Here is a 144,179-nt window from a genome sequence, read left to right on the forward strand (position 1 = left end):
TCGTCATTGACAGTGCTGCTGAGTTGGGTTCTCACTGGAAAACTATCCTCACAGATTATCTTGAAAGGATCATCAGGTATCATCATCTTCAAATGAACTTTTTGCTTCTTTGAATTTTTTATGGTTTTGATGCTAATGGATATCTCATGCATGTGATGTTTTGTGACTTTGTTTTCATGAGATTCTTTCTTTTCTTTTCTTTTCTTTTTTCTTTTTTTTTTCCTTTCATGAGTTGATATTAAAACTAGCTCTTGAGCGCTACTTAAAATGTTTTGGATTTAAAATGTAGATTGGTGTTGGTTTTAAAATGTTTTTGTTTAGAATTGATGGAATAATGAGTTTCAATGATTTTTTATTTAATCGGCAAAATAAAATTTTTATTTACTTGAAATATAAAATTACATCGATATAACAAGGATTACAGAGAGACAAATAAAAAAACATAATTGCTAAATAGCACACACTCTTAGTGAATTGCTATATTTCAGTTTTGATATATATATATATATATATATATATATAAACTTATCCAGATTGACTTTATTAAAAAGTATTTTGGAGTACCTTGAATTTATTTAGATATGCAATATTGATTATTAAATGTTTTGCTTAATATATACATACGCATATATATATATATATATATATTGTTATATAAAACTGAATAGTAGAAATCTTTTTCGATTTTCTTGATGCTTTAGTGAGGTTTATAGATCCATATAGTGGTGGTAACACTACATCAATATAAAGAAATTTAGCAATTATAAATTAATTTTAGTTTTCAATTTTCTTGAGGATTTTGTCGAGGTCTATAGATTTGATTTAGTCGTCACTCGAGATAGCGTTGTGACGATATAAAGAAATTTAGCCGTTATAGATCAATTTTAGTAGATAATTCTCATGACGCCATTCTTACAATAGGTAGTGAGTAATTGCTTAATTACCCATTCAAACCAAGGAACATGAAATTAAAGGGTTATAAGAATGAAGAAATTTTTTTTAAATTTATTTATTTGTTTTTTGTTTTAATGAAAAAAAATGAAAAAAAATTAATGTCATTAAATCTGTTCATAGAGGTAAATTTGTTTATTCTTTTGAAATTAAAGGAAAATGATTAAAAAGGAGATTCACAATAATCTCATCACCATAGGAAGAGAGAACTTGATTGTTGACAATGCTCCAAAGAAAGAAAAGAACCTATTGTATTTGTGCTTTATGACATATGATGTTTTAACTTTAATTTTGTTTTTTGTTTTTTTTTTTTTTTTGGTCGTTTATATGTGCTTATTTGTTACGGGCTGTTTTTATGAATCAACCATTGAATTGTAGATTTATTAGAAAAAAAATTTCTAAATGTCCCTTGTAGCGAAAGTTTGAAATTAGCTTTTGGACAACAAAAGTTGTTCTAAGAAGGAAAAGGTTTCATGTAACCGTCATATGTTTTTTCTTTCAAAATTGTTGCGATTTCTTTCTTGTCTATAGGTACAAGATAATGATGCCAACATTTTGGGGTCTAACATAAAAGGAAAATGAGTATAAAACAAAATTCACAATTATCTCGTCACCATAAAAAGAGAATATCGACAACGCTCAAAAGGAAGAAAAGAAACATATTGTATTCGTGTTTTGTGACTGCTAACATATGATGTCGCTACTTCAATTTTGTTTTTCTGTCATTTATGTGGGTTCTTATTTGTCATTGCCACATTAAAGACCTATTTTATGAATTGACCGTTGAATTGTGGATTCATTCGAAAAAACCAATGGCAGATGTCTCATGTAGTAAAATTTGAAATTAGCGGTTGGACAACGAGAATTGTTCTAAGTAGGTAAAAGTTCCATGTTACCATTGTATGTTCTTTTATTCAAAATTGTTGTGATTATAAGTTCAACAATTTTATTTGTCCCCATATTGGAGCAGTAAGGTTAAAAATGTCACTATTTGACATGACCGCTATATGGAAGATTAATTTTTCTTTTCAATTTCCACAACATTTATCCTCTAGCACCATAAGTTTGCACATTTAGCCCTGAATGAGGTTCAGCTACAACAATACATTCAAATTGTGGATCAAAATCTATTTGAAGCAGTTATGAATTATTGAATCTTTATAAGTTATTGAACCAAAATTCTTAAGAAATAAATTGAAACCTAAAAATTGCCCTACATATGTCGGCAGTTTGGAACTGTCGGTAAAAATATGAAACTGCTGGGATAGGTTCCACCAATTGGTGACAATCAGCTAACCACCACGATAACCCATGAGAAAGGGTTGGTGAATAATGCTTTGGAGAACTAAAAATTATCTAAATTAAAGCTAATTTATATAAATTAGGGCTAATCATATCTATTCATAATATATATGATTCAATATTTCAGATTTACGTTAACAAACAAAAAAATCTATTTGGACATAAAATGTTTTTCACTTTTAAAAGGTGAAAAATATTTCCCACACTAAAATTTTACTAATATCATCATACTACAACCACTATCACCATCACTAATACAACCATTGGTATATTAGTTTCAAAGATGCAACCACATATAGAAAACTATTTTCTTTTATAAATATTTTCTAGAAAAACTTTTCCTACAAAAATATTTTATGTTAGAAAATGTTTTCTATCGAAACAAACAGAGCATAAATCTATATCAATTTTTTTTAAGGTGAAAACAAGACATGCAATCACTATGATCCTATATTACCTTGTTTTTTTAAAATAAACATGCATTAAAATAAGCCATAAACTAAAATGGCATTCATGTAGAAGTTTAATGTTAAGAGTTTTGTTTTGCTTTCTTGATCGGCAAAATGAAATTTATTGAAATTTAAATTGACAACACTGACACTGCATTAGACATGAAATGCTCGCTTGTTCTAAAAATTCAAATTTAAGAGAAATTAAACAAAACAATCACCTCCTCTATATAAGCATCATCATGTAGAACACATTACATGTTGCAATGTTCATATCAACTTTCAAATCTCATATTTGTTGCTGTAATTATTACAATACATTATATTTTTCTCATTTATTTATGTATTTCGCTGAGGGCATAAGTCTTAGTTTGATGGCAATTGTTGCTTAATATTTGCTTATTTTAACATAGTCAAGTAAGTATATCCTGTTATATGTGTAGGTACTTTGACTATGAAGCTTCAACATCACAGGTATGATTCTAGAAAGATTTTTTTTTTTTTTTTGATTAATTACACTTGACACCTCTTTACTTTTGTCAAAATCTCACTTTAATCCTTCATTTTTAGTTGTGATAATCAACTAGTAATGTCACCCTTCCGTTCATTTGACGCTAATAAGGATTGACGAACCTTGTTATGTGAATCATATCGAGACATGTTTCTCACCTCATCAGTACAATCCCTACACATTTACCAAAATCTCACTTTGATTTCTCCACTTTGAATTTTTGTTAGCCTAATTTACAATAAATGGACAAAATGGTGACTTTGTAACTTGAGTTAAAGCAGAAGAAGTTGACTGTATCAATTAAAAGTGGAGGGACTAAAGTGAGATTTTAAAAAAAGTACAAAAACACTACCTGTAATTAACCCAACATTAATTGTTTCCTAAAAGTGATGCAATGCGGCCTCAACTGCTTGGACATTTCCGTAATGCTAAGGACACAAACAAATATATCAATAAACATACCAACCAATACATAAGGCTTGTGTATGGATAGAACTGACCTAACATCATGTACATTGTTTGGTATGTTTATTAGTGTTCTTAGAATGCCACATTGAAGATTCTCTGTCTTCAAATTTCTCAGTTCCTCTATTCTAGAATCACAAAACATAATCTAACAATTGTAATACAAGGCCAATAATTCTCTGTCTCTTTGTTTCAAAATATTCACAATCATTAAATCATGTAAGAATCTCGAAACACAAAAATGTGGAGGTATAATCTTACTACTGTGAATATTTTAGAACAAGAAGACAGAGGCATTTAAGGACAAAGGATCCCGGGCTGTAATGTAGTGATTGATTAATATGATCTCCTAAAATGAACTGTAAGATCATTAAATTTTGTTTCCCTTCAATTTTCATTTTAGTATGTTACATGTTGCTACCTTTTTACGTGCAGCTGATTGTCTCATCTTCTCTGGATACAATGGTCCAAACAAACTCTTAATTTTGTTTTAAACTATTAATTTTATTTGTTTGTCTCCTTTTTGTTTTCAGGGTTCTTGTGGCACAAAATCTATGCTTGGTCTCAGTGTATATAGTTCTCAGGGACCTTATTATGGTTAGGCATTTGTTCCAACCATCCACAGCATTTTTAACAATATCCCTTTTGTTTCATCAATGATATTTATTTCAAGGGAAATGACAATTCAGCATAAGTTAAAAAATAAATAAATAAATTTAAATCAGTAGTAAACTTTATGAACTTTAATAATCAAAGTCTTACACTTTTTCATGAATATGTAATTATTTTGAAAAAAAACCACTGAATTGTAATTTCTTCTTTTATTTTAGCATAAAGTAGTTCTAATTCCACTTCAAGAACAATGTTCTATGCTGCAAAAAAAACTTCTTACATATGCACAAGAAATGCATATCTTATTCCCTTGTCATGGTAATTAAATTAAGGGTAGTCGACACTTTTTACCTTTGTACTTTAACACAAATTTTACATTTGGTTTTTGTAATTTCAATTTGAACAATGTTTTAAGTCCATAGAGAATATAAGACAAAATGGATTACTTTGCTTGCTTAATAAAAAATACGAGAACAAGATCGACTATTATTTGGGTTGACTATCAGACTAAGTCGCTTACTTTAAGACGTCTAACAATTCAAGTTTGATTTAAAAACTTTAATGAGTTTCAAATTTCTTCAAGCTTGGTTCGTTAAACTTTTGAGCTGATCTTAAACGAGTTTTTGTTGAGTCGAGCTCAAGTAATTTGGAATTTTATATAGTTTTAAACTTATCGAACTGAGTTAAATGAGTAATTAACTGTTCAAGTATGGTTTTAAAACTTTAATGAGTTTCAAAATATGTTCATACTTGGCTTGTTTACTTAACGAATTAAACTTAAACACAAGTCGAGCTTGAGCTGTAGTTTCATTTATCACCCTTAACATCCTTTCTAGTTAATGTTGTCTAATTAAAAAAATTACCCACCCAAAAAAAAGTATAATTAAAAAAAGAGTAAAATTTGAATTTATTAATTTTTAGTAAATTTGATTATCTCCATTGTAACCTTCTTGTAGAAGTCTTGGTACAGCCAAGTGGATGGACAAGTGATGTGGAATCCTTCATAAAGTGGCTATCAGGTTTATCATTTACCAGTGTTGGCTTTGATGAAGCTGCTCTTGCTAAAGGCCTCTCTAGTGCCTTGCAGGTAATTGATATTATCCACAAAATCTCTATATTTGATTATGCTTTTGTTTTTCATTTCTATTTTTTGTGTTTTTAAAAACAAAAAACTACTGTCTTAAAAAACCTTTTGAATTCATTTTTATGTGAAAACAGTTTCCAAATTTTCAAATCAAACCTTTTAGGTGTCATCTGATAACTTTGGTACTGTTTAATAAAACTAAAAATTAAAAACTTAAAATTAAGTACTAAAAATTGAATGTCGAATTTTTTAAATTGACAAGTTATTTCATAAAAAAATTAAGTGTTGAATTAAAATAAGTTGTTTAATATATATAATATTAAATTTAAAATTTATTATTTTTAAATTATATTTTTGTCAATTTTATATTATGACACTAATAACAATGGTGGCAGAGATAGAGAGATAATAGTCGTGGTGATGGTGGACGAGTAATGTAGGGAAGATAAAAAGATGGTGGTGGCATTAGTGTAATGATGGTGGTTGTTGTGGTAGTGAAATGATGGCGACTGTTCTAGCTACGGTGACAATGGTTGTGGAGATGAAAGGTTGTAATAGTAGTTGTTTTAATGGTGGTGGTAATAGCAGTGGCGACTGTGACGATGGTGGTAGTGAAATAATAGTGGTATTTATGATAATAATGACAATGGTGATGAAGGTAGTGGTCGTGGAAGGGTGGTGGATGGTTGTGGTGACGGTGACAGTGATGGTGGTGGCGGCGGTGGCAGTTGTGTGAAGTTATAACAGTGTATGTTAATGCTTATATATAAATATTTGTAAATTCAGTTAAAATTAATTAAGTTTCCTATTATATAAATTTTTTTTTCTAAAATTTAAGCTTATATTTTAAGAGCCACTTAAATTTTTAAGTGATATCGTTTGTAGCTATCAAACGGGCTTAATTAATTTTCACTTAATACACTTAATTTTAAGTGTTGAATTAAGCTATCAAACACCACCAAAGATTTGGTGTACAAAAATGCTTTGAAAATAAGTGGAATATATATATATATATATATATTTGGTGGGTTGTTGAAGGTGGTGGCCGGTGGATGGAGCTAGAGTTGGTGATTAGAACATTTGTCAGAGGTCATGGGGCGGTGACTGGAAGGTAATCAAAGATCATTGGAGCTTGCCGGAGGGTAGTTGTGTTGGAGGTTGTTGGTGGGTCAGTGACGCCAGCGGATGGCGGTCAGATGGTGGGAGAGGAAGAAGTGAGTAAAAATTTGTTTTGAAAATAAGTGAAAACACTTTCTTTCCTTTTTTTGTTTCTCAAAAATTTGAAAATTGAAATAAATTTATTTTTCTTTTTTTTAAATGAAAAAATATACCAAATAAATTTTCATTTCAAGTCTTCCAAAAAAATATATATATATAAATTGAAAATGAAACAAAAAACAAGAAATTAAAGTGTTTCCTAAAAAATGAGTTGTTTTTTGAAAAAGCAGTTCGTTAAAACAAATATATAGTTCCTCCCTCTTAAATAAACTCTTCTTTTCTTTTATTTTATTTTTAATAACACCGCGGGAGAGACATTTAATTTTTTTTTTTTTTTTTTTCTGTCATAAATATTAAACAGATGATAGCAGCAGCTCAAAGAGGAAGTGAAACTCAACTGTTTGGGCAAAGTCATTGCATACTTGTTGCTTCCAGCAACTCAAATCCCTTGTTTAGACCATTCGAACTCCCCAAAGATCCAATTTTGGACTATGGTAGAATTTCTGATGCCGAGTCTGTTGCAAAATTATTCGTTCAGGTAGTTAGCAATGCTTCAAATAATATACACATACACACACATATATAGGATAAAATACACATATAGTGCTTAAAGTATTTGTTTGTCACTTTTGTCTTCCAAGTTTTAATTTTGTCAATTATGTTCCAAAAGTATTCAATTTGAATCGAATTAGTCCAATTAGAAACGTCTGAATGTTGAGCAAAGTAATTATAATTCAGTTATGGTCTATAAAGTTTTTTTCTACATCACTTTGGTTCCTAAAGTTTTATTCAACATTGGAAGGCTATGCTTCTTCTTCCTCATTAGTGTTTGGGACCAAAGTGACAGAACTAAAATTTTACGGATAAAAATAACACGGAATGCATAGTTTAGGGACAATAAGAGTATTTTCTTATCATTCCGTTAATGATTTTGATAGTCTGTTTAAAATTGGACTAAATTGACTTAAATTGAAAACTACAAAGTTGAAACTAGGAGCACATAGCATACTTTTGAGGACTAAAATGTATTTTATCCTTCTATATATAAATGGTGATTGTATGATTTTCTCATCTTATTGCTTACTTTGTGAATGCAGTCATTTGTTTCCCTCTCAGTAATTTCTCCAAAACTGTCCCCAAGGCTTATAGAGATATATAACGCGGTAAGAAATCATTTAGTTTTTCATTGCGCTCACTTACTAACTGTAATATGATCTATTGAATGCTCTTCCATTACAATAAATATTTGAGGAGAAAAAAAAAAAAAAAACAGCAACCTAACAAGAAATTCACGATAAAACAAACTCAAAATAGAAGCAACAGCTGATTTACCAACTTTTAGTGGCAGAGCAAAAGCAAAACAAACCGATGTAGAATACCCTGGAGCAAAGCTACGCTACACAACTGAAGTAGAGCACCCTGAAAACAAAGCATACCAAAGGAAATTTCCAATCCATCAAACTTCCAAGAACTCAACAGCTATAGCTAGGATCAAAAGCTGGAATAGCTACTCCTACCTCAACAGAAAATTTATCTGTTAACCAACAGAGTGCTAACTCGAGATAACAAGTAGTTGGCAGATTATCACTGTGAACAAAACAAAAGAAAACGTGCAAAAAAAATGGATGGTTGGCGGTACCTTGAATGTTCCCCCTCTTACTGTCTTTACCTTTTGCATTGGATACTAACAATTTTAAAATGTCAAGCACATAGTTTTTGCATCAATTGTCAACACTTGGATCTATTCTTGGATATCTTCGTTTTTCTTTTCTGTTTTTTATTACTGACAACAAAAAATTAATGAAAAGAAGGGTTACAAGAAACCGGAGGACAAGGAGTCCTCCAAAGAAAAAGGAAAATATAACAAACAAAAAACAAAACGAAAGTAAAGTAAACCTTTCTTTGCTTATTGCTTGTTGGGCAACTTAACTGACTTATCAATGCATCACAATGCAGGGAAATGTAAACAAACGAGGCGTGGAATTTATGCTTAATGATGGCAAGAATCGTAACTACCTCATCTTACTCTCGGATAATTTTATGGAGGCTCATGCCGCTCTTATTCATGACGATTTAAAAAGTATACCGGCAATTGAAAATCATCAAGGGATAGATTTTGGAACATACTTGGTTCCTCCATTTCAAGACAATTGGTCAGGTTGTTCACACATTCATTTTTGTTTAAGTTTATCTAATTATATTCATTACCCTGTTTTTTTGCAAACCAAATCAAATTAAGCCTTGGGTCTCAATCAAATAAGATCGCCTACCATGAATCCTTTTTCATTATTTCGCTCTGTTGATGGTTATATGCTTAGTTTTTAAAAAAAAAAAATTGGCTACAATCTCATGTTAGTTTAGGTCTTCCCCTCTCCCTAATAATATTTCCATTTTGATGATCATACCACTCTTTCTTAGCATTGCATCTATAGGTATTCATCTAAGAAGTCCAAATACGGACATGTGACACAAAATAATAGCGAAAGACACGTGCAAAATTTATAATTTTATATATCTATACTATATATAAAGTGAACTCTTGGTGTCTTGAAGCTCCTTCTCTCCTTTTGCCATGTGGATTTTTTGTCTATCGAAAACACAAAATGAATAGCAAGGTGAACAAGACTCGAATATATGACGCTTTGTTTGTTAAACAACACCTTTACCACTTGAGCAACAAACACTAAATGTTTTTAATTCAAAATCAAAATTTATACTTTATAGATTCAATAGCATACCCATCAGGTGGGCACACACCCACTAGTTTATTATATGTCAGATATAAGGATAAATAATTGTTATATATCATATATATGAATATTAAAGTCAAAAATAATAATTTTTAAAATCTGAAGGAAAAAAATAGGTATAAAACTACATTATTTTCATTTTATCTTTGGATTCCAAGTTATTTTATTCAAACTTGTACTGTGTTTCATGGGTGTCTAAGTGTTGGGAAGTGTTTTAGAAGTGTCCGTGCTTCTAAGGTTTTCATTATAGAATGACCAAACCCAAACCATCATAGCCTGTTGAATTTGGATGAAATTACTCATTATCAAATTAAATTGTTAGTTTTTGTTGCTACACCATTCAAAACACCAACTCTCTTTAGTGTTGTTAAGTGTTTCTAACATACCATTATGGTCCATGGGTAATACTGCTCTCAGTTTGACACTAGGATCTTTATTAAAAGAATAGTGTACTAGAGATGTTTTTCTCATCCTTTTTTGTCTTGTTGACTAACAGAAACAATATTCATATTGTTGCTCATATATACTTAACTCCACTTTGTGTAACACTTGCTATTGTTGTTCTTTCTCAGATGAGGACTTCTTGATGATCCAAAACATAATCAGTGGACCCTTGCCTGCAAGTCAGCACAAAATTCCAACGGGAAATATTCTTACTGCTGCTGAACTTGAACTACTACTGATGGACGATAAATGTGATGCTAATTTACATTTATTCCTCTATTTTTTTCTTCTTCTTTTTCTTTCCTTTTTTTGCATGCTGACTATTGATTTTTGTTTTTCAGATGAAGAAATTATAGTAATGAGTGAATCGACGACCGGTCAGAAAGAATTGCTTGCTGAAAATATTCCTACCACAAGTGCACAGCAGATGACAAAGAATGAAAAAAGTAAAAGTGGTAAAAGTTTAATATAGCAACAAGAAGCAAAGAAGGCTAGCATTTAAAATTATTGGGCTTACAATATTAGTTAACAACCAAAATAATATTCTTGTATTTTTCATTAATTAACTAGTTTGTGAAACACTTACCATCAATTTTTCTTTGTCAGTTAATGACATGATGAAGATATTGAAAGAAGTAATAAATCAATCTGCTGTGACAGATCAGCGAGAACATGTTGCAGAAAATGATCCCTGGACTGCACCTGAGCAACAGAAACATGAGAGAGAACAATGTGAAGATGGTAAAAGTTTTATAACCCTGGCAATCAAAAGAAAATGATCAAATCATTTACTTATAAATGTGGTTGACCAGTGGAAACATCAATTTATGCATAATGTGGAGATGGTACAAGTGTTTTAAGACCAAGAGTAGAAGAAATGTTTGAATTCTGGCACTTTTGATTATGTTTTACACCAAGAAGCCCGAACATATGACACGAAATTGACACGACATCAACATGCTAACACATAACTTTTTTTTTAAAAAAAAGGTAATATACAACGCGTGGAAAACATGTACAAAATTTGTAGTTTTATATATTTATTATGTCAGATATAATGATAAATAATTGTTATATATCATATATATATGAATATTTAAGTCCAAAAATAATAAATTTAAAGTTTAAAGGAGAAGAATAGGTATGAAATTACATTATTTTTGTTTTATCTTTGGATGCCAAGTAATTTTATTCAAACTTGAAATGTGTTTCATGTGTGTTCCGAAGTATCCAACGAGTGTTGTGTTTCGTGTCTGTATTCGACATTGTGTCGGACATGACACATTAATTTTTTAGAAGTGTCCGTACTTATTATCATTTAGGTGGCATTTGGTAATGTTTATAATTTACCATGTTTATTTTTCTTTATCAGATGATGACTGCATGATAATCCAGGAAAAGTCGAGTAATTCATTAATGAGTTAGCTAGAAAAACTTGCACAAAGTGTTTCTACTTCGACTCTACCACAACAAATTGTGGGGGGAACATGTGGAGATGGTACAAGTTTTTTATGACCAAGATTAGAAGAAATGTTTGAATTATTGTGCTTTCCATATTGTTTCACATACCTAATTATTATCCAGTTGCTAAATATACTTAATTCTCTACTTTATACAAAACTTAGAATCAAATTTATTTATTTTTTCAGATGGCACCATCACGATATTTGGGGGAATAGAGAGTGAATCTACTATTAATTGGCAAGAAATCCCTAAAGAAGATATCACAACTTTTCTTGACTTACTGGTAAAACTTGTGTGACTCCCCTTCTATTTCTTGGATTCTTTCAAAGCCCACTGGTTCAGTGGTTAAGATTTGGTCCCTCAACCTTGAGGTTGTAGGTTCAAACCTGAGGGCAGCCACTTTGTACACTTAAGGCGTCATTTGGTTTGGACTAAAAAAGCTTCTTTTTAAAAAGACAAAAGTAAGTTTGTTTTCGGTTAAAAAGCAACTAAAAAAAAACTAAAAAAGCCAACTTTCCCATTAACAAAAAAGCAACTATTTTAGCAATTATCAAATGCATTAGCTTTTTCAGATTCTAAAAAAGAAAAAAATGCAAAAAAGCAACTAAAAAAGCAATTGTCAAACCCCACCTTAATCCCAAAGGTTAGTTCTGTACTCAATCAACATCTCCTAGACTCCCATCCAATGGGAACTAAATTGGGCCCAACTTTTTTTGTCCGAGACTGGTATATATATTTTAGCATTCATTCTATTGAACTTCATGAACCCTCTTGCAGTGGGAGAAGTTTTTTGTCTTTTTGGTAAACTACCATTGCAATGTGGTTAACTAATTACACTCTTGTTTAGGAACAAGATGATCTAATTTCCGAGAAACCAATGCAAGAATCTCCAAATTCAAGTACTTCTCAGATTGAGAAAGGGTTCGGCAATCACAGCAATCTGAAGATTACACCAACAGGTGCTGTTTTATCACAAAGGACAAGCCCTGGGATTATAGCAGCAGCAGAAAATTCAAGCTTTCTAAGCAATGTAAATCAACACAAAGGTTTGCAATCGACAACCATAGCAGCAGGTTATCCCTCAGAATCTCAAATGATTGGCAGTGAATATAAGAGCTTTCACCAGGCCATGTGGTCACTCACAGCTAACTCAGAAGCTTTAGCGAAGACTCATCAAAGTGCACAATATGCAACCACTTGTTCACTTCCTTCAGCCTTCAGTGCTCTACAGTCTCCAGGAAACCTTTGTCAGAGTGTGCCTTCATCTTTTAAACCAAAATCACTGGGGGCTCCAAGAGCTGCACGAAAGAATGCAACCGGCTTTTTTGGTTCTGCAACTTATAAAAAATCAAAGAAGTACCGGAGTTTAGAAAATTTTCAAGTATCTGCAAGTGCCAGTCAGTCACTGCCTAGCAAGACAGGACGACAGTTTCAATGGGCACAAATGGCACAAGATGAATATCACTTGAAACGGAGACTTATTAATGCCTTTGGTCAATCCAGTATAACAAATGGTGCATGCAATTCAAGTTCTATGGTGGGAAATTCTGAACAAGGGGCAAAGGAATCTCTTGCTATAACTAACACTTTCGGCATCAAAACTGCTCTGTCGTCATATGCAAGTGGAACTCTCCTAGAAAGACCACCTGATGGATATGTGAAGGCTTGGGAGGTAATTCTAGTTGAGACTAACTTGGACAAAAGTTTATGATTAAAGAAGTAATCTCATTTTATTCCTCTTTGTTTCCCTTTTTTTTTTTTTGATAAATAAATGAACTTTATTGAAAAAGCATCAAAATGATGCCAAGAATACAAAGCACTCAACAAAGAAGACACTACGAAGCCTAATCAATGACGCTATCTAAAAAGTCTAAAAAAAGGAACAAATCCGGATCTTCCCTTTTCTCCAACCAACTATACAAAGTAACTAGCAATCAATTCTCAAGCCACGACATCAAATGTGAAGTTTCTTGAAAAGTACAATGATTCCTCTTCAACCAAACCAACCACATCAAATAAAAAGGCACCAACAACCAAATCCGTCAACGATGATGGCCAACCTGAGCGCCCCGCCAGCTCCACAACATCTCCATCACCCCCTTTGGCTGCACCCAAACAATCCCAAACAAAGAACACATAAGCCCCCAGAGCGGCGATGTAGCATGACAATGAAGAAACAAATGATCTACAGACTCTGCATCAGCACAACACATGCAACCCCGATTCACTAACATATGATCGCGGCAAACCAGATTATCAATAGTAAGATTCCGTCCTAGGGTAGCCGTCCATAAAAAGAAAACCACCTTAGACAGAACACCCGGCACCCAGATGCTCCTCCAAGGAAAAACCCTTGTCACCCCTCTCCCAAAATCCAATAAAAAGACGAGACAGAAAGCAGTCCCTTAGTATTCGAAACATTCCAAACCACCACATCCCCCCCTCCCTCCCTCCCCCTCCCCCTCCCCCTCCCCCTCCCAACCATAACCCCCAACCCATACAAGAAGCTAAACATTTCCCTTAACTGCTCAACTTCCCAATCTTGGACTTGCCGTTGCAACTGAATATACCAAACCACCCCCATCCCCATTCTCCAAACAATCAGCCACAGAAGCCTCCCGATCCAAAGCAATACCAAAGATCAAAGGGAAACGCACCCCTCAATACAACCTCCCCACACCATCTATCCTTCCAAAATTGAACCCTCTCCCCATTCCCCACCCCAAAACCTTACCTTATCCCATACCTTATCCCAGAACTCTCCCCTCCCTAACCTAATCCCCTTCCACAAACCCCGACCATGAGAACCAATCACATCCCTCGTCCACCAATCCCCCCTATCCACTCCAAACTTGGAAGCAATCACCCTCCACCATAGACAGTCCCGTTCCCAAGCATATCACCACACCCACTTCCCTAACAAAGCCATATTAAAAGTCACCAAATTCCAATTTATTTCCTTTTGGTTTACAACTAACCTATGTGAAGTATGCTAATAAGCTAAAAATATAAATTTCAGATTTAAGATTTGATTTTGGTTTCTCAATTTTCTTGGTAAAATTAATTGACAATTATAACTTACAGGGTCTAATCTCTCAATATCTTTGCGTCTACAGGGAGATTTGACAACAAACGAAAAAGGACAAACTGTGGTTGTCAATAGACTGGTGGTATTTTTCTGAACAAATGGCTAGAAGTAGTTGTCTGTTAGATTGAATGAAAATGTTAAACAAGTTTCAAATCAAGTATTTTGTTCACAAAACCATTCTATATACCTTGGTATTTAAGGTTATGACTCTGTTTAGTGCCTCTTACAATCTCACACACTATTTTATTAACTCTTATTTTATTCTATGACATTATTTTATTAATGTTTTCCATTCACTGATTTGTAGATCCATGCTTTCATTACTTATTGATTTTTGTAGAAGTTTATTCATTGGTTTTATAGTTGTGGTTTAAGAAGCTCGGACACTTCTAAAAGGTAACATAATGTGCCCGACACTGACACGACACTTGTCGGACACTTCCCGACACTTAGATACATATGAAACGCATTACACATTTGAATCAAATAACTTGAAATTCAATGATAAAACAAAAATAATGTAAATTTATACCTATTCTCCTCCTTTAGCGTTAAAAATTATTATTGGTAATTTAAATATTCACATATATAACATATAATACTTATTTATCCTTATATATGACATATAATAAATATATAGAATTATATATTTTGCACGTATCCCCCACTTGTCGTGTCCTACATATTTTGAAAACTTGCATGTCGGCGTGTCTATGTCATGTCAGTATTGTGTGTTGGGGCTTCTTAGATTGTGGTGAGTAAAACCCCAATGCGCATGAGTGTTTGAATACAAATTTTTTTTAAACACTCTGCACACATTAGTCCTTCAGCTCCTTTATTCATTCAAACGATTTATGAACCAATAGCCTAGTTTTGGCTAATTATTTACATTGATCGCTAATTTTTTTTTCTTTTTTCATGACAGGCCTATAGGAAGAAAACAACTTCAGAGATGTAAGTTCGGAAAGTGTGTTGTTCATTTTCTGAATTTTCTTATAAAATCAATTTATCTTTCTTACCAGTTATTACTGTTTCTTTTAAAACCATTTATAGTCCTTCCGTTGCTAATTTTTCTTCAGCTTCTATCAGCAGAACATTTAGATTTTTGGTAGTTTATAAAAATTATATACACTATCTCTGTTTAGACGATCTTAACTTTTTTGTCTTCAGGCTTGTCGCCAACTGGCCAAAGACACTACACATGGAACGGCTTATAGCTAAGCCTCCCGTTGATGACACGTATGGCACAAACAAAACCTCAATAGTCCATTTGTTTATAGAATTTCCTTGGCAACTTTATGTTTAAAATTGGTTAAGAATTATCAACTAATGTTGGCTTTCTACTTATCAGCCGACATGAGGGCGAAGTGGAGTATCTCATCGTTGATGCAATGAATCATCAATCAAAACTCGAACAACTAGAAGAAAATAGGATGGTGAGTACTCTGCCAGAAAATTTTCCTCCGTCATTTGTAAATCCGCATTTTTTTCTATACAATTTCCTTACTTTTCTAGAAAAATATTCAAATTTCTCATTATGATAGTTTAAATTTTTGCTATTAATGTTTGGCACATTTCTCTAAATTATAGTTTACATTAATGATGAAATGCTAACTACTTTGTCTTCCGAAATAACCGCAAAATTACTTCATAACATTCGTTCTTGTATAAGAAAATTAAAAAGAGTCTAGGATATTAATCTTTCAAGGATTTTTCTCCTAACCACACATCAGTCCAAAATCTAGTTGATTCCCTTAACCAACTTTGATTAGCAAACCTCCCTTCAAGATATTCTACAGCACAAAATCCTTCGTACCTTTTTTTGATAACTCGGGCCCATTTGACCAACTAATTCGGGGACCAATCCCACCATCTACTTGTAGGGGTCACAATTAACGCTAGGGCAACTGGCCCAAGAAATTGTTTGCACCTAAGAGGTTTCGAGCCAAAGACATTGGAGGGAGCACACCCCCAGGACCCAAGTCTTGAACACCAGACCAACCCCTTGAAATTAAAAAAAAAATCCTTAGTACCTAAGATACAATGTCCTTCAATATCTTAAAACCCTTTTCAAGATTTCCAAGGTAAGCAACCAGACATGTGGAGAATACCTATATTTCTCAAGCACCACCCCACACCAAAGAGAGCTTTTGTTGCAACTTCAAACCTCCACCATGATGCTAAATTATTAATCATCCACACCCCCATTTTTCTTATTCAAAGTGACAATATTCCAAATGATTGGATGCTTTTCTTTCTAGGGACAATTACTTGTCTGGCAATTTGTGAAAATTATTACATATGCATGGAGAATTTTATAATTTTAATTATTAATATTGATAAAGTTTATCATTAATTTATAATTATTTTTCAAATTCTACATTGATTTGAAATTCTCCCTTCTTTTTATCATCACTATCACCCCACAAAAAGCATCTTTGAAGATTTTCCGACTCCTTAGCTAGACTCACCGGTAACCTAATAAATCAGCAAGTTTGACAAAAAAGACTTAATAAGTGTAATCCTCCCATCAATAGATAATACTATTGATACAATTACCACTAAAATATAAAGCAACTCTGAGGTAGTTCAAATTGTATTTTCAAATAAAAAGTTTGAGTTAATGATGCTACTGAAGTCCTATAATTTCCTAGCGCATGCAATATAACACACTAGCATATGTCTATATACTTCTTGATTTTGATCAAAGGGTTTGGTAGATTTCATCATTGCACCAAGGTGCCCACATGGTTATTTGTAATACCATGGCACCATATTAGAAGTGCACAAACATCCAATGCTGCTTCTGTATTTTTTTCTTTTTGGACTGCATTGATCTTCTAATTCTAACAAAATGTACCAACAATGCTGAAGATATATATTAATTTCTATTGGTTTCAGAGTGCCTATATAAAGCTGCCACAGCAAACTTTAATACTTTCTGTTTCCATCGAGAAGTTGCGCTTCATTGGTATGCTTTATAATGGGGTAAGATTTTGCATTACTTAACACCATATTATGTACTTGGATCAATTTTGTCAATTTGAATTAAGTTGCTTGTTTATTTTGAACACAGGATTTTGCTGTATTTAAGCATCAAATGTTCGATGTGCTGATGCAGCAATAAAAAGGAACGGAGAACAAACAGCGAAATCAACCTCAACAAAATCCTTCAGCAAGTAAATGAATAAAAATCACTGAGATTTTGTGTTTACTTAGGATTTCATTTTCCAGTGAAAAAAAAAAAAAAAAACTGGACTTCCTATGGGTCCTTGTAATTATAAAAAAGAGACTTTTGTTATCCATTAACCATATGGAAAATGCCATATGTGGTGCATCTCTTTCTTGTTGGGTTGAAAGTTTAGTATATTTTCTAGGTTTAAAGGATTTTAAATAAATCATGTCATTGTAAACTGTAGCAGAACTCTACAACCATCACATTCTTTGACAGTTCTTTCACAAATTGATCTTATTGACAAGACTGCATGCATTGCTAAGAAGCACACACACGACACAAACACATGGACACATAAATTTTCAAAAAATGCATGACACAACACGTGTAGGACACGTGCAAAACATATAATTATATATATATTTTTTATTTCATATATTCTAAAATATTATAAATTTATTCTATGTCAAATATTTATTCTGATCAAACCTTGGGTATGAAACTTTTGTGAAAAAAAAGTGGGACACTGCGTGTCCCCAACATGTCTGTTGCGTGTCACTTCCTCCAGCATGTCCGACACGTGTCCGGAGCATGACTAGCACTTGTTCGTGTCCGATACATGTCGGACATCTGTACATGACCTCAGGAGAGGTGTCCGTGCTTCATAGTTGCATTGTGTTTGTGACAAAGAATAATAAATATAGAGTGGATTGTTTTCTTATGTTTACTGTTATCTATGCTGGAGTTAACCTTTGGTGTGCACTATTATTATTTAGCAAGGCTTTGTGTTCTTGTAGAGTTCATATCATCCTGTAGTCAAATAAGTTATTTAAATAGAGTTTATTTCTCACTCCGGACCAAGATTTTCCTATAGCACCAATTACACAATTCGTAAGATCATATACATAGCAAATTCCGGAACGGAAAATGCATGTTCAGGATTAATCAAACATAATTTGCGGTGAGTTCTTTTAGAAATAATTTATTTCAACACTAATCAAGCACTTCCACTTATATGATGATATGATCAATAAAATCAGTTAAATTTTCAGTGATGCTATGTTTGGGTCCTGGATTTATGAAGGGAAAGGAAAATAAAGAAACTTTGAATACAATGCATTTGATGGGGAAAAAAAATTTGTAGGAAATATTTAATTCAATCTATGACAAAATCATCAAACCATACTCTGTGCCCTATTGAGGCATACTCATCAAACAATTCAGTGGCTAAGGCATTCATAGTACATCCCTGTTTGACTAAACACTCAAGTAAGAGACATATTGATCAATTCATACCTGATGAGGCTTTTTTGCAGTATTCTCCTCCATCAAATTAGCAGTTTTACCAGTGTGAACCTTTCTTCTTCTTCAACCTTACCACCTTTTCTCTGAATTACTGGGGATCTCCACTAGTCTTGACCAGGACATTGCATAGACTAAAAGCTCTTCGCAATGAGAGAGAGACTGAGAAATCCAAACAGGCATTACTCAAACTCACTGTATGATAGTATACCTCCACACCTGAATCCCACAAGTAGTCCAATGGCTCAGGAGAACCATACACTTCCATGTTGGAAGCAGCACTGCCCTGTTTGTCTGCTTATATATATTTTTGGATAAATTACACTTCACCATAAAAATATGATTCATTTCTTACTTTGGTCTTGAAAGAAATATATTCTCCCATTTTGGTTCCTAAATTATTTGTTGTTTCCCACGTTGCTACGATTGTCAACTTTTGTCATAGCTAAGAGTCAATTTAGAAATTTCAAATTTTAAGTTTCTTATTTTAGTCCCAAAAAATTAATTTCACTTTGATCCCTTAAAAAAATATTTTTTTCACTTCAGTCCATAAATCCCAACCTAACCTAATCTCAAAATCATTTCCATTTCCAAGACAATCTAATCTCAAAAACCAATTTTATATAGGATAGCTGAAAATAATAAAAAAATTCAACATGTGTCATTTGAGGAGTAAAGAGGCTGTGAATAGAAGTGTAGAAGCTGGATGAGGAGATTAGATGGTGGGTTGGAAACATCTTTTTCTTTAAGGACCAAAGTGGGGGGAAAACTCGTACTTTAGAGGGTAAAAGTATAATTTATTCTATTTCCATCACATAAGTATAACAGTCATAAGGATTTGGAGTAAAGTGGAAAGAATTTAATAGTTTAAAGATCAAAGTGAAATTTTTTTCTTTAAGGACCGAAGTGAGGAAATGGTCATACTCTAGGGGATAACAGTGTAATTTACCTTCTTTTTATTTTCTTTTCTCATTTTTTTTTTTTAAAAAAAAAAAAAAAGAGATTTGTTTGAAAGTGTTTAGTGTGACTTCAACTTATAGCATATGAGGCAAAAATGATTTAAAAACTTGAGTATCAAGAAATTAGAGAAAGGATGCTTTAGTTTTTGTTTTCAGATTAGCAACTTTCAATTTTGCAAGAAGTTATACAAAACTATTATGAATTTCATAACACATAACCAAGATTAGTGAGATACATAAAAGCAAAAATAAAAATAAAATAGTAATTGTAAAATCACGTGCACACACAAGAATACAAGATTTACAAGTGCTTTACTTCAAAATTAGGAATGCGTTCACATTCGCTGCGGTTTCAATATGATTTGAAAGAGTTATAAACAAAATATAGACATAACTACACCCCCAACTACATATACATGAAATTAGAGTTACACTCCACAATTGCATAAAAACCAAAATACCTGCAATTAAGTGGTTACTATCCAGTACATATCAAGATTTACACTACCCAACAAAAACGGACCCTCATAAATTTTCGTGCCCGGTTCAGTTGTGGCAAGTGAAGTGAAGAGCCACAGGAAAAGAAACTCCTGGCATGTCTTTCACATTATAGTGTGGTAATCCTGGCTCAGACACCATTATATGTTTGTGTAGTGACTAAACAACCCAAATTCAGCTGACCTTGTGTATTCATATTACATAAGATCATTGATAATTACAACCCAAACTATGGCTGATCATTGATTATACACTAAGAGTAGAATTCTACCGACTACATGTTATATTGCCACTACAAATTAATTCTAGTGCAAAATGTAAGAATTGTCTCAAAATTGGCTTACACTTGGGAAACTAAAACGAATAAAAGGTAAAACAAAAATTGGTGTCCTTCAAGCCAAAAGCACATCAAACCATATTTCTAGTATTCTCACCAAGATTGAGTTAATACATTAGTTTTATAGAAAACCATGTACCAATTAAACTAATGAATCTTCTTCTTCAGATGATAAGTTGGCGGCTGAGATAATGGCTGAAGCTGTGTTGTTTACACTGTCTTCTCTGATGGGCGTGAAGGCAAACTCAGAAACCAAGGCCAAGTGGTCACTGCCCAATTTCTGCCCAATTAAGAAAAAGTTAATGCTATTGTTGGAAACTGGTTGGTGCAGAATTTTAAGAACAGCTGTTGTGCTATGAACATAGAATATTTTCACAGAATGAAACACTCATGTGAGACAAGGTGCAATTAGATTTTCTCTTTCAAGAAAGTAGATTTCAAGCATACACGTAAATTGGACTACTCTGAGTGTGACCATTCTGGCATGTGGAACAAAAGGAGGAACATAGAATGCTACATACTCCAAATAATGGTACAATAGGAATAGACTTAAACAGGTTACATTATTGGAATTTAAGGTACTTCTAGAACATTTTTTTAACAATAAGAGTGTCAGATTTATTAAGTTATTTTATTTTATATTGAGGGTATTATTGTCATGGTAACATTAATGTTTCTAATATAAATGTGTTGGGTGAGGGTTTTTCATTATGACACAATTATCTATTCTCTATATTATCTGTTCTTCTCTTCTCTCTCTCTTTTCACTCCAACCCTAACCCTAGTTTCTTGAACTTTATACTTCTAACTTGGTATCAGAGCACTTCGATCCTATAATAATTTGTCTGGTTAAAGTCTAAAATTTCCACACGGTGACCTAGACGTGCTGACATCATCTTCCATACGATGATGTCAGCATGACATCAGCATCTATACGAACGTCAGGACCAGGCAAATACATGGTTTGATACGTCTCATCCTCCTAGTATTTTTGGTGATTTTTGTGGACTTTTTTGGGGCCATTTGATGTTTGTTTTGATTTTTTAAAGTATTTTCGAAATTTATTGGTGGTATTTTGCAATATGCTTCTGGAAACTTTTCCTGTGATTTTTCTTCATTGTAATCTATCCTATGGGAGCCGATTGGGCCATTAAAGGCCTTCTTTGAGATTGGTTTGGTGATTTAAGGCTCCTGGGTGTGTTTTTTCAACCTGATGCTATGTCATTGTTGTTATGGGTGGTTCACCCATTTGATTTCTTGCTTCTCTCAGCCCTCTGTGGGTGCCAACTGAACCTTAGAAGGTCTGTATTGAAGTTGCTTTGAGGTTTTGTGGTCCTTTGAGTCTTTGTTTGAAGCTCTCCATTTGTGGTTGTTACTGTTTTTGCTTCAGTTCCTCTTGTTTGTTCTTATGGCTGAAGAAAAACCCCCTACAGCCCTTAAGGATGATGATTTACCTAAATCAATCACTACAAAGAAACTGAATGCTCTCAATTATTTGGCTTGGGTACATGCTATGAAAGTGTTTCTCCATTGTAAAAGGAAACAGAAATATCTCTTCGATCTTCCTCCTATGCTAAAAACAAGGCTTATGATGATTGGTTAAGCGAGGATTCAATTGTGATAGGATGTCTCTGGCATAGTTTGGAACCTCATATTGCCACTACTGTTGAGTTTTGTGAGACCTCTAAGCAGATTTGGGACTTTCTTGCCAAGTCTTTTTCTCATCCAAGTAACGTTTCCCATGTATGTGAGTTGTATGAGAGGATATTTGCCACTAAGCAGTCTGGTCGTCTGTTGTCCGAATATTACAGCACCCTTAAGAATATGTGGGATCAACTCTTGCAACATCGTCCCTTTACTACTGATGTCACACAATAGAAGCGTTATTGGGAAGAGTTTATGATTGCCTCATTACTTTCTAGCTTGGAATCTGATTTGTGGGGTTTTAAGGATCAAATCCTTGCTAGTGAGACCTTGCCTACCGTTGTTAATGCCTACTTCTGCTTATTACGTTCATCCCTTGGCTAGGGCACTCCTACCCCACAACTTCTGCTTCTACTTTGGTTTCTAGTAGTGGTGGTCGAGGTCCTTCTCGTGGTCTTTTTCGTGGTGGATCTGGTAACCGTGGCTCTCATAGTTCTCATGGCACTCTGTCTCGTGGTGGAGGTTCTTACATTGCTCCTCGAGGGGATGGTTCCCATGGTGGTGGTAACCCCTCTCGTGGTGATAGGAAATGTGATCATTGTGGTTCCACTAGTCATACTGAACCTCGGTGTTGGAAGAAGTATGGTAAACCCGATTATGTACATCTGGTTGTGGATGAAGTTCCTTCTTCTGAACAAATACCTTCTTCTCAGCAGGCTTCTTCGTCTAATTCACGTGATGCACTTACTACTCATATTAGCGAGTTGATTGAGCTTATTCATTCCCTTCGTGATGCTCTCCCTGCATCATCTACTGCTACCTTGGCTAGTTCAAGTAATATTACGTGTCTGGCCACCTCTCCTCAACCTTGGCTCCTAGATTCTAGCGCTAGTTCTCATACGTTCAGTAATCTCTCTTTTCACTGGTTTACACTCTGTTACACATAATATTGTTCTTGTTGAGGGGTCTTCCAGACCTCTTAGTGGGGAAGGTAGTCTTCATCCTACTGAGTCTTTCTGTACCCTCTAGTCTTTATGTTCCTAATTTTCTGTAAGAAATCAATGTAAATAGAAAATTGTATATATGATTGTATTATTGATTGATTATTGATATTTTGTTATATTTATTACAATGATTCATGATTCCTATATATAGAAGAGGGTGAGTGTGTAGTAGGTAAGGAGTAGGTGAAGTGGAGGTGGTAGTGGTGTAGTGGGTTAGGTTTAGTGGAGTAGGTTTAAGTGGGTGAAGTAGGTGATAGGTTTTAACAGCCCCCGCAAACTCAAGGGGGATAGGAACTAGCCAACGTGAGTTTGGAGAGAGTAACAAAACAAGAAAATAGACGAATACATAAAAGAAAAGAGGATAGGAGACACTGTATGGTCGTGTCAGACCGATGGTGAAGACACTGTATGGTGGTGTCATAACGTTGTAGAGGACACTAGATGGTTGTGTCAGACCGATGTAGAAGACAGTTTATGGGGTCATGTCGGACCGTTGTAGCAGACAATGTTGTGATAGTTGTTGTGACAGTTTACGGAGTCTTGCTGGACTCTTGTAGAAACTAACCGAAATCAATGTCGGGACAGTTTACAGAGTCTTGTCGGACCCATGAAGGAGCTAACCAGAATCAATGTCGGGACAGTTTACAGAGTCTTGTCGGACCCCTGAAGGAGCTAACCGGAATCAATGTCGGGACAGTTTACAGAGTCTTGTCGGACCCTTAAAAAGTCGCACCCTCAAAAGGTGTGCCCAATCTTTCAAAAAGGCGTGCCATCAAAAGGCGTGCCCAATCCATAAAAAGGCGTGCCAGATATGATGGCGAGGCACGTGAGTGCCTTGGCTGGCGCGCCCGTTTGTCGTCTGGCGTCAAGTGGCGCGCGATACGCGTGGCTGCCTCGGCTATTTAACCAAGACGGAGGCTGAGGCTGAGGCAGAAGCTGAGACAGAAAAACTGAGAGAAACCTCTGAAAAATTCTTCGTGTTCTGAGAGAGATACTCTGGAAATACTCTGGATCCAACCCTTCTCTGAAAACCCATAACATGGCCTCGTCTTCCCGTTCAGCTACCCAGAATATGGCCTCTTCGTCCCGTGGTCTGCTCACTCTCTTTCCCGACCTCAACGAGTCAACAAGAGAGATAACTGGTGCGGTGGCACTGGAACCTCAACCAAGCGCCCCAGAGTGTGCTCCGTTGAACTTTCCTATGCGGTCTGTGGAGCAAAGAATGGCAGTGCAGTCGGATGTGGAGGCCAATCAGTATACATTGAAGTCATGTGTGGAAACCATGACTGCGGTTACAAATTTGTCGAACCGGCTGCAGAGTAGGACAAATGAGGTGCAGCAGTTAAACGCCCAACTGGCTCTGCTCCAACGCATGTATAAGGATGCGCGAGCAGAGATAAGTGTGCTAAAGGTGGAAAATAAGGAGCTGAAGTGGAAGGCCACCGTGATGTTCCGATTTGGAGGTCCGCCATATGTTGCAGTGGAGGAGTATGGGGGAGTGAACGTGCTCGGTGGCGTGGAAAACACGGAGGCAACAACGGCAAGGGCCACCCAGGACGGAGGCAAGAAGAAAAGACCGGCTGCAGAGTAGAGAAGAAAAATCCCACTGTGGGGGTGGTTGTTTTGTTGTTTTTGTTTTGGGTTTTTTTTTTTTTTTTTTTTTTTTTTGTTGTAATGGAAAGATGTTGGTTGGGCAGGAGCCCATGGTTTTCAAAATACAATGGTGGTTTGTGTTGTTGTTTGGTTTAAGAATAAAAATAAAATAAAATAAAACAATGGATAAAGAAAAAAAAAAAATTTGTGGATGGGCATATAAAAAACATCGGTGTGATTTTTTTTTTTTTTTTTTTTTTTGGTGGAATATAAAAAATAATAATAAGATAATGGAAAAAGGGTGATGCTCACTAACGAGTTGTATAATAATAAAATAGGGATGGAAAAAGAAAGATAGAAAAAAATAAAATAAAATAAAAGTAGTGCTGGAAATTTGTGTTAATGCATATAATAAGATAGTGGCATATGATAGTGGTGTTGGTGGTAGATAGTGGCATGTATAGAATATGATAGTGGTGTTGGTGGTAGATAGTGGCATGTATAGAATATGATAGTGGTGTTGGTGGTAGATAGTGGCATGTATATAATATGATAGTGGTAGATAATGGTAATATATAATATGTAAGCGGCATATAATGGGTTATAATGATGTTTGTAATATCTCCTATATAAGGAGTGTCATTTGGTCTTGTAAAATAAGAAGTTTTGAATATAACAGAAATATATTCCTTCTTCCTCATATTTTCGGAGTTCTTCTTCCTCATATTTTCTAAGTTGGTATCAGAGCTACAAAAAACACAGCAGCCCTAAAACCGTCATAGCCATGTCGGAAGTCACATCCGAAACCACTTCAACCCCTGCCGCTGCCATTCCGGTGAAAACGTCCAACTCTCACTCCGTCCAAATCACCACCATCCGCCTAAATGGTGATAATTTTCTCCGCTGGTCACAATCTGTCCGGATGTATATCCGTGGGCAAGGAAAGATCGGTTATATCACTGGTGACAAGAAGGCTCCTGCTGTTAATGATCCGCTGTTCGACAGTTGGGACGCTGAAAACTCCATGGTTATGACATGGTTGGTCAATTCCATGGAGGAGGATATAAGCTCTAATTACATGTGCTATCCTACTGCACAAGAATTGTGGGATAATGTTAGTCAGATGTATTCTGACCTAGGAAATCAATCTCAAGTTTTCGAATTAACTTTGAAGTTGGGAGAGATTCGTCAAGGAGATGATTCCGTCACCAAATATTTCAATTCGTTGAAAAGGTTGTGGCAGGATCTTGACATCTTCAACACATACGAATGGAAATCCGTTGACGACTGCAACCACCACAAGAAAACTGTGGAAGACAGCCGTATTTACAAGTTTCTTGCCGGCCTCAACATTGAGTTCGATGAAGTGCGAGGAAGAATTATTGGCAGACCTCCTCTCCCATCCATTGGCGAAGTATTTGCCGAAGTCAGAAGGGAAGAGAGCCGAAGGAGCGTCATGCTTAAGAAAAAAGGTACTGGTGAATCAATTGAAATTTCTGCTTTAATTAGCGATGCTGCGGCCAACAAGGCTGCAAATTACCAACGCAGGTTTGATGATAAGCCACGGGTCTGGTGTGATTTTTGCAACAAGCCTCGCCATACACGCGAAACGTGTTGGAAGATCCATGGCAAACCTGTCAACTGGAAAAGCAGCAAACAAGGAGAGAAGAATCGTGGCTTTCCTACCGCTAATGAAGCCGATTCAAGTCCCTTCAACAAAGAGCAGATTGATCAACTCTTAAAGCTGATAAAATCCAACTCCTCATCCGGTACTCCTAGTGTTTTGTTGGCACAAATAGGTAGAAATCCTAAAGCCTTCTCTTGCCTAAACTTCTCTCCATGGATCATAGATTCCGGTGCCTCCGATCACATGACTAGTTTTTCCCATTTATTTAGTACCTATTTCCCTTGTTCTGGTCATGACAAAATCAGAATAGCCGATGGTAGTTTTTCACCTATTGCAGGAAAAGGATTTATTAAACTAACTGAGAAAATTAATCTCAATGCTGTTCTTCACGTCCCCAACTTAGCCTGTAACCTTTTGTCTGTCAGTAAACTATCTAAGGATTCTAATTGTCGTGTTACATTTTTTGAATCCCATTGTGAATTTCAGGACCAGAACTCGGGGATGATGATTGGGCGTGCTAGGATGCTTGAAGGTCTTTACTACTTTGATGAAGTACCTGCTAGTAATAAAAAAGCTCAGAGCTTTAATAGTACTAGTTCAATCTCTGTTCGAGAAAAAATAATGCTATGGCACTATAGGCTAGGACATCCTAGTTTTCTTTATCTGAAACATTTATTTCCAGAATTATTTAAAGGGATTGATTGTTCTTCTTTTCATTGTGAAAGTTGCATTTTTGCAAAATTTCATCGCTCTACTTATTTGCCAAAACCTTACCAGGCTTCCAAACCTTTTTATTTGATTCATAGTGATGTTTGGGGCCCTTCTAAAATCACTACTCTTTCTGGTAAAAGATGGTTTGTTACATTTATTGATGACCATACCCGCTTATGTTGGATTTATTTGATGAATAAAAAATCTGACGTGAAAAATTTATTCACAAATTTTTACAATATGATTGAAAACCAATTTCAAACCAAAATTGGTATTTTACATTCTGATAATGGAACAGAATATTTCAATGAGCAGTTGGGTGAGTTTTTGGAAAAAAATGGAATTTTTCATCAATCTACATGTCGGGATACCCCTCAACAAAATGGCATTGCAGAACGAAAAAATAAACATCTACTTGAAGTAGCACGTGCTATAATGTTTTACATGCCTGTTCCTAAATATTTATGGGGTGAAGCAATTTTAACAGCCTCTTATTTGATAAACAGGATGCCTACAAAGGTGTTAACATATAAAACACCTTTCGATTGTCTCAAAACTTTTTTTCCTGACACGAGGTTGTTTTCTGATTTACCCGCCAAAGTTTTTGGATGTACTGCCTATGTTCATGTTCCTAGTCAATTTCGTTCAAAACTTGACCCCCGTGCTATAAAATGTGTTTTTTTGGGTTATTCCTCAAACAAAAAGGGGTATAAGTGTTTCGATCCTCAAACCAAGAAATTTCATGTGAGTATGGATGTGTCATTTGTGGAAACAAAATCCTATTTCCCCAACACTTCTCTTCAGGGGGAGACAAGTGGAGTAGAAGACCGTTTTTGGGATATTTCTATCCCGCTCCCCAATGTCATTTATCCTACACAAAAACCACATCTGTCTGATAATGATCACTTAGGAGAACCAAGTTCTATGGTGCCTAGTCAAGAAGATTCTTGTTTAGGGGGAGAAGTACTACAAAATGATCTAAATCCTGAGCTTCAGGTTTATACTAGGAAGCGATTTCATCTGAGGAATAATGACCTGAATGTCCATCCTAATGACCCGAATGTCCACCCGAGTTCTGGCATCGAAATTTTAGGTAATCCTATTCCTTCTATTTCCGACCTTGATGTTCCTATAGCAATTAGGAAAGGTGTCCGAAATTGCATTAAACATCCTATTGCAAATTACCTCTCCTATCAAAGACTGTCTAAAAACCATAGAGCTTTCACATCTAGGATTTCACACTTGTTTGTTCCAAGGAATATACAGGAAGCATTGGATGATCCGAATTGGAAATTAGCAGTCATGGAGGAGATGAATGCTTTAAGGAGAAGTGGTACTTGGGAGATAGTTGATCTACCCAAAGACAGGAAAACAGTTGGGTGTAAATGGGTGTTTATGATAAAATGTAACGCAGATGAAAGCGTTGAGAGATACAAGGCGAGACTGGTGGCTAAAGGCTTCACTCAAACTTATGGGATCGACTATCAGGAGACGTTTGCTCCTGTTGCTAAAATAAATTCCATCAGAGTACTGGTATCTCTTGCAGTAAATTCAGATTGGCCTCTACATCAACTTGACATTAAAAATGCATTTCTCAATGGTGATCTTGAAGAGGAGGTGTTCATGAGCCTACCGCCGGGATTTGAGCAGAGACTTGGAAGCGATAGAGTATGCAGATTGAACAAGTCATTATACGGACTCAAACAATCACCAAGAGCGTGGTTTGAACGCTTTGGGAAGGCAGTTATCAGTTGTGGCTTCTCGCAGAGTCAAGCAGATCACACAATATTTTATAAACATTCAAAAAACAGTAAAATTGCAATTTTGATTGTTTATGTTGATGACATTATTTTAACTGGTAATGATGAAGCAGAGTTAGCAGCCCTCAAAGAGAAACTCGCAAAAGAATTTCACATTAAGGATCTGGGAGCCCTCAAGTATTTCCTCGGAATGGAATTTGCAAGATCCAAGGAAGGTATATTCATTAATCAGAGAAAATATGTTCTTGATCTCCTTGGAGAAACAGGTATGCTTGGTTGTAAGATGGTGGAGACTCCGATCGAGCCTAACTTGAAGTTACAAGCTGCTAAGGCTGAAGAAGTCAAAGAGAGGGAACAATATCAGCGACTTGTCGGGAAATTGATTTACTTGTCTCATATGCGGCCTGATATTGCCTTTGCAGTCAGCATGGTAAGTCAGTTCATGCACTCACCAGGGGCAGAGCACTTTGAGGCCGTTTATAAGATCTTAAGATATTTGAAAGGAACTCCAGGGAGAGGCTTACTGTTCAAGAAACATGGACATCTTCAAGTTGAAGTATACACAGATGCAGACTGGGCAGGAAGTGTTACAGACAGGAGATCAACATCCGGATACTGCTCCTTTGTAGGTGGGAACCTAGTTACATGGCGGAGTAAAAAACAGAATGTGGTAGCTAGAAGTAGTGCAGAAGCAGAGTTCAGAGTTGTTGCCCATGGAATCTGTGAAGTAATGTGGATTAAAAGAATTCTTGAAGAATTAAAGCTTTCTCACCCGACACCTATGAAGGTCTATTGTGACAACAAAGCAGCTATATCTATAGCTCATAATCCAGTTCTACATGATCGCACAAAACATATAGAAGTGGATAAACATTCCATCAAGGAGAAAATCAATGCTGGCATAATCTGTATGACCTACCTTCCAACAGGTGAACAATTAGCTGATGTGCTAACGAAGGGACTACACAAGAAGCAATTTGATAAGCTGACTAGCAAGCTGGCTATGGAAGATATCTTCAAACCAGCTTGAGGGGGAGTGCTGGAAATTTGTGTTAATGCATATAATAAGATAGTGGCATATGATAGTGGTGTTGGTGGTAGATAGTGGCATGTATAGAATATGATTGTGGTGTTGGTGGTAGATAGTGGCATGTATATAATATGATAGTGGTAGATAATGGTAATATATAATATGTAAGTGGCATATAATGGGTTATAATGATGTTTGTAATATCTCCTATATAAGGAGTGTCATTTGGTCTTGTAAAATAAGAAGTTTTGAATATAACAAAAATATATTCCTTCTTCCTCATATTTTCGGAGTTCTTCTTCCTCATATTTTCTAAGTAGTAGTAATAAAGAAAATATATTATAATAAAAAGATAATAAAAGAAAAGTGAAAGAACGTGGGTGGAACCAGCACATGGTGTTACTTGATTCATGCATACCAATGCTTATTTTTTTTGCTTACAAAACCAGCTGGATAGATAATGGCCAATATAATATATCATACTATAATAAGATAATATATTATAATAGAACATGCAGCCCACAGAACTTAGAAACCACCACCAGTATTTCCAAAAAAGTGAGTTAACCACAACGTGAGCGGCAGGAAAGCTGGATCCACGTGCAAAAACCAACTTCCTCCACAGTAAGGGCCAAGACATAATCAAGCTTGTTTTTTTTTTTTTTTTTGATGGAAAATGGTGAACGGGGGGAGCCCCGACATGAATAAAAGGAGTTTGGTGTTTGTGTTCTGTGTTTGTTTTTTTTTTTTTTTTTTTTTAATAATAATAATAATATAGTAATGGAAACCATGTGCGCTGGTAGTGTGTGGTGGTGTAAAATGGATGAAAAGACAAAATAAAGAAATAAAAGAAGAAAAAGTAAAATGGGTTTGTGCAAAACAGGTGGTGTGTCGGGTGCTTTGCATAAGATAGAATAAAATAAATATTAAAAAAAAGAAAAGAAAGTGGAGTTGTTGAAACAGAAACATGGGAAGCAAAATAGCCAAACAAAGCTGAGGTCTGTACTTCCTCAGGGATAGGTTCTAACATAGGTCTAGGATCACATTCACGAACTCTCGGAGAGGTTTGGAACCACGACCGTCGGCCATGAGGTTGTGGAACTCCACGAAGAGCTTGTTGTTCTTCTTGGAGACAGTTCGGAGGACAGTGGCTGTGTACCAGGACCCTCTGAAACCCACGTCTTCGAAGCTCACTTCCACCTCCGCTCCTTTCTTCAACCACTCCTCCGCTGAATCTCCCATGGTGATGCTCGTGCTGGAACAGATGAGCCATAGAAACAATCGTCTCAGATTGTTCGGAGCAACAAACGAGGCACGTCGGAGATGATACTGAAAATGGAGACCGAGATCGGTTTGGAGAGCGGGATGGGCGCGATTAGGGATACGGACGATGTGGTGAACAGCGTGGTGGCGGGTCTGGGCACAGGGGCGCTTTACAAGGCGGCGTCGGGGCCGAGGTTGACGGCGGTGGCTGCCGCAATTGGCAAGAAGGCCGAGGAGGATTGATAGTTGGAGGAGAAGACGATGGTGGCTCGATGTCGCCATTGATGAACAAATATGTGTGAGGCAGAGAAAAGTTCAGCTATGGACTTTGTGGCAGCGGAGGAAAGGTATGTGTAGAGGTCCGGCGGGCGGCAAAGACGAGGTTGCCGCCCGCCGGTGAAGCAAAAATATTAGGCTCTAAACCTGCTCTGATACCATGTAAGAAATCAATGTAAATAGAGAATTGTATATATGATTGTATTATTGATTGATTATTGATATTTTGTTATATTTATTACAATGATTCATGATTCCTATATATAGAAGAGGGTGAGTGTGTAGTAGGTAAGGAGTAGGTGAAGTGGAGGTGGTAGTGGTGTAGTGGGTTAGGTTTAGTGGAGTAGGTGAGGTGGTAGTGGTGTAGTGGGTTAGGTTTAGTGGAGTAGGTTTAAGTGGGTGAAGTAGGTGATAGGTTTTAACATTTTCCCTTTAATTTGCTCTCTGTTAGTCAATTAACTAAGGTTTTACACTATTTCATAACCTTTTCTCCTACCTCTTGTGTCTTGTAGGACCTCCAAACCAAGAAGACAATTGGTTTGGGGCATGAGAAGGACGGCCTATACTATTTGAATCCTGATTGCTCTCCTCCCCACACTTCCTCCACAATAAGTGTTACTATCTCTCCTTTTCAGTGGCATTTTTGCTTGGGTCATCCTTCGGCCAAGCTTTAAGTTAGCCATACCTAGGTTAAGCCATGTGTCAAAGCTTGAGTGTAAAGCTTGTCAGTTTAGGAAACATCATCGTAGTTCTTTTCCTAGTCGTAGAGTTAGTCGTGAGTTCGCGTCTTTTGATATAGTCCACACAGAGGGATATGGGGACCTTCTTGTACTCCCACTATTAATGGTTTTTTTTATTTTGCTATTTTTGTTAATGATTTTTTCTCGAATGACATGGTTGTTTTTAATAAAACAGAGGTCTGAGTTATCTCAAGTTATTTTGCGGTTCTATAATGAAATTGTTACTTAGTTTGGCAAACATATTAAAGTTTTTCGCTCTGATAATGCTTTAGAATACATGCAGTCCATTGTCACTTCCTTTTGTGTTGATCATGGTATTATTCATCAAACGAGTTGTGCTCACACCTCTCAACAAAATGGTGTGGCTAAGAGGAAACATTGTTATTTATTGGATGTTGCTCGTACTTTGTTGTTTAACATGCATGTTCCCAAACAGTTTTGGGGTGATGCGGTTCTCACTTCTTACTCCCTTATCAATCGTATGCCCTTTGTTTACATAATCAGTCCCCCTTTCATTTTATATCCTACCTGTTCCCCTTTTCCCTTGCCTCCCCATATTTTTGGTTGTGTTACCTTTGTTCATGTCCTAGATCCTGGTCAGGATAAGTTATCTCCTCGGGCTCGTAAGTGTTTTTGTTAGGGTACTCTCGCACCCAAAAAGGATACCGATGTTATCATTCCAAGTCTCATCGTTATTTTGTTAGTGCTGATGTCACGTTCTTTGAGTCCACCCCCTACTATTCTTCCTCTAGCATACAGTTCTCATCAAATCTCATCTCTTGTCGTAAGGGGGAGCTCTCTTGCCCTGCTCCTACTCTTCCGTTGCCCCTGGCATCATCCTCTTCTTCTCCTCGTTTCTCTTCCCCTAGGTCGCTCTTCCTCCACCTCCCTCATTTCCTTTACAGGTGTATCAATGATCTCAAACTCGACATGTTGTTTCTTATGGCCCAACTGATTCATCTTCTTTGCCAGAGGTCCCTGCTCCATCTCTGCCTCCGACTCCGACTCCGCCTCCGCCTCCGCCTCCATCCTCTGATGATTTTCCTATTGCCTTGCGCCGAGGTAAACGCACTTGTACCCAACATCCTATTCAAAATGTTGTCTCTTATTTTCGAGTCTCCTTGCTTACATTCCTTTGTTTGTAGTTTGTCTTCTATGTCCACTCCATCTTCTTATGAGCAGGCCTTATCTATGTTTGGATAGAAACTTGCTATAGATGAGGAAATGAGTGCACTTCACACCAATCAGACTTGGGAGCTTGTGCCTCTCCCGTCTGGGAAGCCTACGGTTGGTTGTCATTGGGTTTACACTGTTAAGTATCTTCTTGATGGTTCTATTGAGCACCTTAAGGCTCGTCTCGTTGCCAAAGAGTACGCACAAACTTATGGCATGGATTACTTAGAGACTTTTTCACCTATGGCCCGTCTTAATTTTGTTTGGATCCCTCTTCCTATTGTTGTTAGTCACTTTTGGTCCCTTTATTAGCTTGATCTCAAAAATGTCTTTCTGCATAGGGATCTACAAGAGGAGGTCTATATGGATCAACTCTCTGGCTATGTTGTTCCTGGTAGTGAGCATCTTCTTTGTCAATTGCGGAAGGCTCTATATGGTCTCAAACAACCTCTTCATACTTGGTTTGATCGCTTTAGTGTGGTTGTTTTAGCCTATGGCTTTCAGCGTTCTACCTATGATCACTCCACTTTTGTCCACCATTCTTCTGTTGGCACTATTGTCTTGATTGTTTATGTGGATGACATTATCCTCTCCGATAGTGACTCTTCTAAGATTGTTGATTTAAAGCACTATTTAAGTCAGAACTTTCACACTAAAGATTTGGGTCATCTTCGTTATTTTTTTGGCATTGAGGTTGCTCGCTCTTCCCAGGGTATTTTCCTCTCCCAACGAAAGTATGTCCTTGATCTTCTCACCGAGATCAGTCTCTTAGGTGCCCATCTAATTGATACCCCTATGGATTCTTCCGCTAAGCTTGATGGTGAGCATGGGGACTTCCTTTCTGATGTTGGCCGCTACTGTGGCTTGGTTGAGAAGTTGATTTATCTTACTGTTACTCATCTTGATATCACTTATGCTGTGGGTTTGGTTAGTCAGTTTATGCATGCTCCTCGCCATCCTCACTTTGATATTGTATGTCATATTTTACATTATCTGAAGGGTGCACCAGGCCGCGGTCTACTTTATAGCCCTTCTACTTCCTTGACTATCGCCGGGTTTAGTGACACTGATTGAGCTAGTAGTCATACTGACTGTCGTTCTACTTCTGGCTATTGGACTTTTGTTGGTGATAACCTGGTTACTTGGCGGAGTAAGAAGTAGAATGTTGTGGCACGTTCTAGTGTCGAGACTGAGTACCGTGCTATGGCTCATACGGCTTCTAAGATGTTATGGATTCGCTCCTTTCTATATGATTTTGGTCTTTCCATTCCTACTCCTATGCCTATGTGTTGTGATAATCAGGCTGCTATTTTCATTGCCAACAATCTTGTGTTCCATGAATGTACCAAATACATTGAGATTGATTGTCACTTCATTCGCAATTTGTTACTCTGGAAACAACTGATGACTCCTTATGTTCGCTCTGACGACCAGTTGGGTGAGATCCTTACCAAACCTTTACCTCGTGCTTCGTTTCAGCAGTTGTCTGCCAAGCTGGGCATGTTCGACCTTTATGCTCCAACTTGAGGGGACGTGTTAGATTTATTATGTTATTTTATTTTATATTGAGGGTATTATTGTCATAATAACATTAATGTTTCTAATATAAATATATGTTGGGTGAGGGTTTTTCATTATGACCCAATAATCTATTCTCTATATTATCTGTTCTTCTCTTCTCTCTCTCTCTTTTCTCTCCAACCCTAACCCTAATTTCTTGAACTTTATACTTCTAACTAAGAGATTGAATAAAATATAATCTATTTTTCAATTAATCAAGTAACAATACATTTCTAAATGTATTATGGCACACTTTTTACATTTTGTCTTTATCCAACAAAAACTCCACTTTCTCTAGATTTTAATTCATTATATTTGTTTTTTTTCCTTCCAAGGAAACCTTCATGAAATAAATTTGTAAAAATTTAACGATCGCTTTGGATTGCTAAATTCACCATTTTAGAACGAAGTGTACCATGTTTTAGAATATGCATACCAATACGTAAATCACTAAGGTATTAGTGTTTTCTAGTTACCACCAAGCATTCATGCATACTCCAAGTTCTTGAAGGCCGGATTTTGTTTTAAATGTTTTATCGTTGTAACTTGACATTATTCAATATTGTCAACAGTGTTCTCCAAGACATGAACATACCATTCCAACAAATCACATAATCACAAGGATATCCAAATTAATTCTAGAATAATTAATCAGCCAAACCCAATAGTATGGAGAGTTCAAAACAGTTATGAAACGAGCCTGAAATGAAATACATTTCGATTTTTGAAAGGTTATTTGGTTATAGCTGAGTTCAACAGATTCTGAATATACAAAAAAATAAACTGAAACATTCTGTGGTATTATTGTGTTGAGTTTCTTCTGCTATATACCCTCCTCATCATTTAGTCAAGGCATTTAACAACGTAATTTTCTTTGGCTTATTAGGCAAAATCTTGTTTTTATGCCCAAAAAATCCCCCTTCATGCCGCCTAACACTAAATTTACTCGAACCAAAATTGGTATGTAGCTGATTGAAAAGCATTCTAACCTTGCATGGAAGGCCACCCGTCTTCTGAAGGACATCAATTGGAAGTGTATCTAGAACTTGTGTGGGTACAAGACCATCTGAGTACCTGTAAAAAGCACAAGACCCTTTGTTTTACTATTATCATCATCACAGCCACCAAAATCACCACATAATTGAGCTGATTTGAAGTTCATTATTAGAATATTTTGGCAGAGCAAATTACCATAGATAGTCAACAGTTCCAATAAATTTTGAGTGGTAGGAAGTAGCTAAAGGTTCACCATCAAAGCCCCTGGTTCTTGTAGATCCCTGAGAAAATACAGATTAAAACATCCCAGAGAAATCAGTATAATATAATATCTGAAAAATAAAGCAGCTCCATGTCATAAAGTTATAGTCAACACCTGCACTGTGGCATAGGAGCTATTAAGCTTCAAAGGGTGAACAACTACTTGGCTCTCTGCATTGCCTGTTGCAACTACAACTTCTTCATCAGTCCAGCAACCATTGAAAAACCTGAAATGACGTGCATCAGAGCATATGAATTGCAACATTACCACCAAATATTAAAAAATAAAATAAAATTGCGTGCAAGCAAAGAAGACGACATACATAAAGCTTAATGATATTTTTTTTTCCCAGATAACATACACTAAAAGAGTTTTACGGGGTCGGATATCAATTGAAGGCTTAAAGTTCGTAAGTTCTCTTTTCTATAGTGCACCCAAGAGTTCCTACTAATGGTTTGTTGTATCTTCAAAAGTCAAAAGTCTAGTCTCAACTAGATTTTATGCATCAAGGTAATGATGGAATTTAAATAGACAAAAACATGCTCCATATCATATGTCAAACTGAGTTGTATCTTTTAATTTTTTTGCCTTTATGTTTAAGGGTGATTACTGCTTAGTAAAAGAATTTCAACAATATCTTAAATTAGTATTAGAAGAACTTATAAAAATGATGCACCTGTCCATCAAAACAAGCAGATTTCCTGTTTGTTGTTCATTGCCAAAAACTTGATCAGGATGGCAACTTCTTTGACCAGACATCTCTCTTCTGTCATGTAACATGATATTCAGCTGCAAATAAGAAAACCACACTCAATATTAAGCAAGCTCGTTACACATGAAACCTGCAGTTTGATTTTAGCATGACAACAGTTATTTACAGTCATGGAGCGCAAAATTTAGAATATTATGATAATAAAGTTACCTCGGATGATGACAAGAATTTGTATATTGCGCTCTGTCAAGGAGAATAAAGTAATTGATTTCTAGTTTTACAGAGCCTTATCCTAGTTAAAGAAACCTAGCATATGGTTTTAGATACCAAACCTGAGGAGTAATGTTATAATCACCGGCCAACACAACAGGTACATTTCCCCATTTTTCTGATAGGATATGTGCCTTTGACGAGAGGGAACGAATCTGAACAAAAAAAATAATCCTATATCAAAACTGTGAACAGGAACAAAATGACTGACTCAAGGATAAAAGGGAGTTGGATATATGCTAAAGGACTTACTTGTCCTAGTTTAACATCCCCCCTGCTTGGGTTGTAAAGCACATGAATGTTGCCAATTACAAGTCTTCTTGACTCAGCTTTACACATCTGCCTGCATCAGATGAAGTAAGACACGTGTATTGTGACATTGAACAACATATACAACAATAAAGATCATGCTGAAATAGAGAGCATGTAAATTTAATATCATACAAATGATTTACATCCTTGACCAAGTGATCTGGACATTCAATAACAGTTCTGAGTTTATGCAAATGAATGGAGAGGAAAAAATTCTATGTAACACAACTAATTCATGCAATCTTCCAAATAGTGTGATCAACTTTAAAGTGTTTGTTGGAACACAGTTTATTGAAAGAAGGAGGTGCCCACTTTGAACCCAAGTAAATTGGCATATGTATGTAGCATGTTCATATTGTGAACACAGAATACCATGTTGGAGTGGCCAAGACCCCTTAATTAGTTATTTACTTGGCTATAGAATGTACATATCTCAGCAAAAGGATCTGAAAATAGGCAAAAGGTTTTGTTAAAATCCACCTACTCTCCACCTACTTCACCCACTTAAACCTACTCCACTAAACCTAACCCACTACACCACTACCACCTCACCTACTCCACTAAACCTAACCCACTACACCACTACCACCTCCACTTCACCTACTCCTTACCTACTACACACTCACCCTCTTCTATATATAGGAATCATGAATCATTGTAATAGACATCAATACAAAAAATCAATAATACAATTCTTTATTTCTCTTTATACATTAAATTTCTACATGGTATCAGAGCCATAAGATTTAGGCCCGTATTTTGTTTTCTCACCGGCGGGCAGCCGGCCGGCAACCTTGCCTCCGCTGCCCGCTGGAATTTTGTACACATACCTTCACTTTCCTGCCTCTTCCAACTTTCTTACAACTGTTGTCCCATAGATGGGCTTCATATCTACCGGTCCATCTATGCCTTGTGACACCTCTATACTGTGAAGTCCTCTGTCCAAATGCATCAATGGACTTCCTATGGACAACCTGCTTCTGATCAAGCTTCTCAGACCCTCTTTTCTTCCCCTCCTTGAATGGTGTTTGGTACACCTCATGGCCTCTAAATGCATAGTAATCTGAGTATTGCTGGGCTAATAACGAAGGCCTCTCGAGCAACTGAGATGGGGCTTCATATTCCCTTGCCCATCCAGCATCCATAACCATCACTTTGTCACAGTCCATAACTGTGGGTATTCTGTGAGCTATGCTGATTATTGTAAACGACACAAAGTCCTCGCGAATGGTTTTCTGAATGACAACATCGGTCTGGGAGTCGACAGAAGCCGTTGCTTCGTCCATAAACAGAATCTTGCTGTGTTTTAGCATGACTCTCCCCAAGCACAGAAGCTGTCTCTGTCCCACACTCCAATTGTCTCCGCCATCAACCACTGATGCATTGAGTTTTTCAGGCTTTGCAGCCACAACATCTTTTAGTGGTACTGTTTTTGTGCGAAGGGACAGAAATCATCACATTTCTCATCTTTTTTTCTTTTATTTTGTCCTCCACTTTACACCTCACATGCCTTCTCTCTGTCTAAACAATAATTTTCCACCATCTCCCTCTTTTTCTACACAATATTTTTGTACCACCGCCCACTCCATGATACCAATATCAAAAAAAAAAAAAAAAAAAAAAAAAAAAAAAATTTCATTCCAGTTAATTTTTCTGCATTACCACACCTACCATTCGAGTTTGCCAAACACACTTGCTTTATTCATATCGGGACTCACCCCGATCACCATTTTACATCCAAAAAAAAAAAAAAAAAAAAAAAACAAACAAACAAACAAAAAACAAAACAACCGCACCCACAGTGGGATTTTTCTTCTCTACTCTACTGCGGGTCTCTTCTTCTTGCTTTTCTCTTGATTGTCCCGTGACTGCCCAGCCTCCATGCTTCCTAGACCACCAAGCAAGTTGCCTCCTCCCTGCTCCTCCACTACAGCATATGGCGGCCCTCCAAATCGGAACATAACGGTGGCCTTCCGCTTCAGCTTCTTGTTTTCTGCCTTTAGCACACTTATCTCTACTCGCGCATCCTTATACATGCGTTGGAGCAGAGCCAGCTGGGAGTTTAACTGTTGCACCTCATTTGTCCTGCTCTGCAGCCGGTGCGACAAGTTTGTGACCGCAGTCATGGTTTCCACACATGACTTCAGTGTATACTGATTGGCCTCCACATCAGACTGCACTGCCATTCTTTGCTCCACAGACCGCATAGGAAAGTTCAACGGAGCAAACTCCGGGGCGCTTGGTTGAGGTTCCAGTGCCACTGCACCAGTTATTTCTCTTGTGGACTCGTTCAGGTCTGGAAAGAGCGTGAGCAGACCACGGGAAGAGGAGGCCATGTTCTGGGTAGCTGGACGGGAAGAAGAGGCCATGTTTTTTGGGTTGCTGAGTGTTTCAGCGACGCAGCGATTTCTGACTGGTACTTTCAGAGACGGATTGGATCCAGAGTATTTTTCAGAGTGTTTCAGTCTGACAATGTTCAGAGGTTTCAACCTGGTTTGGTTTCCACTGCCTCCGCATTGGTTTATATCGACACTGACGACGCGGCCGACACGCCACTCTGTCGCTCACGTGCCTCGCCGCGTCTCCGGCTCACCTTTTGATGGCTCGACGCTTTCTGTCGGGCACGCCTTTTGATGAAGTGGGCGCGCCTTTTGAGGGCGCGACTTTTGAGGGCTCACTATATATATCCATATATATATATATTTGGGCAGCCTATATACACCATCATACAGTGTATTTTTTAAGGGTCCGACAAGACTCTGTAAACTGTCCCGACATTGATTCCGGTTAGCTCCTTCAAGGGTCCGACAAGACTCTGTAAACTGTCCCGACATTGATTCCGGTTAGCTCCTTCAAGGGTCCGACAAGACTCTGTAAACTGTCCCGACATTGATTTCGGTTAGTTTCTACAAGGGTCCAGCAAGACTCCGTAAACTGTCTCAACAACTGTCAGAACATTGTCTGCTACAACGGTCCGACACGACCCCATAAACTGTCTTCTACATCGGTCTGACACCGCCATCCAGTGTCCTCTACACCGTTATGACACCACCATACAGTGTCCTCTACAACGTTATGACACCCCCATACAGTGTCCTCTACAACGTTATGACACCACCATCCAGTGCCTTCACCAATGGTCTGACACGACCACACAGTGTCTCTTATCCTCTTTTATTTTTATGTATTTTCTTGTTTTGTTACTCTCTCCAAACTCAAGTTGGTTAGTTCCTATCCCCCTTGAGTTTGCGGGGGGCTGTTAAAATCCACCTACTCTCCACCTACTTCACCCACTTAAACCTACTCCACTAAACCTAACCCACTACACCACTACCACCTCACCTACTCCACTAAACCTAACCCACTACACCACTACCACCTCCACTTCACCTACTCCTTACCTACTACACACTCACCCTCTTCTATATATAGGAATCATGAATCATTGTAATAGACATCAATACAAAAAATCAATAATACAATTCTTTATTTCTCTTTATACATTAAATTTCTACAGGTTTTGCTAAAGTTCTTGATTGGAGTTAATGTGCCTGCCTGTTCTCTGAGTTTAGTTTCAGAATAGAAACAAATGGATATAGATGCATGAATAACTACCTAAGAAGCATGGACAAGTGACACGGCACGGAGATGCCGATACGCAAATTTTCAAAATATATAGGACAAGTGCAAAATATTTGATTTTTTATATTTATTACATGTCATATATAAGGATAAATAAGTATTATATGTCATATATATAAATATTTAAGTCAACAATAATAATTTTTAAAGTCTAAAAGAGCAGAATATTCATAAATTTACATTGTTTTGTTTTATCATTGGATTCTAAGTTATTTTATTCAAACTTCTAATGTGTTTAATGTTTGTCCAAGTGTCAGGAAGTGTCCGACGAGTGTCGTGTCATGTCAGTGTTGGGCACAACACATTACCTTCTTAGAAATATTCGTGCTCCTTAGATAACCACTATATATATTATACATAAGCTAAACTCACAAAATGTAAATAAAAGTTTACCAAACACAACTAAAATGTCGTTTTCTGTTTATGAGTTGGTACCTCAAAAACACAGAGTTGAGCAACATTATCACGAAGACCATATCCCTTAAATTCAATGCTCTCACCCTCTAATAACCGAAACCTGGAACAATGGAATAAAAAAATTATTCAATTATATTAACCTAATCAGAATCTATGAAACACAAAAGTATAAAAAATAATAATAATAATTAAAAAAAATATTACTTATCAGCTTTCCAGAATATCGCACAACCATCAACGGCATCTCCTGTGCGTCTCTACAGAACCATCTGATTTAGACTCTTTCCAAAATAATTTAAAGCAATAGCTGTATATGGTTACAGGGTCTCAATCTGAAAACAACATCAGCTGCCTTCATAAGCAATATAGAGCCCAAAAAAGCAACTAACCTTGTAAGAACCAATATATCCTGCTTTCTGCATAATGTTCAGGACATCAAAATAGTTGTCCACCTCCTAACAACAACACACCAACAAAAATTTTCTTAACATGCTTAAAGAACTATAATTCTCTTTAGCATTTTCATTTGTTAGCTGTCACTTTTTTCCAAGGAAACATAGCATTAAAGAAAAGGGGGGAAAAAAAAAAGAGAGGAAGAATTCGAAAGCTTACTTGCAAACAGATTATATCTGGATTCCTTCCTATGAGTTCTTCACATATAATTCTCTTACGGTGATCCCACTTCATGTAAATTGAAGGAACATTTGGGTATAAATCTCTGTGTTTTGAAGCATTTCTGTCCCCCAATATGTTATATGACACAACCATAAATCTTTCTGCAGCATACAGTATCCAAAATGTCACAATCAGCCACTATTTGATTCAAACATAACAATTTAACGTATAGCTAGAGATTATATGTTAAGAAAGAATACAAATAGTTATGTTGCGCACTCTCTTAAAGACAATTTAGCAGTTAACATAATACCAGACCAAGAAGGTCATGTGCTCGAATCTCACCACCCACCCAATAAACATAATACTTGCACAAGTAGCTAACTATATATGAATAAATATATGTATACATCTAGCCAGGAGATTAAGAAAAGGGTTCTATATCTTCAGTTTGTCTTGTTTCCGAAACAGATGATTTCGTTTTATCACAACATAAGAAACAATAATGCTATGATTGGATCAAGGAAAAGGAAAATTAAACAATTTATTCATATCATTTTTTATGGGTAACCAAACAAAAAAAACAAAAAACTCATTTTAGTGACCCAACCAAACAAATTTCTTTTACTTCATTTTCTTTTTAAAAAAAAATTCTTTCATTTTCATTTCCCTCTGCAAATCCAAAAAAAAAAAAGTCCAAACGTAGCTGAAAGAAACTAGGCTAACTAGCTACCTAAATGCCAAACTGTAATTTGACCGTTACATGTAAAATTTTGTTAATCCACAATATTATCCATATTGATTGAGCTATGTATATATATCACAGGGTCATGCTACTATACACAAAAATGGTGTACACCAAAGGCAAGTTACCACAAATGTTAAACTAAACCGTTTTCAGTAATAACTAAAAAATAAATGAGTCATAAACTTTTTCTTTTTTTTCTTTTTATCATAACCAACATAATAATTACTACAGTAATGTCATAACCATTGTCACAATCAATCATAACGCAGTCATAACTAACCAAAGACCACATATGTTCCAACTAGGTCATATGTTGGGTGTGTACTAAATAATTTTCCTAAATCATGTCTCGAGTTCGAGTCACACCTTCGGGGCACTGGAGATTTGCCCAGTCGTTAACTTCAGGTCCCGAGAGATGTGTGAAAGCTAGCCCGCACACTCGCATATCAAAAAATAAATAAATTTCCTAAATCAAATAGCATGTACAAAGATTATGCCTAAACAGAAGTCTAAAATTATTTCGATCTTTTCGTAATTATTTTGAGGTCATACCATTTTTTTATTTTCATTTTTTTGGGCAGTTGTCACTAGAATTTTCCAAAATTGCAAGGGACAAATGACAAGTAATAAACGAGGTTGTCTAACAGCACATTTTCTCGGAGAAACAGACCTTGATGAGATGGAATCGGAGGATCGGCTTCGACCCAATGTCGAACCAACGAGGAGCGATAATGGGATTGTGTTCTTCTTCGGATGGGGTTGTACCATCGACGGCTGTAAGAGGCCGTGGATGATGATGATGATGATGAAGCGGAATCGGCAAGGCCGTTGATGGGGGAGAATGAGGAGATAGAGGGTTTGAAGAAGAAGAAGAAGAATGGTTGGAGGTTGAAGGAGGTAGTTGAGGTGGCAGTGCTGGTGGTGGTGGTGGTGAAGAAGGCCATTGAAGAGAAAAGGTAACGAACAACGAACTGAGAGGCTGAGGTTAGACGGACAGGGGGTTGGTTGAATTTCGGGAAATTTTAAATACACCTACTGAATTTGGCCTCCTTCGATTTATCTGAATTTGTGTACGTGGAGGCCGAAATTATTCCACGTATGTTAATTGCGAAATTAATAAAGTATTAAGTTGTACCGTTTTAAATTTGTTAAAGGATTAAGTAGAGTGGCTTCGATTGATGGTTGCTGGTCAAAAATATTTCGATAATCAAGTTATATAGCATATATTTAAATTAAATTAAATAAGTAAAAAATTTCGATATGCTTTCTCCTTTAGATGAAATGAATTTAAAAATATTCTCACTATTACTTAATCATCTCTCTCTATTACTTTTTCTTTTTCTTCTTTTTAACCATGGCTTTTCTTTTTATAATGATTCATTCCGAGTTCCTCCGTGGGCCCATTGCTTTGCGGGCTTTTAATCGTCCCCGAGCCTTCTGAATATGAAAGGGTGTGGTCGGCTACTTCGGCATTCATAATTTGCTCGTACTTGGCTTTTACACTTGGCCTCACCCCGCATGGCTGACTTCTATTCGGCCATTCGTCGAGCAGTCATAAATAATAATTCATTTATTCGGCCACCACAAGTTGAAAATTATATCCCTTTATATAGGTTAACTTATCATTCGTTTTGTCTAACGAGATTAAGCCACCAATTTGATCTAATAAAAATGAGTTATTTGTATAGCCCAAAATCCATTTGATGCATGAATGTCAGAACAACTTGACAAGTTGACAAATTACATTGCAAGACATTATTCTATTATCTTAATTCTATTTTTATGCAAGCATTGTGTGGGTTCACCTTACATGGGTTAATTTTTATCCCTCCATAGTATATATTGGTCTGTCGGAGGTCGTTCCATTAGTGATTCGGGGCTGGTGTTGGTGGACACGTCGATTGATAATAGTAAATTACAATTGATAAGGATGATGCCAATTGTCCTGCCAATTATCTAACTTACATAATTTGGGCAATTCAGACAAACCAAAATTCGATAAATCAATTATTTCCCTTTCAAATAAGTGTAACAAGTGGAAAAATTATTGTACGAGAGATGAAGGCTTCGTTTGGTAAAACTTTCTAAATAGGATTTGAGAGTAGGAGTTGCATTTTGAGTTTATGAATTTTGAAATTTTGGTTTGAGTGTAAGAAATTTGTTTGGTGAAAGAGTTTTGAAAAGAGTTTTGAATTGGGTGGAAAATTTTTGATGTGACATATGATATTTTATATAAAAACTTACAACTCATAACCAAACACACAACTCAAAATTCTATTAAATCTCACAAAAAATTTTTAAAAAATTCGAAATATTTTTTTTTGGATATATAAAAATTAGCATGTGTCAATTGCAAAAAAAATATAAATAAATAAATTTACACTGTTTCTGTCAACCGGGCGGACGACCGGTAGGACGTTCAGTAGGATGACCAATTAGGCCAAATTTTATTCACCCAAAAAAAAAAAAATTAGGCCAAATTTGATTTTTTTTTTTTTTGAAAATCGCGCTTGAGACAGAGTTTTAGAAATACAATTTGAAAGCCATATCCAAATATGAAATTAGAATGTGTGGGTAGAATTATAATTTAAAAATCATTTCAAACACAACCAAAATTTTTTATAATGCAACTTTGATACACAATGAGAACTTGCACTATGTACATGGAGGATTTGCACCATGCATATAGTAAAGTTGCAAATCATGATAATGTAAATAACTTTTTACTGTTCCATTGATTTGATATTTTCTCATTAAATTTTAAATAAATTTTATGCATTTTAATATTTAATATATTTTTATTTTTAAATAATTTTTACATGTATATCTCCACATTAATCATCATTTATTGGGCATTTAAATACTCTCTTATTAGACCTAATATTTAGGTTCGGGTTTTATTACTACAGCTTCTTTTGAAAAAATATTTAAAAGTTAGTTTTTTTTAGCTTTTAACCTTTTTTGAGTCATATTATTTTTTTTATTTTTATTACACATTTTTTTAAAAAAAAAAAAAAGTCAAAAAAATAAAAATAACTTTTAACATACTTTCCAAAATAACCCTACATAATGAGCCTTTATTTTTTTCTTATTTAATTCTATGATTATAACAATCAAACATTAGGTACTGATGAAAAAACTTGTAAAAAAATTTACAAAACAATGAAAAAATTAATAAATTATCCAAAATACCTTTATTTCTTTCTTCTTCTTCTTCTTCTTCTTTTTTTTTTTTTTTTTTTTTTTTATACGGGAAAATTCTCCCTATCCTTCCGCAAGTCCAAGACAGCACCCCTTTCCTGCTGACAACCTCTCATCTACTTCCCCTACCACTGTCAATCTCTTCCGACCTTTTTTTCACGCTCCCAATCCCTCCTCCATCATCGCCAACCACTCTTTTACTTTGCTCAAAAACGAGAATAAGATGATAAAAGAAACAAAAGTGAGGATACTTTGATACTTGCATTTTTTTTTTTCCTATGACTTTGTAATTATTTTACAAACTTTCATGTCTATTATATAATTATTTTTTATTCTCTATTCTTTTATAATTATTTTACATGTTCTCACTTATTTACAAATTCTACTTAACAAAAAAAAATCTTTATAAATTAAAGAGAAATATTAGGATACACATTTTCAAAAGGGATTGGATTATCTCCGATTAGGCTTTCCAACTCGAGGGTATTGTCAGGGCCTCTGTGGGCCCACCACGGAGGCCGTATCGATAATCCAAACCGTTCCATGTATATAACTTGTTGATTACTTCATCACTGTAAAAAATTACATTGATTGGATATTGATAGCTACTTGATTATATTATATTTATGTCAACAATTTATTTTTAAAATTATATTTACCGTTGATAGAATTGTGATCTGATCAAGAGACTATCGATATTCAATCAACGTGATTTTTTATAGAGATGAAATACTCAACGAGTTCTACACAACGAACGGTTCGAATTATTGATGCGGGCTTCTTGGTGAGCCCACAGAGTCCAGACAACTCTCTCTAGTCTGATTTATACTAGAAAGAAACCTCTTCCTTTTCAAAAAAATATATATCAATCACAAGTTATATTATTTGCGAGTTTAGTCATTATAAATGATATTACTTAATATCATTATGAGAGTCATAAATAAATAAAAAAAATGAGTTATAATCAAATATTACATGAAATATAATTAAATAACTTTTAAGTTATAACAACATAATGTGTTATAATTAAAAACACAAATATTATAACTAAACACTCTATAGAATTTCCTTAAATTAAATTAAAATATCAATTTCAAATCAACCAATAAAAGGACAATTTTCATTTTGTTTTTTTATCAATTACAGGTTCAGCAGCCAGTCAAAGACTTCAAAGATTTCGGACCACAAGAAGAACCCCACGGTAGTGGAATGGTCAGTCACAGATCAACGGTCTAGATTTAATATTGCGTAGGTGACGCGATAACTAGCCTTTCGTGTTCCCTCAACACACCACTAACTTTCCTCTCTCCATTCTAAAATCCATACCACTCAAAATAAAATTAAAAAAATAAAACAAGTTATTTGATTTTGTAGAAATTATTAAAAACATCATATAATATAAAATTTTAATTTTATTAATTTAAATTCTAAACTGTTTATTTATGTTAAGTAACATGAAAAAAAAAATAAGCGTTGATTAAATATCTAAAATAATTTAATTTTTTCTTAAGTTTAATGATTAAAATATTATTTTTTTCTGTTAACTTTATTTACACTGTATTTAGTTAGGAGATTTAAAAAGAAAAAAAAGTGTGAAATTAGATGAAATATAAGTATATTAGCGTATGCCCGTGTCTTCAGGCACGGTGCAAATAATGTTAGAATTAGAATATAGTTGTAATCCCAACACTATTTAATTTTTTTTTAATTTGATAAAATCACAAATTTATTATAAAATTTTGGAGTTCTCACAAAATTTTCCACGAAAACTCGCTTCTGCTTATATAATATATCGCTAGATAGATAGATGTGTCTAGCATAAATACAATTTCTACGGACATACATACAATGTTACTTTTGCTTATATAATTATATGGAAATTGTAGGTATATCCATAATGTCCTAGTGTATTATGAGCATACATACATTGTATGGAAATATGTGTAAAATATATTGAATAAAAATGAGAAAATAAAAAAATAAACAAATAAAGAAACAAATAAAAACGGGAGAAAATAAAAAAATAAAAATAAAAGAGAGAGGGAGGTGGGATCATAAGATTATGGAAGGATGTGTGAGAAAAGAAAAAAGTAAGAAAGAGAAGCGAGAAAATAAAAAATGTATATGTAGGATATTTTTTGAAAAATATATCTCAGCCGTTGTTTTATAATTTGAATAGATCTGAGCCGTCTAAATGTCATAATAGGACAAATGTGTGTAGGAAAAATTCAAAAACCATCATGCTTTATTATATAGATTTTACGATCATGCTACGTAGCTCGAATGTCGCGGCTCGAAACGCGGCTCGACACCAAAACAACGTCGTTTTGGTGTCGATTTTGTTTTTTTTATTTTTTTTTCCCTGGTTTTGCAGAACGAAGAAGAAGAAGAAGAAGAAGGGAGAAGAAGAGAAGGGAGGAGGAGGAGGAGGAGGAGGGAGGGGATGGGGCCATAAAAACCGGTTTAAGAAGGAGGGGAGGCTGGGCTGCGACGGAGGCGGGGCTGCGACGGAGGAGGAAGCAGAGGCGGCGGCGGGAGCTGCGACGACGGCGGGGCGGGGAGCTGCGACGCCAACCTTCTTCCTCTCCCTCCCTTCTCTTTCTCCTCTCCCTCTCCCTCTCCCTCTCCCTCTCTTCCTCTCGAGCCATTTCGAACCTGGTAGCTTCGAGCTACCAGGCATTTTCCTAGATTTTATTCACATTTTATTTATCATTTTATTTTTCATTTTTAAATCTCTTTCTAAATCTCTCATCCAAACACAACGTTAACAAAAATAGATAAATAATTTAAATTAAAAATAAAAATTTTATTTTATTATAACGATTAAGCTTTAGTGTTTTTTTTTTTTTTTTTTTAAAAAATAATTTCCATTTGATTTTTGTTGGGACAGCCCAGAAAAAATCAGAAAGGCACGTTTTGTTGGTTTCATTAGTAAGGACTCGTTTGTGTGTGTGTGTGTGTGTGTGTGTGGAGGGAAGAGGAGAGTGGGCATGGAGACTGCCATTTGCGGTCGAGTCGCTCTTTCTCCCAATCACGTCTTTCACCCTAAACCAGGTTCTCTCTCTCTCTCTCTCTCTCTCTCTCTCTCTCTCTTTATATATATATATATATATATGTCTTTGAATATTGTGTGAATTGTTTTGGAGTTGTATGTTGAATTGTTTTGGAATTGTAGGTTGTGTTTGATTATTAGATGTAAACAGAAATTTGCTGCAAGATCAACTGGTATTTGGCATTTGGTATTGGTAGGTGAGGTTTTGGAAATTGGAATTGAAATTGGAAATGAATATAATGCTGTGTTATTAGTAATAGAGTGCAATTAATGAGAATTCCATGATAAATTGGGTGTCAAAGTGTTGAAAATTTAAGTCAATTTTGAAATTACAAGGAGCAAGGAGGCACAAGTATGGCTTTTGGTATGAGGAACTATATATAAATATATAGGGAAGTTCTAGTATAAGTTGGATGAAAACACATCAGTTAACATGGGTTTTGTCTTCTTTTTTGAAAAAAAAACAAATTGGAAATGAAAACTTGTTTCGAAACGAAGACGTGTTGTTTGTCTCGGCTTTTTATTGTAATGTAATGTTAAAAAAAGGGTTAATATCAGATGATGTTGAGAAGAAAGTACATGTTTTTTTACCTTTTAAATGAAAGTTGTGCAAATGGGAAATTGGATTCAATTTGTTTTCACTAAGGTTGTGTTTGGATTGTGGATTTAGGTAGAGATTTGAAAAGGGAAAAGGTGAGGGTATAAGCTAATTTTTTTGTTCTCCATTTCCTTTTTCTTTCCAAATCTCTATTCAAATTCATGATCTAAACACATCATAAAAGATCCTTCTTGTTCTGTGAAGTTCGAAGCTGCAAAAGTACAAGGGAAGACAATTAAGCATAAATTGTACAACAATTAAATAAAAACAGAAGGAAAAATGTTGGGGGTTATTGCTTTTTCCCTTTTGTCCTCTTTAACACTTCACTTGGCTTCTTCATATATGCTTGGAGGGACGAAGCAAACCACAGAGCTCTATTTGTCTATCAAAAGCATTTTCAGGAATGTGCAATAGTGGCATGATATTGAATGGACTTGCAAATGTTTCAATTTGGGCTTTTACGAACCAAAAGAAAGAGGGAATGCTACTTATCCAAGGGGGGTTGCTGATTGTTGAAATTTCTGATCATCATTTTGGGGATCAATTTTTTTTTGGGGTGGGAAATGAAATTTGGATGGTTAGACAATGAAACTTATTATGTAAACAATATAGCAATTTCATTTATATTGCAGGAACTCACAGAAAAAATGTATGGAACGAGATAATGCAGAACTGAGATTGTGAAACCAAGAAGAGCAAAAAATGATACTTTAATTAGAGAAAACCCTCTTATTTAAATGAGAAAAGTTTTTTGTATCATGATTCAAATATAGCAAAGACAAAGAGAGAGGAAATTACTACTAAACGACAGTATTCGTATGGATAAATACAATAAAACATTTCAAATTTTGACATGCCACACGAATATGAAAAGATCTTAGTCATACTAGAACCGAGATCTTGCCTTAAGCAAGAAATCCTATCTCCAGTGCTAAGAATCATTGATATAAGTGGTGCTTCATGGACAATTGGCCAGTTGTACTTTTTCCCACAGCATACATTCTCTTTTCTTCACGAATATATGTTTTAGTATATCAAGTCCATGACTCAAGCAAGAAGTGAAACTTAAAATGCCAAGAATCATTGAAACTGGTGGTGGTGCTTCATGAACAATTGCCCATTATTTTTTTGTTCTTTCAATTTTAGTTCTATGAACAACTGACCAGTCTTTGTCTGTGTGTGACTATGTCTGTGTCAAATGCATGCATACTTGCCCTTGCTATGGTATTTTGTATGGCATATATGACTTGTAAGATTTTAATAAAATTTCAAAAAATATATTTTTTGTTTGAATATTTTCTCAAACAATGCATAAATGAGCCTGTGATGCATTAAGAAAAAGTTCATTAAAATCACAATTGAAAAATATTCATGCCTTTTTGACAATCTATTTCTGCATCTAGGATTCTGGGTCTTCTTTTCAAGAATGAACTGTTGCTCATTCATTCATGGGCCAGAGTTAATCCTATAGCACGTGCATCTTATAATTACTTTCCCAACAGGTTGTTCACTCAAGGAGGAACAACCAAGTTATTATCATTTGTGATATAGATTAAGAATTATGCTTTACTAAAAGTATTTTTTATACAAAATTTTCATGCAAAATGGTGTGGTTGGTTATGGTCCATTTATGTCAAGCCAAAACACCAACCATTGTGTCTTAATTTCAAAATTACCAGTGCACATCGTTCTGGATGTGATTTTTGTATAAATATTCTATTTGTATAGCATTTTCAATAGATTAATTGACATTAAAAAATGTTTGTGACGATTACTTCACTTATAAATTTTCGGAGAAGATGTATTCTAGTATTGGTAGTTGAATTCCTGTTGGAGTTTTGTACTATAGCAGGAAAATACTACCAGCATGTTTCCTTTGTTTTGTACAACAGCATTACATCCCCTTCTCTTTGCATTCTCTCTCTAGTTAATTTTCTTTTTTGAACTGATGGTTTTGTAGCAAAATACAATTTGCTTTCCTTATCTGGATTACTTTAAGAATGCCTTTGATTCTCATTTTTTTCTAATGATCTGCTCCACAGGGGATAAATTCTCTCTTCAGAAACAATGCACCAACCGGATCATTTTGACAACAATATCAGCCATGGGATCAGGGAAAGGTGGCGGGTTGTTGGAAAAGCCAACCATAGAGAGAACAACACCTGGTCGTGATTCTGAGTTTGATTTGAGGTACTTGATTGCAAAGTATATAAGCAGGTTTACTATTGTTTGTGTGTACAACTATATCACCAAACTATGTGCCATTTTCTATGAAGAAAATGGTCTCTGGTTTTCTGGAGTTTCACTTTGGATTTTTTCCTCATCTCTCCCTCTCACTATCAAATGATCTAGCAAATAAAAAACACAAGCGAAGCTTCTTTTTTTTTTTTGGTACATTGGAGGGGGAGGGGGAGGGGGAGTCAAACTTGTGACCTCCTATTGAGGAACATGAGATTTGGCCACCGGGCTAACCCTGTTGGTGTATGTGTATTGATTCTTGTTGATCTGTTTTAAGCTCCAGACCGCTTGAGGGACCTGAAAAAAAATAGTTCCCTTACCAAGGCCCCCATTATTTCCTAACCCCCCAACTTTACTTCAGGATTTTGGGAACATGTTATCTTCTTGAGATTCACAAGCCAACTGGAGTATCTTTACATTACAGTCCGTCTCATGAAATTCACCATTACAAAAAATTTGTTGGTAAAAAAGGGACCCGATGATATCCCTATTGAAGCTTGGAAGTGCTTGGGTAAAAAAGGGATTGCTTGGTTGACTAGATTGTTTAGCAAAATTTTGTTGACTAGGAACATGCCAGATGTGTGAAGGAAGAGTATTTTAGTGCCAATATATAAGAATAAAGGAGATGTGCAGAATTGCAACAAATATAGAGGAATCAAGTTAATTTTCCATATAATGAAAGTGTGGGAGAGGTTGATGGAATGCTGATTGCAAGATATAACAGAGGTGTCAGATAATCAATTTGGGTTTATGCCCCGTAGGTCAACAATGGAAGCGATTTATCTTTTGAGGAGAGTAATAGAAAAGTATAGAGAAAAGAAAAGAGACATTCATATGGTGTTTATCGACCTTGAGAAAGCATATGATAGAGTGTCCTGAGATATAATGGTGGGTGTTAGAGAAGAAAGGGGTGTCAAAAGGTTACATTGATGTGATTAGGGACATGTATGAAAGGGTGGTGACCACTATTAGATCGTCTGCTGGAGAGATAAATGAATTTCCTATCACTGTTGGGTTACACCAAGGATCTACCTTAAGCCCTTATGTTTTTGCTTTAGTTATGGATGAGTTGACGAGAAATATTCAAGATGACGTGCCATGGTGTATGCTTTTTGCAGACGATATCGTGCTAGTGGATGAGACTAGAGAAGGAATTAATACAAAATTTGAGATTTTGAGAAAAACTCTTGAATCTAAAGGTTCCCGGATAAGCAAAAATAAGACAAAGTACATAGAATGTAAATTTAGTAACAGTAACAACGAAAGTAGAGGAGAAGTGAAGATTGAGGACTAAGAATTGCCTAAGAGTGAACATTTTCGTTATTTAGGGTTAATTATCACAACAGCAGAGGAGATTGATGCAGATGTGGCCCATAGGATTAAGGCGGGATGGTGTAAGTGGAGAAGTGCGTTTGGAGTACTATGCGATAAACGAATAACCATTAGACTAAAATGTAAGTTCTATAGAATGGCAATTAGACTAGCGATGTTTTATGGGACGGAGTGTTGGGCAACCAAGAAACAACATGTAGATAAGATAAGTGTGGTTAAGATGAGGATGCTAAGGTGAATGTGTGGTAAAACTAGACAAGACAGAATTAGGAATGAGTGTATTCGGGAATGGATAGGAGTAGCACCAATAGAAAATAAGTTGAGAGAGAATCGATTGAGATGGTTTGGTCACATTCAACGGAGACCAACAGAGGCAGTAGTGAAGAGATGCGATACTGTAACGGTAGAAGGGAGTGTTAGGGAACGGGGTAGGCCTAGATTAACGTTGGCTAACGTTGTAAATAGAGATATGGATCTACTTAATTTGACTAGCGAAATGGCCTTTGATAGAGCCGCGTGGAGAAGAAAGATTCATGTAGCTGACCCCATTTGATGGAACTTAAGGCTTGGTTTGGTTTGGTTTGGTTTAGATACTTTGCTGGTTTATTTATTTTGCTATATCTTGGTACATAAAAATAGTGTTGGTTTAACTTCGTGATATTTCATATTCCAATTTCTCATGTGATATATCAGACTTGAAAACTGACGATTCAACTACCAATTTTTTTGTTCTTTTTTTTCTTGTCCAGGAAATCAAGGAAAATGTCCCCTCCATATCGTGTGTTGCTGCACAACGACAACTACAACAAGAGGGAGTATGTTGTCCAAGTGTTGATGAAGGTGATACCGGGAATGACTGTTGACAATGCTGTTAATATCATGCAAGAGGCACATATCAACGGCATGTCAGTGGTAATTATATGTGCTCAAGTGGATGCAGAAGATCACTGCATGCAGCTGAGAGGCAATGGTCTTCTGAGCTCAGTAGAGCCAGCAAGTGGAGGTTGCTAAGAACACTTTTTAAACAAAATTTGCATGCCTTTCTAAATATATTATTTTAAGTACTAGGATTCTGTTTATATGTACATAGGTGGAAAAACATCTGGGTCAATTATGCGTACCATGTTTGTTGAATTAAGACAAGAACATAGATTATAAAAAGAGTGGTGAGAAGTCTAGCTGAATCCTAGCTTGGACATGTTTCTCTACCCCAATTATCTTGATGGTCTTTCCCCTTTCAAAGTTTCTATTTTATCCCCCCTTCTGGTTTAGAGCTATCAATTATAAGTGCTTTTATGATAGAGAATCATTCATTTTATGATAGAGAATCATTCACATGCAAGGAAAAATAAATAAATAAAAAATAAAAAATAAAAATAAAATAAAATAAAATTTTGTAGAAGTAAGATAATGGCTGTGTTTAGTTTAGAGTTGGAATTATAATTCCACCCTCGTAATTCAGTGTTGTATTTGAATATAGTGTTCAAAAATTGATTCTACATTTATGTTTGAATTTTTTTTTCACAACATGTTTGGTAGAGTGAGTTTTTGAATTTTGAATTTTGAAATTGGGTTTACCTGGTCGTCTACTCGGACATCTTTCTAGACTGTTTTTAAATTTTTGGATCTACTTGGTCATCTGTCCGGACATCCTCTTGGACGTCTAGCTGGTTGATCAGAACAGTGTTTTTTTTTTTTTGCAATTGCTGCCTGTTATTTGAATATATATATATATATATATATTTGTTTTTTTATATGTTTAAAATATATAAATTATTATTTCTAGATCAAAATGGCAAATTATTTGGCCATTTATTTAAGGGGTATTTACACATAAGTCTTAATTAAGATTTTTTGGACCTTCAAGTCCCATTAAATTTTTTATAGTAGAAATTGCCCTTCAAACAATGATTATTCATCATTTATGATTATATATAATGGAATATGATGATTTGACATTTATTTTGATTTTCAAAACTTTAAAACATCAATGTTCAAATTGAAAAAACTAAAAAAAAAAAAAAAAAAAACTACGCTTTTTTTTTTTTGAAAAAATTGAAAAATTGAATTATTGTTTTGTGCAAAATTAAAATTTTGTGTCTATAAAGAAGCATGATGATGGGACATTAATGTGCAAAATTGAAAAAAAAATAATAAATAAAAGACTGATAATGTTCTCAGTTTTAAAACTAAAAAAAAAATTGATAATCTTTTCGATTTTATTGGATAGTTGAATTAAACCAATAAGTAGAAGGACAAAAATGTTTAATCTCATGCTCTACTTTTTTCATCAATTAGTGAAACAATTATTTGGAATATTACTATAAAAAATTGATAATATTCTTAATTTTAAAAATTGGGAAAAACTAATAATATTTTTAGTTTTACTAAATAAGACTTGTTGGTTCGAAAAAATCTTAGATAAGACTTAAACTACCATAATATTTGTAAAATAGGACTTTTAAGTAGTTAATTCTTTATTTAAAATTAGCAACAAAAAAAAATTAAATAAAAATTAATTTATCATAGTAATTTTTAAAAAATAACAAAACATTTTTGAACAAAACAATTTAAAAAAAATTTCAATCAAATATACAATCAAAAGTAATTTTAAAGCACTAGCTAAATATTTTTTTTTTAACAAAAAATAGTATATATTTTTTTATATTTTAAATAAAAAATATTTTTGAATTTTTTCAAATAAAAAATTTATTTTTTCAATAATTATTTTTTTGAATTGAATTTTAAAAGAGTTTGGTTATAAGCTTTAAATAAAATCTTCAATAGAGTTTTGAGTTTGTATTTGGTTATGAGTTATAAGTTTTTAAATTAAGTTTTAAAACTTTCAAAACTCATAGCAAAACAACTTTTCTTATTTCAAAACTCAATTTCAAATTCAATTCAAAACTCTTTTCAAAACTCATAACCAAACAAATTTTCTTTTTTCAAATCATGATTCAACAACTCACAAACTCAAAATATAATTCCATTTTTAAATCACAATTTTAAAATTAAACCAAACACTACAAATATTTTTAAAAAAATACTAAGAATACAAAAACACAAAATGGATTACAAACATTCACATGGTTGTGGGATATATGAGTGTTTGTGACTCATTTTTTTTTTGTTGATTTTTGTGTTGGTAGCAGTGCTCATATTTTTATTTTTTTCAAAAGACTAAAAAAAATAGAAAAGCAAGTATATTTTTTCGAATGAAGTTTGTTTGGTCCCAATTGGCCGAATGGAGCTTGCATACATGAAAAACCTAAACAAATTTGTTCAGTCATTGTTAGGAGTATAAAAATGACCCGTAGCCCGTGGGTGGCCTGAATTCCATTTGGCACCCGGGATGGGCCCAAGCTTGAGCCTAGCCTGAGACCCTGGGCTTAGGTCTGAGCCATCATTTTGAAGCCCAACTTGCTTGACCCCGCCCATCGACCTGCTTAAGGCTTACTCAAGACCCGGCCTGTTCAAAGCCCAGTGTATTTTTTGGTAGAATATAATAAAATTTTGATAAAAAAAAAGAACAAAAGTTTAGGCCCTCCAAGCCCAACCCATCAGCCTGCCCAAGGCCCAAATACCCCTTGGGCCTGGGTCTGGCTCGGCCTGACCTGAATTTTGGTGGGAGCCCGTGAGGCTTGAAAAGGGTCAGGCCGGGCTGGGCCAAATTTACAACCCTAAGTCATTGTTGGCCGAACAAAGCTCAGACGCCAAAAAAGAAAAAAAAAAGGAGGGCTACTATTTGCCCCCATCTAATTACTTTGACCCATCCATTTCTTTGAACCCCTCACTCAACCAAATGAAACCCTTCATTTTCTCTTTGAATTTCCACTTTAATACGAACTATACCCCTAACCTCTAATCGCAAATCCTAACCCCTTCCACTTCTCTCTTTAATCTAAGTTCTTTCTTTGTTTTCTTGTATTCCAATCAAGTACAAACAAGAAACAAAGCAAAAGAAACGCCCATCAACAATGGCCACCATTAAAACCACTATCACAAGCTATGGTGAGTGATTTCATGGTTGTATGTCTTGCCCTTCTCCTTCTCCCTCTCCCTCTCTCTCTTTTCTTCTGAAAACCTTAGATTTTCATATATTTCTCTCTCTCTCTCTCTCTCTCTCTCTCTCTCTTGCAATAGATAAGGAGGTCAGGATAGCAAAATGGGTTCGACAACACAGTGTTGAACGAATCTTGAATGTTCAGCAACACAGTACTGAACGAATCCTTTTAGTTCAATAACACAGTGTTGAACGGGTCAATCTCTCTTCTCTAATTCAGATCTATAGTAGGGACTAGAGGTGCTTGTCGGTGGAAGTGGTGGTTGATTACACGGAGTGAGTGGTGGTTGCAGCAGTGAGGGGTGGTTGGAGATGGTAGTGGTTGAGGCAATGAGGGGTGGTCAGAGATGGTGGTATTACCGAAGGTGATTAGGGTTAGAGTTAGAATTAGAGTTAGAGTTTGGAAAATTAGAATTAGAAAATTAAGAATGAGGGCAAAAGTGAAATTTTAGATTGGGACAAAATTAGAATTAAAAAAAATGAAGAAGGTGAGGGTTCTAAGAAGAAATGTAGGGATTAATAGCAATGCTCACAAAAAAAGAACAAAACAAGTTTGTTTAGTCATAGTTGACCAAACAAATGAACATTTGTTCGCCCTATGTTGGCTGAACGAAGCTCGCAAAAAAAAAATAAATAAAATAAAATAAAAAGAAAATAAAAAATTAAGTCCTAAAAAGTCATATTCTACGTCAATAGCACCCCAAACCCCTCCATTTCTAAATTTGTTTTTATCATCCTCCTTTTATAGTGATGAAAAAGATGGAGAAATAAAAAAAAAGAAGAAAAAATATATAGATTTGCTGTTATCATCCTCCTTTTTTTTTAAGGTTCTTGATATATAGATTTTATAAGATAAAAAAATATATAATATTTTGATAATAGTTAATTTCCTCAACATTTCTACAGAGAAAATTCAACTCACAAAAATTTTGCCCAACTCAAAAAAATTTTACCCCGACTCGGAGAAATTTCAATTGTCACAGAGAAATTTCTCTATGAAAATATTGAAAGACTTTAACTAATAAAAAAAAACATCTTGGAACTCTCCTACTATACAAAGTTGGAGAGGGATGTTATACTAATTTTCTCCAAATGAACCAAGCAAACACAAAGTAATATATTTTTCTCTTTGCACCCCCAAACCTGGGTTAAAAAAAAAAATAATAGTAATAAAATAACATCTCTTTACATATACAATGTAAGAAATTTCTACAACATTTCAATCTATCCTTCCATCAATTATTAGCATGAACCCCTAAAACAATATATATATATCATAGTACATGTGGAAGGTTAAGATCAAAGCAAAAACAAAGTTACATGTTTTTCTCTTTGAACCAGGTGGATAAAAAAATAAAAATAAAATGACATCATGTCTTTATATATACATTGTTAAAAACTTCCTCACAAAAAATAAAATAAAATAAAATAAAAACTTCTATAAACATTTCAATCTATCTTTCCATCTCTTATTAGTGTGAAGCCCTAAAATAAAATAATTTTTTGGGGGTGGAGATCATATCATAGTGCATGTGGAAGGTTAAGAATTTTTTCTCCAATGAGGGGTTCTTCAGGGCCATTACTGCAAGAAAAAAAAGGGGGGGTTTCGGTTAGTGACAATCAACCAGTAGAATCGAGAAGAAGCATTTGACAGATAGTTTTACCTGAGATAGCTCAGAGCTGACATCTTGTAAAGACATGTGAAGACGAGAAAATGCAACCCAATGGTGTAAAAGAAGGCAAAAGTCCGAGCATATCTGCAGGAAATTAGGAGATCCTTACCATAATTAGAAATATATAAACCATCAAATTTCAAGACAACACAAGAATAATTTTAAGGGAAAATGTCTCGTATCTCAAATTTTGTGGCTCAAATGGTCAAAACGACGTCGTTTTGGCCATTTTTATGTTGTTCTGTACTCAAAACGACGTCGTTTTGGCCATTTAAGCCACAAAATTTGACCTACGTAGCATTGTCGAATTTTAAGTCTGGCAAATACTGGCATGAAATGTTGGACCAGACGGCTCGAAATACATGATAACAAGGCAACAAGAGATTGAAGACATAAACGAAGTAATTCAATGGAAATTAAACAAATAATCATCCACTACTCTACAAATATTTGCACTCACAACATAACTTCATTTAACCCCTACTCCCCAAAAACTAATTATAACAGGCAACGTGTAAATGGAGTTGTTTTTAGGGTAAACTATGGGTCAGTCCTATATGATGGACTTAAATATCTACAAGTCATCTACATTTTTTTAATATACCAATAAATCCTAAAATGCTTATTTTGTCCCAATAATTTTTGGGGATATTGATAGGTAAAAAAGAAGCAAGACTTGTAGGTAAATTAGTCTAGTCAATAGGTTCGGCTTGTAAATGCCCCTTGTTTTTGTTAAAAACCTATCACCTACTTCACCCACTTAAACCTACTCCACTAAACCTAACCCACTACACCACTACCACCTCACCTACTCCACTAAACCTAACCCACTACACCACTACCACCTCCACTTCACCTACTTCTTACCTACTACACACTCACCCTCTTCTATATATAGGAATCATGAATCATTGTAATAAATATAACAAATACATCAATTAATAATACATAATTCATTCTCTCTATTTCTCTATACATCAAATTTAACATGGTATCAGAGCAAGGTTAAGAAGCTAGTAATTCTGCTTCACCGGCGGGCGGCAGCCTCGCCTTAGCCGCCCGCCGGACCTCTACACATACCTTCTCTCCCGCTGTTTTGATTCGGAGTTCGCCGAAGCGTCACATATTGATCCACAACATGGGCTACCCTGACCTTCCCGACTCTCTCTCTCTGTTTCTTCAAAACATCACATTCTGATTCGGCTGAACATTTCCACAAACACTACTTCACTTTCTTTGAAACCCATTTCGTCAATACCAGTCTTGCAACTGCCTCCTTTGTCAATGTAAAATATTTTCTCCGGGCATTGTCGCCGGCACATTCTCCGGCTTTGTTACGTCACCAGACACCTCTAGGTACGGCAACGATGGCCGAAACGCTTCTGCCGCCTCCGTCGCCGCTTTTTTAATATCCATGGGCTTTAATGAAGCCGGAACAGGCAGCTTCCAAGCCGAATCGGCGAAATTGAGACAAGCTAGCCGACCTCTCAAAGCAATCGCAGCAACGTCGTGAGCTCTCACAAGCCACGATATTAACTATCTCACGTGCCAAACACTGCTTTTCTACATTCAACCTCTCCTGGCTATCCCTGGGAAGTGTCGCATCAAGAGATTGAAACACTGCTGAATAGTAATTGTGGGCTTCGACAAACCGTGGCAAAAATGGGGCAGTGTTAGCGTTCATATCTTGTTCAACAATGGTAACGAGTTTCGGATTCAAGCTCTTAACCATCTGGAGAAGCCGGTCTCGCTGGTTTATTGTTGAAACGCTCTCATCGGGCATGTGGTGAAGCAACAGAACTCGGCAATTTGGGGACAACATAACCAGACGACCCACCAAGTGGTTCAGCATAGAGCAAGAAATGGTGGTCGTCCTCTGAACTTCTCTCACTCTCTCTCGGCAGCTTTGACAAAAACAAATAAAATAACAATAACAATAAAATAAAATAAACAATACCCACACTGATATGCACACTGCTCCACCATGCACACAGCACATGCATACACCAGCACACACATCGTTTCTTTTTATTTTAATATTCACGTCCACTACATTTTGTTTTTCAAATAAAGCAAGTATTAGATATATATATATATACGGTTGTGGTTTTTGATGAAAAGCCGACCGAATCATTGCCAGAGCATGATCTCCAGCGCATGTAGTATTAGATACATAATATATATATACATATAGTATTAGATATATATACTAGATATATAATAGATATATAATATATATATACTATATTATATTAGATCTATATTAGATATATCATATATATACCAACTCGTGGGCCACTCTTTCTGGTTTTGCGAAAAAAAAAAAAAAAAAAAAAACCATTCCTTCACAACCAACGCGGTTTCATTCTACAAACTTGTACAAACTTGTCATTTCTTCATGCCGGGGCTCACCCCGATCACCATTTTACACCACAGAACAAAGAAAAAAAAAAAAACAAACAAACAAACAAACAACAAAAACACAACAACCACAAATCGGAACAGTGGAATTTTTCTTCTCTACTCTGCCGCCGGTCTCTTCTTCTTGCCTCCGTCCTGGGCGGTCCTTGACGGTGTTGCCTCCGTGCTTCCTCGACCACCAAGCAAGTTGCCTCCTCCCTGCTCCTCCACTGCCGCATATGGCGGACCTCCAAATCGGAACATCACGGTGGCCTTCCGCTTCAGCTCCTTGTTTTCTGCCTTTAGCACACTTATCTCTGCTCGCGCATCCTTATACATGCGTTGGAGCAGAGCCAGTTGGGCGTTTAGCTGCTGCACCTCATTTGTTCTACTTTGCAGCCGGTGCGACAAGTTTGTGACCGCCGTCATGGTCTCCACACATGACTTCAGAGTATACTGATTGGCCTCAATATCAGTTTGCACCGCCATTTTTTGCTCCACCGACCGCATCGGAAAGTTCAACGGAGCAAAATCAGAGGTGTTTGGTTGAGGTTCACGGGCCACCGCACCAGTTATCTCTCTTGTTGACTCGTTGAGGTCTGGAAAGAGAGTAAGCAGACTACGGGACGAAGAGGCCATTTTCTGGGCAACCGAGTATTACAGAGTGTTTCAAGATTTGCAGCTCTTAGAGACACTCTCTCAGCAAAAGGAACTATCTCTCTCAGCAACACGAAGAGTTTTTTTTTCAGAGTTTTTTAGCGGGTTTTCTGCCTCAGCCTCAGCCTCCGCCTCCGCTTCGATTTATAAAGACCTTGACGAAGAGGCAGACACGCGCATCATGAGTCGCTCGGCGCTCGCCGACAACTTGACACGCCTTTTGATGGCACGACTTTTTATGGATTGGGCACGCCTTTTGATGGCACGCCTTTTTATGGATTGGGCACGCCTTTTGAAAGATTGGGCACACCTTTTGAGGGTGCGACTTTTTAAGGGTCCGACAAGACTCTGTAAACTGTCCCGACATTGATTCCGGTTAGCTCCTTTAGGGGTCCGACAAGACTCTGTAAACTGTCCCGACATTGATTCCGGTTAGCTCCTTTATGGGTCCGACAAGACTCTGTAAACTGTCCCGACATTGATTCCGGTTAGTTTCTACAAGGGTCCAGTAAGACTCCGTAAACTGTCACAACAACTGTCACAACATTGTCTGCTACAACGGTCCGACATGACCCCATAAACTGTCTTCTACATCGGTCTGACCCCACCATCCAGTGTCTTCACCAATGGTCTGACACGACCATACAGTGTCTCCTATCCTCTTTTATTTTTATGTATTTTCTTGTTTTGTTACTCTCTCCAAACTCAAGTTGGCTAGTTCCTATCCCCCTTGAGTTTGCGGGGGGCTGTTAAAAACCTATCACCTACTTCACCCACTTAAACCTACTCTACTAAACCTAACCCACTACACCACTACCACCTCACCTACTCCACTAAACCTAACCCACTACACCACTACCACCTCCACTTCACCTACTCCTTACCTACTACACACTCACCCTCTTCTATATATAGGAATCATGAATCATTGTAATAAATATAACAAATACATCAATCAATAATACATAATTCATTCTCTCTATTTCTCTATACATCAAATTTAACAGTTTTTATCCACCTTTTTTCTGATAATAAACTACAAGAGAACAAAGAAGAGGGGAGGGACCTAGGGTGAATTAGGAGCACACCAAACACTGCATTTGGTATCGTTTTCAAAAATTGTATCCTGTTTGGACAAAAACCAGATTCAGCCTGTAAATACCCCTTGTTTTTATCCACCTTTTTTCTGAAAATAAACTACAAGAGAACAAAGAAGAGGCGAGGGACCTAGGATGAATTCGGAGCACACCAAACACTGCCTTTGGTATCGTTTTCAAAAATTCTATCATGTTCGGAAAAAAAGAAAATACAACTAACATGGCGTACTTGGTGAAATATTTCTGAAAACTATTTTTTGAGAAGTTTCTCAAACACCTCATTTTTTAGAAAATACTTCTTAAATTGATTTCTGGAATTTGAAAATTTTGTAATCACACAAGTAAAAAAAGATGGTCCTTTCGAAATTTTTATTATTTTTTATTTTTGAAAACACAAAAAGCAAAGTATTAAAAATAAAAACAATACCAAACAATTGTAAGTTTCGGCGGACCAACTCTACTATTGAAGCCCCATTTTAGACCTTGCTTAATTTTGTAGTACATAATATGAACATACACATCCTTACACTCTTCTCAAAAACTATGAGTGTAATGCAGCAAGCATATTAACATGGATGGATGGATGGATGAAAAACTATGATGGTGACAAAGTTCATGACAATTCAAACAACATGATTAGTTATCAACAAAAGTAATTCATAATTACTGCATTAGAGGCAATTCTAATCAAATCTTGCAAAATGAATGGTTAAATATATATGAAGGATAACTAACTAAACATCAAAATTTTAATTTAGAGAAAAGATGAGAGGATTATGAAAGTTTACTTGTTGCCAAGAAGAAAGCGTCCACTGCTAAGTGTAATTTTATCCCTTAAACCCAACTCCTTGTACCTTTGATCCCTTTCCTGATCACACAGTAAACAATTCTGTAAGTACATGTTTCGCAACTGACAAACATTAGCACATAAAGGAGTTTAGGATACTCCTTTCTGAAGAAAAAGAGGTAATAAGGTGATAACAAATAGTTCATGGATGATATTGACTGCAAACATGTAAACTTCACAGTTGGCAAGAAATCCCAATCATGAAACAATTTTCACTGTGAGAATTGCAAGAAATACAGCAGCCACATGACCTAATACATTCTGTTACTTGCTAGTGTGCCTATTTGTCAGATTTATCCAATCTCTAAGTGTTAGGACTAGGAGACACGGTTGAATTATCATGCCCAATTTTACTTCTTGGCTTAGCCCAACCATAAGGCTTGCCATTAACGCCCTTGGTAGTGTGGGTTTGAGTCACGAAAACAATCTCTCTACAAATGGGGCAAGGCTGTGTACACCTTTCCCTCCCCAGACCCTGCTTCAGAGGGAGCTCGTGCATTGAGTTACCCCTTTTACCCCTAAGATTTAGGCCTGTATTTCTTTCTCACCGGCGGGCAGCCGGCCGGCAACTTTGCCTTTGCTGTCCGTTGGAATTTTCTACACACCTTCCGTCTCCCTCCAGCTCTCGTTAAAAAAAAAAAAAAAAAAAAAAAAAAAAAAAAGGAGTACCAGAGACTCTACGATTTCTTCTACGACTCATCGACCTTGGTCCTCGACGAAGCAGAGAGAATCGGAATCTCAAGAGAAGAGGCTTGTCACAACCTCATATTCGCGACCTGTTTCAATTCATTCGGAGGCATGAAAATCCTCCTCCCAAACATGATCAAACGGATCGGAAGAGCCGGAGTCAACCTCCACACCCAACTCGAGGAGGAGATCCGATCCGCCGTCAGATCCAACCTTTCCGAAACACATCACAGCAAGTGTTTTGCCAACAAGGGATACTCCCACATATTTGTTCCGCTGCCACTTCCCAGCTTTGACCGAAGCATCGGCTTGCGCAATGTTCCGAGCCATGGCAGTAAGAAGCGCGATCCCGTGCTCGGCGGCTGCGACTGTGTTAGCCGTCGGCGCATTAATCACAAGGCAACCGTGCTCCGTCGCCGCCGCCAGATCCACGTTGTCGATGCCGACGCCGGCGCGTCCGACAAACTTGAGCCTCCCAGCCGACGCCTCGAACACATCGCGATTGACTTTGGTGGCGCTGCGAACGATCAGAGCATCGCAGAGCGAGATCTTAGTGCAGAGCTCTTCGGGACTCAGGTTGTAAGAGCAATCAACGTTGGCCACGTCTGTCAAGTGCTTGGACCTGCAGCTAGATTTTCTTGGACCTTCTGTTCACTAACATCAGGTTCTTCTCTTTGGTATTATCAGTGCTCTTTTCATAAGCCTCAGCATCATCCACAAACAAGCTAGAATCTGAAAGACACAACTCACGACCACTCATGCGGTCATTCTTATCCATCACCTTTTGCACACACACCCATATTTTTTATTTATTTTTTATTTTTAAACAAATCTTCACCTTTATTTTCATTATTATAAAGCTTAGTTGGTCTAAACTTCACACCCATCCACCGTCCAAACTTTCTTTTTTATTTTAAAGCTTAATTGGTGCTCTCCCTGTTCCCCACTCCCTCCTTTATTATTATTTTTTTTATTCATCATTATATATTCATTATCACTATGCTTATCATTTCATCACCATCACCATATTTTTTTTATTCGATTCCCTTACTTTTCCAAAAAAAAAAAAAAAAAAAATTCCATTCACAACCACGTCGGTTTTCATTCCACAAATTTGTCATTTTTTTTCATGCCGGGATCAACCCCGATCACAATTTTTCACCACACAAAAAAAAACAAAAACACAACTACCACACACCGACATCCCTTCTCTACTCTGCCGCCGGTCTCTTCTTTTTGCCTCCGTCATGGGCGGTCCTTGACGGTACTGCCTCTGTGCTTCCTAATCCACCAAGCAAGTTTCCTCCTCCCTGCTCCTCCACTACAGCATATGGTGGACCTCCAAATCGGAACATCACGGTGGCCTTCCGCTTCAGCTCCTTGTTTTCTGTCTTTAGCATACTTATCTCTGCTCGCGCATCCTTATACATGCGTTGGAGCAGAGCCAGCTGGGAGTTTAACTGTTGCACCTCATTTGTCCTGCTCTGCAGCCGGTGCGACAAGTTTGTGACCGCAGCCATGGTTTCCACACATGACTTCAGAGTATACTGATTGGCCTCAATATCAGTTTGCACCGCCATTTTTTGCTCCACCGACCGCATCGGAAAGTTCAACGGAGCAAAACCAGAGGTGTTTGGTTGAGGTTCACTGGCCACCGCACCAGTTATTTCTCTTGTGGACTCGTTCAGTTCTGGAAAGAGCGTGAGCAGACCCCGGGACGAGGAGGCCATGTTCTGGGTAGCTGGACGGGAAGAAGAGGCCATGTTGCTGAGTGTTTCAGAGGCGGGTTGGTTACAGAGTATTACAGCGTTTCTCTCTCAGCAAAGGAAGAGTTTTTTCAGAGGATTTTCAGAAGTTTTTTGTCTGCCTCAGCCTTAGCATCAACCTTGGTTAAATAACGAAGCAGCCACGCGTATCGCGCGCCACTTGACGCCAGACGACAAACGGGCGCGCCAGCCAACGCACTCACGTGCCTCGCCATCATGTCCGACACATCTTTTTATGACTTGGGCTCGCTTTTTGATGGCACGCCTTTTTATGGATTGGGCACGCCTTTTGATGGCACGCCTTTTTGAAAGATTGGGCACACCTTTTAAGGGTGCGACTTTTTAAGGGTCCGACAAGACTCTGTAAACTGTCCCGACATTGATTCCGGTTAGCTCCTTCATGGGTCCGACAAGACTCTGTAAACTGTCCCGACATTGATTCCGGTTAGCTCCTTCAAGGGTCCGACAAGACTCTGTAAACTGTCCCGACATTGATTCCGGTTAGTTTCTACAAGGGTCCAGCAAGACTCCGTACACTGTCACAACAACTGTCACAACATTGTCTGCTACAACGGTCCGACATGACCCCATAAACTGTCTTCTACATCGGTCTGACACGACCATACAGTGTCTCCTATCCTCTTTTATTTTTATGTATTTTCTTGTTTTGTTACTCTCTCCAAACTCAAGTTGGTTAGTTCCTATCCCCCTTGAGTTTGCGGGGGGCTGTTAAAATTTACCATCACCTACCACACACTCACCTACTACACTCACCTACTCCTCACCTACCACCACCTACTCCACTACACCTACATCTATATAAGGAACCATTTGTAATAGACAGAATTATCAAATACAAGAATCAATAATACATCAATTCTTACAGTTTCATATCAAATGGAGAGACATGGGCAGTTGCTCAAATTTTGAAGAACCAATACAAGTTGGGAAGGTATCCTAAAATTTTAAGGTCAATTGCAAATAGAAGATCCCGAGGATATCTGATTCATAAAAACAATATGGACAAGACTACCCAAAAGGTTGATTGGGGTAATTGGGGTAAGAAAACACACCCAAAGAATGGATGGTTCAAATTACTCTATCAACATTCCTTCTCAAAGAAATGTCACCAAGAATGAATGACAAAGATGCCAATTCTTTAACATCTCAATCGTTAAGATTTCTAAAGAAAATGAAGTTCCAAGAGATCAGGGCCAAAAAAGAAGCTATTGAAGCAATATAAGCATTATGAACTTGAGATAAACGATACAAATGAGAAATAAAAAAAAGATCAAATGAAGCATTCTATACATCCTCCCAAAACAAATATTTTCCCACATAACCCACACTAAAACGCAAAACCGCGAAAAGTAGAAAGACCTCCATAGATGCATTTCCAAAGAGCTCTAGAGTTTCCCCGAATGACTCCTTAAGAATGACAACCGTTAAACTGAATCCCATATTTACTCTTAATAACTGAATGCCATAACGAGACACACTCAATAGGAAATCTGCAATAATTTTTTTTATTATTTAAAAAAGCAACAATAGGACATACGATATTTTTGTAAATCATTTATGATATCTGTACAGTGTACATGGTCCAAAATGCCACACAAATTGGGATTGAGGGAGTAACATTCTAAAAAAAAAAAAAATCTTTTTTCAAATGAGAAATAAAAATTGGTAAATCAAGAATAAGGATCTATATACATATAGTATACATCGGCAACAAAATCATAGGAAATTACCAGATCATGCACAAGCGTTTGTTCTCTTGTTGTTGAAACCAGATTAAAAGCGACACAAAGATTTAACAGGCTTTGGTTCCAAGATTATGCTCAATTCGACCATGTATTACAAGTCTCTAAATATAAATGAACTCAAATTCAACAAAAAGCTCACGAAGAAAAAGTAGAAAACCTTTTTTGAAAATGCTGCAAAAGGATTTATATCATCCTCATATATCTTCTTGTACTTGGATTCCACATCTGAGCTGAAGCCACTTTCGAGATCTTCTACAGGCTAAGAACGATGAAATTTTGAGCTAGAATAAATTACTAACACAATCCGAAAATAACTATAGTAGCTGCAATAGAAAACCTTCTTTGATCCTCTAGAAATCACTTTCTCAAGATTGTAATCCTGAACATAACGAATCTTCCCATAAAGTTTGACATTATCAGCTTTTGTTCTTTCCAGTTCCACAGTCAGCACTCCTATCTTCTCCTTCAACTGCCTTATTTCCTAGTACAGTAAAGATTAGGAAAGTAAAACAAATGAATACACCATCTAACAAAGACAATATGCACAATTGCAATAATGAAAATAAAAAATAAAAAAAAAGGAAACAAAAAATACTATTCTTTTTCAAGCAAAAAGAAATAAAAGCAATAAATGAAATGTTGTGTAAGCTGACAAGACACATACCTCTTCAGTCTCCCGCAAGCGTGCCCTAAACCGATCTCGCTGGTTGCAAATCACCTTAAGCATTGAGCTTTGATCAAGATCCAAGGAAACATGTCTTTGATCTGCATTCTGATCCATAGAGATTATTTATTTTAAAAAAGGCATATTGACGATTAGACAACAGACAACATGCAGAATACACATTTAGGTTGTCTTTACATTGTAACAAATTACAGCACATTCCTGTAAACAAATGTCATAAATCATAATAATATGATTTGAGGCCTCGTTTGGCAAGAGGCTATTTTAGCCAATTAGCCAAAAAGTTACTAAATTAGCCAAAAAGCCAACGACACATACCAAAAAGTCAAAGATTCTCTTTTCTTTCTACTTTTTGCACATCTTTTTGTAATTAGCTAAAAAGTCATCCCAAACATACAAGTTTTTTTTACCTACCTTTTTAGCCAAATAGCCAAAAAGTTACTAAATTAGCCTGTTCCCAAACGAGGCCTGAGTGTCTATAAAATCATCACTACTATTAATTGAAGAAATTTATACCGAGAATAATCACCAATTACACCATTGAGCTGGTGTTTTTCATCCTCTTAACAAGAATAACAAATGGTTACAATTTCTTTAGTATAAACACTCAATGTTGCGTTGCTTATTATGGAATTTTTTTCCCTTCAATATTTAGTGTTTATAAACCATCCACTGAGAACATTCCATTTACATGGTGTGATAAGCACCTCTTCAGAATATAAATATTTGTCAGCTCACCAGATTTCACCTGCAAAATGCATTTCTATAACGCCCCAACATTTATTACTTGAATATAGATACCACTTTCCTTATTAAGGTCCATTTATGACATGTGATAATGATACTTGTGATGGCTTGCAAGGCTTTCCTTAATTGAGAGTTATTTGTTTTAGTTGGTGATCCGTGTATTGTTGAGAATAGATTCGAGATGCCATGAGAATCGAGTTGTATTAGTTGAGTGTGCGTGAAATTTATAAGGGTGGTGAGAGTTCTTGGTTAGATGTTGAGTGTGTTCCTTGAGAGGGTATGAGGCTTGTGTTCCTTGGTGAGGAGAGTAATATTAACCAAACCAAAACAAGCCTTAAGTACCATCAAATGGGGTCGGTTATAATCCTTCTTCTCCATTCGACTCTATCCAAGGCCATATTGTTAATCAAATTAAGGAGATTCATATCTCTATTTACTGCATTAGCCCATACCAATCTAGGTCGGCCCTTTCCCCTAACACTTCCATCTACCGTCACTGTATTGCATCTCTTCACTATTGCTTTTGTTGGTCTCCGTTGTATATGACCAAACCATCTCAATCTATTCTTTTTCAACTTATCTTCTGTTGATGCTACTCCTACACATTCTCGAATATACTCATTATTAACTTTGTCTTTTCTAGTAGAGGAATGGTAATCGATCTAATTGGTCTCTTTGTGAGTGATGTGAAGTGTTTGATTGCCATATAGGCATGAATGTTTTAGTGAGTAGTCTTGGTGTGATTAGTTTTGAGGAGTCCGGTATGGACTCAAGTGATGTGTGAGTACGTGGATGTAGAATCCCATGTAGGGGTGATCGGTGTTGGGAACTTGTCGGTGTTTGAGTGCTAAGTGTTGAGAGTTGGTGGTGTTAGTTGGTTGGCAGTGGAAGATTGATCAACTAGGACTCACCTCTAGAGTTGTTTTGGTTTTGGGCAAGGGTGTGAAGTTGAGGAGTACTTGGGATACACTTGAGAATGTCTAGTCTCAGCTTGAGTGAACAGGGTGCTTCGTGTGAATTCGTGAGAAAAGTCTTGAGTTGGGTAATATGGCGGGACCTGGATTTGTGAACGTAATTGTGTTAAGTGTATAATTAACATGTGAGATTTTGATAGTTATGCGGTAGATAATCGAAGGGTGTAATTGGTATGTTTTGAAATGTTAGAGAGGTTATCTCTGGTTATATGATCATAGGGAATGATATTTGTAAATTAATGTTTAAAGTGAGAATGTAATTAACTATACACGTGAAATCATTTTGTGAAGATAAATGGAGTTGAGGAAAGTGTTTTGAAATACGAGTAATGACTAGCAAAAACTAGAAAAGAAGTGAGTTTTCTTGAAATGTCAAAGACAGATTCTCTTTGAAAAGTATACGTATGTATATGTATTTTGAACCATAAGTTTATGTAGCCAGCTCAGGTCTGTATTTTGAACCATAAGTTTTCTTGAAATAGGACACTTTGTTGTCAATTCTAGTATCTTAAGTCAGCTACAACGAGCCTACCACAGCAAGGCCTTTGAACTCAGGCTCATCATAACCAACCAAGTTGCTTACAGTCAAAAAAGAAAGAAAGGTCATCACAAACAAGCTGCACAACTATTCGAAGTGGCTTTGCACATCAAATAGTGGTTCTGCTCACATCAAAGCATCAAAAGAAAAGAAAAAAAACATCCAACATAGACTTATAATCATATCAGAAAGTAATTTCATAGATAACAACAGAAGAGTACAATCCCAGAATGACTGACTGTCACTATTGCTTTTTACATATCTTGAATAAAGGAAACGAAAAATAGCAAGAAAAGTAAAAGACATACTTCAGATGGCTCTGTTGCTCCAGACTCTGAAAGATCCCAATCATCAATCAGAGTGCCCTTTCGATCTTTAGAACTATAACCCTGCACCAGAAATGAAAATGATTACCACACAAAAACCAGGTTGCAGAGAAATCATTTCTTGAGAATTTATACAGTACATTAGACAAGCAAACAAATAAAAAAAACAAATCTGAATAGAACTTGTTCATGCCACATCAATTCATGCCCGATGACAAATAAATAGGTCTAACCATTCACGAACGTTAGGATAGTTTTAGCTAGGTTGGCAATTTCTGATAATCAAAATCTCCAAACTCTGTACTTTTGGGGTTTTGAATTGGGCGGATTTGTTAGTTGAGCTAGTGAGATTGAGTTAACAACTTAGAAGATCTTCTTCCGCAAGTGATGCAATCTTTGGTTAGCAGGTATACAAATCATTTGGACCAAAACACTTCACTGCTTGGCATCTCACTTGCACTTCGGCACCAGCCCTTCTTAGGACTTCAATTTATGTGCTTGACTTTCATTTGTCCATCACTTGAACACCTCACATCAAATCCTTCACAATTCACTTCATATCCCCTGATCACTATGGCTGTTTGAGCAACAGAGCAGTTGAAGACTAAGATCGGAGGAAGGAGCTTCATAGTGGCTATGGGATCTATGGTGCTTTTTTATTTTTGTTTTCTTTTTTTTTTTTTTTGGGGGGGGGGGGGGGGTATGATTAGGAAGAGAGTTAGTATAGCTTGCGTACAAGAAACTAAGTAGACGGGTGAGAAAGTTAGAGAAATTGAGGATACCGGTTTTAAACTGTATTATAATGGTAAGGATAGACGCAAGAATGGGGTAAGAATCTTAATTGCCAAGGGTCTTGTGGAGAATGTAGTAGCGGTCATTAGGAAAGGGGATAGGATTATGTTAGTTAAACTAGTTATTAGAGGAAATATAATGAGCGTTATTAGTGCATACGCCCCTCAAGTAGGATTAGATGATCATACTAAGAGAGATTTTTGGGAGCAAATGGATGAGATCTTACAGGAGATATCCGCAGGAGAGAATCTGATTATAGGTGGAGATTTTAATGGTCATGTAGGCATAGATAAACTAGGCTATAAAATGGTACATGGTGGATACGGTTTTGATGACAAAAATAAGGCTAGAGAGAGTATTTTAGATTTTGTGTTGGCTTCTGACCTGGTGGTGGCCAATACTATGTATAAGAAGAAGGTGAAGCATTTGATAACCTTTAAGAGTGGGTCAGTTAAAAGCCAAATAGATTACTTCTTAGTGAGAAAAGTGGACTGCCTAAAATGTAATGATTGTAGGTGATTTCTAGAGAGAGCTTGACCTCTCAACATAGGATTTTGGTACTAGATTTATGTTTTAGAGGGCAATACCAAGCTGGGAAGGATGGTGGGTGTCATAGGATGAGATGGTGGGACCTAAAAGAGGACAAATTAGAAATATTTAAGAATAGAACGGATAAGAAAGGTACTTAGGACTTGGAAGATGATGCTAACATTATGTGGAACTCGATGGCCAATTGTATGAGGAGAATCTGAAGAGAAGTGCTTGGAGAGTCGAAAGGAACGAGACCCAGCTTTAGGGAAACTTGGTGGTGGAGGAAAAAGGTTCAAGCGATAGTTAAAGCAAAAAAAGAGTGTTTTAACAAGTGGCAAAATGATAGAACTGAAGAAAACCTTAACATTATGTTTGTTTGGGTGGACATGAGCTTGGGATTGGACTAATAGTCCAATAAAATTATTAATCCGATGTTTGGTTAAACAATTGAAGTACGGATTAATTATTTTAAACTTGACTATTAGTTAAGATAGGATACATAATCCAACGGATTGGTAGTCCTAGGACTATTAGTCATGGGAATACTAATCCAGTCCGCCCAAACAAACATGGCCTAAGAGTTATAGATTGGCTAATAGGGAGGTCAAGAAAGTAGTAAGAGAGGCTAAGCTGAAAGTTTATGCTGACCTATACACTAGACTAGATAGTAAGGAGGGAGAGAAGAGGGTATACAAATTTGATAAGATACGGGAGAGGAAAACAAAAGATTTTAATCAAGTTAAGTGCATCAAGAATGAGGATTCTAAGGTATTGGTGACGGATGAAGAAATTAAGGAAAGATGGAAGAACTATTTTGAGAAACTATTAAATGAGGAACATGGAAGTACGGCAATAGGGGAAGAAATAGCCAGTACTACGAGAAACTAAGACTATAGGTTCTATCACAGGATTAGGAACCTTGAAGTGGAGTCTGCACCTAAGAAGATGAAATCAAATAAGACTTTAGGACCAAATGATATCTCTATTAAAGCTTGGAAGTTTTTGGGTAAAAAGGGAGTTGCTTGGTTGACTAGCTTGTTTAGCAAAATTTTGTTGACTAGGAACATTCCAGATGAGTGGAGGAAGAATATTTTAGTGTCAATCTATAAGAATAAAGGAGATGTCCAGAATTGTAACAACTGTAGAGGAATCAAGCTAATGTGTCATATAATGAAAGTGTGGGAGAAGATGATAGAACGCCGATTGCGAGACATAACAGAGGGGTCAGAGAATCAATTTGGGTTTATGCCAGGCAGGTCAACAATGAAAGCGATCTATCTTTTGAGGAGAGTAATAGAAAAGTACAGAGAAAATAAAAGAAACATTCATATGGTGTTTATCGACCTTGAGAAAGCATATGATAGAGTGCCCCGAGATATAATATGGTGGGTGTTAGTGAAGAAAAGGGTGACAAAAAGTTACATTGATGTAATTAGGGACATGTATGAAGGGGTGGTGACCACTATTAGATCGACTGTTGGAGAGACAAATGAATTGCCTATCACTGTAGGGTTACACCAAGGATCTACTTTAAATCTTTATCTTTTTGCTTTAGTTATGGATGAGTTGATGAGAAATATCTAGGATGACGTGCCATGGTGTATGCTTTTTGTAGACGATATAGTACTAGTGGATACAAAGTTGGAGATTTGGAGAAAAGCTCTTGAATCTAAAGGATTCCGGATAAGCAGAATTAAGATAGAGTACATGGAGTGTAAATTTAGTATCAGTAACAATGAAAGTAGAAGAGAAGTGAAGATTGAAAGCCAAGAACTGCCTAATAGTGAACATTTTCGTTATTTAGAGTGGATTATCACAACAGCAGGGGAGATTGATGCGGATGTGGCTCATAAGATTAAGGCGGGATGGTGTAAGTGGAGAAGTGCGTTTGAGGTACTAAGCGATAAACGAATACCCACTAGACTTAGAGGCAAGTTCTATAGAACGACTATTAGACCATCGATGTTGTATGGGACGGAGTGTTAGGCAACCAAGAAACAACATGTAAATAAGATGAGTGTAGCTGAGATGAGAATGCTAAGATGAATGTGTAGCAAGACTAGACAAGACAGAATTAGGAATGAGTATATTCGGGAATGGGTAGGAGTAGCAGCGATAGAAAATAAGTTAAGAAAGAATCGATTGAGATGGTTTGGTTATATTCAGCGGAGACCAACAGAGGCAGTAGTGAAGAGATGCGATGCTGTAACGGTAGATGGAAGTGTTAGGAGACAAAGTAGGCCTACATTAACGTTGGTTAGCGTTGTAAATAAAGATATGGATCTGCTTAATTTGATTGACGACATAGCCTTTGATAGGACAGCTTGGAGAAGAAGGATTCATGTAGCCGACTCTATTTGATGGAACTTAAGGCTTGGTTTGGTTTGGTTTGGTTTGGTTTTTTTTTTTGGTTGAGATAACTAACCAAACTTTATTGAAAAAGTATCAAGGTAATGCAAAAAATACAAAAATACAGACCAACAAAGGCCAAAAAGTGATTGTTATCTTCTCATGCCCCGGGTCCCTTGACCTAAGGACCAGAGATGATAAGAGCAATTTAGGAGAAAGGTCATATCCTACTTACAATAAAAAAAATAATTATAATAATACAGATCTCTACATTTTTTGAATTGCTGAGAGATCAATAAATTGTTTTATAATTTTTAAATTGGGATTGTTAGGTTAAAAAAATTTCCATAGGTGTCTAGAATTTCAATGACAATGCAAAAGTAAAGTAGCATCTACAGCAACATGCAGATATTATAGCTAGTAAACAAATAGGAACTGCTGAGAATCCTATAAATAAACCTTTTGTATATCATCTTCTAGCTTCTGTATTAATCTTTGTTGTTCGTTAACCTCTGCAGTAAGTTCTGCTATCTTGCCTTCAGCTGCTTCCAGCAAAGATGTCTTTTCAGAAAGTTTCATCTGAAAGGAGTGCAGAGGCATTAATATAATTGCATATAAATAAACAGACACCGTTAAAAGTTTAATTAACATTTGAAAATTTCCAAAATATTATGGCATGGTTTTAAATCTACAACTCTGTTATTTCATTGTGGCTTGTGGTTATGCCCAACATATAGATTGAAATCCTTGGATATGTTGAGAAAACTATGAGCAGACAAAATGAATGTATAATTTATAAATGAAACAGGTACTCCATGGATGCCATACCTTCAACTGAGTGAGTTCATGTTCCATTTTCCGGTTCTTATCAAGTAGTAGAGACTCAAGTTTGCTCATCTCTTCCCCACTAGTGGCTACTTCCCAATCTTCAGCCTCAATTGAATTATAACCAACTGCCTACACATAAAACAGTGAAAGTTAGACAGAACGCATAATGATGGAAGCATTCAAATTAGAATATACTAGTAATAAAATAAATGAAAAATAAAGTAATAAAATAAATGACAAATAAAGGGCCATTTTCTAAGCCCCAAACGCCTTGGCCTGCAACCTTCAAAGGTCATTCACATCAATTTCTGGTTGAGAAAGATGGGGTTCGGTCAGATGGACGGATCTCTATTTTAGTGCACATTAGTTCAAGCTCCAGTTGGTCCCTTAGAAAATGATTTAGCTCAATCAGAAAGGCCATTAGGCAATTCATCAGGCCTTTCAGAAGATTAAACAACCATCGTTTTGATCAAACATCAAAGATAGTCAGATTGCCAGGGACAATGGAAAGAATTTTTCACTGTGCTTCAAACATGTTGTAAGTAAACTTTGACCAGAGTTTAATACAACATGTCAACATACACAATAAATGTGATGATCCATGGACCATGACTATCATTTCATGTGGGTTAACATCCTGTTTCCCTGTTTTGATTGATTATGGTAAGTTGGCAAAGAGAGCTCTTTTCAAAAAACCGAGGTATGGCAAAATTAATTTTACTCTTCAATCACTAATAGGTCATATTTCCAAGAGGAAACAAGCAGCCTACAAGTCGACAGAAACTATGAATTTGGTAAGTTTTGTTTCCAGTAATTTCAGGGAAAGAAAAACTGAGTTAAAGAATCAGTAAATAGTTAAAGGTGAATGGTAGAGAAGGATGAAACCACCTGTAGAATTTTGACCTTCTTCCGCAAATCATCAACTAATTTTTCTGTAGGCCTTGTCTGAAGCTCTTTCTTGATCTCATCAAGAGTAGCTTCCTGTGAGTTAAAAAAGAAGAAAAAGGTATTACAGCTAAGATAACATCCACGAGATATGAGGCACAAACTCAAATTCAGAAACAGAGTCAATCAAGCAAAAAAGTGAAATTAGTGCAATGGATTAACATCTAAACACAAGGTGCACATTGCTATTTATTGAACTTTTGGACTTACAACAAATTTGAAGTACATGCAGGTGTCTGTGGGAGGGAAACAATACATATTTCCAACTTGCAGTTACCAACCAATCAAATAAGAAGTTAAAGGGCGGAAAAAGAAAGAGAAAAAGGTAACACCGCCTTACATCCAGACACAGGAAGGATCATTAACAAGAGAGAGAACTAAAGTTCAGCATTTACTTAAAGTAACTAGCATATAAGAATACATTCTATACAGCAAAGTGAAAATAGACCTTAAAAGGAAATGATAAAACCAGTGACCTTTAAGGAAGTGAATTTCTACACAGGACTTGATAGTTTATACAAGCCTCCATTCTAAGACACCACACTTAAAACGGTACAGGGACAGAGTCAAACCAAAGTATCAAGGTCAACAATAGTAATGACTCAAGATTTGTCTTGTTGATAGATAGCTCAACAACATCAGGCCGTGTACATGATATGGAAATAAATGTGGCAGAAAATGTAGTTAGCTCTATACTTCATGGATTTAGGAGTTTGATTCAGCCTTCTTATTTGCCTGCTGTGGGAGTTGGTTACATTTCCAGGTTCCTACAGACACCTACTACCTCCATGCAAAGCACCTGTCTAGGAACATTACCATTAATATTTGTTCAAAAGCCTTAGCAGGTAATTTCGTTTAATTGTTAACATCGTAAATAGCCAACAATGTAAGCTTTCACACTAGAAAGTATGCATACACATACCTTCAATTAGTAGATGCATATATTTCTAACAAACAACATAAAGAAAGTGCCTCATTTAGATTATGAGACGTGAATCACAAAAACGGGGGGAAAAAAGGAACGGAAAAGAGAAAACCAAGAAGAACAACAAAAGAAGTGAAAGGGTAAGACCATTACTTCTCAAAGCAATGGGGAAAAAACCTCAGATCTGGTATTAGACCTACCTGAGAGTGGTCAAGCCAATGCTGGAGATGGGAAATAATAAAATGTAATAAATTATCATGGTTGAAAAAGCAGGTATCCAGACCAGCAGTTGACATCAAATAAAGCAAAGTATTTTTACAATTTTCATTTATGAGAGCACCAACGTGATTGAAGAGGACTCCTCACGAAGTGCAAATGGAAATAGTTTATTTATCCAAAGTGTATTCATTCATGAACATGGGACTAAGCAACTCATACGGGACAGCAAACTAATGTACCTTTTCATTGAGCAACACATTCAACTTCTTGATTTCATTTATGTGTTGTTCCCGCTCATTTGATAAGGTGGTTTCAAGATTGTGAAGTTCCATGTTCAGTTCAGAGATTATCTTCTCCTTGGCACTCAAAGAATTCTCAAGGATGTTGTTTGAATCCAAATTGTCACTGCAGCGAGAACAATGGACATTATTCCAAATACATAAACCCCAAACCACATGTACTCCATAGGAACAAATCAGAAAGATGAATGCTTATTTAATGGAGAGGGGAAAAGATATTAGCAAAATGATATACACCGGTTTTTAGCTTGACAAGAAATGTTATACCAGGCCATAGACGGATTTTGTTTAATAGGAACTCAACTCAACTTAGCAAAACAAAGTCTTGAACTCCAAATAGAGTTGTGGTCCACCACATCAATCCATTTTGCCATTTGGCTCTATTCCAGGAAGGTATTCCCCATTTGGTCGTAGACAATCACCTATTTTCACACTGGAAAACCATGGCCTTGCTCCTGGCCTTGGCAACTACTTGACTAACATCACCTTACTCATCAGTCATTAACATTCAATCATTTGTGTCAAGTCTTTGTTGAGCTGAAAGGGAACTACTGCCATAATCATATATATTATGTGGATATCAATGAGAATCAAGCACTATTCACGAAAATGACATCTGGAGTTTGAATAAGAGGAAGATGCTCGATATATATAAAAGGAAGCATTTGCAGGGCTCATGGAGGCCCTTTTGTTTTATTTTTTCTTCCGCTTTCAGAACTTCCACATGTTTTTTTTATTGCAAGCAATACACTTTAGAGTAGTTAAAGTTTTATGGGTTTACTGGTTTCTTTCTGTCATGCTGCAAATGAGTAGCTGCAAATTGTTTTCAGCATTATGTCTATCAATTTCAACAGAAACCCGAAAGCCAGTGACAAAACAAATCTGGCCCACAGCTCATGTTCTTGACACCTATAGGTCCAAAACAGCATAATAAAACCACCCTGTCAAGGCTGGAACTCGGATGCTAACATTCTATTCCATAGATCTATGATACATCAAACCAATAATACTTAGGGAAAATTACAGTAACCCTCCATAACTATGACATGTTCCCAAGTTGCCCCCGAATGTTTAACACTTGACACGTAACCCCCTTATGATTTTATCTTGTGACCCAAACCCTTTTGTTAGCAATTTGTGAGGATTTTGGGCATAAACATGTCACATGAAAAGCATATTGACAGGGTAATGGAGATTTTAGGTCAAAATGCCCTTATTCTTGTTGTCACTTATTTGTGTAGCCAAGCATGGCCTTAAAATTATATACAAATGTACATATATATTATTGTAGACACCCCATTTTGACCGGCCTTAAAACTTGGAAGCTTTCTTTTGATCATCCTATGATGAATAACAAGAAGGTGTTTCTCACAAAATCCTCAACAAGAAAAAATGGAATTTGATTTTCTTCAAAAACCTTACGCCTCATTTTGGCCAAACTATTTTAGACCTTACACCCTCTTTTCAAAATATTTTTCCAAATGCTTCTACGATATTCCGAGGCTCCCATTTCGATTAAAATATTACACTTTTCAGTAAACCGAGTAAGAACAAAGCGAAAATAAATGGAAGGAAGGTGAACTCTTTGAAAAATATTTAAAAACATCTTCTTTATATGTTTGGAGTTTAAGGAAATAGGAAGAGATAAAAGAAAACTAGTTTAGGAAAAGGATGAGCATCAAATCGTTAAGAAAAATGAACAGCCTTCACTAAATTAGACATATCTCTTTGTACACTTGGAATTTAGATGTGAGGCCACCACTATTGGAAAGTAGACTTCTGGGGCTTTAATTTAGACTCAAGAATCACCTAAAATCGAGTCTGGATAAGGGAGATATGCCCGTTTGAAGTCGGGCTTAAGAGTAGATTTTGTTGACCCGGCCCGAGACAGCAGCAGACCCGTATATTTTTTGGTTTTGGTTCGGTTGGGACACCCCATTGATCCATTTTCTGATATATTCATCACCAAATGCATATACACTCAACCTCCATTATTTAGTGCTTGATCCATTGGAGATAAGGCTCCACTTTAGTCTTCCATTAGCTCCATTAGTGCTCCATTATCTTCCTTTATGCTCTATCTTGTCTTCCACCATTTCCCCACATGCTTAGCCTATATGTAAACATCAAATTGTTGAGAGGAAGAGGAGGAGGAGGAGGATAGATTAAGGAGAGAACATTTGAGCTAGAGAAAAGAGGAAGAAAAGAGAGAAAAGTTGAGTTTTTGAGCTAAAAGCACTCCTATCTTTCATATACACCCTATACCTTCCATACAAACTGAAATTCTATCTTTTCTACACCCAAAACTCCTCCAAAAATTCTAAAATATTTGAATTTCAGTAGTTTTGATCAAGAGGAAGAGTGAGTGTTGGTAAAAGTAAACAAAAACAAGAGAGATAATCACTTTTCATCACATACACCTCTAAGCCATCATTCTAGCAAGAATTCCAAACTTTCAAATTGAGGATTGAAAACATAATTCATACACTTGAGGGTGATCAAAAGGAAGTTTGGAAATCATAAAGTTCATCCTTTCTTGAAAGGGTGAATTTTCAACTTATTTCATTTTCTTGCATTTCTTACTTATTTTGCTCTTTTGCTTTGATTTCTTGTTATATAATATATTGTTGTAATCTAATTGAAAGTGGTGAGTTGAGACTCCTATATATATTGTTTTTAACACTGTTTTTGTTGTAGAAATCTAAGAAAACAGAGTTTAGCCGAGCCTATTGGGCTACACGGACCGTTAGTTGGTCGGGTAGCCATTTAAAAGTACACCATCGCGCCTGCAACCATCATGACCGTGCTCGCAACCTCTAGGCAAAATCAGGTAGCCTTCCGACGTTGAGAAGATCAACCTCCGATGGTTTTTGAGGTGCTTGAAGCTACTATTTTGTTATGTTAATTTTATATTGAGTGTTTGTGAAGATTTTTATATTGTGTTATAGTATTTATGCATCTCCCTCGAATTTGTAATATTTAAAGTGTTATAATAATTCTCCATCCCCGCTTCTTATCTATTCCATTCTTTAATCGCTTTCCCTAATTGTTCATATGTATATATCTTGCATGCCATGCATATCTATACTTTTACATACATGATTTATGCCCAAATTCGGCTAAATTTGCATCTTTTTGCTTTAATTGATTATTACATGATTTTGTGCGTTATCATATGTTTTGCAATGTTTCACATTTCATGTTTTAAAAGCCGGACCTTTAGAAGCATTCTTGTATATGTATTGCATTAGGATTTTATATATAGGATCATGCATATTTTACCAAATTTGTTTTGTAACTGTTCGCGGGACGTCGGTAAATATGTAAGTTGTTATACTTTAGCATCCTACTTGTACATAATTTTCTTATTATGCTTAGCATCCTACCATGTGGTTATTTGCTTACTTGATATAACTGTATGAATGCCAGTGGATGGAAGTTGTGTCGCTTAATTTGGAATGATGTTGATTTTTCATGTTTGTAAACTCAATTTATTTGGGTTGTACATCTTCAAAACTACTTCAAAACTACATGAAATCAAGTTATTCCAAAGTGGGTAATATAGTCTATACTTGTATGCTTTATATAGTCATTTTTTAAGGATTTATTAAATAATCGGAACATGAACATATAAAGTAAATAAAACTTATATCATGGTTTAGTAGAGGCCGATCTTTTGATCGAGTGAGCGGGGGTGCTCAACAATGACCTTCCCCTCTCATGCCTAAAGTTCCGAGCCAAGCATCTTTGGTGACGACAAACAGTGGCCTTGGCACAAGTCACAGGTTTTCTAATTTTCCCAAAAAATTATGTGGCGACTCTAAGATCTGGTGATGCAGTCCATTTCTGGCAAAGATTTTGCAAATAAAATGGATTTTCTATGAAAGTTGTCAAATTTGGACTTTCATCTATGTTTCGCATTGCACTCGTGAGATTAGATCAAAGAGACCGATGGTCCGAACTGTTTAACGCACACAGTTATCACTTTGTCTCGGCCTTGGCAGAGCTTCCAAAAGAAATTATTCCCCGCTAGCCGTCAAATGCAGAGTATGAGGGAACTCCAAATCGGGCCACGAAAGTGGCCTGTCATTTCAGCTCTTTATTTTGCTTTTTCAGTGCGCTAATCTCTCCTAGAGCATCTTTATACATACATTGAAGTAGGGAGAGTTGCGCTTACAGTTGATACACTTCAAACGTCCTGTTCTGCAGTCGACGGGACAAGTTAGAGACCGCAGTCATGGTCTCCACACATGACCTCAATGTATACGAGTTAGCCTCAATGTCAGATTGTGATGCCATTATTTGCTCAACTGACATCACTGGAAAGCTAAGAACAGGAAAAGGTGGAGGGGCGCGCGGTTGAGGTTTACAGGAGTCAAAACCGGTTATCTCTATCGTGGACTCGTTGAGGTCTGGAAAGTGAGTGAGAGAACTGCGAGAAGATGCCATGTCAGAGGAAAGTGATGCAAAAGAAAGGGATTGCAGAGTGGTGGCAGAGAGAGTTCGTAGCTTTTTGCTCTCTCTTTTATAGGCCTTGGTTTAAGTAGAGAACGAGGAAGGAGAAAATGACACAAGGGAGAGAGTCGAGACGATCATTGATGAATCAGGGTAGTTGGTTGTCGGTCGACTGACGCAAATGTCGAAGCCACGTGTCAGGCGTGACATTCGAAGGGAGAGAGAGACAAAAACAGGAGAGGGAAGAGAGACGTATATACATGTATATATATGAATGTGTGTATAGGTGTTCGTATGTGCATGTGTATCTATATGTCTGTATATATATATATATATGTATATATATCTGCTTGTATATATTTTGTATGTGCATGTATATTGATGTATATGTAAACTTCTGTTGTGTATACTGATGCCTTTGTACATCGTTTAAACCCGGTTAAAACATTTCCCCTTTTTGTATGAGATACGGTTAAGTACGCCTGTTGGTTACTCCATTGTTATTCTCCTCGGTTAAAATCTTCCCTCTCTCCGTATGAAATATGTTGAGATATGCCTATTGGTTACACCCTTGTTCTCCTCAGTTAAAACCTTCCCTCCTCTTTCCGTATGAAATACGTTCAGATACGCTTGTTGGTTACACCTTTGTTATTCTCCTCTGTATGAAATATGTTGAGATACGCTTGTTGGTTACACCACTGTTGTTCTCCTCGGTTAAAACCTCCTCTCTGTATAAAATATGTTAAGATACGCCTGTTGGTTACACCATTATTATTTTCCTCGATTAAAACCTTCCATCTCTCCGTATGAAATACGTTGAGATACGCCTTTGGGTTACACCCTTGTTATTCTTCTAGGTTAAAACCTTCTCTCTCTATTTGAAATACGTTGAGATACGCCTGTTGGTTACACCATTATTATTCTCCTCGGTTAAAACCGTCCGTCTCTCCGTATGAAATACGTTGAGATACGCCTGTTGGTTACACTCTTGTTATTCTCCTCGGTTAAAACCTTCCCTCTCTCCGTATGAAATACGTTGAGATACGCCTGTTGGTTACACCTTGTTGTTCTTCTCAGTTAAAACCTTCCCTCTATCCATATGAAATACGTTGAGATACACCTGTTGGTTACACCTTGTCGTTCTCCTCGGTTAAAACCTTCCCTCTATCCGTATGAAATACGTTGAGATACGCCTATTGGTTACACCCTTGCTATTCTCCTCGGTTAAAACCTTCCCTCTCTCTGTATGAAATACGTTGAGATATGCCTGTTGGTTACACCCTTCCCTCTCTCCGTATGTAACCAACAGGCGTATCTCAACGCATTTCATACACAGAGAGAGAGTTTTAACCGAGGAGAATAACAATGGTGTAACCAACAGGCATACCTAAACGTATCTCATACAGAAAAGGAAAAGGTTTTAACCGGGTTTAAACGATGTACAAAGGCGTCAGTATACACAACAAAAGCATACCTATACATCAATATACATACAGATACAAAGTATATACAAGCAGATATATATATACAAACATATAGATACACATACGGACACCTATACATACATATATATATACACATATACGTCTCTCCTCTCCTGTTTTTGTCTCTCTCTCTCTCTCCCTCTTTGAATGTCGCACCTGACACACGGCTTCAACATTTGCGTTAGTCGACTGACAGCCAACTGATTCATCAATGATCGCCTTGGCTTTCTCTCCCTTGTGTTTTCTTCTCCTTTCTCGTTCTCTGCTTAAACCAAGGCCTATGAGAAAGGCAGAGCAAAATGCCGCGAACTATCTCTGCCACCACTCTGTAACCCTTTCTTTTGTATCACTTTCCTCTGACATGGCCTCTTCTCGCGGTTCTCTCACTCTCTTTCTAGACCTCAATGAGTCCACGATAGAGATAACCGGTTCTAACTCCCTTGAACCTCAACCGCGCGCCCTTCTTCCCCTATTCTCAGCTTTCCAACGATGTCAATTGAGCAAATAATGGCAGCACAGTCTGACATTGAGGCTAACTCGTATACGTTGAGGTCATGTGTGGAGACCATGATTGCGGTCTCTAACTTTTCTCGTCAACTGCAAAACAGGACGTTTGAAGTGTATCAACTGTCAACGTAACTCTCCTTGCTTCAACGTATGTATAAAGATGCTCGAGGAGAGATTAGCGCACTGAAAAAGCAGAACAAAGAGCTAAAACAACAGGCCACTTCCGTGGCCCGATTTGGAGTTCCCTCATACTCCGTCAAAATCATACTCCGCATTTGACGGCCAGTCACCGTGTTCCCCGCTAATCTTTGGCATTTGACCCTAGTGGATACACGTCCTTCTTCAGGAAATTCCAAATGTCGTAATACCAGGTGTTCTTATCTTGAGTCTCATCTATTGCTGCTATCAGCTCATAAGCAGGCATATACTTCTGTTAAATGATAATTGGAAGCTTCTTAACCCCGAGCGGTATGTCTACCATAGAGGATATAGTTGCCAACGCATCAGCAAACTGGTTGTTCTCCCTCAACAGGTGTGTAAACGTCAGTTTTTTAAACCTTGGAATCAGAATGTCCAGGGTCTAATGATAAACCTTCATTTTCTCTTCCTTGACCTTCCTGTCTCCATTGGCTTGAGAAACAACCAGGTTCAAGTCTCCGATGACGTCCAACCTTCTTGCCCCGAGTTCTAGGGCAGCTTCCAATCCAGTGATACATGCCTCGTATTTTGCTTCATTTTTGACACTTTGAACCGGAGTTTGAAGGCTAGGGGTATATAGGAATCACCGGGTGCTATCAGCAACACACCTATCCCATAACCATATTGGTTAGCTACTCCGTCAAAGTACATTGTCCATAATTCCTCTTCTACCTACAGAATCTCCTCATCTGGGAACAGATATTCTACTGTTTCATCTCCTTCCACTAGCTGGTCTGCCAAAAATTCAGCTACTGCTCTCCCTTTGACGGACTTGCAAGTGACGTACTTGAGGTCAAACTCGGAGAGAAGAAATAACCAACGAGCTAGCCTACTCGTAAGTGCCGGTTTCCCAAAGAGATATTTGATGGGGTCTAATCTCGAAACCAGAATTACAGAGTGAGCTAACAAGTAGTGTCTCAACTTCCTAGTGACCCAAACCAAAGCTAGGCAAGCCTTCTCCAGAGTGTAGCGGGTCTCGTAATCCAACATCTTCTTGCTCAGATAATAGATGGCCTTCTCCACCTTAGCTTCTAATTCTTGTGCTAGCATGCACCCCATAGTTGTCTCTGTTACCGATAAACACATGATCAGTGGCTTTCTCGGCTTTGGCGGTGACAATACGGGCGGATTCTGAAGGTACTGCTTGACCTGTTTGAAAGCAAACTGTCCTTTATCATCCCATCGAAACTTCTTTCCCTTCTTTAAGAGACCAAATAGTGGTTCACAAGTCAAGGTTAATTTTGAGATAAATCGTCTTATGAATTGCACTTTACCCAGAAAGCCGCGCACCTCCTTTTCAGTCCTTGGTGGTGACATTTCTAAGATGGCCTTGATCTTGGATGGATCTACTTTAATACCCCTCTGTGTGATCAGAAATCCAGGCATTTTTCCTATAGTCACCTCAAAAGTGCACTTTTGTGGGTTTAACCTCAGCCTGTACTCCCTGATCCATTCAAAGAATTTTTCCAATACAGTGTAGTGGCTTCACGTTCTTTGGATTTGACAATCATGTGATCCACATTCACCTCGACTTCCTTATGGATCATGTCATGTAAGATGGTGGTTGCCCCGACATTTTTCAACCCAAATGGCATTACCCTGTAGTAGTAGGTACCCCATGGCGTAATGAATGCAACCTTCTTTTTGTCATCAAGCGCCATCAAAATCTGCTTATATCCAAAAAACCCATCCATGAATGATAACAACGCATGGCCGGCAGTGAAGTCTATTAACTCGTCAATGTGTGGCAATGGAAAGTCGTCTTTCGGGCTAGCCCTATTCAAATCCCGAAAGTCGACACAAACCTTGATTCTGCCATCTTTCTTCGAAACCGGAACAATATTGGCCAACCAAGTTAGATATTTAGATACCATCAAAAATCCGGCATCAATCTGCTTGATGACCTCTTCTTTGATCTTTAGTGCCCAATCGGGACAAATCATGCGGAGTTTTTGCTTGACAGGTTGAGCCTCGGGGTCAAGAGGGATCTAGTGCTGTACAATCTTAGGATCAATTCTAGGCATGTCTTCTTAGGACCACGCGAAAACATCTTTGACATCTTTTAATAAAGCGATTAAACGATCACATTCCTCCGAAGACAACGTGAACCCGATCTGGACTAAGCCGAGAACCTTCTTAGCACCCACATTAATTGTAATGATTTCATCTATGCAGGACTTAGCACGCCTCTTCTCCTCTCGATCAATCGAGTTTTTCAAAGCTTGAGGAATTTCTTCTTCTTCGTTTTCATAAAAATTTTGAAAATCTTGGTCAATGCAATAAATCAACGGCACAGAGAAGTAGACACAATCTGCAGCATCTTCATTCAGAAGTTCTGGCTCCTCGGTTTCAACAGACTCGAAAAAGTGAAAGAAAACCTAGACAAGACCTTGGCCTTCGGGTTACCAATCCCGGAAGTGCCAAACTCTGACTCCCCGGACTGACTTGAATTTGATTCCAACTCAACGGACTTGATGGAATCAGATTCCAGCTCATCCGATTCAAAACTGGAAATAAAGCCCTTCTCCAACTGCCAAGTGAGGCATGGCGCCCTCGACGTGTCCAGAATGCAATTGGTAGAGTCCACAACCAGTTCCTCTCTAATCATAGAGACACTAAAGATATCCCCCAAGGTCTCCGTATTGGTCTTAGAATCTGTCAAGAGATTGGCCAATGCTACCCCTACTTTAACCGCACTACTATCTGAATCGTCATCTTTGCTCTAGCCAGCTTCGATACTTGAATCACCCCTCTCTTCATCACTGCCTTGAAGTTAGTGGTTAAAGAAGATTTCAAAACCTAGGAAACGCCTTTTCGTTGAAAAATCCACCCAAGGCTCAGGAAAGCCACAGAAAAGGAAATCCTCTCCTTCTCTGACAAAGCACCCAGTCAACGTTCCCCAGATTGGTCTATGAATCAACTCATAGTGCTTTCCGGCCCTTTTTTGCCTTGGCCCCTTCTCTCATCTCTTCTTCTTTCTTCTCCAGTCCTCTTTGGTGGGCACATAGCCCAACCCAAAGAGACATGTGGATTATGTGGCACCTCAGCTGGCACCGTAACACCTTTTCTCCCGCTCCTTTCGAGCCCCATTCCTGGAATATGCCGCAACTTGTTCATGAAGTAAATAGACTGAGCACTGACATACATACCTTCGTCCTCGGCTAAGATTGTTTGTACTACCTGGGCTTCTGCCAGAGTGAATCCGAAAAAAGAAACATCCTTATTGCTGTGATTGATTTCCAAGAGCGGTGTAGTTACCTCTAGTGGTGGATGTATAGATGAATTCCCAAAAACGGTGGCCACCCTTGATTGATTTCCAAGAGCGGTGTAGTTACCTCTAGTGGTGGATGTATAGATGAATTCCCAAAAACGGTGGCCACCCCTCCCTCATGAGGGTATTTCAACATTTGATATAGGGTGGAGGACACGGCCTTCATATAATGCAACCAGGGCCTCCCTATAAGTAGGTTGAAAGTAGCTGACACATGAAGTACATGGAACTTAATCTTTTGAGTGAAAGGGCCCACTTGGACTCGTACTTTCACCGTCCCCATAACTTCTCTGCTTGTATTGTCATATGCCCGGATCACCTAGGCTATGGGGACAAAATCTGCCAGCTTTAGGCCTATCGCATAGGCCGTGCGAGAAGGACAGATGTTGATCGCAGAGCCGGTGTCCACTAAAACCACTGGAACCCACTTTCCTCTGCACTCGACAGGTATGTATAGTGGCTTGTTATGAGCCGATCCGTTCGACAGCAACTCTTTATCAAAGAAGGTGAGCATAGGCTTGGTTTTACTTGGGAAGATCAAGCCAACAAGTTGCTCTGGTGTAATATCAATGGACAGTTTAGCTTTATCCATCGCCGACAATACTGCCTTTTGGTGTACTCGCGAAGCCATAAGAAGGCCCCAAATGGATATGTCAGCCTTAATCTTTCTGAGTTGTTTCAGGACCAGCTCCTCCTTCAACTTTTTCTCCTTCTCCTTCTCCTTCTCCTTCTCCTTCTCCTTCTCAACCTCTCGGTCTTTTCTTAAAGGTTTGGCCTGATCCAAATGTGGAGGTTTGAAATACCATCCACTCCTGGTTAGATGGTCTATTTCCTCTGCATACCAGGTACTATCTGGGATATAGTCTCCTCAGTCTTCGTTTGTGTGGGCAAGATGCAAATCGCTATCCTCTCATCACTAACCTTTGGCTGCCGATAGACAGTTGTCCGACTCAACATGTATCACTTTCACAGTACAATTATCCCCCTCAAGGCGCCAAGATGTTGTGGTCTTCTAACTTTCTTCAATCCTGTGGTCTTCTAACTTTCTTCAATCCTCTTTTGTTCAAACTTCCCCAGAATAACTTCCAGTTTGGTGTCTACAATTCCAATAACACCCAACTCTTGGGTTTGTTTTTTCGTAGTACTGCCCTTTGGCACTTTTTCTTTTCCCTTGAATTTTTCAACTACTGTAGCCGCCACGACCTTTTTTCCCTCCGGTTTAACTCTGGTTTCCACCAAGGTTGTTAAAATCGGGATCCTACATTGGATCGTTGGAGGTGTTTATAGGATCGGATCGTAGAATCGGATCGAGGATCGTAAGATCCTACCGAAAAAGACAAATTATATAATAATTTAATTTAAATAAATATTTCTTATAAAGTATACACAAAATGAACTTATATTCTATTAAAAAGAAGTGAAGATATTGTGAAAAATATAATACTCCATGTAAAATGTACATATAATATTATGCAATAGAAAACCCGACGGTAAAAGTTCTGTATTTTATCAAAAAAGAAGGTGAAGAAAAAGAAGAAGAATTCTATAACAAAATACTTTACAATGTACAATAATGCATAAAAAGTGAAGAAAAAATATTTAACAATATTGGAAATGAAAATAGATTAAGAACTTCAAATAGTAGCTTAGTCGAATGATAAGGTTTGTCGTTAGCATCCCTAGTGGAGCGGATTCGAGTCACAAAAATAATTTCTCCAAAAATTGGGATAAAGTTGCAATCATCTTACCCTTCTTAGACTCCGCTGAAGCTAAGTTTGTTTTTCCAACTATTTAATTTTCTAAAATTACCGCAATATTTGAATGTTTGTTTCCTAGTTTGTTTTTCTTAGTCTATTTGATTCAATACTACTTAATTTTTAATATTTATTTTGACGAAATAAATTGGTATTTAGACAACAAACATAAAATTTACAACAAAATATGTCATACAATACAAAACAAGGCTTATAAATTGGATCGGATTGAATCGGATTCGGATCGAGATTCCACGATCCTATAAGATCCCACTACTAGGATCGAAAGATCCAACCTACAAAGAGTTTTTTACATGATCCGGATCGATTGTACTTAAATGGATCGTAGGATCGTAAGATCCGGATCGGGATTCTGATAACCATGGTTTCCACTTCTTTATCGGACTCATCACTTAGTCATCCCTTGTTGTCAGTCAACAAGTTCAGATCAAACCAACCGATCTGCATATTGCCTTGGTCCTGTTCATTGAAGAATTGTAGGTTGTCTAAATCTTTTTCTAGATCCACAAGATCATCAAACCCCTAGCTTGGGCCGTCTTCCCTAACCACATTAATGTCCACTGAGGTCGGCAGTACTACCTTAGGCTTGGTTTGAGTAATGGAAACAATGTAGTGGCTTGGGTTATACTCCCTCTCAGATGATTCCCCAGGAATTCCCAGCGAATGACCGGCATCTCCCTCTGAGGTCAAAACCTCATCTTCTTCAAATGTTGTCACCACAGATTTGTGAGGCTCAGGTTGTGGGTTGGATGTGTTCATCATGCATAGGTCTGTGCTATCAGGGATGAACACTACCGGCTTTGGTAGGTGGGAGGGGGTGATATATATGCTTGGGTCAAAAGGTGGGTGGTAGTGTATGGATAAGGTGGATATTTTTAGGTAGAGGGACTTGGTTGTGGACAGGGAATGGATTGCTGGTCACATTTGGCTTTTGGGGTGGAGCTATTACTTTATTGTCGATGAGATCTTGAATCTCATGACGCAGGCAAAAGCACCGGTCCGTTCCATGGCCATGTTGTTGATGGAAAGCACAGTATTTTGTGGGATCGTGCTTTGGTGGAAGAGGATCAGGAAGTCGTCGAGGTTCTAGGCGTTTTAGATGCCCTTTTTTGATGAACACCTGCATGGCTCGAGACAGAGTCATGCAGAGTTGCTTAAAAGCAATGTTTTCAAAACCGGACCGGTGAGCGAACCGGAAAAGGGGCCGGGTGGACGGGTCACCGGTTCAACCGTCGGGTCAAAGCAGTCGAACCGTGACGTCATAATTAATGTTATATAATTAAAAAATATAATTATAAATTATAAATAAATAAAAATATATATGAATAATCAAATAAAAATAAAAATTGTTGCATAATATTTATTAATAATATTTATTAAAGTCATAATTGATAATAAAAAAAAAAGTCACTTATTTCAAAGAAATTAAATTTTTTAAACATTCCCTCCAAATAAATTGATTGAATGCCAGATTTAATTTTGGAGGGAAATGAAATTTTCAACTCTCCCTCCAATCAATATGTTTCAAATAATTTGATTGAATCCCACATAGAATTTTGTAGGTTCTCTTTGAAAAATCTTTTCCTATAAATAGGAATAGACTTTCATAATCTTCTCAAGCTTTCAATGAGACTCTTTCTTATGAGAGGAGACTATTGAAATAAGAATTTTTAGTCAAAATTTTGAAATATATTTATATATATATATATAAAAGAAAGAAAGAAAGAAAGAAAATAAAAAAAAAGTGAAACCCAAAAAAAAATATAGACCGGTTCTGGCCGGTTCGACCACTGGGTCATCGGGTTTTCTCGGTTTTGGCCCCAATCCGGGTTTAGGGGGTTGACCGGACCGGAACAAGGCCCGATTCCCAGTTCAACCGGTCCGACCGGCCTATCCGGTCCGGGTTTAAAAACAATGCTTAAAAGTTCTACCAGCAGGTCGGGTAAGGTTGGAAGTTTGTGGGCTCATATTGGCAAAAAAGTCGGCAGTTTTGGTTATGGTAACAACACTCACTTCTGACGGCCTCGCAGAAGTGCTACCCCCAACAGCATTGGAACTACGAACGAAAGACCTCTTGGCCAGCTCCTTGTCATCGGGGGTGATCCCTTGCTTCATTGCATCTTCGATCTGAACCCTCATTCATGAAGTTCCTTGAAGGTAAATAAGGGGAGGACAATCATTTTCTACAACAACTTGCCATGAAAGTTGTGAACAACTATTCTGATTTGGTCTTTCTCTGAGGGTCGGGTGGTCATCATTGATGCCTTGGCTAACCACCTAGTTACAAATTCTGAGAAACCCTCATTTGGATCCTGACGCGTTGCTTCAAGATCACGAGTTGTGACCTCGATCTGTATGTTGTAGGAGTATTAAGCAATGAAAGACTTGGCCAATCCCTCCTAGTTCTGCTTCACAGAGTCCTCCAACTTTGCATACCAGATAGCAGCTATACCCGACATGGTTAGACCAAAGAGCGACAACTTCTGTAGTATGGTCGAACCTATTGGTTGCAAGATATCAGAAAACAGACATATATGTACTATTGGGTCTCCAGCGCCGTCGAAGCGATCAATATGCAGCATTTTGAATCGCTCAGGCAAAGTAACTGCAGATTCAGTATACCCATCCTCTATATTCGGAATGGAGTTGACCCCCTGTGCCTTTTTAAACAGTTTTTCCAGCTTGTTGACTTTGAGCATAGCTGGGTCAACCTCAAATTCAAAAGGTGCCTCAGTCTGGTACACTAGGTCTCTAGATGTCTGTGCTGGGATTGGTTCTGCTTGGATGGGAAAAGCCAGAACTCCCTCGGCTTGTGGATCCTAAGTTGTAGCAGCATTGGCAGCAATGCTAGGTATGGGGATAGTCACGTTAGGTGCATACGAAGTAGAAGCCGCAACTGGCTACAGTTGTTGTTGTTGCAACCTAGTCGTAACCTTGGCTTGGCAGGCCATGTCATGCTAGAGAGAGTCAATTGACTGCTGCAGACGGATTATTAAGTCCCCGTTAGGTGATTGTGTTCGAGGTGAACTGAGTGTAAATGAGCTGAGGGGTGATTGTTGAAATAACTAAACCGGTGAACTCTATTTGATCCATCTTTGCCTTACAACTAGTGATAGTGAGGCAAGCATTGGCTGTCTCCGAACAAGATCTCTGACCTTACAAAGTCTTCCGACATGTGTCCAAAGTACTTGAGGGATATCAAAACTTTCTGAAGGTATGATTTTAGACTACCTTCCAAAAGAAATAAAGAAAAAGCAACAATCAGAAATCGAACAGCGCCTCAGCTAAGATTCCATCAGAATAGATATGATCAAAGCTGCAGGACTGTACTCCACACTGAATTCTGCCCCACAATCTGATACCAACTGTGCCACTGATATGAACATTCCTGTACAGAATCATTGTAAAGCACATACCAGGTAAAGAGAGCCAAAACACCCTTATGAGGGGGTAAAGTTACCCTGGCCTAGCTTTAAAATGATTAGGGTTTCACTATTCAAACAAGCAGTATCATACAACTTAAAAATGGAAGAGCATCCTGTCCTAATTTTGCAAGGTACTATAACTCACTATATGTACTATAACTCACTATACGTACAAGGTTGAAGTCAATGAGACATTACCAAAGAGTCCTTTGGGTCATAACCAATGAAGATCCCAGAAAATCAAAAGAGTCAATATAACCTCTCTTCGAAGTCTGAGAACCTTAGATAGCAGAGCTACATTTTTAACAGATCTCAAAAGGTTATAACACAAGGCCTCTAAAGTAACGTAGAGATTGGTGTAGTGTCACAAAAAGTGTGTCTGTGCTTTCACCAGTATCTGGGCAACACAGGGACTTTAAGTGTACCAATGTATGCAATGCAACAAACATATAATTGAAAATAAAAGTAATATCATAGAGTTCGAGTCAAGGTTTCATAAAATTCCAAGCAGAGTCGCCAGAAACTGTAATATGCCTAGGGGTTACCTGTGCGCGTTAAAAAGTTCGGACCCTCGGTCTTTTTGATCTAGTCTCACGAATACAATGTGAACCATAGACGAGAGTCCAATTTGGCAACTTTTATAGAAAGTCCATTTTATTGCAAAATCTTTGCCAGAAATAGACTGTATCCCCAGATTTTAGAGTCGCCACCTAATGTTTTAGGAAACCCGTGACTCGTGCCAAGGCCACTGTTCGTCGTCACCAAAGATGCTTCGGAACCTTAGGTATGAGAGGGCAAGGTCATTATTGAGCACCACCGCTCACTCGATCAAAAGATCAGCCTCTACTAAACCATGATATAAGTTTTATTTACTTTATATGTTAATGTTCCGATTATTTAATAAATCCTAAAAAAATGACTATGTAAAGCATACAAGTATAGACTATGTCACCCACTTTGGAATAACTTGATTTCATGTAGTTTTGAAAGAGTTTTGAAGATGTACAACCCAAATAAATTGAGTTTACAAACATGAAAAATCAACATCATTCCAAATTAAGAAACACAACCTCCATCCACTAGCATTCATACAGTTTTATCAAGTAAGCAAATAGCCACATGGTAGGATGCTAAACATAATAAAAAAATTATGTACAAACGGGATGCTAAAGCATAACAACTTACATATTTACCGACGTCCTACAAATAGCTACAAAACAAAATTAGTAAAATATGTATGATCCTATATACAAAATCCTAATGCAATACATATACAAGAATGCTTCTAAAGATCCGGCTTCTAAAATATGACATGTGAAACATTGCAAAACATGCGATAACGCACAAAATCATGTAATAATCAATTAAAGCACAAAGATGCAAATTTAGCCGAATCTAGGCATGAATCATGTATGTGCAAGATATATACATATGTACAGTTAGGAAAAGCGATTAAAGAATGGGATAGATAAGAAATGGAGATGGGAAATAATTACAAGACTTTAAATATTACAAATTCGAGGGAGATGAATAAATATTACAACACAATATAAAAATCCTCACAAATACTCAATATAAAATAAACATAACAAAATAGCGGCTTCAAACGCCTCAAAGACCATCAGAGATTGATCTTCTCAACGTCGGAAGGATGCCCTATTTTACCTAGAGGTTGTGGGCACGAGCATGAAGGTCACGGGCGCGATGGTGTACTTTTAGGTGGCTACCCGACCAACTAACGGGCCGGGTAGCCCGATAAGCTCGGCCAAACTCTGTTTTCTTATATTTCCACAACAAAAACAGAACTAAAAACAATATAGATGAGAGTTTCAACTCACCACTTTCAATTAGATTACAACAATATATAATATAACAAGAAATCAAAGCAAAAAGGCAAAATAAGTAAGAAATGCAAGAAAATGAAATAAATTGAAAATTCACCTTTTCAAGAAAGGATGAACTTCATGATTTCCAAACTTCATTTTGATCACCCTCAAGTGTATGAATTATGTTCTCAATCCTTAATTTGAAAGCTTGGAATTCTTGCTAGCTTGGAGGTGTATGTGGTAAAAAGTGATTATCTCTCTTGTTTTTGTTTACTTTTATCAACACCCTCTCTTTTTCTTGATCAAAGCTACTGAAATTCAAATATTTCAGAATTTTTGGAAGAGTTTTGGGTGTAGAAAAGATGGAATTTCAGTTTGTATGGAAAGTATAGAGTGTATATGGAAGATATGAGTGTTTTTAGCTCAAAAACTCAACTTCTCTCTTTTCTTCCTCTTTTCTCTAGCTCAAATGTTCTCTCCTTAATCTATGCTCCTCCTCCTCTCAATAATCTGATGTATACATATAGGCTAAGCAAGTGAGGAAATGGTGGAAGACAAGGTGGAAGACAAGATAGAGCATAAAGGAAGATAATGGATCTAACAAAGCATTAATGGAGCTAATAAGAGACAAAGTGGAGCCTTATCTCCAATGGATCAAGCACTAGATAATGGAAGCTGAGTGTATATGCATTTGGTGATGAATATATCAGAAAATCAGTCAATTGGGTGTCCCAACCGAACCAAAACCAAAAAAAAAGGGTCTGCTGCTGTCTCGGGCTGAGTCAACAAAATCTGCTCTTAAGCCCAACTTCAAACGGACATATCTCCCTTATCCAGACTCGATTTTAGGTGATTCTTGAGTCTAAATTGAAGCCCCAGAAGTCTACTTTCCAATGGTGGTGGCCTCACATCTAAATTCCAAATGTACAAAGAGATATGTCTAATTTAGTGAAAGCTGTTTATTTCTCTCTTAACGATTTGATGCTCACCCTTTTCCTAAACCAGTTTTCTTCTATCTCCTCCTATTTCCTTAACTCCAAACCTATAAAGATGATTCTTTAAATATTTTTCAAAGAGTTCACCTTCCATTTATTTCCACTTTGTCCTTACTCAGTTTACTGAAAAGTGCAATATTTTAATCGAAATGGGAGTCTCGGAACATCATAGAAACATTTGGAAAAATATTTTGAAAAGAAAGTTTTAAGGTCTAAAATAGTTTGGCCAAAATGGGACATAAGGTTTTTGAAAAAAAAACAAATTTCATTTTTTCTTGTTGAAGATTTTGTGAAAAAACACATTGTTATTCACCATAAGGTGATCAAAAGAAAGCGCCAAAGTCTTAAGACCAGTCAAAATGGGTTGTCTACAGTAATTATTTTCTTAGTTTCCGACAGCAGTCCGACGACAAAGATTACAAAGACAGCTTCATCGCTCGACTCTACCGTCAACTGTCTTGCTTCATCTTCACTCCTTCGAAGCTCTTGAAGACTCTACCTCGGCCTTGGCAAAGCTTTCAAAAGAAATTATTCCCTGTTGGCCATCAAATGCGGAGTATGAGGGAACGCCAAATCGAGCCACGGAAGTGGCTTGTCGTTTCAGCTCTTTGTTTTGCTTTTTTAGTGCGCTAATCTCTCATTGAGCATCTTTATACATACATTGAAGCAGAAAGAGTTGCGCTAACAGTTGATACACTTCAAATATCCTGTTCTGCAGTTTACAGAACAAGTTAGAGACCGTAGTCACGGTCTCCACACATGACCTCAGCGTATACGAGTTAGCCTCGATGTCAGACTGTGCTGCCATTATTTGCTCAATTGACATCGCTAGAAAGCTGAGAACATGAGAAAGAGGAGGGGCGCGCGGTTGAGGTTCAAGGCAGTCAGAACCGGTTATCTCTATTGTGGACTCGTTGAGGTCTAGAAAGAAAGTGAGAGAACCGCGAGAAGAGGCTATGTCAGAGGAAAGTGATGCAAAAGAAAGGGGTTGCAGAGTGGTGGCAGAGAGAGTTCGTAACTTTTTGCTTTGCCTCTCTCACAGGCCTTGGTTTTAGTAGAGAACGAAGAAGGAGAAGAAGACACAAGGGAGAGAAAGCCAAAGCAATCATTGATGAATTAGGGTAGTTGGCCGTTGATCGGCTGACGCAAATGTCGAAGCCGCGTTTCAAACGTGACATTCGAAGGAAGAGAGAGAGAGAGACAAAAACAAGAAAGGGGATAGACGTATATATATATATGTGTATGTATAAGTATCCGTATGTGTATCTATATGTTTGTATATATATATGTATATCTTTGTATGCATGTATATCTGCTTATATATACTTTGTATATGTATGTATACTTCTATTGTGTATACTGATTTTTTTTACATCGTTTAAACCCAGTTAAAACCTTTCCCCTTTCTGTATAAGATACGGTTAAATATGCCTGTTACACCACTGTTTTTCTCCTCGACTAAAACCTTCCCTCTCTCTGTATGAAATAAGTTGAGATACACCTGTCGGTTACACCCTTGTTCTCATCGGTTAAAACCTTTCCTCTCTCCGTATGAAATACATTGAGATAAGCCGTTGGTTACACCCTTGTTGTTCTCCTTGGTTAAAACCTTCCCTCTCTCCATATGAAATGTGTTGAGATACGCCTGTTGGTTACACAATGAAATATGTTGAGATACGCCTGTTGGTTACACCGTTGTTGTTCTCCTTGATTAAAACCTTCTCTCTCTCCGTATGAAATACGTTAAGATACGCCTATTAGTTACACCGTTGTTATTCTCCTCAATTAAAAAATTCCCTCTCTCCGTATGAAATACGTTGAGATACGCCTGTCGGTTACACCCTTGTTATTCTCCTATATGCCTATTGGTTACACCACCCTCCCGGCCTTTCGCGTGAAATGCGCTAGGACGTCGCTTTCCCTGGTTACAACCTTCCCTCTCTCCATATGAAATACAGAGAGATATGCCTGTTGATTGCACTGTTCCCTCATTTCGCGGGAAACCTGTTTGGAATTGTTATTTGCTTACTCCTTTCCGTGTGAGACACGGTTAAATTAGTTTTAATTTAAGTTGAGGCTTATTTCATTCATATGATGTTGACTTGATCATTGCTCATTGCTCATTGCATCCTATTACATAATCATGAATTTTCAAAACAACCGGCTACGTGAAGCGTGTGAGTCCAACTTTCAAATTATATGCCGAGCGTGTCACTTGTATTCTGTCCCTGAACTACGCTGCTTTGATTCCTTGCAATGGGATATGTAGACAACCTTTAAGTTCAACCACTTGTATTGCATCTTGTTTGTTTGCCCAAGTCTTACGGCCTTGTCAAAAGGGTCGTCTTTGGGTTTTGACATTCACTCACGTCATGAAATGACTTCGAGCTCCGTCAAAGAGGGACAACTGTATACACCTCATTTTAACCGATCCTAAGACTTGGGCGATTTCTTTTGATCACCCTATGATGAATAACAAGAAGGTGTTTCTCACAAAATTCTCAACAAGAAAAAATGGAATTTGGTTCTCTTAAAAACCTTACGCCCTATTTTGGCCAAACTATTTTAGAAATGAACAGCCTTTACTAAGTTAGGCATATCTCTTTGTACATCTGGAATTTAGATATGAGGCCACCACCATTGGAAAGTAAACTTATGGGATTTCAATTTAGACTCAAGAATCACCTAAAACCGAGTCTGGATAAGAGAGATATGCCTGTTTGAAGTCGGGCTTAAGAGCAGATTTTGTTGACCCGGCCCGAGACAGCAGAAGACCCCTTTTTTTTTGTTTCGGTTCGGTTAGGACACCCCATTGACCCATTTTCTAATATATTTATCACCAAATGCATATACACTCAGCCTCCATAATCTAGTGCTTGATCCATTGGAGATAAGGCTCCACTTTTGTCTTCCATTAGCTCCATTATCTTCCTTCATGCTCTATCTTGTCTTCCACTATTTCCCCACTTGCTTAGCCTATATGTATACATCATATTGTTGACAGGAGGAGGAGGATAGATTAAGGAGAGAACATTTGAGCTAGAGAAAAGAGGAAGAAAAGAAAGAAAAGATGAGTTTTTGAGCTAAAAACATTCCTGTCTTCTATATACACCCTATACCTTCCATACACACTAAAATTTCATCTTTTCTACACCCAAAACTCTTCCAAGAAATATTTGAATTTCAGTAGCTTTGATCAAAAGGAAGAGTGGGTGTTGGTAAAAGTGAACAAAAACAAGAGAGATAATCACTTTTCACCATATACATCTCCAAGCCATCATTCTAACAAGAATTCCAAGCTTTGAAATTGAGGGTTGAGAACATAATTCATATACTTGAGGGTGATCAAAAGAAAGTTTGGAAATCATGAAGTTCATCCTTTCTTGAAAAGGTGAATTTTCAATTTATTTCATTTTCTTGCATTTCTCACTTATTTTGCTCTTTTGCTTTGATTTCTTGTTATATTATATATTGTTGTAATCTAATTGAAAGTGGTGAGTTGAGACTCCCATATATATTGTTTTTAGTTTGTTTTTGTTGTGAAAATCTAAGAAAACGGAGTTTGGTCGAGCCTACCGGGCTATCCGGCCAGTTATTGGTCGGGGAAGCCACCTAAAAGTACACCATCGCGCCCGCGACCTTCATGACCGTGCCCGCAACCTCTAGGCAAAATCAGGTAGCCTTCCGACGTTGAGAAGATCAACCTCCGATGGTCTTTGAGGCACTTGAAACTGTTATTTTGTTATGTTTATTTTATATTGAGTGTTTGTGAAGATTTTTATATTATATTATACTATTTATTCATCTCCCTCGGATTTGTAATATTTGAAGTGTTGTAACAATTCCCATCTCCATTTCTTATCTATCCTATTCTTTAATTGCTTTTCTTAACTGTACATATGTATATATCTTACATACCATGCATATCTATGCTTTCACATACATGGTTCATGCCTAGATCCGGCTAAATTTGCATCTTTGTGCTTTAATTAATTGTTACATGATTTTGTGCGCTATCACATGTTTTGCAATGTTTCACATGTCATGTTTTAGAAGTCGAATCTTTAGAAGCATTCTTGTGTATGTATTGCATTAAGATTTTGTACATAGGATCATACATATTTTACTAACTTTGTTTTGTAACTGTTCGCGGGACGTCGGTAAATATGTAAGTTGTTATGCTTTAGCATCCTGCTTGTACATAATTTTATTATTATGTTTAGCATCCTACCATGTGGATATTTGCTTACTTGATATAACTGTATGACAATAGGACATCCCATTGAAAGTACCGTCGCCGAGGATCATGGCCGAGTGTTAGATAATAGAGGCGGACTAGCAGCAGAACAGATTCGAAGAATTGAGTTTGACAAGAGAAGGTTTAAGACGTATTACATCCCAGGATATCAGCGTAGAATTGCCAAGGCCTTCAACAAGAAAGTCAAATCTTGGAACCTCAAAGAAGAAGATATGGTGCTCAAGGAGAACCGAGCCCCCATCCATGACCCAAGGGACAAGTTTAGACCCAATTAGATTGGTCCTTACATCATCAAGTCTATTTGGTTAGAAGGAGCAATTATACTTATGGATCTTTTGATCAGGCAAGCGGGGGTGCTCAATAATGACCTTCCTCTCTCATACATAAGGTTTTGAGCCAAGCATCTTTGGTAACAACGAACAGTGGCCTTGCCACAAGTCACGGGTTTTCTAATTTTCCCAAAACATTAGGTCGTCTCTCTAAGATCTGGTGATGTAATTTATTTCTGACAAAAATTTTGCAATAAAATGGATTTTCTATAAACGTTGCTAAATTTGGACTCTCATCTATGTTTCACATTCACTCGTTAGACTAGATCAAAAAGACCCAAGGGTCCGAACTGTTTAACGCACACGGGTATGAAATGAACGGAGGGAGATAGAGAGTGAGCTGAGAGGTCGGGTTGGGTGGTGGAGGGGAGAGGAGGCAGGTGGGGGAAGAGAAGGCGGTTGGAGGTGGGGTTGGTCAAAGCGATTGGGAGTAGGGAGGAGGTGGTGCAAAAAAACAACCATTTATGGATGAGGATGCTGATATTGGAGGTCATGAAAATGTAAATACTTTCTTCAGTTTTCCCATGGACAGTGAGCTGCACAAAGCACTTGGACATCCTTTCTTAGGACAGACTTGAGGCATGTTTGTGAGACTATCTCTCTCAGGTGAGGATGCACGTAGTAGCTCAAGTAAGACCTTCAATATAAATCTCATCCATGATATTGAGCCATCAACCTGGGAATCCAGTGGATGGTTGCCAAAAAGAGAAGAGGCAAAACATCTCTTGGATGCCGTGGTTTTTTTTTCCCCCCCTTCCTGAGAAAGAGACACAAATTGGGTGAATTGAAGAAGATAATGGTAGAATTATAATTGAAGGGTAGTCTATGTCATTTATAAGTTTGAAAGGGGTTAAGTGTCAATTTTAAACATTAGGGGGGAGAAATCGGAAATTGGACATAGTTGAGGGGGTTAATGCAATTTATCCTAATAATTAAGACACTAACCATTAATCGGTCAAAATACAGAGAAAAAACTCAACAAATAAACTCTTTTAGGTTATGTTCATTTTGTAGGATTCCAATCAACGTTTTTCTTCAAACACAATCCAAAAATCTTTAAATTCATTGAGGATTTGAAATTTCACCATTAGCTAGTGATGCAGGACAAGTAGGGATTATTTTCCTACAAGTAGTGAGCCCAGGTAAAATATACAGGCAGCAACAACAATAGACTTGTAGGGCTGAATTTAGTGGGATTTTGTGACTGCGGAAGTATTTAAAAAATAGGAGTTCAAAGGTTTGTAAAAGGGTAGGGTTTTAGGAATGAAAACACAAGTGTTTAAGAGCAGTTGAGTGGTTGTTTTAAGCACTGTGAATAGTGACGTGAATAGTAACCTTACTGGATAGAAGAAGAAAAATAAGAAGAGAGAGAAAGAGAGAGAAGTGCTTCACCCTAACGAGGGATAGACCAATCACACAAACACAATCTCAAATTTTCATAATATTAACTCTGCTCCTCAATCATTAAATCACATATATTTATAGGCTATGAAGCACGGACACGGACACGCGACACGACACGGACACGCAAAAACGCAAATTTTTAAAAAATAGGGGACACGACACGCTAGGGACACGTTCAATATATATAATTTTTTTTATATATTATATGTAAAATTAAAAAATATATACTATTTTTATTTATTTTTATTTATTTATTTTATTTATTATATGTAAAATTAAAAAATATATACTAATTTTATTTATTTATTTTATTTATTATATGTAAAATTAAAAAATAAATATATTATTTGTATTTATTTATTATATTTATTTACAAAAGAAAGGCATAAAAAAGAAAAAAGAATAAAGAGGGAGAGCCAGACACGGCAATAAGGAAGAGGGAAGAGAGAGTGAGAAACAAAAAAACAGGGAGAGACAGAGAGCGAGAGCGAGAGCGAGAGCGAGAGGCAACGGTGAGAACACAGAGCGAGAGGCGACGGCGACGATCAGAGAGCGAGAGGCGAGACCAGAGAGAGATGGACAGAGAGAGGAGACGAAGACGATGAGAGACGAACACAGAGAGAGAGGAGACGAACAGCGACGCGAAAGAAATACCTCGATCAGAGACGAAGAGGACTCGATCTAGCCTCGATCTAGGCTACAACAGGTTCTTCCTCTCTCACTCTTTCTCTTTCTGTCTCTCTCTATCTTCAATAGGTTAGGTCTGGTTAGGGTTTCTTTCTGTTTGCGTGTCTGACAGAGTGTCCTCTTGCAAAAATTCAAAAAAAAAAGGGGACACGTTAGGTCGAGTGTCGGACACGTGTCTACCGCTTGTCCGACGCGTGTCCGTGTCCAACACGTGTCCGACACCCATACGCTGCCTCCAGAGACGTGTCCGTGCTTCATAGTTTATAGGCTAAAGACTCTCCTAATTCTATAAGAACTATAACTCAAATTTAGAAACTAAGTGCCTGTTTGGGAAGTGGGTTTGGAGGTTTTTTTGGCTAAAATAGCCACAAAAAACAAAATAGGTTTTTTACCCCAATAAGACAAAACATCACATCCAACCCATAATCATTACATTCTTTCTCTCACAAAAAAAGTCAAAAACCCTTTACAAACCAAGCTTTTTAGCCCTAGGCTAAAATAGCCAAAAAAGCAAAAAAAACTAAAAAACCAACCCACTTCCCAAACCAAGCCTAAAATTATTTAGCAACTACTAATATTCTAGGCCAGCTATGACTTCCAATTCTGCATCAATCATAATAAGAAACTTATTAACTCCTAATTCTACTTCAATATCAAAATAAGAAATTTGGACTTTTAACCACGAAGATTATTTTAGACATAATAAAACCCATATATAATAACCCATTTAATAACTTGACCCAAAATAAAACCTATGGGTGATCCTTACAACCCATGTCCAACAATTATTGGAATTACCATTATACCTTTAATTACTAAAACCTGCTATAATGACATTTAGACTGAAAATTATTCCAAATCTTTAATTTTTGATGCACTAAATGTGCTTCATGTGAAATTTCAGATTTGCTCTTTTTCTTCTTCCCATGATTTTCATCAGCCAAATTCTCGGTTCATCCCAAAATTGCATGGCAAGTCCCAAAGCTTCTTCTTGATCCATTACAAAGGATTTTATTACTATTACCTAGTGCACACTACAACTTGTGCTGGAAATAGGATTAGGTTTTTCCATGTATTCACTTTAAAAAGAACCAAATGGCTATCCAGGAGGGTTAAACTATGCAACTTGTTAATCTCAAATGACAGAAGATGATAATTTTGTAAGACTATTCATAAAAGAAAAAACATACATTAAAAAATTGAATACTCAAAAGCAATTCCTAAATAATTCAAAACATCTTTACAAAGACCGATCAAAATGATGCCGAGCCAATAGAGTCCAAAAGAAAACTCTCATTTGGGCACATTGGCAGATCTTACACTGGTAATTTTGATGTGACCCAAGTTCATCCAGATAATAATTGGGTTGGGTATTCCCGCAGTTGTTAACAAGCAAACTGATGAACATTTCTGTTTCCAAATCATTTTTCTTGAAGTCCCAAATTTCTGACAACTGCAGATAATTTAAAAGTTCCACTTTCATAATTATCATGCTGAATACCAAAGATAAAGGCATCGTTTCTGACAACCCAAATGGCCAAGTTAATTTCCCTAGTTCAGAAGTTTATTCTAATTCAATTCAGGGAGCTTCTTCAAATCAAATTCGGCTAATATTCGTCCTAGGGTTCTTTGATCCACCAAATTGAGTCATTAACTACTCAAATATTAAATATACCTTTAGTATAAATATATACAAAACTTAGTTTTCTCAAACATATTGGAAATGGAATAGCATCTGAGCTGCATGAATTTGATCAACTCAAAAAGGTATCATAAGTTGGTCAAATTCTGCCGGTTCCGACTCCAACCTTTAATTCCAAGTGTCCAGGTCTCATTAATCATAATCTAGCCTAACTTTGAGCGTCAATAATTTAAAATCTCACAATTCTAATTCTTCTGATAAGATCAAAACCTCATCAAATCAAAGCATTACCAAAAAAAGGCAAAATCCAGTAATTGCCATTTTCTTCAAAGATTTGAATAATTACTGTGAGACCAGAGGGGGAATAGAAGAGAAGAAAAAGAGCAGTTCTGGTATGAAAGCAGGAAACTCACCTATTCTTATCTACATTATCATCATTTGCTGATTGTAACTGGGAACGAAGAAGTCCCTGCAAAAGTTGGATGGCATAGATAATTAGCTGAGACAATGATGATTCCAGATAATATAGTAACCCAAAATGTCCAAATCATCTGAACAACAAGCAAAAAGAAAATTAAATTTTCACCAAAGTTGATTGTCTGACATCAGAAACACCACAACTTTATTGAGAGTAACTCCGTAGAAAAATAAAGCTTTTTGCCAGGAATTCACTGAACTCAACCCAGATTTCTAGGTCCATATATACGTAACTTAAGGAGTTGATTTAAATTAACTCATACAATTTCTAGCATCTGCAACATAATTTATGCATTTATGAGAGAAATATGTCAACTTGAGCAGAAAATTTTTCAAACAGCTAAAGTAAATAAAAACATTATCCAGTAAAACATAATATAAGGAAAACAATGCAAGTATATCCATAAAATGAAAGGAAAACAATTAACAAAGAGCAAAAATATTAAATCGAAGAACACAAGATGAAGAGAAAGTGGTCAAATAACATGTCTTTTACCAAAAAAGTTTAACACAATAGAATTGCAGCCTAGTCTGATCCTTATGAATCAAAACAAAGATTTCGTGATGCACCTTCTCCCTCTCAAGACTAAGAAGGCGAGTCTGAGCTCGTTCAACTTCATCCATTAAAAGATTGACCTCTGATTGCTTTGCTGCTCTCTCTTCCTCTGAGATTATTAAATGGAAGTGAGTTTGCAATCTATTTCAAATATTCACAATATTTGCTATGTAGTTGGTTTAGTAGTTTACGAGCATAAGTTGAATACAATCAACAATAAACTCAAAAAATATTAGTATGTGACCTGATTGAGCACGAAATTCAAACAATTTGCTCTGTGCAAGTTCATGTAATTTTTGAACATTGGAAACACTGTCTTGAGCTTGTCGTAATTGATCCTGCAATGATTGCTCCCTGCATCAACAAACAGAGCATAAGCCGCATTACCTATTAAAGCAATACAAATAACAGAATTTGTTAAGAATGGCAATCTAGGGAACTATTGTACTATTGAAATACAAGAACTTGATGTTTCTGGTTTGCTATTGCATTGGCATGCCTACAAAAGAATCAAGAACAATAGCCTCAACTCATTATCCTCGATCAAATGACACTGGTAATAAAATAAGGCCATAAGAAAATTGGATTCAGACCAGTCAGGGTTGATCAGAATCCAATCCAATAAGAAAATACTCAGACCAGATCCAACATTCAGAAGAATCAACACAAATCTAATCAAATCTAATCCTGAATCTGCTGAAAACAAGGGATCCAATCTGATAATCCAATCATAGAGGGTAGGAAAATAATATATACAAAGTTTTGAGAAACAACTTGAATTTTATCAGATTAATCACAATTGTTTTATTGTGACGGTTCTTATTAAACTATAACCATTCAACTTATATAAAGATAACCATCATTTATCAATCACCCATATGTATAAAAGATATTAATTTTTGCAACAAGATATTAACTTTTGCAATTGGATTTGATCATATTCAGCTTTGATCATTACCCTAAATCATATTTTAATGGATCGAAACTTATGGCCCAATCTGGATCACAGGAATAGATTCAGGTCAAAATCTGATCCGTTAACAGGCCTAGTGGTAATCATCTAAGTGTATAACTTTCCATGCATACAGATAAGATAATACCTTTCTTTTAAGAGCTCCAATGTTTTCTGGTTCTCTTCTGCCAAACTGCGTTGCTTAATCTCCACAATTTCTTTCACTTTTTCCTCCATCTGAACTCATATCAGAAGGCACATGCATCAAAACAACACACATATCAAAACCATAACAAACCAATGCATTGGTTTTTCCAGAATTGAGTTCTCACAGTACAAACCATGTTGTCCCCTAAAAAGAAAATTACTCCAAAGATTGTTGTACATAATGCACGTTGAGGATGAATCTTTAAGTTATTGCAGGTCATCATAATAGACCAGGAAGTTCACAATGATAACTGAATAAATAGAAATAATATATGAAAGTAGGGGTAGGAATTTTTGATACAACACGAACCGTACACAAAGTAAGCAGGTTACAGTGAGTCATTTTTCGACATGACCTCAGTTATACCATGACAAGATAAGATGATAAATAAACGGTTCAGTCAGTGTCATACTCGCATAATATGAAGTTGACATGGATGACTCGTTTAATGGATGATTAGTTACATATTTTAATGTTATTTCTACTAAGAGGTGCTATGACATGTTTAAATCCCTTTTGCAATCTCATCCAGTTGAATTTTCTAAAAAATGTATAATAAGATTTGGGTTCAATATAATCTTTTTGTTTTCCATTTGAGATAATCTAATCTTTTCACTTACTATTTTGGAGTCAATCTAGTAAACAAATAAATAAATAAATAATCGGGTTTAGCTTTTTGAAATTGGAGAAATGGAATTAAGTTTAAAGATACAATGCGATTACCCTAGTCCACGTAAGTGTAATAAAGGCCATGACAAGTATAGCAATATGATAAATAAACAAAATAAAATACGGTAACCACTCAAAGAAGTGCTAACCTGCTGTTCTAACTGGCGGGTGCGCTCTTCAAGTCTTCTTATTGTGGCTTGTTGATTTTTCAGATGAGTTGCTTCTGTCCTGAATTCCTCAAGTTCAACCTTCATTTTTCGATTCTCAGACTCTAGTTCAGACAATTTCAAATCTTTCTCCTGCATAGAGACAAGAAACAATCAGCAAGTCACACACATGAACGCAGACAAAGCAAAAAATTTCTTAGAAAATGGAAAAAGTGGAATGAACCAAATACCAAATGAAAGAAAACATAAGAAAAATTATTAACATTAAAAAAGTCCAAAGGAGTGACCCAACTTATGCATGTTCCAGCGAAAAATGTGAGACTGTTCATGCATCTCAGCCCAATTACTAAATATTAAAAAAAAAATAATAATAATAATAATAAAGTGCACAGATGCAATCACAAAACCAAACAAAACTCTCTCACATGAGGTGAAACCCTTTAAATGTGTGGGTCCTACCCCACGTGAGAGGGTTGCGTCTGGTTCTGTGATCAAATTTTGCGCACATAAAAGAACTCAAAGAAAAATTGTAAGATGCCAAGGTGGCAGATGCAAATGATTGAACTGAATGCGTTCCTTAAAAAGCAAGGCCACCTTGTCTGAGTTCTTGTAGAGCTGTAAATGCACAACTCAAAAGAATGCTGACTAGCTCAACTGTGCACAACACATGATAAAGAGCACAGATTGATTAAGTATTCTTATCATCATTTGTTTTTCTCTTTTCTTTTCAAAGTTCAAATTGTACATTCAATACGAGGGATCGGTGATAGGTAGAACACTAGGAGAACTCTCATAATTTTTCTATTCTTTGCTTGTAAGTTGTAAGGTATTATCTTTTAGGTTGTCGTTTCATTTAATCTGCTCTTTATTCTTGTTTGCTTCATGATTCAATTGTCAATTGTTGATTTCTTCGATTGACAATCTTTTCTTAGGGTTTCACAGCTTTACTTGATGATCTATGTCTTCTATGACAATCTCAGTTTGTTCTTCGTTTTCATGGATGTTCCACGTTTCGATTTACAATGTCTTTGATTGACGATACTCTCTTAGGGTTGTGACTTTCTTATTGTAGCTGTCTTTTTGTATTGATTTTCTTCATTAAGTGGTGATAATGTATAATGAAGGTATAGGGGCTTGTTTTTGTGGTAATGGGATTTGGGTTGGGGAGTACAGCATTTAAAGGAATTAAGAAGAGGTTGGAGTAAGCAGGGGGTTTGGTTGTGGAGAAAAGAAATTCTGAGAAGAGAAGTAAATGGTGGTCCCTGTTGGGTGAGGGGGGTTTGGCCCTATAATAAAGGTGGTGATTTTAGCAGGGGATGGTCGCAGAAATAGGTTTAGGGTGGAGATGACAGGAAAGGTTATGTAGCAGAGAGAAGGTGGTTTGGCCTAAGGGGATTTTGATTCATAAGCAAAGTGGATGCAGAAGAAGCAAACGCACAAGGATTCATCAGAGATGGATGGCGATGAAGATTTGCTTCAATATATTGACTAGTCTTTTTGGAGATTTACGGTTCCCCGACTGATGGCAAAAGAGATCTTGTCAGTATCGGATTGACGTCATAAGAGTAGCAGTGCCAAAGAGGGTCAGTTTCAGATGCTTGTGGAGTGAAATCAGGTTTTCTGAGATGGAAATGAATGTGGCACATGGAAGTCAGGCACATGGAGCGTGGGATTTGTTTTGAAAGGGTCACGTCGCTTCGTCAACCATGTTTGGGGCACAATTACAGGAAGAAGCTAAGAAGCATGAACACTTCTATGAAGGAACTCTTCGGACAGTCCTAAATGCATGCCTGACACTTATTTAATGTGTCTTAACTAAAAAATAAAATACATGATATTGGATACTTTACCGACTCTTCAAGAATACTTTGGCGACACTTCTTGAACTTTCCGAAACACGTCCTATGTGAAAAATCTCTTCATAATAATAATGTTTTGCATTCTTCAGAACACAACTAATGAACTCCAAATTTGTTTTGAAACATTTATACACAATGTGAATGCACAATGTGTATTACAATGTTCTATAATCATTTTGCATTCTCCATAATGTAATTGTAATGTGAATGGTATATTGATATTTAAAGTACGAAACATATAACTTTTTAATGTAATTAGTATTATATTACATATTTTTCATTATCTTATAATAAATTATTCATATATATGACATATAATAAATTTATAAAAATATAAAATTTTAATGTAACCTAAGCGTGTCGCTTTTTTTTTTTTTTTAAAAATTTAAGTGTCAACGTGTCTGTGTCAGGTCACGAGTCCATGTCTATGCCTAAGAAGAGGAGTGAGTGGGGATAGCCACGTGTACATGGAGTTATCCAAAACCAGACTATTTTAAAATCTAGAGTTGGTACTTTGGGTTTGGATGTGAAGGTTGGAATTTGAGGGGGGAAAAAGGAATGGGCTTTAAGGGAAAGAATTGAACCTAGGTATTGATAGACATGACAAAGGAATAGTTGGGCTTGGTGCAATGAAAGGCATGATAAAGCCAGTTGTTCATATGAGGCATACTTCAATACGTATCATATAGGGCCAAAAAGCCCAGTCTAAAGGTGTGGCCAACAAATTATCTCCTAGGTAAATCAGATGAATTACATTGGGCCAGCCCAGCTTGTCGATCAAGACTCTTTGATGAATACAGATCTAGATGCCCTTTCCTGCAGTAGTTTGCAGCATCCCATGATAAGATGCATGCAACCCAGCTCATCAAACAATTTGCCTTCTTCAAGAGTCTCTTTTAATAAAGAGCAAAATGGAGTTGGGAACGAGTATGAGGGGGAGATTTCCCAGTTCGGAAAGGAATTTAGCAATAAAGGGGATGATAGGGGGTGGCAGGTCAGTGTAGCAACTAGCAATAGATGGTGGCCTCTAGCTGATTTGGAGGATGAAAGAGGGGGAAGGTGCGTGATGAGGATCAATCGAATCCTTTGGTTGGTTTGGAATTGGTCGTGTTGGATAGATCTTTTCTGAGAGTTGTGGCAAGGTAAAGGGGTTGTCCCTGGAGAAGTGTTTTCACTCAAATTTATGAATCTACTTTATTGCATTTGGTCAAGATAAGTTTAAGTGGGAGATGCAAGGGTCTTTCACCCACTTAGCTCAACCATGTGACGCAAACAAATGTCTGATTTGGAACTTAACTCATGTAAAAGATAGCAAGGATTGAACCAGTATCAGGTGTTTTCATAAGAGAGAAATAAGAAAACAAAATTAAACATCATAAGCTCCATTGCCTGATTGCTCTTCTCAAATTTCCCTGTATTTACTTCCTTCCTTAAAACACACAACTCAAATTGAATATTAAATTACAGATGAACACTGCATGGCACAACGCTCATGCTATTTCATTTATGTGACTACAACATGTGAATTAGATTGAGGTATGAATGACGGGATACAATTAGTATAGTGTTCCATAACAGACATAGGACCAATTTATACTATAAAAAACCAGTTTATCAGGGTAAAATTTTGTTGGGATGTGCACATCAAATTTCAGTATACTTTCCATGAAATTCAACATCTTGCCTGATCTAACCAACAATTTAATTCCATACATTCATTCCATTCTTTCTTTCTTTTTTCCAATTGCAACGCTATGGAAGAGCAAAAATGATATGGGTTGACAAAGTAGGTTTATTATTGTTCAGACATCAAATTACCATCGATGACTGAACCATTAACATGTATTATATACCATTGCAAACATAGGTAGAGTAAAAGACAAAAGTCACAAGTACGTACTACAGAATCAAAGACAGAAATTTCAAACATATAATACAAATCTGAGTAGTTGTACAGAGTGAGAATTGAAACATCACAAAGAGTCACGATTGGTAGAGTTGTGTGTGATATAGCTACATCATTGATCATAAACTATCAATATGATTAGTAATTGTCAAACTCTCAATACGATTAGTAATGCTCAAGAATTCTCCTTTGTTCTTGCATACATACTCCAGCATACATGGCTCATCCATGTGGAATGTGAGAACCAAGAGGGTTTATAAGTGAAGGAATTCCAAATCCAATTGAAATTGTTCCAGTACAAAAAACTGAAAAGATGAACCTGATACTTACGGCAATTGAAGAAAGAACTGGATAAGGATCTGGAGCCTCATAAAGCTTCTGATAAATGTTAAGAAATGCATTTTCTCCATATTTTGCTCTCTTGGTAAGATTATCAACCTCTTCCTGGTAGCCTTTAAGTAAAGAGTTGAACAAACTTAACTTATCTTCCGCTGAAGCCTTCTTGAAATCTGTCAACACAAAACCATTAGAAGTGTCCCACACAAATTAAAACAAAGTGATATATATATATATATTAGTTTCCTCCAAAATTGTCCCAAACGTCAAAGATAAATTAACATTTTTTGCACATTTGAGGGAACTAGACCAGACTGTCAGCCTACCATGACTTATGAGTCAGAGTCTGAACCAGCAATGATGGTTCAGACATTATGACGTTCATTCAAATATTAAACTAGCAATTGATTTGTTCTATGCATGGGGTGAAACAAATAGTTTTCTTGCAACAATTTTTAGTACATATTAGGTTGAATTATTATTGACAGGTAATTAAATAAAACTATAATGGGTAAATTACTCTGACCTCCCCTGAGGTTATTGATAATGACAAATACCTCCCTCAACTCCCTTGTCAGATTTGTAGACCAAATGGTGTAAACAAAAGTTATGCTTTTAGATTTTTATCATTTATGAAAAAGATTCAACTGTACTCCCCCTCCCTCTTCTTAGCAGACACATCTCTCTTCTCCACTGTCAAACAAAGTTATCCCATGTTCTTCTGTTTCACCATCCAAACATCACCACTCCACCACTACACCACACCAAACCAAACCAAACCACCATGATTACCCACAATATCATATTTTCAATAATTCACCAGAATTTAACCAAAACCCACCCACCATATCTCTCTCTCTCTAGTAGACCAAAAATGGCCCTCTAAAAACACCATGGCTGGATGAGCAACCACACCAAAATCACCCTCCTCTATTAAATATTTTACTAATTAACCATTATGGCAAACAAATATTTTACAATGCTATTCTGTATAGAAATGATATTACAAGAATGTCATGTTAGCAAACACATACTTGAACACTCGCTGTGATGATGCCAGATTTGGAGAGCCTATTCAAAGGCAATAACCTTTGTGGCTTTTCTTTCAAAATCTAATGTTTATCTAATTTTGTACCCCTCTCTCTCTCTCTCTCTCTCATGAAAGAGAATAAAAATTAGGGCAAACACTACTTAAATATACATAATTATACAGTAGAAGTGGAAAAAGCATGTGTTATACCTCTAGTGCTCTCTGCAAGTTTCCGGCGGTTCTTCTGGCTATTTTCCTGATTTTCAGCTATCCTAAGCCCTTGTTCATCCAACACACCCTTTTCCTTCTCTAAATTGAAGTCTGCAACCAACATAAAAAAATATAAATGGGCAAGTCAATAAGATCTTTGCTTTTCTCCAAAGATGAACAAAAAATTGTGTTCAATGTAGACTTCAATAGTTTATGATTTTGTGAATCAAGTGATTTCTATCCAAAAAAAAAAAAAATACAAAATCTACAATGATCATCATTAAGGGGGAAAAAATAAAATGAAGAAGAAGACAACAAACACAATAAGTAAATCCCTTTAAAAACATGTCGTTAGCTCAACCTTATTCAAGTTAATGGGCATTTTTTTGGGTAATTAAGTTTTATTAACAAGGAACTCAAGACAAGAACTTAATGGACATTTTGTTTCATCATATATCATCTATGCCATCTACTGCTACTCTTTCTCCATTTCCGGATAAGTCTGCACAGTAAACCATTGACAATGAAGGATAAGATGAAAATTATAAACTTGTCATGATTTCATCACTCGCCAATTTTAAGAATCCACTACTCTTCTAATAAATCTTTAATTCAGTTAGTGCATTACATTGCATGCAAAATTTTCAGTTACCAACTAATCATCTTCAAACAGCTTACATGTGACCTCAAGTTTTAACCTATACTGAACTGGTGCAAACTAAACCAAACTAAGATCCCAAATTTATGCTTGCAGAACATCCTCGACACTAACCGTATCGGTGGAAATGAAGTACGGACACCTCTCCATACATGTTGAGGACCATTTTTTTTCAAAAACAAATTATAAATTTTTTTTATATACTAAAATAGCATATCTACTGTTGATAAATTTGATAAAATTAAATATTTAACATAAAATAAATATTAATATTTAAAAATATGATATACAATAAATATATAAAATTATATATTTTCTCCGGCATGTAGCCTCCTTCACTTTTCAAAGATCTGCGTGTCGGCGTGTCCATATCGTGTCACGTGTGCGTGCTTCTTAAGGTGAAAACATAGTTAATGGTGCCAATATGCGAATTCATATTCATTTTACACATGCATATCATATACTTTTCTTCTCCAATTCAATTGTGTAAGTTAGTCAGAGTGCTCAATGTTCAACTAATAATGAAAAATAATCAAACAGCAGAGTTCAACTAATCAACATTACAATACAACTACAAGTGGCAATCACTATACTCAATCTAGATTCAAAGACTGAGTAACGTGGAATGGTAAGAAAATGAGAAGAATGGCATAGAAATTGCAGTACAGTACCTTTCCAGAAATTGGCAACGACAGGGATAGGTGTGGAAGAAGATGAATTCGATTTCTCTCTCTCCGATCCTCCCACGGAGGCCTCCATTTGATGATGAATCAATACAGATCTGCTCAGAAGCTAGGGTTTGCTTGCGTCTTCCGATCTCTCTCTATCTGTGTGTATATATTTTGGTTTCAATTGTAATCGATACAATTCAGGGTCTGTAAGAGGCGATCCGAGGTTGATAATGAAAAAATGCTTTGACAGGTCGCGTTCCGTCGGGGGGTTTTTAAACAAAATTGTGTTCGAACGGAAATGTGTGTGTGTTTTTTTTTTCTTCAAAAAAGACCAAAAATCAAAAACTCAATTTTTAAAAAATTTAACCTAAAAAATTTAAATTAAACACACACATTATTTAGCAAATTTATTTATTTATTTTTTAAATTAACTAGACAAATTCAATTAACCATTTTTGTAAACTTTTATGATTATGTTTAGTATGATAAAATGAAATAAAAATAATAATGGAATACGAGATTGAATGGAATGTCTATTCTGATTCTACTTGTGGGGACATATTTTTAGGTAGTCCACGTGGCTGAGGTTGTTAGCCGTGGTGCCACGTGGACGAACTATGGTGCTGAGATATGGCACAATAATACCGAAATTCGAGATATTTGGATAGAGGATTAGAGTCCTAAATGACATCAAGCTACTTATTTGGATAAAGATAGGACTCTTGACGAAGTTCATCTTAATTTAAATAGCGTGAGTTGTGATAAATGTTATCTTTGTAAAGGATAGAGTCCCATAAAGTAAGACTTTTAGGGAAAGTTGCACATTGATCATTATAAAAGTAACGCACCCTCAAGGGTTTAAGGTATGCTTTTTTTTAGATGCTTTTATGGCTTCATTGTTGAAGTTTAAGTACTTGTGTTGATATCTGTGAGAGATAAGATTACTGACTTGATCGTCGGAGTGCCCCCGGGTGGACGAACCACCGCGGTGTTCTCATATTCTTGTTAGCAGGTGTTCGGGCTTAATCTATTCTGTCGGTGCTTTCTAGCCGAGTTCTTCGTTTGGTTGTGTGGTTGGAAATCAACACCCACAATTTGGTGCTGTCTGTGGAAACTTAGTTAGAATAGATGACCATCATCGTGCACGATCAACATGTCGGCAATGACTAGTTTAGCGAAGATGGAGAATGTGTCGACATTAACAGAATGAAGACCCTTCCAGAAGGGATGCAAAGGCAGGGGGCATGAGCGTTTCCAAGGAGATGGCTTTCAAGTATAGAAAGATCAGCCTATGTGAGCAGATCCCGGATTCGAGATCTCGAATCCAGATCCTAGAAGATAAGATCTCGACCTAGATGATTAGGTCCGAGAAGACAAGAGCTCAGCCTAAGCGAGTAGATCCCGGATTCCAGATCTCGAATCCTAGATCCCAGATCCTACGAGACAAGATCTCGGCCTAGATGATTAGGTCCGAGAAGACAAGAGCTCAGTCTAAGTGAGCAGATCTCGGATTTCAGATCCCAAATTCCAAATCACGGATCCCAGATCCCAGAAGATAAGGTCTCGGTCTAAATGAGTAGGTCCGAAAAGACAAGAGCTCAGCTTAAATGAGCAAATCCTGCATTCCAGATCCCGGATCCCAGATCCTAGAAGACAAGATCTCGGCCTAGATGAGTAGGTCCGAGAAGACAAGAGCTCAGCCTAAGTAAGCAGATTCCGAATCCCATATCCTAGAAGACAAGATCTCGGCCTAGATGATTAGGTCCGAGAAGACAAGAGCTCAGCCTAGGTGAGCAGATCTCGGATCCCAGAAGACAAGATCTCCGCCTAGATGAGTAGTCCGAGAAGACAAGAGCTTAACCTAAACGAGCAGATCCCAGATCCCAGAAGACAAAAAAGAAGCACACAAGATCAGACTGAAGTCGGCCAGGTTCTGCCTATCGGTAGAAGGCCATCTGCACAGAAGGACTTTTACTGGACCTCTATTGCGATGTGTATATCCTTCCCAAGTTAAAGACTTTTTACACAAGATCCATGCAAGGGGCAGATCCCTTGCCCACAGAGCTATATCATAAGGATTTTGGTGACCCTACATGCAAAAAGATGTCGAAGCCTATATAAAAAAGAGTGAAAATGTTGTTAGAATCCATGACTGTGCGATAAGACCGAAATGTCTTATGGCGATGTTCCCATGGTAAACATGACGAGTAACTTAGACTTATCATTTAGTAGAGTTGAATTATACTTGTATATAATAGAGTTGAACTAAGTTGGCGATATTTCTAAATGAAACATGACGAATAACTTAGACTTATTATATGGCAGAGTCGAATTATGCTTGCATATGATAGAGTTGAACTAAGTTAACGATGTTTTTGAATGAAACATGACGTTATATGGCAGAGTTGAATTATATTTGCATATAATAGAGTTGAACTAAGTTGGCGATGTTTCTGAATGAAACATAACGAATAACTTAGACTTATTATATGGCAGAGTTGAATTGTACTTGCATATGATAAAGTTAAACTAAGTTAACGATGTTTCTGAATGAAACATGACGAGTAACTTAGACTTATAATATGGTAGAGTTGAATTATACTTGCATATGATAGAGTTGAACTAAGTTAACGATGTTTCTGAATGAAACATGACGAGTAACTTAGACTTATTATATGACATAGTTGAATTATACTTGCATATGATTAAGTTAAACTAAGTTGGTGATATTTCTGAATGAAACATGACGAGTAACTTAGACTTATTATATGACAGAGTTGAATTATACTTGCATATGATTAAGTTAAACTAAGTTGGTGATATTTCTGAATGAAACATGACGAGTAATTTAGACTTATTATATAGCAGAGTTGAATTATACTTGCATATGATAAAGTTGAACTAAGTTGGCGATATTTCTAAATGAAACATGATGAATAATTTAGACTTATTATATGGCAGAGTTGAATTATACTTGCATATGATAGAGTTGAACTAAGTTGACGATGTTTTTGAATGAAACATGACGAATAACTTAGACTTATTATATGGCAGAGTCAAATTATACTTGCATATGATAGAGTTGAACTAAGTTGGCGATGTTTTTGAATGAAACATGACGAATAACTTAGACTTATTATATGACAGAGTTGAATTATAGTTGCATATAATAGAGTTGAACTAAGTTAGCGATGTTTCTGAATGAAACACGACAAATAACTTAGACTTATTATATGGTAGAGTCGAATTATACTTGCATATGATAGAGTTGAACTAAGTTGGTGATGTTTCTGAATGAAACATGACGAATAACTTAGACTTATTATATGGCAGAGTTGAATTATACTTGCATATGATAGAGTTGAACTAAGTTAACGATGTTTCCGAATGAAACATGACGAGTAACTTAGACTTATTATATGGTAGAGTTGAATTATACTTGCATATGATAGAGTTGAACTAAGTTAACGATGTTTTTGAATGAAACATGACGAGTAACTTAGACTTATTATATGACAGAGTTGAATTATACTTGCATATGATTAAGTTAAACTAAGTTGGTGATATTTCTGAATGAAACATGACGAGTAATTTAGACTTATTATATAGCAGAGTTGAATTCTACTTGCATATGATAAAGTTGAACTAAGTTGGCGATATTTCTAAATGAAACATGATGAATACCTTAGACTTATTATATGGCAGAGTTGAATTATACTTGCATATGATAGAGTTGAACTAAGTTGACGATGTTTTTGAATGAAACATGACGAATAACTTAGACTTATTATATAGCAGAGTCAAATTATACTTGCATATGATAGAGTTGAACTAAGTTGGCGATGTTTTTGAATGAAACATAACGAATAACTTAGACTTATTATATGACAGAGTTGAATTATAGTTGCATATAATAGAGTTGAACTAAGTTGGCGATATTTCTGAATGAAACACGACAAATAACTTCAACTTATTATATGGTAGAGTCGAATTATACTTGCATATGATAGAGTTGAACTAAGTTGGCGATGTTTCTGAATGAAACATGACGAATAACTTAGACTTATTATATGGCAGAGTTGAATTATACTTGCATATGATAGAGTTGAACTAAGTTAACGATGTTTCTGAATGAAACATGACGAGTAACTTAGACTTATTATATGGTAGAGTTGAATTATACTTGCATATGATAGAGTTGAACTAAGTTAACGATGTTTTTGAATGAAACATGACGTGTAACTTAGACTTATTATATGACAAAGTTGAATTACACTTGCATATAATTGAGTTAAACTAAGTTGGTGATATTTCTGAATGAAACATGACGAATAACTTAGACTTATTATATGGCAGAATTGAATTATACTTGCATATGATAGAGTTGAACTAAGTTGGCGATATTTTTTAATGAAACATGACGAATAACTTAAACTTAATATATGGAAGAGTTGAATTATATTTGCATATAATAGAGTTGAACTAAGTTGGCGATGTTTCTGAATGAAACATAACGAATAACTTAGACTTATTATATGGCACAGTCGAATTATAGAGTTGAACTAAGTTGGCGATGTTTTTGAATGAAACATGATGAATAACTTAGACTTATTATATGGCAGAGTTGAACTATACTTGCATATGATAGAGTTGAACTAAGTTGGTGATGTTTCTGAATGAAACATGACGAATGACTTAGACGTACTTGCATATAATAGAGTTGAACTAAGTTGGTGATGTTTCTGAATGAAACATGACGAATAAATTAGACATATTATGTGGCAGAGTCGAATTATACTTGCATATAATAGAGTTGAACTAAGTTGGTGATGTTTCTAAATGAAACTTGACGAATAACTTAGACTCATTATATGGTAGAATTAAATTATATTTGCATATAATAGAATTGAACTAAGTTGAATTAACCTGAACTTGCCATATCGGCAGAGTCAAACTCAGAATGGAACTATGTTCATTAACAGAGAAACCAAGGTTGCAACACCTCAAGAAGCCTTTGTTTAAATCTGACTTCGGCAAAAGACCATAGTCACATGCTTAGTGTGAACTTAAGTGGAACTTAGGTTCATATTAGGGGGCAGGGAGCTGGAATGATGAACAAACTTAAGAGTATGACACTTGTTGAAATTTTTAGAAATGGACTTAACACTTGTTGAAATTTCGGAGAAATTTACAAGTTGGAGTTAGCCGATGCAATGATGAATAAAGTATCCGAGGTACATGTTACCCGAGGTAACTAGCCAGGTTGTCAAAACTTGGAAAGGATGAAATCTTAATAGAAGATAGTGTATGGAGGTAAAAAGGCAATAACACTTGTAAAAATATTTTTATTTTTAAAGTGTTAGTCGAGGTATGAAAATGGTTCGCCGAGACAAACAATCAAGGTTTATCCGAGGTATTGTATCCCAGAGTTATTATACAGTTAAGGTACACTTTGAAGAAATGCAAAAATATTCTAAGTTTGGAAGCATAAAAAGCATGAAAGAAAGCAGCAAACATGCATAGAAGAAAATAAGGCATACATTTAACACTTGGAAGAAAATATAAGACTTGCATTCAGAAAAGAAACTTGTTTAGATACAAAAAGGCACTTCGGCCTAGCATAAGAGATTACTTGTTCATCTACAAAGATAAAAAGGGCACATCGGCCAAATATAAAGCTAACATTTTTCAAACAAAAGATTACAACTATCCAAAAGTAAGAAGGAAAAATACAAAAAGGAGAAAAAACCAAAGTTCATGCATTTTCCACAGTCTGCCTTGCCTTGGCAATTGGCGTTGTGTCAGCCTCGGCAGACAGCTGGGCAGATTTTTCAACTTGGACCTCGACGTCGATCTCACGCAGTGTGTCATCTAGGCTCTTGTTGGCAGTCTCGACCTTGGCCTTAGAAGTGGTTTTTTGAACCTCATCCTCTTCATTCTGAGTCAAGTCAAGGACTTACTCATTCAGAGTTGGGGACTTGGTCCTAGCAGTAGCTTCAGATTCTTTCTCGGCAACCTCAGCATCGGCCTCTTCCTTGTCTTCAGCCTCCTCGTCGTCTGCATCTTTTATTTCCTCGGCCTCATCCTCAGATTGATTGGGAGAGGGAGGGAAAGAGACATTGAGCTAACCCATATCACAGAGGGGTGAGTCCTCGGGGACAAACATCTTTTTGAGGGCTGTCATCCAATCAAGATAGTAGCCTTTGTTGCAGGCCATATTGACTTTTTTTTTTGGCCTTAGCAATGGCCTCAGCTTTGGCAACAGTAACTTGGTCCACTTGCTTCATATTGAGTTGCTGGAGGCATGAGCATGTTGGATTGACTATAAGGAGATGGAGTGGATTGCACAGTTATGATATCAGGGATGTCAGAAAGAAGGTCTTCTACGACAAGAGTTCGGCGAGACATGTCACAGATAAAGAGATTGAAAATTATCAAGGTCTAAGGCTGGGAGCTTAGGACCTCGGTGTTTCCTATTCCTGGTTCTAGCTGCAAGATTGTCGCTATGCCGGTGTTTTCACTGCCATTAAAATGGTGGGTTGATGTATAGAGCAGCTAATGAATTGCTTGGCTGTTAGTCTGGTTCAGTTGGTAGAGTTTGAACCTTGGGCACGAAGGGAGTCTTCATAGTAATGAATGCTTCAAGAACAACGATGATTGTTTGTAGAGGCTAAGAGAAAAAGAGTCTAGGGACACAGATAGAGACGAAATAGGAAAATGAAATGGTTTTGTTAGAATTAGAAAAATATGGCAAAAAGTTATGATTTCGAGTCCTGACGTGCCCGTGTTGACGTCAAACGGCGGGGGCAGAATTAATGCGATATGATGGTGTAGACACCCCATTTTTGACCGTCCTCAAGACTTGGACGTCACCGTTTGAACACACGGTGATCTTCCATTTTGTGTTCGTTTGGAGTTCCCAGAGGCCTCGGCCCGCGCGCCTTGCCTCAGGATCCCCGAACTCGACTGTTTAGTGTCTGGTTTTGCACCAAACACTTGTGTTTTGCCTTGAAAGGGCAGGGAATGCCTTATGAGGCATCCCCACCCATCACCGGCAGTGGCTAGATGCCACCGGCTGGTTTTTGCTGCCACCGGCAATATTGTTTGCCGGCCGGCACTCTTTGTTGCCGGTCGGCACTCTTTTGTGCCGGTCGGCACTCTTTTTGGCCAAGATGACATTTTTGGCCGGCCGATTGCTGTTCATCTGCTTTTGCAGATATTTTTAGACAGCTGTATTGCTTTTGCTCCCCTCCATACACGTGTATGGAGGGATCTCCCTCTTGCAAAGCTTGTCTTGTAAGCTTTACAAGAGGCATATAGAAAGGGTCTCTCTCTAAGGCAAAAGGAAGAGAGTTTTTAGACATTTTTGAGAGAGGAAAATACAGACCAAGCTCTGGTTTTTCTAGGGTTAGGGTTAGATATACACTCTCTATCTCTTTTCCCTCTTATTTGCACACTAGGTGTTTTGTGTCTCACTATTGCACACAAACACCTAGTGTTTCACCTTCCTCTTGGAGCTGAGGTTCCAAAGAGTGTGTTTTGAGATTTTGGTGTTGGATTCAAGCTCAAGAAGGCCATTGGAGCACCATTGCTGAAGAGGACTACAAGGGTAAGAAACTAGTCCCTTTTTCCCCCATTTTTGCTTTGATTTTATACCTATCTTAGAGCTGTTTTTGTGCTTGTTGTATAACATAAAAAAGTTCTGTTTTTAGGCCCTCTTTATTGTTTATTAAGAGTGTTTTGTTGTTTGAGGGTTGTTGACCACCCTTAGGCCTTGAAAGGCCTCATTTTGAGCCATTTTGTGTTAGCTCCGGGATTTTGGTGTTGAGGTCTCTTCACCACTGAAATCTTGAGGGATTTCAGTGGTAAAGATGATGCTTTGAAGTCCCAAGAAGGAGAGGGCCACCCCCTCTCCTTGTTGTCCTTGAAAAGGGCATATTTTGGCCTCCTAGCGAAGCCCATGCTTGAGTGTGTGTTGAGCATGTTTGGTTTGTTTTTCATGCTTATATATCTATAATATAACATGATTTCAAGTTGGTTTTGGAACTCCATGCATGTTTAGCATAGTTGCCATGTAATGCCTTATTTGTGCCTTAACATGTTCTAGGTTGTTAGCCTTTGTTGGAGCATGTTTTAGGCTTGCATTTGTGAAGTTTATGTGCTTATTTTGCCATGTTTTAGCTCTGTCCATAGTCGTTTGGGTTGATCTTTGCATGCATTATATAGCTCCTTTGTATTTAGGCTTGTTGGCCTTGAGTATGTGCATGTGTAGCATGCCATCTTTGCATTGTTTTGATGATTTGGAATCATCCTACATGCTATTTCAGTCCCATTTCCATGCTTGTTGGATTGCCTTGCATGTCTCTTTAATGCTTTGAAAGCATGTGTTGCAATGCTCCATGTTTTGGCCATGGTGTATGCCTTTGTATTTGGGCCATTTAGATGCCATCTAAGTAGTCCTTTAGCTTTGTTTTAACATGCTAAACCTCTGATTTTGGTCCTTCTTTTCATGCCATGTTTGGTCATGTTAAGTGTAGTTCATTGCCTCATTGATTTGCTTTGAACACTTAGGCCATTTGGTACATGCTTGGCTTGATTTGTTGCTTGGTTTGGCACCATGTATTAGCATGATTTCAAAGCTTATAATGCATGCTAATAGTTCATGTTTGTCCCTTTCAAGTGTGCTTGAATGTTGTTTGATTTGTGCTTAAGTGTTGGTCCTTATGTGCATGTGTGTGTGTATGCCATTTAGCCCTCACTTTTTAGCACTTTGGCCACTGTTTTAGGCCTTATTAGAGTTGCCTAATTCATGTATAAGACCACCTTTCCATCTATTTGCGTTGCCATATGTATGCTTGTATGCTTGCATAAGTGCCTTGCCATGCTATGTTGCATTCCTAGCTTGTATGCCTAGGTTGCATTGCATCTTGCATGCATGCCTTGTTCCTTGAAATGGTGATAGGAATTAGGCCTAATTTGTTTGATTGGTTTGCATGCATTTGAAATCAAAGTTGCATACTTGGTTCCTTGGGCCATCATGCATGGAAATGCGTGGTTGGTGGTCCGAGAACCGAGGCACATGTCCCTTTGAGTCATCACAATGATAAGAGACATGGTTGGTACATACATGTCTTGAATTGTGCTGCCATGCCTTGTTTTGCCCTCTGTTGCTGTGAGTTGCAGGTCCAGCAGACTTTCTTTGCCGACCGGCAGTGTAAGGTGCCGGCCGGCAACCTTTTCTCTGCCGACAGACCCTATTTTGTGCCGATGGCCATACTACACTGCCGGTGGGAATTTCAATCAGCCGGTGGTGATCCTCTCTTTCCAAGGGATCAGTCCTGAGGCTTTGACAGCCTCCAAAGGAGGAAAGGAAGGAAAGCAGAGGCAGCTTGCGCATGGTGGCACGCTTCCCGAGGCGTTTTCCTACTTTAATTAATTTATTTAATTTGTTAATTAAATTAGTTAATTTGTAATATTAATTAGCTTGCGTAGTTAATTAATTTGTAATATTTATTCGGTCCCTCCGAGTGAGGGCAAATCTGTAATAAGTGTGAGTGAGTGTGTGTATGTCTTCCAACCTCACGTCTTTCTTCCCTTTTACTTACCCGCTTTAATGGTTAGTATTAGGACACGTTTAAATTAGCATACCTCATGCTATGCATGCGTGCATCCATGCATTCGTATTACATGCATTAGGCTCGGTACATCATGCTAACAGCATATGTTTTTCAAATCAAAAATTGAATATGTGATAATTGTGCATTTTCACATGACATGTCTAGGATTAGCCGAGCCTACCTTAGCGACATTTTGTATGCGACGCATTAGGCACTTAACATGGACTTGGATCATGCATATTTGCTAACAAGTTCTTTGTTTTGGCACGGAGTACTATGTAAGTATTTCCGCTTTAGCATATCACATGAGTGTGAATATTGCCATGACAGCATGCTTAACATGTGGCTAGATGCTTATGTGTTAAACTGTTTTGAATGCCTGTGGGTGAAGGTTGGATTGTTCGAGTTGGAAAAACTCGTTGAAATCCGTGTTTTAGCCTACTTGCGAGTAGCAAATTCCAAAGCATTTTCAAACCGAACGGATATGCAATGTTCATTTCCAAATTAGGCAATCTAGTCTATACTTGTTTGCTGTGCGCGTAACATAGTAATTCTAAGCTAATAAATGGAATAAGAACACATAAAGTTTTCAAATACGGATATCACGGTTAGTAGAGGCCGGTCTTCGGACCGGGCGAAAGGGGGTGCTCATAGCTGACCTTCCCCGATCGTACCCAAGCTCCCGAGCCGAGACAACTCCAGTGATGACGGACATGTGGCCTTCGGCACCGAGTCAGGGTTTTCTAAATTCTCCCATAAAAAAATATTTAGGTGGCGACTCTGTATCTGGCAAAGCAGTCCATGTTTGGCACTACTTTTTCAAAAATCTGTTTCTCAAAACGATTTGCCAGATTTGGACTCTTTGGTTCAGATTAAGAACCGTGACACAAGTCGAGTCCGAACTGTAGTAACCCCAAATGAACAGAACGGGACTCATCCTCCCGGGGCGTTCGGGGCTTGTTACAGATGGGGACATGATTGGTACGCTCCAATCTCATGATGATCTTGATTGAGAAGTGCGATCTCAGTTGAGATATTGATCTCGGTAGAGATGATGATCTCAGTTGAGATATTGATCTCGGTAGAGATGATGATCTCAGTTGAGATGACGATCTCGACTAAGATGGTAATCTCGGTTGAGATGGTGATCTTGGTTGACATGATGACCTCAGTTGAGATATTGATCTCTGTAGGGATGATGATCTCGGTTGAGATGGCGTTCTAGGTAGATATGGTGATCTTGGTTAACATGATGATTTCAGTTGAGATGTTGATCTTGGTTGAGATGTTTAACTTGAATGGGGGCAGAACTTGTTTATTCTTGGGTTTCTGATGAGTTGATACTAGGATCTTGATGTTCTTGAACTAGCAAGTCATGATCTCTGCTAGTAGTGCGATCTCTGTCGAGATGTTGGACTTAGATGAAATGGAACATGATGGTTCTTAGTTCTTGATTCTTGACGAATGAACATTTGAATCCTTGTTTCTTGGTGCCAACGAGTCACGATCTCGGTCAGGGAAGTACATGTATAGGTTCCATCACCTCAGTTTGCCAAGGTAATAGAACCTAGGGGGCAATTGTGAGGACATATTTTTAGGTAGTCCACGTGGCTGAGGTTGTTAGTTGAGGTGCCACGTGGGCAGACTATGGTGCTGAGATATGGTGCGATAATACCGGAATTCGAGATATTTAGATAGAGGACTAGAGTCCTAGATGACATCAAGCTACCTATTTGGATAAAGATAGGACTCTTGAGGAAGTTCATCTTAATCTAAATAGTGTGAGTTGTGATAAATGTTATCCTTGTAAAGGATAGAGTCCCATAAAGTAAGACTTTTAGGGGGAGTTGGACATTGATCATTATAAAAAGTAAGGCACCCTCAAGGGTCTAAGGTATGCTTTTTTTGAGATGCTTTTATGCCTTCATTGTTGAAGTTTAAGTACTTGCGTTGATATCTATGAGAGATAAGATTACTGACTTGATCGTCGGAGTGCCCCTGGGTGGACGAACCACCGCAATATTCTCATATTCTTGTTGGCAGGTATTCGAGCTTAATCTATTCTGCCGGTGCTCTCCAGCTGAGTTCTCCGTTTGGTTGTGTGGTCGGAAATCAACACCCACACTACTGTTTGATTGCCAATATAGAATGACATAAGAATATAATGATAATTATGTTTACTAAACTAATGGAATGAAATAAATTATTATTATTATTTTCTTTTAACAAGCTAGTAGTAACAAATAAATTAAAAATTCATATAGAGCATGATAGTGTTAATAGTTGTAGAAGTGATAGTGTGAGTCGCGGTAATGGTAGTGATAGTAAGATGGTGGTAGGTTGTTATGGCATTAGTGATGGTGATAAGGGGGTGTTGTGGTAGTTGTGGTTACAATGATGGTTGTTGTGGCGGCAACATCGGTTAATGGTAGTAAAATGGTGGTTTTTGCAATGGTGATGGTGATTGTGTGATGTTTAGTGGTTCCAACGATGATGATGGTAGTGGTTTTATGGTTGTGGATGTGGTGATAGTGGTTGTGACAATAGTGGTGGTAGCAATGGCAATATCTGTAGTACGGTGGTGGTAGTATGGTAGTGTGGTGGTTAAGAAGGTGGTTGTTGTGTAGCGATAGTGGTGGTGTGGTAGTAGTAGTAGTGACAATTGGATAGCAGTGGCTGTGGTTAATAACTGATCCAAGATTCAAACTTTGGGGGAGCAAATACACATGTAATTTCTTATTTTTTGAAATTATCTTATTATTACTAGTATAATATACATAATTTTTTGCAGTTTTTGAGTGGTAGAATAAGGGAATTATGGTGGTTGCTAAATGATATATATATATATATATACTTTAAGTACCAAAAAATATAATAATAAAATTTATGATGATTCTATAATGGAATGGAATAGTCATTCCTTAGGTTAGAGAAAGAAGTATGCATTTTTCATTTTTGTTGAAATAGACATATTCTAATAGAATGATTATTCCCATTTAAATAAGTCATACTAAAGAAGGAAAAGAGAATGCAAAACTACAATGGGCATTCAATTCCAACCCATTCCATTGTGGCATACATACACTATATTAGTTTGTTGTCTAGTCCTTATTACCTAAATGTAAATATTGATAACCCTTTTAGGTTATTGACTCAATATATCAAATTATAATTGTTCAGTTATAATTCTTTTCATATTACAAATAATTATAAACAAAATTAGAAATATATTCATCTATATGTTTCCATTAGAGTTTTAAGAAATTAAAAGTTTCCTTATTAGATTATTGTTGGCACCATAAATCTGTAATTTTATTATTTATTATTTATATGATTGCAGGACATGTGACACCCTCCTACTCATTTGGAGGTTATGAGAAGTTATGAAATTTGGAAAGATGATAGAGAACAAAGTGAAGAACATGGAGCATGAAGTGGAGATTGTAGGAAGTTATGGAAGATCATGGAGTATGAAATGGAGAAGGTGGAAGAATGGGTAGTTTTAGTAGTTTTTCCTACAAATGTTTGCCTATAAATAGCCATTCATGGCTACATTGTAAAGGGACCAACTCAAATCAAAGACAATTGATTTCTATTTTTTCTTGTCATTTATATTTCCTGCACTTAATTTTTAGCACTTTCTTTTCGAAGCGTAGGAGTAGAGGTAATTTTATGCACTTTATTTTCAAAGCATAGGAGTAGAGGTAATTAATTGTTACTTTGATTGTTCATTTAATCATCTTTCTCCATCTTCCTCATTCTTTTTTTAATTCTTTTCTCTACACTTGGCAATTTTGAAGTCCTCTTCATTGAGGCAAAAGAACCGTCAACACAATTGCTTAATAATTGGCTTGAATTTAATTCGTAAGGATTTGTCAATCCTTACTGGCACACTCGCATTTATGGTATTTTTCTTTGTAAGAAAAATAAGCCAACAATTTTTAACACGCCTAATGAGACGTCAAATATAAGAAATGAAAGATGAATTGGATTCGTCCATTCCAAATAGCCCCGATGAAATCTTTTGGCGTAAAAAATTTTTTGGATCTTTAAGAAGAGATCCATTTTTTTGATGAAATAAACTTTCATCCCTTACAATATTATTTGGTGAAAGAAAAAAGACACCATTTAATTGGAGAAATTCATCAACTTAATATGAAAATTCGCCAATGGAATGATGAGTTATCAACTCACACTACCAAGTCTTTAACTGAGGTTTTAATGGCCGGAATTAGTGAATTTTTTCAGAATTTTTCCATGGTTGAAAATGTCAAAAGCAAAGAGTTGGCTTCATCAATGGCTCGAGGGGTCAAAAAACTTATTTTTAAAAAGCGAATTTATGAAAATAACATGGCTAAAAGCATATTGTTGAGCCAAGTATGGTTAAAAATAATGTTCCATATAAGACTCGGGGGGTTGAAAAACCCATTCTTAGATAGTTAAACCATGGACATAAGATGTCTATGAAGGATTTTCATAAGCCATTAATAGCTAAAATAGAACAACCCATTAAACTGAAAAAATAATGAAACTCATATGGAGGATTTTCTTAAGCCATTAATGGCTAAAATGGAACAAGCCATTAGACTAAGAAATGATGAAACTCACATTGAGGATTTTCATAATCCATTAATGGATAAAATAAAAAAACAAGTCCATTTGTTAATGAATAATGAAAGTTATTTGGCCAAAGAACATGTTTTCAAGCCAAACATGGCTAATAATGATGAATAATTTAATGTTCATGAATCTAAATTTTTTGAAATTATTCAAAATGCTAAGTTGTTTGAATTTTTAAGGCCATTTTGTAATATGGTTCTTGGTGTTCAAAATCCTTTTTGGATTTGTGGTTCATATCAAAATTTAATTTTGATGAAATAGTTAATAAAACAATCATCTTTAAGCATTGTTTTGATGAGTTTGATGCATTAAAGAACAACTTAGCCATTTGAAATGTTGAATTTGGTTAGGAAAAGTCTATGCATTTAAATCAGTGGTTGAGAATAGCTTTTCTTTTCAAATTGATGGCCAAATTTTTTTTTTAAAGCACAAAAGGCACAAAATAATGACAGTATGTGTGCTTCGGTTGTAGTCAAACAATGGCTCTTGCATTCAAACGACAAAATTGTGAACATTTGGTACTATTATATCATTCGAAGCACTTTGTTGATATTATTTGAAACACTTTGTTGCTTAGATTAGTCATGTGCTTGGTTTAGCCCTTCAAAAGTTCAAGTAAACATCATTTTGAATGGCAGCGAGGGGGTAATGTTGGCACCATAAATCTACAATTTTATTATTTATTATTTATGTAATTGCAGGACATGTGGCACCCTCCTACATATTGGAGGTTATGAGAAGTTATGAAATGTGGAAAGATGATGGATAACAAAGTGGAGAATATGGAGTATGAAGTGCAGGTTGAAGGAAGTTACGGAAGATCATGGAGTATGAAATAGAAGAGTTGGAAGAATGGGTAGTTTTAGATAGTTTTTTCCTACAAATATTTGCCTATAAATAGCCATTCATGGCTACATTGTAAAGGGGCCAACTCAAATCAAAGACAATTGATTTCTATTTTTTTTTTGTCATTTATATTTCTTACACTTTATTTTCAACACTTTCTTTTCAAAGCATAAGAGTAGTGTAATAACCCACATTCTTGCCTTAGTCATGTTCATGTGCATTTGTATGATTTTGTCTTGTTAAGCTTGCATTTGTAGACTTAGACTTGTTTTGCCTAGGACATGTCAAGCCTAGGTCATGTTAAGCCTAGGACCATCTTGGAACCACTTTGGTTGACCTCCACCTTAATGTCTAGGTCATGCCAAGCCTAGGTCATGTCAAGCCTAGGTCATGCCAAGCCTAGGTCATGTTAAGCCTATGTCATGCCAAGCCTAGGTCATGTTAAGCCTAGATCATGCCAAGCCTAGGACTATCTTGGAACCATTTTGGTTGACCTCCACCTTCACCCTGGCATATTGGCTGAGATGTCATCATCTAGGCCGAGGTGTGCATCACCTAGGCCGAGATGTGTATCATCTAGGCCGAGATGTTATCATCTAGGCATCCTAGATCTTTGATCCTTGCACCTAGTGATCTTGTTCCGGGACTGGTATGGCTTAGACCGAGGTGTGGCACATCTAGGCCGAGGTGTGGCACAACTAGGTCAAGTGTTATCCTTCCTAGCCGAGATCATTGAGACCTTTCTTGCTGAAGCCTATGTCCTAATCTGAGATCATTACCTGCCGGAGTGCCCATGTCACCTTACTTGTTTTATACACCTTGTCATACTCTTGTCTTGTCATTCAGTCACTTTTTTGAGGAGTTCCAATCCGGTGATGCCACGTGTCCCAGCAGAGGGTTAAGTCTACTTGCAGTAGAGAAACCCACATCATTTTGTCATATCTTTGTCCTAGGAAGAGAAAGAAGCTCTAGGAAAAAGAAGAGAAGTTCCTAGAGAGAGCTCTAGATTTCCAAGCTTGATCTTCACAGCTTGAACCGTTAAATCCGTGTTTTGAGGTTAGATTCTTGATCTACTCTTGTTGTTCTTTATATTGATCCGATCACATTGCATGATCTAGCATGATTCATAAGCCATGCATTGATTTAAAGCTTGTTTTAGAAAGAAAAAATGATGTCCTTGTGTTCTTGAAATAAAACCATGTTTTGATCCGAAAGTTTGTATCAAGATCCATGTTTTTGTGTTTGTTTTCATAAGATCTTCAAGTATGGGTACCCAGGTCCATGTTTTCAAACTCATCTCATGAAATCTCAGATTTTGAATAAAGAAGTTATGATTTTAGCATCCATGTTCTTCATGTTTATGTCCTTCATGCTCTTCATGTTCATCAAGAGGGAAACCCAGATTTCCAGATCTCATTTCCCTAGGTGTGGTCACTGAAACCACTCTTGCCTAGATCTCACACCTAGGCCAAGCATCGTATCTCACCTTGGCCAACCTTGCATGATCACTTGCACCTTAGTCTATCTTGCATGCACACCTAGGCTAACCACTTCACACCTAGGTGTAGACACCCCATTTTTTACCGTTCTCAAGACTTGGACGTCATCGTTTGAACACTCGATGATCACCCATGTTTATGTTCGTCTTGAGTTCTCGGAGGTTTCGGCTACACGCCTTGCCTCAAGACCTCTCGACTTGTTTGTTTTGTGTTTGGTTTTGCACCAAACACTTGTTGTTTTGCTTCTAAGGGCAAGGAATGGCTTGTTGGCCATCCCCACACCTCACCGGCCATGGCCTGAGGCCATCGGCCCTGCTTTCTTGCTACCGACCAAAGGTGTTGTCGGTCGGCATTGTGTTTGGTCAGCCAGCCACTTATTTTGGTCAATCGGCCACTTTTTCTGGCCGAGACCTTTTTTTGAGGGGGTTTGAACCTTTTGAATCCTTGTTTTAGCTTCTTGAGGAAGCTTGAACCTTTTGAACCATTGATTTTAGTTTTTTGAGGAAGCTTGAACCTTTAGAATCCTTGGTTTTAGCTTCTTGAGGAAGCTTGAACCTTTTGAACCTTTGTCCTAGCTTCTCCAAAAAGCTTGAACCCTTTGCTCCAAGCTTCTAAGAGAAGCTTGACCCCTTTTTAGCTTCTTGAAGAAGCTTGACCCCTTTTTAGCTTCTTGAAGAAGTTTGGCCCCTTTGCTCCAAGCTTTTAAGAGAAGCTTGGACCTTTCTTAGCTTCTTGAGGAAGCTTGACCCCTTTACTCTAGCTTCCTCAAGAAGCTTTACCCTTTTTGCTCTAGCTTCTCCAAGAAGCATGACCCTTTTGTTTTAGCTTCTTAGAGAAGCTTGGACCTTTCTTAGCTTCTTGAGGAAGCTTGACCCCTTTGCTCTAGCTTCTTCAAGAAGCTTGACCATTTTTGCTTTAGCTTCTAAGAGAAGCTTAGCCCCTTTGCTCCAAGCTTCTAAGAGAAGCTTGGACCTTTCTTCCTCTATAAAAGAAGAGCTCCTCTTCTATTGCAAGGGTTAAAAAATTGGTCTAAGGCACAAGAGTTGTGTCTCTCTCTATATCTCTACATTCAAGCTCAAAAGTGCATTGTTCTTGCACCTTTGCATACCATCTCCTAACCTAACCCCTCCACCATCACTCTAAGCATCTTGGAGGCCATTTTTAGAGGCTAAGGGACTGGTTTTTTACACCAAGAAGCTGCTGTCTCTTTGAGCTTCAAGGGTAACACTTCTTTCCCTCTTTTAAGCATTGTTTTGCTTCGTATTTTTGCCATACTTGCAAGCATATTTGGGCTTTGTCATAACCTAAAAAAAGTCTTATTTTGAGCTCCTTTTGAAGTTTTTTTAAGATCACTTTTGTGTTTGGGGTTGTTTACCCCCTCTTAGGCCTTGTTTGGCCTCATTTTTATGAGTTTCGGGACCACCTTGTATTGGCCCTCTGGTGAGGATGGTGTTTTGAGATCCTAAGAAGGAGAGGGGTGACCCTCTCCCTTGTTGTCTTATTTACTAGCATTTTGGGCCTTACAAAGGAGCCCTTATTTGCACACTTCTTGAGCTCGGTTCAGGCCTTTTTCAGTGAGTTTTAGGGCCTACATGAACTCTTTCTAGAGCTTTTTTTTTTATCATTTAAGGCTTTCCTCTTGCATGTGTAGAGCAACCCTCTTCATAGCTTTTCAAAGTAGCACCTCATTCTTGCATGTATTGGATACATTTCAGTGGGTATTTGGTCATATTTTGGCATGTCACGAATCTTTTTTTGGCTAGTTTGGTGGTCCCTCATATGCTCCATACACTTGTAGTGTAAATCCCCTAAACTAGCTTCACATGCTTCATGCTTTGTCATGTCTTGTTAGCTTGTTTGGTTTACATTTCAGCATGTTTTTGGTAATGTTTTGCCATATCATGACCCTATCCATAGTTGGTTTGGTCATCCTTTGCATGCTCCATATAGGTGTAGAACAAATCTTGTTTACTAGCCTCTTGTGCATGATGTTTTGACTCATCATCCTAGCATATTTTGGCTTTACTCTAACATGATTTTATGCTTATTTTGGGCTGTCCTAGGACTGTTTTGGGCTGCCATGGCCATATCACTCATGCTTTGTATAGCTATAGTGTAAATGCTTAGGCTAGTCTTGGATTTTGAGGCCCCTACCATGCGTTGTGTGAGTGTTTGCATGCTTCAGAGTCATTTTGGAGTCATTTAGTATGCCATTTTAGAGCTGAAATATATGCCATTGTATGCCATGTTTCATCCTTGCCATGCTCTTAGAAAGTTGCCTTTTTGTGCCTAAGTGTTGGGACCTTTGCATGTGCATGCTTAGTTGTGTTTTATCCATCATTTCCATCACTTTTGGCCACTGTTTTGGTGTGTGGCTGAAGTTCCTCCATCTTAGTATAAGTCCATGAATCATGCATTAGTATCTTGTAGTATGCTCATTACATTGCATGATTGTTGCATCCTTGTAATTAATGCATTGTTACGTGCTTATCACTTTGCCTAGTCGCCTATGTAGGTTGCATTGTAGTATTGCATGCTTAGCACATTGTACATTTGCATGTTTAGTTTGCATTGCATTTCGCATGCTTTGCTAACTTAGCCTCATATTGCATACTTGAGTCATTACACACATGCATTGCATTTTGTTTGGTTTGGGGTGTCAAACCAAACATGAGGAGTGAGGTGTGTTCGTACTTAAAGTGACGAAACACGTCTTAATCCTCGGATGTTACCGGCCAAGAGAGATAGTCACCGGCTATGGAAAAGTGGTTATCGACCAGTTGTGAGGCTCTCGGCTAACGATGCATGGCCGGTCGGCACTGAATGTGGTCGGTCGGCCATTTCTTCCTGCAGAACCCTGTTTGACAGCAGCAGAGGACAGACAAGGCATGGCAATGCATTTTTAAAGCAAATGTTTGCATAACCACCCTCCCCATCATGTTATGGACTCAAGGGAGTGTGGCCCTCGGTCCTCGGGCCACCAATCACGTATTTCGATGCATGGTATTGGGGTTATTTTGAAATGAACGTATTGAATCAAGTTGGGTTATGGCTTATTATCCATGGAATTGATTTTGTAAAATGAAGAGAATGTAATTGGTTTTGTGAAACGGGAAAAGTGTTTTTGGAATAAGTGATGGAACATGTTGACTTAAGAAAATTATGAAGTTGATCTTGAAAATAGTAAATGAAATGTTAACTCTATGTGAGTCTCGGAAAATAAATTTGAGAATTGAACTATTGTATCATGAGTGTCGAATACACACATTTGGGGGTTTTATCCTTACCTATCGTACTAGTGTCGTTGTTGGGTTTAAGGTTTGCTTGAGAGTTGAGTCTCTTTTATTAGGTGTACTGAATACATGCATCTAGAGGTTTTGTCCTTGGTCATCGGTGGAGGATGACATTGGTGTGTTGAATTGTGATGTATGCGTTACACTTGTGTTGGTTAAACATTATTGAATAGTTTATGTGTATGTATTACACGTGTTATTGATGCTTTGTTGTATTGAGGAATTTGTATATGATAATTGTTTATATACGTTGTGTTGTGTGGGAGGAGATAGGGGATGTACTCCACGGTTTAGGGGAAGATAGGGGATGGACCTCTAAACCGGAAACTGTTTGACATTGATACAGCACTACAATGTGTATCATTTGTGAAGTATAGAAGTGTTTTTGTTTGATATTGATACAATACCAAAATGTGTATCATTTGTGAAGTATGGAAGTGTTTTTGTCTGAGATTGATACAGGACTAAAATGTGTATCTATTATGAGGTATGAAATGTTTAAAATGAGTTATTATCTCGCTTATCGCTTTGGCATATCCTTAGCTACTGTGCATATAGCCGGTAGAGCAGAGTTTTAATTGTTATCGTCAGTGTATCTGAATATGTTATGGGTTGCGATGGTTACAGTTTTGAAAGGCCGAGCTGCCTCATTTGTGGATTATATACATGTTGATGATTTGTTATTTTCCTTTTATTTAAGGCATGCATGTATTGATATGAATGTATTAGGAACAAACCAAAATGCCATTTTGAGATTTTGGAAAGTGTGAAGGAAAATGGGGTATTTGTGAACATGTTTTCAAAAAAGGTCATTTTGTTGTAAGTACGGAAAATGGGGAAAGAGTAATGGGCTTGGTGAAATTATTTTTTTTCTAAAACTGTTATAGTCATGAAAGTTTGGAAAAATGGGTAATTAAAAGGAAAGAAGGTGAACCGCTTATAGCGTTGAATGAAATGGCTGTTTTCGAGAAAAGTTCATACTTATGTATATTTTGTATAAACTGCCACATTACTATTCTAGTATAAGATTGAACATTCATGATCATAGCTATCTGTAAGTTGTTATTGTTGAGGATCATGTTGAGATCTCTATTGGGCTATATGTTCATCTCACGTTGTTGAATCTTTTTCAGGTGATAGCCAGGATGTGCTACAAGGTTTTGGATCTTCTTATTTGTTGGCCACGGGGCCTCTTTTGTGTTGGCGGAATGCCATTTATGTAAAAGGGTTATACCATTCTTCTTGACTTTTTAATGATGTAAGCCCAAGGGCAATTTATTTAGTGTTCTCATGTTGTATTTACTTGCATACGAATGAGAGCAATGTTATTCACTTCTACAAGTTGAATATACGAGTTTATTTCCGCATGTTATCTCTGAAATGGAATTAAGTAAATGAAATTGGTAATATTTCGAGTAATAAAAAGTGGGGCGTGACATAAATGCCCTCGTCAATACCCAAATATTAATATTAATATTAATTAATATTAATTAAAAAAGAAAAAATTGTATATTCCTGAAGAAAAAGAAAAAAAATCAATATTAATTGGTATTAATTATTAATAAATTCATATTGTATATTTTTATATTAATTAAAAAATAAAAAATTGTATATTTCTGAAGAAAAAGAAAAAAAAATCAATATTAATTGGTATTAATTATTAATAAATTAATATTGTATACTTTTGTAATGAATTAATTATTAATTGATACTAATTAATAACAACTGTTGATTATTAATATTAATTGATACTAATAAAAATTAAATATTAATATTAATTGATACTAATTAATAATTTTAGTATTAATTGAGACTAATTAAACCATTAATTGATACTAATTAATAATTTTAGTATTAATTGATACTAATTATGCAATTAATTGATACAAATTAATTTATAAGGGAAAATAATTGTGACAATAATATCTCCATTACATTTTTAGCAAATGTATCAATTTTTATATTAATTGATACTAATTAATACTAATTATATTAACTTTTATTAATGAAATATTTTTTTAAAAAAAATTAAAACTAAAAAAAATGACAAAATAATCATTTTTATATCATATAAGGGCAGAAAGAACAATTATACAGTAAAAAGTTATTTTACAGCTTATTAACCAAACACTACTTTGCTGCTTAAATCCATAATTCCACAGCTGCACCAAACAGGTTAACAGCTTATGTTCACAGCTATAAGTCATAATCTGTTAAGTTATAATCTATAATCACTTTTCCACAGTTTTACCAAACAGGGCCATAGTCTTGTTAGTTTATGCGGATGATATTATTCTCACGGGTGATGACTCTGTCGGCATTGGTCAAATAAAGAAGGACTTGGGCCAAACTTTTGATATTAAGGATTTGGGATGTCTCAAATATTTTCTGAGAATTGAGGTGACTCATTCAAGAGAGGGGATCTCCTTGTATCCAAGAAAGTACACCCTTAACTTGTTTTAGGATACTGGTATGTTAGGGTGTAAACCTACTTCTACTCCTATGGATCTGTTAGTAAAAATTTTGTTAGGCTTAGATCAACAAAGCCTTAACCAAAATCTCACCAAACAACACAATGATTAAGCAATTGTGTTGAGGTTTTATGCCTTGAAAGTTCAAGGACTTTCTTAGAGTAAAAATAATGGCAAAACAAACAAGAAAAAGAGAGAAAGAAGAAGAAGATGCAAACATGTAAATGATTGAATGAACAATCAAATACAAGTACATTAAGACTACTCCTAAGTTTAAACTACTTCTATGTAGATTAGATCTACTTCTATGATAGAAAAGAAATGAAAATCAAGTCATGTATTGATTTGTTGGTCCTCTTTTACAATAGAGCCATCAATGGCAATTTATACAAAAAAATGTAGGAAAAAACTTCTAATAACCATCATCTAAGCACGCATATAACTTTTATCTTCTTATACTGCCACTTGTCCTCCATCTCTTGAATCTTCAAAACTTGACTTAACTTCTCTTAACTTTCAAGATTTTCCTGCATAATAATAATAATAACAACATTAATAATAATAAGTAATAGAAAGTTTAAATCTATTTATAATCGACATAAATTTTATTTATGGTGCAAATAATGCCTCCTAACTCTTTAAGAATGAGTATTCGAATTCTTGAAGAGTTGTATGAACATAAATATATAATAGAAAGGGTAAACTACCAATAGGTTCTAATAGTTGGACTTAATTCCCATCAAATCCTATTGAAAATAAGTCTTGGTAAAATTGTCGCTAAAAATAATTTTTTTGTGATAATTTTTCATATATGTCGCTAAAAATTGACAATTAGTGACTTTTTTTTGTCATGATTTTTATAAATTGTCGCTAAAACTTACAATGAATGATGTTTTTTATGATAAATTTTTCTCATAGGACCTATTAGACAATAAGTCCACTTATTAAGACCTAAACGTAAGTACCCCTAATAGAAACTGTGAAAATTATAATCGATTGGCCATATATATATATTTTTTACTTGTTGTGGCCACATCGAAATACTCCCCCATTACTGTTATATAAAAAATAGAAATAAAATTTAGAATTTTTTTTTGTAAACCACTTCATCAAAATTAACTTTTGATGTGAACCACAAAGCCATTGTAGTTGTTAGATGACAGAAATCATAATGTCAATTGACTTTAGAAAATTAAATTTTTTGACAAAATTAATAGTGTCAAAAAATTCAAATTCATCAAATGTGGATTATTCATAATTTTTAGCCATGTTTGACTTAAAATCATACCCCTTAATTGGATTTTCACCATCATTTTGTGATTTTTTTTCATCAAATTTAGCCATATTTGGCTTAAAACTATGCCCTCCAATTAGATTTTCATCATCATTTTGTGATGGTTGTTCATCAAATTTAGCCATGTTTGGTTTAAAATCGTACTCTCCAATTGAATATTCACCATCATTTTGTAATAGTTGTTCAACATTGTTTGTCATATTTGACTTAAAACCATATCTTCCAATTGGATTAAAATGCTCAATAGCTTTTGACAAAAGAAGTTAGTCATTTTTTTTAATCAATGGCTTAAAAATTGCCCTCTATGCATGCCATTTTCAGAACTTAATTTTTCTTTGGCCATGATTTTTGTGGAGAGAAAGTTTTGCTTAGAAAATTCTTTTAGAAACACATAAAATTTGTACTTTTTAAGATTCTCTAATTTTTTTACTCCAATGTTGAATTTCCCCATCAACTTGATAAAATTGACAGCTACTTGACGAGTTTTTTCATCAAAGTAATTTATATCTTTTTGCATCAAATAATATGGCGGTGATAAAATTATTTGAAATTTTTGTCAATCAAGAGAATTAATTTCTTCTTGTAGAGCCAAAATTTCACTCCTGCACCAATAAATTTCATCCTCACAACACTAAATTATTCTTTTCATATCATTTGTCATGCCATTATGTTGGCAATAGATGGTAGAATCGTTGTCATAATATTGAAAATTATTATACATGGAAGATGAGGCATTCGATAATAATCCATACCCATTGGAACATTGCCACTCCATTGGTAGTTTGCATCCATGGGTGCACAAGATGCAAACATAGCACTTGATCGCTTAATTTCTTGATATTCTGTTTGTATCATTTTTTTCCTCCAAGTTAGGACGATGTCCCACTGGGCGTGCCAAAAATTGTTAGTAAAATTTTTGTTAGGCTTAAATCAATAGAGCCTTAACCAAAATCTCACCAAACAACACAATGATCAAGCAATTGTGTTGAGATTCTATGCCTTGAAAGTTCAAGGACTTCCTTGGAGTAAAAATAATGACAAAACAAACAAGAAAAAAGAGAGAAAGAAGAATAAGATGCAAACATGTAAATGATTGAATGAACAATCAAATACAAGTACATTTAGATTATTCCTATCTAAATTTAAACTACCCATATGTAGATTAGATCTACTCTTAGGATAGAAAAGAAGTGAAAATCAAGTCATGTATTGATTTGTTGGTCCTCTTTTACAATAGAGTCATCAATGGCAATTTATACAAAAAAAAAAAAATGTAGGAAAAAACTTCTATTAACCATCATCTAACCACTTATACAACTTTCATCTTCTTACATTGCCACTTGTCCTCCATCCCTTGAATCTTCAAAACTTGACTTAACTTCTCTTAACTTTCAAGATTTTCCTGTATAATCATAATAATAATAATAACATTAATAATAATAGTAATATAAAGTTTAAACCTATTTGTAATCGACAAAATTTTTATTTATGGTGCAAACAAGATCATAATATCAAACTCACATCAGAGTCTGGTGAGTTGTTGGATGACCCTGACATGTATCAGTGTCTTATTAGACACCTTATTTATTTGACCAACACTAGGCTTGACTTGACATGACATTTGCAGTTAGTGTTGTGAGTCAATTCATGCATGCTCCTTGTAAAGAGCACCTTGATGCGATTCATCATATTTTGAGGTACTTGAAGACTCTTCTAGCTTGGGATTGTTCTTTACCATTGGTCTCCAATTTGGGCTCTCCTTGTTATCCTAGATAGGCAACCCAAGAGGGAGGTGAATTGGTTATTAAAAATTTTATAATATTAAAAACACAATATTCAGAATTTTAACAAATAAAAAACAAAATAATAATTATCAATATAAAAGTAAGAAAGATAGGAAGAGAAAATTAAACACTGAGATTTATAGTGGTTCGACACGCCAGGCCTACGTCCACTCCCCAAGGAACCTCCTTAAGAATTTCTTTACTATCAAAATAAATCAATACACCACTAAGACTTCACCAAGCTTGTGGATTTTTCACAGGTCTTACTTTTATCTATTAAGTCTCACTCAACAATAAATGTCTTACTCTTACAAAAATCTCTCACGAAATAATGACTAAAAATAAGAGGTACGTTAACCCTCTTTTACAATACTGTAGACGCGCCCGCGGAAGGACCTCGATGCTACTACAGTTCGGACTCTCGATTTTGTGTCACGGTTCTTAATCTGAATCAAAGAGTCCAAATCTGGCAAATCGTTTTGAGAAACAGATTTTTGAAAAAAAAGTAGTGCCAAACATGGACTGCTTTGCCAGATACAGAGTCGCCACCTAAATATTTTTAAAATGGGGAAATTTAGGAAACCCTGACTCGGTGCCGAAGGCCACATGTCCGTCATCACCGGAGTTGTCTCGGCTCGGGAGCTTGGGTACGATCGGGGAAGGTCAGCTATGAGCACCCCCTTTCGCCCGGTCCGAAGACCGGCCTCTACTAACCGTGATATCCGTTTTTGAAAACTTTACGTGTTCTTATTCCATTTATTAGCCTAGAATTACTATGTTATGCGCACAGCAAACAAGTATAGACCAAATCACCCAAATTGGAACAAAACATTTCATGTTTGTTTTGAAAACGGTTTGCTACTCGCGAGTAGGCTAAAATACAGATTTTGCCACCCTCAAGTAGGCTTTTTAGAAAAGACGGTTTTGCCACTATCTAGTGGGCTTAACAAATATAGTTTTAACGCATTATCCCAATTTAAGCATTTTGACCTCCACCCACAGGCATTCAGGCAATTTATCTCATGTAAACACTTAGCCGCATGGCAAGCATACTCTTATGGCAACATTCACACGCATGTTGGATGCTAAAGCATAACCACTTACATTGTACTCCGTGCCAAAACAATAAACTAGTTAGCAAATGTGCGTGTCCTAGTTCATGTTATTTTGCCTAATGCAACACATACAAGGTGCAATTCTAGTTAGGCTTGGTTAACCTAAATATGGCATACGATATGCAACCAACTAATTCATGTATTCAATTTTGGAATTTGAAAATACGAATGCGGTTAGCATGATGTACCGAGCCCGGTGCATGTTAACAGATGCATGAATGCACGCATGCATATCATAAGGTATGCTAATTTCAAAAATGCCCTAATCTACCATCATAAGCTGGTAAATAAAAGGGAAGAAAGAAACGGGGATTGGAAGACATACACACACTCACCCACACTTATTACATGTTTACCCTCACTCAGAGGGTTCGAATTAATATTACAGTCCCAAAATAATGAACAAGTAAAATTATTACAAAATTTCCTAATTAATTAAAAAGAAAGAGGAAGCAAAAGAATGAAGAGGGTGGCCACAGCCTCTGCCTCGGGGCGCACAGATGATGCATGCTCGAATCCGTCCTGCCCGGAAAACCCGTACTATGCTCTTGTCGCCTCTGTTTGTACTGCCTTGTCCTTCTGAATATTTCCAAAGTGCTGGAACAAGCTCTCTGCATCCTGCAGAGCACCACCGGCCAGACAGAATTGCCACCGGCACTCCGAAATTCCCGTCGGCACTTTATCAGATTCATCGGCACTCCAGATAGTGCCGGTCGGCACTAAATTCTGCCGGTCGGCAGAAACTTCCTGCAATAGACAGTTTGACAGCAAACAGAGGACAGGCAGTGCATAGTATGGAGTTTTTGGACACATGTAAGCATGGTCCTACTTCTTATCATATTTTAGACTCAAAGAAGCATGACTTTCGATCCTTGAATCATCAATGGTACATGATGAGTCAAAGGATCGAATTTGCCATTTGATATGAAAATGCATGCAACAAACAACATGAAAAACCGAGGCCTTATCAAGTTAGAGTCAAAGGTCCCGATGACCGGGAATCAAGGCGCGTTGCATCACTTGAAGTATGAATGGTCCTTGATTCCCGAACTTAGTTTGACACCCCAAACCAAGTAAATGCAATGCATGTAATGCTCAACGAGGCTCAAATACATCATGCCACCAAGATATAAAGCACAACAAACATTATGCAACCAACATGACAAATGTACAATGCTAAGCATACAAGGTACAAAAATGGTGCAAACATGGACCAAATTGACTATGGGATTGATGTGCTACAAAGCTTAATGGAACAACTATGCAACAAACATGGAGTAAGCATGCAAGAGGGCTTAAAAATGGCAAAAGGGCAGACCCTTACCCTCCTCAAAACGGTGGCCAAGAGTGCTCAAAATGATAGACAATCAACTCATGTTAACAAGCAAATTCATGGTCCCAAAGCTAAGGCACACAAGGAGACAACTTACCTTCAATGACATGACCACTCATGGCATGATCAAGACAAGTAAAAACAGAATCTATGCATGCAAAATAGGACCCCAAAAGCTCCTAATATGGCAACTAAGATATCCCCCATGAAGCAAATACACTAAGGCTCATTCTTAGGCATAAGAGGACACACCCTCAAGACATGAAAAAGACCATGCATGCACACATGTAAGCATGATTCTTGGACTAAAATATAACCCTAGATGATGCCAAATCAAGAGGGTAAACACAACCATGCATGCTAGAGGTCAAAATGCTCAAAGCTTCCAAGCCAAAATACAAAGCAACTCTAACAAACATGCTAAACATGACCAAGTTGATAACCAACAGATGTTAAGCATGGGAAAACAATGCTAAATGCTCCATAGAACCAAGCCAACACACACAAAAATCATGGCCTAATCATGGGATGTATTTTTAAGCAAGATGGAGCAATACAAAGCAAATATCACAAGCATACAAGAGGGCCAAATCCGGCCAAAAACAGAGGTTATGTAAGACCTAAGATGCCTAAAAAAGTGCTGAAATGAAGCCAAGAAACAACAAGCACACATGCTATCCTTTTGAGCCCAAAAAGCAAGGAAACAAAACCATAAAGGGAGAGGGGTGTCCCTCCCCTATGCAAGACTTCAAACCAACTTTTTGACACTAAAATACACTGATTTTTGGTGATCAAAAGATCAAAATGCTGAAGTGAACGAAACCTTATCAAAAAGGCACCAAAATAGGCCAAACAAGGCCTATGAGGGTGAGTTTGCAATCTAACCACAAAGTGACCTTAATGAAAGTGTTAGAGCAGGAAAATATGAGCCTTTTTTATGTTATACACAAGAGCCAAAACAATAAACAAAATAGGTAGAAAATCAATGCAAGTTTGGGGAATAAAAGGGAAGATGCTCACCCTTGAAGAACCCTTGAAGAACAAATGGCCTAACCTCCTTCTTTGGATCAAAACCAGTCCAAAACTCAAGAAACAACTCCCCCAAGCCCCTCAATCTCGGACTAAGGTGTAATGGTGTGTGTAATGGTGCAAAAGTAAGGTAAAACACACCTTTTGGGCCAAGAAACACACACAAGAAGGGAGAGGGAGAGAGGTATAGAGATAATATGTATCTATATCTCTAAAGGCTGATTTTGCTTCTGTTTTTCTAACCTAGAACCAAGAGGAAAGCCTCCCTCTTATAAGGATCCCTCTTGCAAAGCTTCTTCAACAAGCTTGGCTAGAGGGAAATCCCTCCATACACGTGTATGGAGGGGAAAGGAGTTGGTGCCAGCTATCACAGCTGGCACAAAATATCTCCATAAAGTGGAGGAACAGTGGTCGGCTGCCCAAAAAGGCTATTCCGGCAAAAAACAGTGCCGACCGGCAACCTATTATGCCGACCGGCAATAAAGTGTGCCGACCGGCAAACAAAATTGCCGATGGAAGAAAAAGACCAGCCGGTGGCCTCCAGCCACTGCCGGTGGTGTATGGGGATATCTCACAAGGCATTCCCTCCCCCTCTAAGGCAAAACAAAAGTGTTTGGTGCAAAACCAGACACTAAACAGTCGAGTTCGGGGATCCTGAGGCAAGGCGCGCGAGCCGAGACCTCCGGGAACTCCAAACGAACACAATCATGGATGATCACCGAGTGTTCAAACGGTGACGTCCAAGTCTTGAGGACGGTCAAAAATGGGGTGTCTACAGTTGCCCCTCTTTGACAGAACTCGAAAGTCATAACAATGACGGGAGT

The 144,179-nt window shown here is 36.8% G+C and overlaps 3 protein-coding genes and 1 long non-coding RNA gene across 8 annotated transcripts; 1 reads left to right on the forward strand and 3 right to left on the reverse strand.

The window, feature by feature from the left end:
- Nucleotides 1-7,882: 7,882 nt before the first annotated feature.
- Nucleotides 7,883-18,977, reverse strand: LOC145813661 (uncharacterized). 2 transcript variants are annotated; one of them, XR_014356862.1, is made up of 4 exons: nt 18,810-18,977; nt 12,394-12,581; nt 10,373-10,488; nt 7,883-8,011 (listed from the first exon to the last, which is right to left on the reverse strand). It is a non-coding gene; the product is annotated as an uncharacterized LOC145813661 (long non-coding RNA). The 2 variants fall into 2 exon arrangements; XR_014356861.1 differs by lacking the exon at nt 7,883-8,011 and adding an exon at nt 9,875-9,959.
- Nucleotides 18,978-20,196: 1,219 nt separating this feature from the next.
- On the reverse strand, nt 20,197-44,009 carry LOC114309214 (DNAse I-like superfamily protein). 4 transcript variants are annotated; one of them, XM_028254917.2, is made up of 14 exons: nt 43,635-44,008; nt 43,331-43,390; nt 42,214-42,377; nt 41,991-42,056; nt 41,806-41,858; nt 41,620-41,701; nt 37,483-37,569; nt 37,293-37,385; nt 37,171-37,203; nt 36,925-37,037; nt 36,363-36,474; nt 36,182-36,267; nt 35,980-36,064; nt 20,197-20,889 (listed from the first exon to the last, which is right to left on the reverse strand). In XM_028254917.2, exons 1-14 carry the CDS (start codon nt 43,906-43,908, stop codon nt 20,752-20,754), a joined length of 1,446 nt encoding a protein of 481 aa, XP_028110718.2. In that variant the 5' UTR covers nt 43,909-44,008; the 3' UTR covers nt 20,197-20,751. The 4 variants fall into 4 exon arrangements, with proteins under 4 accessions (XP_028110718.2, XP_028110717.2, XP_028110719.2 ...); XM_028254916.2 differs by having other exon boundaries at nt 43,331-43,402; XM_028254918.2 differs by lacking the exon at nt 37,171-37,203 and having other exon boundaries at nt 43,331-43,402; nt 43,635-44,009.
- Nucleotides 44,010-49,020: 5,011 nt separating this feature from the next.
- On the forward strand, nt 49,021-54,546 carry LOC114309217 (ATP-dependent Clp protease adapter protein CLPS1, chloroplastic). Its single transcript, XM_028254923.2, has 3 exons — nt 49,021-49,219; nt 51,858-52,005; nt 54,135-54,546. Exons 1-3 carry the CDS (start codon nt 49,156-49,158, stop codon nt 54,394-54,396), a joined length of 474 nt encoding a protein of 157 aa, XP_028110724.1. The 5' UTR covers nt 49,021-49,155; the 3' UTR covers nt 54,397-54,546.
- Nucleotides 54,547-58,592: 4,046 nt separating this feature from the next.
- Nucleotides 58,593-114,776, reverse strand: LOC114309216 (protein CASP). The gene is made up of 19 exons (XM_082909410.1): nt 114,455-114,776; nt 113,126-113,236; nt 111,880-112,058; nt 107,767-107,916; nt 106,889-106,977; nt 106,033-106,142; nt 105,803-105,897; nt 105,169-105,224; nt 78,440-78,605; nt 77,000-77,092; nt 76,112-76,240; nt 75,743-75,862; nt 71,594-71,674; nt 69,006-69,113; nt 68,679-68,822; nt 68,499-68,600; nt 64,064-64,143; nt 59,113-59,205; nt 58,593-59,030 (listed from the first exon to the last, which is right to left on the reverse strand). Exons 1-19 carry the CDS (start codon nt 114,540-114,542, stop codon nt 58,970-58,972), a joined length of 2,055 nt encoding a protein of 684 aa, XP_082765536.1. The 5' UTR covers nt 114,543-114,776; the 3' UTR covers nt 58,593-58,969.
- Between the last annotated feature and the right edge of the window lie 29,403 nt (nt 114,777-144,179).

Source organism: Camellia sinensis, chromosome 15 (genome assembly GCF_055761805.1).
Source record: "Camellia sinensis isolate YWXY chromosome 15, ASM5576180v1, whole genome shotgun sequence".
In the NCBI taxonomy this organism is placed as follows: domain Eukaryota; kingdom Viridiplantae; phylum Streptophyta; class Magnoliopsida; order Ericales; family Theaceae; genus Camellia; species Camellia sinensis.

Coding starts and splice junctions, on each gene's coding strand:
- LOC114309214 (XM_028254916.2), bottom strand. CDS start 43,908: ATGGCCTTCTTCACCACCACCACCACCAGCACTGCCACCTCAACTACC. Junction 37,204..37,292: donor ATTATAACATTACTCCTCAG/GTTTGGTATCTA, acceptor TCTCCTTGACAG/AGCGCAATATACAAATTCTT. Junction 36,268..36,362: donor GCTCCTATGCCACAGTGCAG/GTGTTGACTATA, acceptor GTATTTTCTCAG/GGATCTACAAGAACCAGGGG.
- LOC114309217 (XM_028254923.2), top strand. CDS start 49,156: ATGGAGACTGCCATTTGCGGTCGAGTCGCTCTTTCTCCCAATCACGTC. Junction 49,220..51,857: donor CGTCTTTCACCCTAAACCAG/GTTCTCTCTCTC, acceptor TCTGCTCCACAG/GGGATAAATTCTCTCTTCAG. Junction 52,006..54,134: donor GATTCTGAGTTTGATTTGAG/GTACTTGATTGC, acceptor TTTCTTGTCCAG/GAAATCAAGGAAAATGTCCC.
- LOC114309216 (XM_082909410.1), bottom strand. CDS start 114,542: ATGGAGGCCTCCGTGGGAGGATCGGAGAGAGAGAAATCGAATTCATCT. Junction 107,917..111,879: donor CAGTTCTTTCTTCAATTGCC/GTAAGTATCAGG, acceptor GTCTCTATGCAG/GAGAAAGATTTGAAATTGTC. Junction 76,241..76,999: donor AGAAGGTCAAAATTCTACAG/GTGGTTTCATCC, acceptor TTTTATGTGTAG/GCAGTTGGTTATAATTCAAT.